Genomic DNA, 130,329 nt, shown 5'->3' with positions numbered 1-130,329 from the left:
CTGATGGGAGCTCTGTTGTCTGCAGTGGAGAAGTGGTGGCTTCTGCTACAGTTGATGTCAGCACTGTAGTCTCCATGGTGAAGTGGATAGAACCTCGGTACTGGATGGGGAGCTCTGTGGTCTGCAGTGGAGAAGTGTGGCTTCTGCTACAGTTGAATGTCAGCACTGTAGTCTCCATTGGTGAAGTGGATAGAGCCTCAGTACTGGATTGGGAGCTCTGTGGTCTGCAGTGGAGAAGTGGTGGCTTCTGCTACAGTTGATGTCAGCACTGTAGTCTCCATTGGTGAAGTGGATAGAGCCTCAGTACTGGATTGGAGCTCTGTGGTCTGCAGTGGAGAAGTGGTGGCTTCTGCTACAGTTGATGTCAGCACTGTAGTCTCCATTGGTGAAGTGGATAGAGCCTCAGTACTGGATGGGAGCTCTGTGGTCTGCAGTGGAGAAGTGGTGGCTTCTGCTACAGTTGATGTCAGCACTGTAGTCTCCATTGGTGAAGTGGATAGAGCCTCAGTACTGGATGGGAGCTCTGTGGTCTGCAGTGGAGAAGTGGTGGCTTCTGCTGCAGTTGATGTCAGCACTGTTGTCTCCATTGGTGAAGTGGATAGAGCCTCAGTACTGGATGGGAGCTCTGTGGTCTGCAGTGGAGAAGTGGTGGCTTCTGCTGCAGTTGATGTCAGCACTGTTGTCTCCATTGGTGAAGTGGATAGAGCCTCAGTACTGGATAGGAGCTCTGTGGTCTGCAGTGGAGAAGTGGTGGCTTCTGCTGCAGTTGATGTCAGCACTGTTGTCTCCATTGGTGAAGTGGATAGAGCCTCAGTACTGGATTGGAGCTCTGTGGTCTGCAGTGGAGAAGTTGTGGCTTCTGCTACAGTTGATGTCAGCACTGTAGTCTCCATTGGTGAAGTGGATAGAGCCTCAGTACTGGATGGGAGCTCTGTGGTCTGCAGTGGAGAAGTGGTGGCTTCTGCTACAGTTGATGTCAGCACTGTAGTCTCCATTGGTGAAGTGGATAGAGCCTCAGTACTGGATGGGAGCTCTGTGGTCTGCAGTGCAGAAGTGGTGGCTTCTGGTACAGTTGATGTCAGCACTGTAGTCTCCATTGGTGAAGTGGATAGAGCCTCAGTACTGGATGGGAGCTCTGTGGTCTGCAGTGGAGAAGTGGCGGCTTCTGCTACAGTTGATGTCAGCACTGTAGTCTCCATTAGTGAAGTGGATAGAGCCTCAGTACTGGATGGGAGCTCTGTGGTCTGCAGTGGAGAAGTGGCGGCTTCTGCTGCAGTTGATGTCAGCACTGTAGTCTCCATTGGTGAAGTGGATAGAGCCTCAGTACTGGATGGGAGCTCTCTGGTCTGCAGTGGAGAAGTGGTGGCTTCTGGTACAGTTGATGTCAGCACTGTGGTCTCCATTGGTGAAGTGGATAGAGCCTCAGTACTGGATGGGAGCTCTATGGTCTGCAGTGGAGAAGTGGTGGCTTCTGCTGCAGTTGATGTCAGCACTGTAGTCTCCATTGGTGAAGTGGATAGAGCCATGGTACTGGATGGGAGCTCTGTGGTCTGCAGTGGAGAAGTGGTCTCTTCTGGTACAGTTGATGTCAGCACTGTAGTCTCCATTAGTGAAGTGGATAGAGCCTCAGTACTGGATGGGAGCTCTGTGGTCTGCAGTGGAGAAGTGGTGGCTTCTGGTACAGTTGATGTCAGCACTGTGATCTCCATTGGTGAAGTGGATAGAGCCTCAGCACTGGATGGGAGCTCTGTGGTCTGCAGTGGAGAAGTGGTGGCTTCTGCTGCAGTTGATGTCAGCACTGAGGTCTCCATTGGTGAAGTGGATAGAGCCTCAGTACTGGATGGGAGCTCTGTGGTCTGCAGTGGAGAAGTGGTGGATTCTGGTACAGTTGATGTCAGCACTGAGGTCTCCATTGGTGAAGTGGATAGAGCCTCAGTACTGGATGGGAGCTCTGTGGTCTGTAGTGGAGAAGTGGTGGCTTCTGCTGCAGTTGATGTCAGCACTGTAGTCTCCATTGGTGAAGTGGATAGAGCCTCAGTACTGGATGGGAGCTCTGTGGTCTGCAGTGGAGAAGTGGTGGCTTCTGGTACAGTTGATGTCAGCACTGTAGTCTCCATTGGTGAAGTGGATAGAGCCTCAGTACTGGATGGGAGCTCTGTGGTCTGCAGTGGAGAAGTGGTGGCTTCTGCTGCAGTTGATGCCACTACTGCTTTCTCTTTTGGAGAAGTTGATAGAGCCTCAGTACTGGATGGGAGCTCTGTGGTCTGCAGTGGAGAAGTGGTGGCTTCTGGTACCGTTGATGTCAGCACTGTAGTCTCCATTGGAGAAGTGGATAGAGCCTCAGTACTGGATGGGAGCTCTGTGGTCTGCAGTGGAGAAGTGGTGGCTTCTGCTGCAGTTGATGCCACTACTGCTTTCTCTTTTGGAGAAGTTGATAGAGCCTCAGTACTGGATGGGAGCTCTGTGGTCTGCAGTGGAGAAGTGGTGGCTTCTGGTACAGTTGATGTAAGCACTGTAGTCTCCATTGGTGAAGTGGATAGAGCCTCAGTACTGGATGGGAGCTCTGTGGTCTGCAGTGGGGAAGTGGTGGCTTCTGGTACAGTTGATGTCAGCCCGGTAGTATCAATTGGAGAAGTTGATAGAGCTTCAGTACTTGATGGGAGCTCTGTGGTCTGCAGTGGAGAAGTTGTGGCTTCTGGTTCAGTTGATGTCAGCACTGTAGACTCCATTGGTGCAGTTGATAGAGCTTCAGTACTTGATGGGAGCTCTGTGGTCTGCAGTGGAGAAGTGGTGGCTTCTGGTACAGTTGATGTCAGCACTGTAGACTCCATTGGTGAAGTTGATAGAGCTTCAGTACTTGATGGGAGCCCTGTGGTCTGCAGTGGAGAAGTGGTGGCTTCTGGTACAGTTGATGTCAGCACTGTAGTCTCCATTGGTGAAGTGGATAGAGCCTCAGTACTGGATGGGAGCTCTGTGGTCTGCAGTGGAGAAGTGGTGGCTTCTGGTACAGTTGATGTCAGCACTGTAGTCTCCATTGGTGAAGTGGATAGAGCCTCAGTACTGGATGGGAGCTCTGTGGTCTGCAGTGGAGAAGTGGTGGCTTCTGGTACAGTTGATGTCATCACTGAGGTCTCCATTGGTGAAGTGGATAGAACCTCGGTACTGGATGGGAGCTCTGTGGTCTGCAGTGGAGAAGTGGTGGCTTCTGGTACAGTTGATGTCAGCACTGAGGTCTCCATTGGTGAAGTGGATAGAACTTCGGTACTGGATGGGAGCTCTGTGGTCTGCAGTGGAGAAGTGGTGGCTTCTGGTACAGTTGATGTCAGCACTGTAGTCTCCATTGGTGAAGTGGATAGAACCTCGGTACTGGATGGGAGCTCTGTGGTCTGCAGTGGAGAAGTGGTGGATTCTGGTACAGTTGATGTCAGCACTGTAGTCTCCATTGGTGAAGTGGATAGGGCCTCAGTACTGGATGGGAGCTCTGTGGTCTGCAGTGGAGAAGTGGTGGCTTCTGGTACAGTTGATGTCAGCACTGAGGTCTCCATTGGTGAAGTGGATAGAACTTCGGTACTGGATGGGAGCTCTGTGGTCTGCAGTGGAGAAGTGGTGGCTTCTGGAACAGTTGATGTCAGCACTGTAGTCTCCATTGGTGAAGTGGATAGAACCTCGGTACTGGATGGGAGCTCTGTGGTCTGCAGTGGAGAAGTAGTGGCTTCTGGTACAGTTGATGTCAGCACTGTAGTCTCCATTAGTGAAGTGGATAGAGCCTCAGTACTGGATGGGAGCTCTGTGGTCTGCAGTGGGGAAGTGGTGGCTTCTGGTACAGTTGATGTCAGCCCGGTAGTCTCCATTGATGAAGTTGATAAAGCTTCAGTACTTGATGGGAGCTCTGTGGTCTGCAGTGGAGAAGTTGTGGCTTCTGGTACAGTTGATGTCAGCACTGTAGTCTGCATTGGTGAAGTGGATAGAACTTCGGTACTTGATGGAAGCTCTGTGGTCTGCAGTGGAGAAGTTGTGGCTTCCGGTTCAGTTGATGTCAGCCCGGTAGTCTCCATTGGAGAAGTGGATAGAGCCTCAGTACTGGATTGGAGCTCTGTGGTCTGCAGTGGAGAAGTGGTGGCTTCTGGTACAGTTGATGTCAGCACTGTAGTCTGCATTGGTGAAGTGGATAGAACTTCGGTACTTGATGGAAGCTCTGTGGTCTGCAGTGGAGAAGTTGTGGCTTCCGGTTCAGTTGATGTCAGCCCGGTAGTCTCCATTGGAGAAGTGGATAGAGCCTCAGTACTGGATGGGAGCTCCGTGGTCTGCAGTGTGGAAGTGGTGGCTTCTGGTACAGTTGATGTCAGCACTGTAGTCTGCATTGGTGAAGTGGATAGAACTTCGGTACTTGATGGGAGCTCTGTGGTCTGCAGTGGAGAAGTGGTGGCTTCCGGTTCAGTTGATGTCAGCCCGGTAGTCTCCTTTGGAGAAGTGGATAGAGCCTCGGTACTTGATGGGAGCTCTGTGGTCTGCAGTGGAGAAGTGGTGGCTTCTGGTACCGTTGATGTCAGCACTGTAGTCTCCATTGGTGAAGTGGATAGTGCCTCAGTACTGGATGGGAGCTCTGTGGTCTGCAGTGGAGAAGTGGTGGCTTCTGGTACAGTTGATGTCAGCCCGGTAGTCTCCTTTGGAGAAGTGGATAGAGCCTCAGTACTGGATGGGAGCTCTGTGGTCTGCAGTGGGGAAGTGGTGGCTTCTGGTACCGTTGATGTCAGCACTGTAGTCTCCATTGGTGAAGTGGATAGTGCCTCGGTACTTGATGGGAGCTCTGTGGTCTGCAGTGGAGAAGTGGTGGCTTCTGGTACAGTTGATGTCAGCACTGTACTCTCCATTGGTGAAGTGGATAGAGCCTCAGTACTGGATGGGAGCTCTGTGGTCTGCAGTGGAGAAGTAGTGGCTTCTGGTACAGTTGATGTCAGCACTGTGGTCTCCATTAGTGAAGTGGATAGAGCCTCGGTACTGGATGGGAGCTCTGTGGTCTGCAGTGGAGAAGTGGTACCTTCTGGTACAGTTGATGTCAGCACTGTAGTCTCCATTGGTGAAGTGGATAGAGCCTCGGTACTGGATGGGAGCTCTGTGGTCTGCAGTGGAGAAGTGGTGGCTTCTGGTACAGTTGATGTCAGCACTGTGGTCTCCATTGGTGAAGTGGATAGAGCCTCAGTACTGGATGGGAGCTCTGTGGTCTGCAGTGGAGAAGTGGTGGCTTCTGGTACAGTTGATGTCAGCACTGTGGTCTCCATTGGTGAAGTGGATAGAGCCTCAGTACTGGATGGGAGCTCTGTGGTCTGCAGTGGAGAAGTGGTGGCTTCTGGTACAGTTGATGTCAGCCCGGTAGTCTCCTTTGGAGAAGTGGATAGTGCCTCAGTACTGGATGGGAGCTCTGTGGTCTGCAGTGGAGAAGTGGTCTCTTCTGGTACAGTTGATGTCAGCACTGTGGTCTCCATTAGTGAAGTGGATAGAGCCTCGGTACTGGATGGGAGCTCTGTGGTCTGCAGTGGAGAAGTGGTGGCTTCTGGTACAGTTGATGTCAGCACTGTGGTCTCCATTGGTGAAGTGGATAGAGCCTCGGTACTGGATGGGGGAACCATAGTGGAGATCACAGAAGTTGTGGCTTCTGCAGTTGTCACTGTTGGCCCTGTTGTCTTTGTGGTGGTACTGGATTCAGTTTCGGTACTTGATGGGGGCACCGCAGTGGAGATCACAGAAGTTGTGGCTTCTGCAGATGTCATTGTTGGCCCTGTTGTCTTTGTGGTGGTACTGGATTCAGTTTCGGTACTTGATGGGGGAACCATAGTGGAGATCACAGAAGTTGTGGCTTCTGCAGATGTCATTGTTGGCCCTGTTGTCTTTGTGGTGGTACTGGATTCAGTTTCGGTACTTGATGGGGGCACCGCAGTGGAGATCACAGAAGTTGTGGCTTCTGCAGATGTCACTGTTGGCCCTGTTGTCTTTGTGGTACTGGATTCATTTTCGGTACTTGATGGGGGCACCGCAGTGGAGATCACAGAAGTTGTGGCTTCTGCAGTTGTCACTGTTGGCCCTGTTGTCTTTGTGGTGGTACTGGATTCAGTTTCGGTACTTGATGGGGGCACCACAGTGGAGATCACAGAAGTTGTGGCTTCTGCAGATGTCATTGTTGGCCCTGTTGTCTTTGTGGTGGTACTGGATTCAGTTTCGGTACTTGATGGGGGCACCGCAGTGGAGATCACAGAAGTTGTGGCTTCTGCAGATGTTACTGTTGGCCCTGTTGTCTTTGAAATGGTACTGAATTCAGTTTCGGTACTTGATGGGGGAACCATAGTGGAGATCACAGAAGTTGTGGCTTCTGCAGATGTCACGGTTGGGCCTGTTGTCTTTGAAATGGTACTGGATACAGTTTCGGTACTTGATGGGGGAACCATAGTGGAGATCAGAGAAGTAGTGCCTTCTGCAAATGTCATTGTTGGCCCTGTTGTCTTTGTGGTGGTACTGAATTCTGTTTCGGTACTTGATGGGGGAACCACAGTGGAGATCACAGAAGTTGTGGCTTCTGCAGATGTTACTGTTGGCCCTGTTGTCTTTGTGGTGGTACTGGATTCAGTTTCGGTACTTGATGGGGGAACCATAGTGGAGATCACAGAAGTTGTGGCTTCTGCAGATGTCACGGTTGGGCCTGTTGTCTTTGAAATGGTACTGGATTCAGTTTCGGTACTTGATGGGGGAACCATAGTGGAGATCACAGAAGTTGTGGCTTCTGCAGATGTTACTGTTGGCCCTGTTGTCTTTGTGGTGGTACTGGATTCAGTTTCGGTACTTGATGGGGGAACCATAGTGGAGATCACAGAAGTTGTGGCTTCTGCAGATGTCACGGTTGGGCCTGTTGTCTTTGAAATGGTACTGGATTCAGTTTCGGTACTTGATGGGGGAACCATAGTGGAGATCAGAGAAGTAGTGCCTTCTGCAAATGTCATTGTTGGCCCTGTTGTCTTTGTGGTGGTACTGAATTCTGTTTCGGTACTTGATGGGGGAACCATAGTGGAGATCACAGAAGTTGTGGCTTCTGTAGATGTCACTGTTGGCCCTGTTGTCTTTGTGGTGGTACTGGATTCAGTTTCGGTACTTGATGGGGGCACCGACTTTGTGATTTGAGACCCTGTGGCTTCTGCAGATCTCACTGTTGGCCCTGTTGTCTTTGTGGTGGTACTGGATTCAGTTTCGGTACTTGATGGTGGAACTACAGTGAAGATCATAGAAGTTGTGGCTTCTGCAGATGTCATTGTTGGCCCCGTTGTCTTTGTGGTGGTACTGGATTCAGTTTCGGTACTTGATGGGGGCACCGACTTGGTTATTTGAGACCCTGTGGCTTCTGCAGATCTCACTGTTGGCCCTGTTGTCTTTGTGGTGGTACTGGATTCAGTTTCGGTACTTGATGGTGGAACTACAGTGGAGATCATAGAAGTTGTGGCTTCTGCAGATGTCATTGTTGTTCCTGTTGTCTTTGTGGTGGTACTGGATTCAATTTTGGTACTTGATGGGGGAACCATAGTGGAGATCACAGAAGTTGTGGCTTCTGCAGATGTTACTGTTGGCCCTGTTGTCTTTGAAATGGTACTGAATTCAGTTTCGGTACTTGATGGGGGAACCATAGTGGAGATCACAGAAGTTGTGGCTTCTGCAGATGTCACTGTTGGCCCTGTTGTCTTTGTGGTGGCACTCGATTCAGTTTCGGTACTTGATGGGGGAACCATAGTGGAGATCACAGAAGTTGTGGCTTCTGCAGATGTTACTGTTGGCCCTGTTGTCTTTGAAATGGTACTGAATTCAGTTTCGGTACTTGATGGGGGCACCGACTTGGTTATTTGAGACCCTGTGGCTTCTGCAGATCTCACTGTTGGCCCTGTTGTCTTTGTGGTGGTACTGGATTCAGTTTCGGTACTTGATGGTGGAACTACAGTGGAGATCATAGAAGTTGTGGCTTCTGCAGATGTCACTGTTGGCCCTGTTGTCTTTGTGGTGGTACTGGATTCAGTTTCGGTACTTGATGGGGGCACCGCAGTGGAGATCACAGAAGTTGTGGCTTCTGCAGATGTTACTGTTGGCCCTGTTGTCTTTGAAATGGTACTGAATTCAGTTTCGGTACTTGATGTGGGCACCGACTTTGTGATTGGAGACCCTGTGGCTTCTGCAGATGTCACTGTTGGCCCTGTTGTCTTTGTGGTGGTACTGGATTCAGTTTCGGTACTTGATGGGGGAACCATAGTGGAGATCATAGAAGTTGTGGCTTCTGCAGATGTCATTGTTGTTCCTGTTGTCTTTGTGGTGGTACTGGATTCAGTTTCGGTACTTGATGGGGGAACTACAGTGGAGATCATAGAAGTTGTGGCTTCTGCAGATGTCACGGTTGGGCCTGTTGTCTTTGAAATGGTACTGGATTCAGTTTCGGTACTTGATGGGGGAACCATAGTGGAGATCACAGAAGTTGTGGCTTCTGCAGATGTCACTGTTGGCCCTGTTGTCTTTGTGGTGGCACTCGATTCAGTTTCGGTACTTGATGGGGGCACCGCAGTGGAGATCACAGAAGTTGTGGCTTCTGCAGATGTTACTGTTGGCCCTGTTGTCTTTGAAATGGTACTGAATTCAGTTTCGGTACTTGATGTGGGCACCGACTTTGTGATTGGAGACCCTGTGGCTTCTGCAGATGTAACTGTTGGCCCTGTTGTCTTTGTGGTGGTACTGGATTCAGTTTCGGTACTTGATGGGGGAACCATAGTGGAGATCATAGAAGTTGTGGCTTCTGCAGATGTCATTGTTGTTCCTGTTGTCTTTGTGGTGGTACTGGATTCAGTTTCGGTACTTGATGGGGGAACTACAGTGGAGATCATAGAAGTTGTGGCTTCTGCAGATGTCACGGTTGGGCCTGTTGTCTTTGAAATGGTACTGGATTCAGTTTCGGTACTTGATGGGGGAACCATAGTGGAGATCACAGAAGTTGTGGCTTCTGAAGATGTCACGGTTGGGCCTGTTGTCTTTGAAATGGTACTGGATTCAGTTTCGGTACTTGATGGGGGAACCATAGTGGGGATCACAGAAGTTGTGGCTTCTGCAGATGTCATTGTTGGCCCTGTTTTCTTTGTGGTGGTACTGGATTCAGTTTCGGTACTTGATGGGGGCACCGCAGTGGAGATCACAGAAGCTGTGGCTTCTGCAGTTGTCACTGTTGGCCCTGTTGTCTTTGTGGTGGTACTGGATTCAGTTTCGGTACTTGACTGGGGCACCGCAATGGAGATTGGAGAAGATGTGGCTTCTGCAGATGCTGTTGTTGCTTCTGTTGTAGACAAAGGCAGCAGGCTTCCTGCTACTTTAAAGTGAAACACATTGTTACTTTCATGCTTTGGACAGAATTTTATTAGATTCTATTAACTGCAATTTGTCAAAGCAGCACGGAAGGTATTATGAATAGCACATTTATGTTTGTTTGAAGATTTCCCTTGGCGTGTGTTTCTTGACTTTGTGCATTTGTAATCCCATGGATTAAATTTTCCTTTTTCCTTTTTCCATTTGCAATACCCAATTTTACAACGGACCATTGTTTACCGAGCAAGTTCTCTTGCTAAAACATACGACATTACGTTATACAGACAGGGGCCTTTTGTGTTTTCTCTAGCTGCAGCCTCCGGCCCACTGTCAAGGACATCCCCACATGGAATGCTTTGCAGTAGTCAATCCAGGAGGTCTCTGGAGAATGGAGTCCAGGCTATCCTGGTTCAAAAGCAGTTTAAGGTGGGCCTTGACGCTCCTAGTCTCAGCACTCGGCCACTTTGGACTCCATTGAGATGCTGAATCTAGGAATAATTCTAGACCAGTGCTTCCAAAACGTGGGTCACCAGCTGTTTTGGACTGCAGTTCCCATCATCTCTGTGATGGCCTGGGACTTGGGGTCGAACCTGGAGCCAGAGGAGTCTCTGTCCACACTGGATCCTTGGCCTCAGGTGGCAGCTGAACCTAGTCTGAGGCCTGATTCTGAAGAGTCCCAGTCTGCACATGTTCCCCTGCAGGTTCCTGAGCCTGCCCTAGCTCCAGATGTGGGGATTACCTCTTTGCCTCCAGCTGTGCCATCACTTACAGCTGCTCCTCTACCAGTTGGGTCAGGAGAGGCTGAGGCAGCCTCTGGGTCTAGTAACCCACCGACATCTCCCAAGCTGCAGAGACTCAGGTCTGAAAGAAGGAGAGACCTGAGTACTCGCAGGAGGAGTGCTTGCCTTCGGGCGAGACAGGGAGGTGAGTCACCGGGGGATCAGGACCGGCCGGCCATTACCCGACAGAGATAAAAGGCTGCTGGACCCCACCCCAGGTTGCGGGAGCAACATTGCTGTTTGCCAGAACCTGCCTGTGATCCTGTGCCTGACCTTGCCTGGTTTCCTGCCTTGGCCCTGTCGGACTGACTCCTCACGGAACCCTTGGATTCGGGACCGGACCTGGACCGCGTTACTTGGGTTACCCCCGGGCCCAGCACAATCTCTGGCACACACTGTCTGAGACTATGAATCTGTTCTTCCAGGGGTAGTTCATCCTTTCCTGACATAATTCATTCCACCAAATTTTGGTGGAAACGGACCCCCCACCCCCACTTCTAATTTGTCAGGATTCAGCTTAAGTTCACTGGGCCTCAATCCAGTCAATCTCTGGATTAGGCTGTCGGTCCTGATCCATCCGGCTGTTCTTATGGTCTTATGCTTCCAATAACATACACCTGCACAGTCTCTTTTGATTCGGATGCAAGGGCGAGCAGGGACTGTTCACATTTAAAGGAAAACTAATTTCCACTTTCTGAAACAATTTTAGTACCATCTGTACTTATCCAAAATTTGCAATGCAGTTCTCCAACACTAACAAAAAGGCATATATTGAGGGAAAGTGTATGAACAGATTAGTAAAAGTAAGATTGTAAAGTTGCAATGCATTAAGGAAAATTGCTGGCAGAAATTGTCAAACTGCAAGGTAAAAAATATGTTCAATGGGAGAAAGCTACACTAAAAGGCTGGTAGATTTTGACGAGGAATAGAAAAGAATCGCAAACTTCTGCAAAAAGTGGGGAACAGAATTTCAGACTGGAAAAAAATGAGAAGCCTTGAGAATCAAAATGGGCAGGTCCTCCTATCACTCTCTGAGCACATCAGACACAACTAAGACTTCACATCCTCCTATATAAATAGGAATATAAGGCTGCTGCCATGCAGAAGTTTGTATGGTCACAGCCAAGATCACAGAAGCCTTCTCCAGCTTGCAAGTGAATTAACCTGCTGAGAAATCCTCTGGTGTGTTTTCCTAGCGTCAAATGGCAGCAACCCGCTCCTTGGCATTTAGCAGGCAAAGGCCAAGCCCTCAACCTTCCGCCATCCAAACTAATCCCATAATGGACAGGGAGAGGAGCCAAGGAGAAATAATCCCTCCCCACTCTTTCCATTGCATCGTGGCAAGGGAAAAGGAAGGAGGAGTGGTGGAGCAAATCCTTCCTTGTTGCAACCCCTGGCAACAGGATAACAGCCTCCACCACATCACTGCGTCTGAGGGCAGTGGGCTTGCTTGGGGAGCCCAGGGCAGGCACACAAAGGCTATCGATGGCTACTAGCCATGTTGGCTATTACTGGAGCCAGTAATATTTCTGAATACCAGCTGCTGGAAGCCAAAGGAGAGGAGAGTTGCTGTTGTGCTCAGGTCCTCTTTGGAGGTTTCTGTTTGGGACATCTAGTTGGCCACTGTGAGAAGAAGATGGTGGACGAGGTGGGCCTGATCCTGAAGGGCTCTGCTTATGTTCTTACAACAGCTCTGTGCTCTCAACACTTGGGCACTGCCTGCCCCCTGCCACCTGAGTCTGCTGTTAGACAGGTCTAACGGTACGGCTGGACCTCTTAGAGATCCAGTAAACTTGGGGGGGAAAGGTTAATCATAGAATCATAGAATGATAGAGTTGGAAGGGACCCCATGGGTCCTAGTCTAGACCAACCCCCTACAATTCAAGAATCTCAGCTGAAATATCCATGACAGATGGCCATCCAACCTCTGTGTAAAAACCTCCAAGGAAAGAGAGTCCGCAATCTCCCGAGGGAGACGGTTCCACTGCCAAGCAGCTCTTACTTGTCAGAAAGTTCTTCCTGACGTCAGGATCTCCATTCGTGTAACTTGAAGCCACTGGTTCAAGTCCTACCATTTAAAGCTGGAGAAAATGAGCTTATTCCCTCTTCCTTGTCACAGCCCTTGAGATATTTGAAAATGGCTCTCATATCTCCTCTCAGTCTCCTCTTCTCCAGGCAAAAAGTAAAGGTAGACCCCTGACCATTAGGTCCAGTGGCGGACGACTCTGGGGTTGCGATGCTCATCTCACTTTACTTGCCGAGGGAGCCGGCGTACAGATTCCGGGTCATGTGGCCAGCAGTACTAAGCCACTTCTGGCAAACCAGAGCAGCGCACAGAAACACCGTTTACCTTCCCGCCAGAGCAGTACCTATTTATCTACTTGCACTGTGTGCTTTTGAACTGCTAGGTTGGCAGGAGCAGGGACCGAGCAACGGGAGCTCACCCTGTCGCGGGGATTAGAACCGCTGACCTTATGATCGGCAAGCCCTAGGCTCTGTGGTTTAGACCACAGTGCCACCCGCGTCCCTCTTCTCCAGGCTAAACATCCCCAATTCCCTCATAAGGCTTAGTTTCCAGACCTTTAATCATCTTGGTTTCCCTCTTCTGCACACCTTCCAGCTTGTCAACAGGAAGGTGCCCAGAATTGGACACGGTGTTCCAGGTGTGGTCTGACTAAGGCAGAACAGAGTAGGACCACTGCTTCCCTTGATCTGGACACCAGACTTCTGTGGATGCAGCCTAGAGTAGCATTAGCCTTTTTTGCTGCTGCATCACACTGTTGGCTCATGTTCAGCTTGTGATCTTGCAAGATCTCGAGATCTTTTTCACATGTACTGCTAGTTCTACCCGGACACTGAGGTCCAGCGCCAAGGGCCTTCTAGCGGTTCCCTTCCTGCGAGAAGCGAGGTTACAGGGAACCAGGCAGAGGGCCTTCTCAGTGGTGGCGCCTGCCCTGTGGAACGCCCTCCCACCAGATGTCAAGGAAATAAAAAAACTATAGAACTTTTAGAAGACATCTGAAGGCAGCCCTGTTTAGGGAAGCTTTTAATGTTTGATGTATCACAGTATTTTAATATTCTTTTGGAAGCCGCCCAGAGTGGCTGGGGAAGCCCAGCCAGATGGGCGGGGTATAAATAATACATTATTATTATTATTATTATTATTATTATTAGCCAGGAGCTAACACATGAGGTTCCTGCTGCCAGCTGCCCATCTAATGCAGCAATCTATTCTCACAGTGGCCGCTCAGATGGCTGTAGGGAAACCTGAAAGCTGGAGTCCATCACATGAGCAACTCTCCCCTCCTGAAATTTGCAGCAACTGGGATTTCAGCTACAGTGGCAGAGCATTGACACTGTTGATAGATTCACCCAAAGTTTAACCTGAAAAAGGCAACCATGACATGTACGGCTCTTGTTGCGACATTGAATTAACCCTAAGACAACAAAAACATGCCATTTCCTGGTGCCCTTTCCGTTCCCAAACAAATAGCAGAAGGACGCCAGTGAAAACAACCTCGGGAAGGAACGTCCGTCTCAACCCAACACCTCTTCCTCCTTTTTTTATGTGCTCTCAAAGTTCATCATCCCAAACACCTTCCCTTCCAAAAGACAAACCATTGTTTTCTAGACACGAGTGACTGCTCACCTGTCAATAATGGAATGAAAACTCCAAGCTAGGAATTTTCCGTACATTTGGGCCACACTCTAACTCTCCCTCCCCCTCTCTAAAAAAAGAGAAAAGAACTTGTAGAAAGAAAGAATAAAATTTACAGCCTGTAATGCCTTGAAAGAGAATATGGTGAGAATGATGTAAAGATGGTATATTACACCTGTGAAATTAGCTAGAATGTATAAGACAAATAATAAATGTTGGAAATGTAAAGAAAAAGAAGGAACATTTTACCATATGTGGTGGGAATGTAAGAAAGTAAAAAAACTTATGGGAAATGATATATAATGAGATGAAAAAGATGTTGAAATATACATTTAAAAAAACAACACAGAAGCATTTCTACTTGGTATTACAGGTGAGGATATTAATAGGCAAGATGTTAAATTGTTTTTATATGCAACAACAGCGGCAAAAGTATTGATAGCCCAGAAATGGAAGCAAGAAGAGATTCTGACGAAAGAAGAATGGCAGACAAAATTAATGGACTATGCAGAATTAGATAAAATGACAGGAAGGATTCGAAACCTGTGGGACCAGAGATTTATAGAACACTGGAAGAAATATACGAACTATTTGAAGAGCAACGTAATCAAGAAATTGTGTTAGTAGGACTACAAGAAGTTTTGTAAGGAGATATGTATGAAGCATTGCAAATTAGAGAAAGAATAGTGATATTAGTTATGAGTTAAATGTAATTGTGGAAGTGAGAAATGTATATTTAGTGATTAGATTGGAAAATTTTCAGATGAGATTGATGGAAGGCAAAAAACTGTATAAGATGTTAAAATACGTTTTATTATTGTTGAAAATAATATGTTGAAAATTAATAAAAATTTATATATATAAAAAGAGAAAAGAACAGAACCCTGACACACCCCAGCAAAGATGGCAAAAGATAGATTTTGGTGAATATTTGCAAACTATTCAGCACAGAGGGGGGAAGAGGAGCACTCAGAGCAGGACCTCAATGCTGGAAGGTTCAACAAAGATCAAAGGAAGATCATGCATAGCTAAACTACGGAACTCACTGCCACAAGAGGCAGTGATGGCTAGCAATTTGTATGGCTTTCAAAGAGGATTGGGAACACTCACAGAGGAGAAGAAGACTATTGATGGCTAATAGCCATGATGGTTACATATTACTTGCAGTACCAGAGATCATCTAACCCTGAATACCTTAAATGGCTCAGGACCACAATCCCTCAAGGACCACCTCTTTCCATATGAACCTACCCAGACCCTCCTTCGTGTGCCTCCTCCACGAGAGGTCAGCAACATGAGAACAGGGCCTTTTCTGCAGTGGCTCCCCATTTGTGGAATGCACTCCCCAGGGAGGGTCAGCCGGTGCCTTCATTATGCACCTTGAGCTGCCAAAAATGTCCCTCTTCAACCAGGCCTTGGGCTGATTGTTTTGGTTTTGATTACGTATTTTGTGTTTCTATATTGTGATTTCATGTTGTAACCGCCCTGAGACCTGCAGGTGCAGGGGCAGTATTCAAAATTAATAATTAGTAAATCAATTAAAAACTGCAAGTGGGGAGAGTTGCTGTTGCACTCAGGTCCTTGCTTCCCATCAGGGCATTTTGTTGGCCACTGCGAGGACAGGATGAGGGTTTTAGACGGCCTGATCCTGTTCCCATTCTCTTCCGATGTTCTCTGGCACCTTTACGCGGAAGGGGAGGAGGAGCTGTTAAGCAAAGCAAACACCTTGAGAGAGCAACAGGCAGGTTGCTTAATTGGTTGGCTTAATTTCGCCTCCAAGGTCAACAGTTTGTGGCTCACCAGAATATGACAGGTGGTGTCACAGAAGATTAGATCTGCCAGGGGGAGGAATCCTCCCTTCCAGTGTCTGATCTCAAACAGTTTTGACATTGACTCTGACTAAGACGCAATGGAGAAGAAAATATGTGAAAGAACGCATTTAGCATGCTCCTCCTCACAGCCAGCTCAGGCCCTGAATGTTCAGTGACCTTTTCCAGACCAAGCAAGTTTGGTCCGTTATCACTAAAAATAGAAAGGACATCTTCGCCGAGGATTAGTTTCTCCTGAGCAATTAAGCATGAGCGCTCAATGGAGCCTCCCCAGTCAAGGCAGTCTACCTCAGAGTCACCCAAAACTAGGGATCAAGCATCAAACCACCCTTGGGATATAATCAATGGGCAGTGTCAAAAAATATAGACAATTTATTAAGAGCAGATGTCACTTCCTACTCTGGGTCCCTCAAGATTCTGTGCTCTGGTAGAAATGGAAAGAAGAAGAAGTTGAGTCGGTACAGCATGGGACTCTTGATCTCAAGGTTGTGGGTTCGAGCCCACAAAGATTCTTGCATGACCCTTGTGGTCCCTTCCAACTCTACGGTTCTAGGATTCTGTGATTCTATTATTTCAACAAAAGAGGAGTGGACTTCTAAAACTACTGGACGATATGTAGATGGCAAAATTGACAGCAAAAGTAAGAGACCCCTAAAAGACAAAATATTTGTGGGAGAGTGGAGACCATTTTTGGAATACCTGAGAAAATGTTATAGTAAATCGAAATCGAGGGCAGGACTAGAAATTTAAGCGAAGAAATGAGAATGAGAAAGGAATATAATGTATGATATGTATTATAGAAACAAGCATTGCATTTAAGGCAGCAGAGAAAAGAATTTGAGCAGAAACATCACAGAAGTTCAGGTGTGAAGTCAAAAGGCTAAGGGAAACTGATCTGAATTTGTTAAACTATATGGAAAGCAATTAAAAAATTATGATTAACAAAAGGGATTCTGTGCTCTGGCCTTCAAGCCATGGCTTAACCAGAGGCATCAAATGAGCCGCAGAGGTAAGGAGCAAGTTTTCCTTCTCCACTGCGTCCAAATGGGCTTGTCATTGATCACAGAACTACAGAGCTGGAAGGGACCCTAAGAGTCCTTGAGTCCAACCTGCTGCAATGCAGCCCTCTTAGCTTATTAATTATGGCTCTGTTCAGAGGCAGGTAAGCGTTGCACCTCCCTCCCTAAGCCAGGCAGAAGCTTCCTGAGCTTTGGGAAGGAGCTGGCAGGGGAAGATTTCGGTCTAGCCTAGTGGTCCCCCTAGTCCACTGACCACAGGCCATAGGAGGACATGGTTTACAAAGTAGAGCCGTAGGTGTTTGTCCACAAGAAGGTGAGGACTTTCTTGGTAAAAGCTGGGAACCTATTTCTTAAAATGTCCTCGGGGCTCTGCCAGCTTTGCCCTGTGCCATCCTCAGCAGGCAACCTTGCCCCATCTATTGCCATCTGAAACGAGGAGAGAGGTTATGCTCCGTTGCCCATGAGAGGGTGTGGAAGAGAACCGGAGGAACAGGGAGACTCTCTCAGACCATGCAAAGTTTCAATCACCAGCCAACAAGGGAAACAAAAAATAAATAAATTCCAACCTTAAAAGCACTTGCTGAAATCCGAAACCCATTAATATGCAGTATGTTAATTAACGAATTACCAGTCATTTCACCACGTGCGTTTGCAATCATGTAATTGGTGTTCTGATTCAGACCCTCCAAGTGTCCCTATTTTCCAGGGACAGTCCAGGATTTACAGAAGCCATTCTGGTTTCTGATTTCATCCTGCAATGTCCTGCTTTTTCTTAGGACGTCCCTATTTTCATCAGAGAAATGTTGGAGGGTCTGGAGTTATGCGACCCCCCCGAGCCAAGGAGATAAGTCACTAGACAACCTTTAGAAAACACCTGTAGGCAGCCCTGTATAGGGAAGTTCTTTAATCTTTAATGTTTTATTATGTTTTTATATATGTTGGAAGCCACCTAGCGTGGCTGGGGCAACCCAGTCAGATGGCCTGGGTACAAATAATAAGATTAGTAGTAGTATGGAATACTATGCAAAAGCCTTTGGCTGTGTCGACCACAGCAAACTATGGCAAGTTCTTAAAAAAATGGGAGTGCCTGGTCACCTCATCTGTCTCCTGAGAAATCTCTATGTGGGACAAGAAGCTACAGTTAGAACTGGATATGGAACAACTGATTGGTTCAAAATTGGGAAAGGAGTACGGCAAGGCTGTATATTGTCTCCCTGCTTATTTAACTTATATGCAGAATTCATCATGCGAAAGGCTGGGCTGGATGAATCCCAAACTGGAATTAAGATTGCCGGAAGAAATATCAACAACCTCAGATATGCAGATGACACAACCTTGATGGCAGAAAGTGAGGAGGAATTAAAGAACCTTTTAAGGAGATTGAAAGAGGAGATTGCAAAATATGGTCTGAAGCTCAACATCAAAAAAACTAAGATCCTGGCCACTGGTCCCATCACCACCTGGCAAACAGAAGGGGGAGAAATGGAGGCAGTGAGAGATTTTACTTTCTTGGGCTCCATGATCACTGCAGATGGTGACAGCAGTCATGAAATTAAAAGACGCCTGCTTCTTGGGAGAAAAGCAATGACAAACCTAGGCAGCATCTTAAAAAGCAGAGACATCACCTTGCTGACAAAGGTCCGTATAGTTAAAGCTATGGTTTTTCCAGTAATATGTATGAAAGTGAGAGCTGGACCATAAAGCTTGTTAAAGCTATAGTTTTCCCAGTAGTGATGTATGGAAGTGAGAGCTGGACTATCAAGAAGGCTGATCGCTGAAGAATGGATGCTTTTGAATTATGGTGCTGGAGGAGACTCTTGAGAGTCCCATGGACTGCAAGAAGATCAAACCTCTCCATTCTGAAGGAAATCAGCCCTGAGTGCTCACTGGAAGGACAGATCCTGAAGCTGAGGCTCCAAGACTTTGGCCACCTCATGAGAAGAGAAGACGCCCTGGAAAAGACCCTGATGCTGGGAAAGATGGAGGGCACAAGGAGAAGGGGACGACAGAGGATGGGATGGTTGGATGGTGTTCTCAAAGCTACCAGCATGAGTTTGACCAAACTGCGGGAGGCAGTGGAAGACAGAAGTGCCTGGCATGCTCTGGTCCAGAGTCAGACACGACTAAATGACTAAACAACAACATGGAATAGAATGTCCCTATTTTCATTAGAGAAATGTTGGAGGATATGAAAAAGTCCTTCGTGCAGCACAGAGTTAAACTATGGAACTCACTCCCACCAGAGCCAGGGGTGGCCATCAACTTGAATGGCTTTAAAAGACAAATGGACAAATTTGTGGAGCAGAGAACCATTGATGGTTTATTAGCCATGATAACGATGTTCTGCCTCCATATTTAGATGCAGTAAGTGCTTCTGAATTCCAGCTGCTGGAAGCCCCAGGAGGGGAGAGGTCTCTTGAACTCAGATCCTACTTGCAGGTTTCCCATGGAGGCAACTGGTTGGCCACTGTGAGAACAGGATGCTGGGCTAGAAGGGCGATGGGCCTGATCCAGTAGGCTACACTTACGTTCTTATTCAACACGCTTTTTGCGTTAGCACAAAGGTTAGTGCTAACACAAAAAGGATATTTCCTCTTCCACTCCCGCCCTCCAGCCCAAAATCTGCTCCGGAGGGTTGGGGAAACTCCCTGAACAAATTTAAGAGGGACACAGTGGATTCACCTGGGAATCATGCAAGGAAAAAGCTTCACAGTGACGGCACCTTAGCCACCGTCAAATATCTCAAGCACTGTTGGAGCAAGCTTGCCTTTTCCACTTCGGCGAGGGGATCCTGAACTGACAGATCCAAGTTGCAAGAAAGGCAAAATATGTTTATTCGTGCCACAATGGCTGCAAGGATAGTCCTGGCTCAGAAACAGAAACAGAAGGAACTCCCAACACTGGAAGATTGGCAGGTCAAGATGGTGGAGTATGTAGAGATGGCCAAGTTGACGGGGAAGATAGGGAATCAGCGTGACAAACTGTTTCAAAAGGGCTGGAACAAATTTACACTTCATATGAAAGAAAATTGTAAACATCTGAAAACGTTTGTAGGCTTGAATTGAAATGTTTTGTAAGGTAAATATAAGGGACTGATTTACCGATAACAAGGTGAAATATTATAATAAGACAGAAGGTAAACAAGTGATTCTAGAAATGCGAAGAATATAGAAAGGTGTGTGGATGTCAGAAAGAGGGAGGGAAGGAGGTTGATGCTCTTATAATGTATTAAGTTATAGAATTATGTAACAAAATGTGAATATGATAAAAGTGGAAAATCTAATAAAAATCATTTAAAGAAAAGAAAAGAAAGGCAATTCCGATTTAACATCAGGAAGAACTTTCTGGCAGAGAAATCCATTAGGTAGTGGAGGTTGCAACCAAGGAGGTTTTGAAACCGAGGTTGCATGGCCACCTGTCAGAGATTCTGTAGCAATGCAAGGGGCTAGATTTGTTGACCCCTGGAGGTCCCTTCCTACTCCACAATTCTATGATCCTCATTGCTACCCTGAATGCAACCCACAACTCTAAAAAGACCCCCCAAAAGCGACTCACCCAGAAGGTAACACACAACCGTGTACGCTCCCATCTCATGGAAACTTCGCGAAATTGCACCCCTCTGTCATGAAAGTTGTTTTACTCCAGCGTGCAGGTGCTGCGAGAATGCCATGCGCTGCTTGTGGTTTCTTTCCGGCTAGGAGCTCAATGCTTCTGGCTTGGATCAGGTCCTGTCCCCAAGTGCCATCTCCTGCTCACTTGACCAAACCCTTTGTTTGAGGAGCAGGTGTCAGAAAGACACACCCATCGCTGCCTCTTAGAGCTCTGCCTTCCCCGCCCTTGATAAGAGGCGTCAAGAGAAACTTTCTGTGTTTTGAAGAAAGGTCATCATTTCCTGGAACATCGATCTGGGACAGTGCAGCATGTGACTCATCGCAAGGGACACTAATCGCCCCAAATATTTAAGCTCCGGAGGGGACGCACTTTGAATGGCGTCTTATTTATTTATTCATTCTACTTTTCCTCCCAGGAGCTCAGGGTTCTCCACCTCATCAAATCCCAACAACAACCCTGCGAGGGAGGTTAGGCTTGAGAGGCAAGAGTTGCTGGCTCCTAAAGCCACGCTTTCCCGCCCTGACCTGGCCACAGTGATCCATGCGACAGTCACCTCCAGGCTTGACTGCTGTAATTTGCTCTACACGGGGCTGCTCTTGAAACTGTCCTGGAAACTCCAGAGGGTGCAGAATGCTGCAGCGAGGCTCCTTACGGGGTCCCTGCCATGGGAGTGTATTCACCCAGTGCTTTACCAGTTGTACTGGCTCCCGGTGGAGTACAGGGTCAGGTTTAAGGTGCTGCTTTTGACCTTTAAAGACCTTTGTGGCTTAGGGCCCCCGTATTTATGGGACCGCCTCTCCTGCCCTGCCCTGCAGAGGACCTTAAAGTCCATGAATAATCATAGTTTAGAGGTCCTGGGCTCTAAGGAAGTCAGACTATCCTCCCCCAGGGCCAGGGCCTTCTCAGTGGTGCCTCTGACCTGGTGGAATGCTCTGTCCCAGGAGACCAGGGCCCTGCAGGATTTAACCTCCTTCCGTCAGGCCTGTAAGACAGAGCTATTCTGCCTGGCCTTTAATTTGAATTCAGCCTGATCTTTTATTCTTCTTTCTTCCCTTTTTATGAAGATTCCCCACTCTGAGACCCCACAGCTAATTCTCCCCTGGTCTCCTCGCTGGCCCAAGTAGGACTAATTTAGCCAGCTAGCCCTGGTTATCATCTAATGTTTATTGGATGGATTTCCCCCCAAATTGATTTTTGAATTCTGAATTTATTGTTATTCACGTTTTATACGGTATTTTATGCTGTTTTTTTGTTGCATCAATTAAGTGTTTTAAATTTGTTGTTAGCCGCCCTGAGCCTGGTTTTCTGAACTGGGAAGGGCGGGGTATAAATAAAAAAATATTTATTTATTTATTATTTCTGGCCAAGTGGGGATTTGAACCCAGGTCCTAGTCCAACACTTGAGAGATAGTAAAGAGGAGGAAACAGGCAGCTGTCCCAACACAGGGCAGAGGCAGGAATCAGACCTGGCAGTTCTCCTGCAGAGCCACCCCAACAGCTTCTCCACTGACAGCCTGCAAGCTCCCCAGAACAGGGTTGTCTATTGCATGTCACAGAACAGAGAGCCAGGCAGAAATGGAGACGGTCCCTTGGGGCTCACCATAGACAGAGGAAGGGGTCTGGCACAGAATAATAATAATAATAATAATAATAATAATAATAATAATAATAATAATAAATTTTACTTATACCCCGCCCTCTCCAGCCAGAGAGCTAACACCAGTAAAAACATAATAGGAGGGGGGGACCAATTTAAAATACAGGTTAAAATGCAATTTAAAATGCAGCCTCATTTTAAAAGTAGCTAATAAATCAAGACCATAAGGGGAGGGAAACGTAAGGGTCAGACTGAGTCCAAACCAAAGGCCAGTTGAAACAGCTTTGTCTTGCAGGTCCTGTGGAAAGATGTCAAGTCCCGCAGGGCCCTGGTTTCTTGTGACAGAGCATTCCACCAAGTCGGGGCCAGTACTGAAAAGGCCCTGGCCCTAGTGGAGACCATAGAATCATAGAATCATAGAGTTGGAAGAGACCACAAGGGCCATCGAGTCCAACCCCCTGCCAAGCAGGAAACCAGTCTATGCGATGATTAAATGGGCACAAGACGTTGGACATAACATAATGATGGCTGACTGGGAACAGTTATGGATCACAGGTATGAAGTTTACGACATGTAATGCCTTAAGAGAGAATATTATGAAAATGATATACAGGTGGTACATGACCCCAGTCAAGCTTGCAAAAATCTATCATTTGCCCGATAATAAATGTTGGAAATGTAAAGAAACTGAAGGTACATTCTTTCACCTTTGGTGGACGTGCCCAAGGATTAAGGCTTTCTGGGAGATGATATATAATGAATTGAAAAAGGTATTTAAATATACCTTCTTGAAGAAACCAGAGGCCTTTCTCTTGGGCATAGTCAGCCAATCGGTGTTAAAGAGGGACAGAACTTTCTTTATGTATGCTACAACAGCAGCAAGAATACTTATTGCAAAGTATTGGAAGACACAAGACTTACCCACCCTGGAAGAATGGCAGATGAAAGTGATGGACTACATGGAATTGGCAGAAATGACTGGCAGAATCCGAGACCAGGGAGAAGAGTCGGTGGAAGAAGATTGGAGGAAATTTAAAGACTATTTACAGAAATATTGCAAAATTAAGGAATGTTAGAATGATGTTGGGTTGAAGTTAAGTGGTTTCTAGCTGTAATGGTTTAAAAGAATATGGAAAAATTGGATTTTTAATAGGTAAAAATTTAATGTTATAATATATTAAGATTAAAGATCAGGATAATAAGGAGGGAAAGGAATTGCTGAACTAATAAATTGAACTGGAATACAAAAAAGGGAGGTATGAGGAGGTCCGGGAAACAAGTAAATGAAAGATAAGTGATGTAAAGATGGAATTATTTTTAACTGTTTTTTATTTCCTATTTTTTCTTTTTTCTTTTTCATTATGTAATACTGTGGAAACTTTAATAAATATTTATTTTTTTTAAAAAAGTTGAGACCAGTCTAACCACCTTGCGACCTGGAGGTGGAGGGGGAGCTACAAGCCAGTCTGTGCAAATGCTTCATCTCAACAGGAGCAACCCTTAGAACTCTCCATGTGTTCTCCATTCTGCTTCCATAATAAAGAAACTAACTGTAAGTTAGCCGTGTTTCCCTGTCTTTCTCTGATCTGCGAACAACCTGATCTCCTTGCTGGCTCCCAGACGGCAGCAACGAGTCTGGAGGCAGTCTCTCCTTTTTGGAAATTGCTGCTGGGTTTTCTAGTTGGAGGGCTCTCAAAGCTCGACTCTCCCACCCAGCACATCCCGACGGAGAGGTCTATTCACGTGCTACAGAGCGTCCCACGCTGGCAAAACTCAGTTTGATCCCATTGCTAATACTGCAAGCTTATTACGTTTTGGTGGCTGCAACTCAGCAGTAGAGCAGCTGTTTTGCATGCAGAAGGTCGCAGGTTCGATCCCCAATGGCATCTCCAGGTAGGGTTGAGATAGAACCCTGCCTCAATTCCTGGAGAGCTGCTGCCAGTCAGTGTAGACAATAGTAATCTAGATGGACCTAATGGCTCTGGCTCAATATTCATGACAGAGAAGATCAGAACAGGAGACTAGCCTGCTGGACCAGGACAAAAGGGAAGCCCACCTCACAGGGGGCAAGCAGGTGGTCCAATCGAAAGCCCACAAGCAGGTCCTGAGTGCAACAGCAGACATGCGGCCTAGGACCCTCGTACATACAGGACCGCCTCTCCTGGTCTGCCCCACGGAGGACCTTAAGGTCCACAAATAACAACACTCTGGAGGTCCCAAGTCGCAAGGTTGGTCTCATCAAGGCCAGGGCCTTTTCAGTACTGGCCCCGACTTGGTGGAACGCTCTGTCCCAAGAGACCAGGGCCCTGCGGGACTTGATATCTTTCCGCAGGGCCTGCAAGACAGAGCTGTTCCGCCTGGCCTTTGGTCTGGACTCAGTCTGACCCTTATGTTTCTCTCCCCTTATGGTCTTGATTTATCGGCTGCTTTTAAAATGAGGCTGCAATTTAACCTGTATTTTAAATTGGTCCCCCCCTTTTCCCCCTATTTTGTTTTTACTGTGATTTTATTGGTGTTGGCTGCCCTGAGCCCGGCTCTGGCCGGGGAGGGCGGGGTATAAATTATTATTATTATTGTTGTTGTTGTTATACAAGAAAGGACTTATTTCTGCAGTGCACAGTTAGACGGTGGAACTCACTCCCACAGGGGGCAGTGCCGGCCCCCAACTTGGATGGCTTTAAAAGAGGATTTGATGAATTAATGGTGTAGGAGAAGCCTATTGAAGACAACTAGGCAGGATGGCTATGCCGTGTCTCCATCGTCGGAGGAAAGAAGGCTTCTGAAAAGCACTGGCTGGAAACTGCAGGAGGGGAGAGTTGCTGCTTCTGTTTCCCACAGCCATCTGGTTGGCTTCTGTGTGAACAGGATCCTAGACTAGACGGGCCCCTGGCCTGATCCTGCAGCCGGCTCCTCTTACGTTCTTAGATAATGCACTGTGGGGAGAAAGTGCTGTTTCACAACACTTAGAGCTCAAGGAAATTGCCTCTTGGGTGACCACAGATTGGCAGAAGGAAATATCTCTGCATACATTGAATTATTTCCTTATGAAACACACGGCAGAGCAGGTGTGGCGATGGCCGCGGGGGATTAAGGTGGCTTTGGGGAGGATTGAGGAAATTGCTATTAACTACGGCAGCTAAATGGGACTTGCGTCTGCAAAGGGAGCAAACCCTCCGAGGGGTCTTATTTTCCAAGGACAGTCCCAGATTTTTCAGAAGCTGTCCTGGTTCCTGATTTGATCCAGGAATGTCCTGCTTTTCCTTAGGACATCCCTATTTTCATTGGAGAAATGTTGGAGAGTCTGGTAGGACGTCCCTGTTCTCGTCAGAGTGTCTGATGTGAATGTGGTGCCACTAAAATGAACGGACCAAAATTAGCCGTGCCGATTCACTTCAGTAGGTCTACTCTGAGAATAACGTTGCTGGAGATAACTCTGGCATACCCTCCAACATGTCTCTGGTGAAAATAGGGACATCCTATTTCATAACCTCCAACATTTCTCCCAAGAAAATAGGGAAAAGTAGGACATTCCGAGTTGGAAGAGACCCTAAGGGTCATCTAGTCCAACCCGCTTTCATTGCAGGAATTAGAGTTGTTCGAAAAGTGATTAATAAATAAATAATAATGTCTCCCCCCCCCCATGCTCAAGAGCATCATTTTTGTTTAACATCTAGCTTACAGAAGTGCTTCTTCGAGAGGTTCTTTCTCCCCCCGCCCCATCCCTATCACAGTAAAATACTGCTGTTGCCTGATCTTTTATTCCCCTTCCTTCCCTCCCCATCCCCTTTTTATGAAGATTCCCTGCTCTGGGATCCCACAGCTAATTCTCCCCTGGTCTCCTTGCTGGCCCAAACAGGACTAATTTAGCCAGCTAGCCCTGGGGATCATCTAATGTTTATTGGATAGATTTTTCTCCCAAATTGATTTTTGAATTCTGAATTTATTGTTATTCACGTTTTATACTGTATTTTATGCTGTTTTTTGTTGCATCAATTAAGTGCTTTGAATTTGTTGTTAGCTGTCCTGAGCCCGGTTTAAAAATTAAATTAAAAATATAAATATAAAATATATAAATTATAAATTATTATTATAATTAAAAATTATAAATATAAATTAAATTAAAAATTATTATTATTATTATTCTGAGAAGAAGCCACCTTGCCCAGGTCTACCTCAACTCCCATGATTAGATTCCGTCTCCTGCTGGACCCATCAGGTAACTGCAGCCTGCTGAGAACAGGTGTAGCGCAACAGTCACTTGGAATCTTAACTCTTCCACTTCGCAGCAACTGAGGAATCCCAAAATACTTCATGCTCTCGTCACTGCTGTACGCCCTCTAAATACCAAACTTGGGTGTTCCCGTGACAATCTTTCTGGCAGCGAATTGGGGCCAACTACAGGCAAAGTCACAGTTTTTTTGCATCGTCACCGTCACCCTCCTAATGCCCAGGGTGGGTGTTTCCACAACAAACATTTTGGCAGCAAAGCAACAGAACTGGTTATTTGGGCATCGCCTAGGGGCTTCTCAGCCACACAAAATTATATTAGTTTTTAAAAAATAAATTCAGTGAAACAGAGAATACAGCACAAAGCAATACATAGCGTAACAACGGCAGTTCCAAAGCAGGTCAGAAAACCGGCCACAATGTGTGGATTAAAATAAAATAAATGACGGTCTGGATGTGCTCAGCATTCCGTGGGAAAGTTTAGGATTAGGACTGGGGGGAGCAGGCCATGGAATTTTAAAAACTACCCCCCCCCCCCGCATTATAAAAAGTTGGAGAGGGTGCAGAAAAATAGAATCCCCCTTCTCTCTCTCCCAAAGAAACCACATCCACACACCCTTTCCATACAAACAAAGCACTCAGGTTTGCAAGTGATCGATCATCTCTAAACCTGACCACTTTTAGCACAATGTAATACATCAAAGGGACGCGGGTGGCGCTGTGGGTTAAACCCCAGAGCCTAGGGCTTGCCGATCAGAAGGTCGGCGGTTTGAATCCCCGCAACGGGGTGAGCTCCTGTTGCTCGGTCCCTGCTCCTGCCAACCTAGCAGTTCGAAAGCACGTCAAAGCGCAAGTAGATAAATAGGTACCACTCCGGCGGGAAGGTAAATGGTGTTTCCATGCGCTGCTCTGGTTCACCAGAAACGGCTTAGTCACGCTGGCCACATGACCCGGAAGCTGTACGCTGGCTCCCTTGGGCAATAAAGCGAGATGAGCGCACAACCCCAGAGTCATCCACGACTGGACCTAATGGTCTGGGGTCCCTTCACCTTTAATATATCAAAGGAAGTTTTCTAGGGGGAGATGGGGGGGGCTGCCTTTCTCCTTACCCTCTTCCTGAAACCTCTCGCAGCTCTGCGATTCCCCTAAAATGCTCCTGTTTCAAGCTTGCTTGAGCTGTTAAATCAAAGAATCATAGAACTGCAGAAGGGGGGGTATAGGGGAATTTCTAATAATATAATATTTCTAATTGTGTTGCATTTATTTATAGCTAAGGGAAACCTGCAGCAATTAGGCATATTTTAATCTAGTCAGTTATGTAATAGGCTTATGTTACAAAACAAATATGGATTTTGAATTTGGTGTTTGTAATTCTTTTTCGGTTTTGGAATAAAGTTTTAAAAAAGAAAAAAAAAAAGAACTGCAGAGTTGCAAGGGGCACCGAGGGTCATCTAGTCCAACCCTCTGCAGTGCAGGAATCTCAGCTAAAGGATCCGTGACAGACAATGCCATCCAATGGTGCAACTCAGCACCATTTTTGTGAGTCCAGGCTTCCCAGCGCCACCCTCGGCATTTTTCTCTCTGGTCCTTAATCGCTGTGGGATGTAAAACTGCCGTCAAGTACAACATGCCTACAGTAGACCTGTGACTTGAAGTTGTGACTTGAAGTTGTGTTGTACTAGCATGGAGGAGCCCATGGCCTCCATGTTCTGATCCGTGTGTCTTCTCCATTGTGCATGTTGCTGTGTGTTTGGAGAAGTGACTGCTTAGTCAGTCACTTGGGACTCACTTCTTTATGGAATAGTTCTAGTTGTTATGTAACCCAAGCCTGCCTTCAGGGACATGTCTGTGAAACTGAATGAATCTGTGAGTAAACTACTTTTATATTAAGTTTAATCAGATTCTTGTGTTTATTCTTTTTAAGAGGGAAAGGCAAGGGATTTTACCAGGAAGGAATCTTTAATAGTAAGACTCAGACGAGTCAGCAGCAAGCTGATTGCTGCGTAATCTAAAAAGGGGGATGCTAGAATACGGAACTTGCTAGCGCATGTTCAGAAGGATAGCATTAAATAATATATCCTCACCTGCCTCCCTAATCATCCTCACAATTGCCAGGCTAGTAACACTTGTAAACTTGCTGGGATAAGCAAGGAACGAGCTTATCGTTGGACTCGATGGCCCTTGTGGTCTCTTCCAACTCTATGATTCTATGATTTAAACTGATTTAAATCTGGATTTTCCCCCTGCCCAGGAAGCTCTGGCATGGCTGGCTCTTCGCGGTAGCAGTCTGGGCTCATGGGAGAGCCTTAATTTAATTAACAAGTTTCTTCCTCGCTACCCTTTGCCTCGTTACAGTTTTAAAAGAAGCGTGCAAGGCTTAAACGAACCCTTCAAGGACTCGGAGCAGGACAAAGAACCCGAATTAAATTTCGACACAAATCGGCTTTCCACTCGCCAGATGCTGGAGCGCTGGAGCAATCTGAGATTCACAGTAGGGATTTAATTTCTTTCCCTACTGAAAGAAGGGAATGTTTCTTCTTAAGATCAGGGGCGGAGAATCTGTGCCTCTCTAGATGTTGCTGGACTCTGACTCCCAACAGCCTCAGCTAGCATGGCCATTGTTCGGGGAGTTGGGGTCCAGTCTTTAAGTATTGTTATAGATTGGGGGGATCCCCCATAACCCTAGAAATTAATGAATTCCAGGATTATGAATAATAATAACAATAACAATAATAATAATATGTAATAATAATTTATTCCCCACCCGCTCTGGGCAGCTCCCAACAGAATTAAAGGCACAATAAAACATCAAAAATTAAAAACCTCCTTAAACAGGGCTGCCTCCAGATGTCTTCTGAAAGTCAGAAAGTTTTTTATTTCCTTGACATCTGGTGGGAGGGCGTTCCACAGGGCGGGCGCCACCACCGAGAAGGCCCTCTGCCTGGTTCCCTGTAGCTTTGCTTCTTGCAGGGAGGGAACCGCCAGAAGGCCCTCGGCGCTGGACCTCAGTGTCTGGGCAGAACGATGGGGGTGGAGACGCTCCTTCAGGTATGCTGGACAGAGGCCATTTAGGGCTTTCAAGGTCAGCACCAACACTTTGAATTGTGCTTGGAAACGTACTGAGAGCCAGTGTAGGTCTTTCAAGACCGGTGTTATGCGGTCCCAGTCCCCAGTCTGGCTGCTGCATTCTGGATTAATTGCAGTTTCCGGTTCACCTTCCAAGGCAGCCCCAGGGAGAGTGCATTGCAGTAGTCCAAGCGGGAGATAACCAGAGCATCCACCACTCTGGCCAGATAGTCTGCGGGCAGGAAGGGCCTCATCCTGCGTACCAGGTGGAGCTGGGAGACAGCCGCCCTGGACACAGAATTGGCCTGCGCCTCCATGGACAGCTGTGAGTCCAAAATGACTCCCCGGCTGCGCACCTGGTCCTTCAGGGGTACAGTGACCCCATTCAGGACCAGGGAGTCCTCACACCTGCCCACCTCCTGTCTGTCATGTGACAAAGACACCTGAGAGCCGAAGCAGCAAAGCAGGCTGGGAAGTCCTGGGCCTGCCCAGTCATTTGGGCCTCCTAAAGTTATTCAGGCCTAACGGCTAATTGTTGAGTCATTCTGAGTCATGTGACTTAGCAGCCACTAAGTCGGTAGAGCAGGAGACTCTTAATCTCAGGGCTGTGGGTTCGAGCCCCACATTGGGTAGAAGATTCCTGCACTGCAGGGAGTCGGACTAGATGACTCTTGGGGTCCCTTCCAACTCTACAATCCTATAAAGATATCACTGAGAATCTGTTTTCAGTTGTAAGCACAGTCAGTATGTATTCTCAGTCAGACTATTTGGAACCATGTTGTTTAGGAAGAAGTTCATTTTAACTCAGTAAAGCTCTTATTCTTTAAAACTCTGGGCAGCAAGAATTCTCATTGCAAAGTATTGGAAGACACAAGATCTACCCACCTTGGAAGAAGGGCAGATGAAGGTGATTGACTTTATGGGACTGGCTGAAATGACGCAGAATCCGAGACCAGGGAAGAGAGACGGCGGAAGAAGATTGGAAGAAATTTAAGAACTATCTTAAGAAACATTGTAAAATTAATGAATGTTAGATTGATGTTGGACTGAATAAGGGGTTATCAGCTGTAATGATTAAGATAATTGGGGGGGGAAAGAAGAAAGAAAGGTGTAAAGTTAAGTGAAAATTAAGGGTGAGGATTTGCTGAATGAATAATTTGACTTGGAATACAAAAAGGGGAGGTATGAGGAGGTCCGAGAAATAAGTTAAAAGAAAACAAGTGAATGAAATTATATGTGTTTTTAATTTTTGTATTTTTGTATTTTGTCTTTTTTGTATAAACTTTGAAAAGTTAATAAATATATTTTTTTTAAAATAAAATTGTTTAAAACTCTGCATTATTAATTTACGCTGCGTGTCACTGTCCCCCCCAAACAGTACAGTGGAACCTCAGGTTACAGACGCTTCAGGTTACAGACTCCACTAACCCAGAAATAGTGCTTCAGGTTAAGAACTTTGCTTCAGGATGAGAACAGAAATCGTGCAGCAGCGGCGCAGCAGCAGCAGGAGGCCCCATTAGCTAAAGTGGTGCTTCAGGTTAAGAACAGTTTCAGGTTAAGAACGGACGTCTGGAACGAATTAAGTACTTAACCCAGGGTACCACTGTACTTCTGTCTTGTCAGGATTCAACCTCAATCTGTTAGCCGCCATATCTGGGGTGGGAAGGAAGAAATATAAGCTGCAGAGAGATTCCTGGGTAGCGGGGCCAAGCGAGGGCCATTAAGGGAACAATAGAGGGCCACTGAGGGTTGTTGCCAACGCAAGAAAACTCCCCCCATCTGCCCTGAGACAGAGGGGTTTGAAGGGTGATGGGGGCTGTTTTTGAGCAAGGGTTCTGGGAAGAAGGAGGAGAAAGTGAGAGGCATCCATCTTTTGGGGGAGGCAGACTGAAGGTTGCCTGTGCTGCCGCCTCTGGAAATAACTATGCCGCAAGATCTAGACTCCCTCCATGCAGGCTGAAGGTGTAAATAGGTGAGTAAACCTATTCTTAAAGCCATAACAGTCTCCGTCGCATCTTCTATTCTCCAAAGGGACACAGACCCTGTGCGGGTGCCTGGGACCCCAGGAGCTCTTGCAGCTGCTCGGCAGAGAGGGGTGCAGACACCCAAGTTTTGTAAAAGTATCAATTTAATTTAATTAATGGAATTTAATTAATTCCAATTTAATTAATGGAATATGCAGAACTTGATAAACTAACAGGAAGGATCCGGAACCGAAGAGAGCAGAAATTCACGGAAGACTGGAATAAATTTACAGATTATATGAAAAGTATATGTGATGAGCAGATAATGTTTGTAAGCTTTCAGGAAGTTCTGTGAAAATGTACAGTAGAAATATTGTTTAAAAAATAAGATAAAATAAGATATTAATGTAGTGCAATATTAAATTAAGAAATGTGGAAGAAGTGAGTAAAACGGAGAATTATCAGACATGCTGATGGAAGTCCAAAAAGAGGATGTTGGTGATAAATTGGATGTTTTGTTTTGTACAATTTTATATTGGAAAATTAATTAAAAAATTAAATTCCAAAAAAAAAAAGGTTTGTAAAAGTATCAGACAGGTACTTCCTATCAAGGACAGTGAACCTGTGAAATTTCTCGACCTCTGTGAAATTCCATGCACACTGACGGCACCATCTTTACAAGCAAGCAGATGTAAAACCAGTTGTGCACATAGTGTATCTTGATTTCAGTAAGGCTTTTGACAAAGTCCCCCATGATATTCTCACGAGGAAATGAGATGAAAAAGATGTTGAAATACACATTTATTAAGAAACCAGAAGCATTTTTACTCGGCATTGTAAGAGATGATATCAGTAGACAGGATTGTAAATTGTTTTTACATGCAATGACAGCAGCAAGAATATTATTGGCACAAAAATGGAAGCAAGAAGAATTACCAACGAAAGAAGAATGGCGGATGAAATTGATGGGCTATGCAGAATTGGATAAATTAACAGGAAGGATTCGAAACCTGCAGGACCAGAGATTCATAGAAGACCGGGGTAAATATACGAACTATTTGAAAAGTAATAGTAATGAACAGATTACATTAGTAGGATTGCAAGAAGTTTTGTAAGGATGATTATTCGAAATATTGCAAGAAAAACTATGAGGAGAACTATTAGTTAATGATAATGAAGAGTAATAGAGAAATTAAGAAATGCAGAATAAGTGATAAAGAATGAAAAATCATCAGAGGCGTTGACCGAAGTCTAAAATATTGTATAAGATAAGAAGTTAGGTTATATGATTGTGGGAATTGATATGTTAAAAAAAACAATAAAAATGTATATATATATAAAAAAAGGTATTCTCACAGGGAAGTTGGTAAAATGTGGGTTTAATGAGGTAACTATTAGATGGATTTGTAGCTGGTTGAGTACCTGAACTATCTGAAGAAGTATGCGTGCACACGAAAGCTCATACCAAGAACTAACTTAGTTGGTCTTTAAGGTGCTACTGGAAGGAATTTTTTTATTTTGAACCCAGAGAGTACTCATTAATTGTTCCTCGTCACCCTGGGGAAAAGTGACAAGTGGGGTGCCACAGGGTTCTGTCCTGGGCCCGTTGTTGTTCAACATCTTTATAAATGACTTGGATGAAGGAATTGAGGAGATGCTCATCAAAAATGCAGGTGACACCAAACTGGGAGGGGTAGCTAATGTCACAGAAGACAGAATCAGGATTCAAGATGACCTCAACAGATTGGAGAACTGGGCTCAAGCTAACAAAATGAATAGGGACAAATGTACGGTTCTGCACTTAGTCAGGAAGAACCAGATGAACAAATATAAGACGGGGGACACCTGGCTTACTCGTAGTACATGTGAAAAAGATCTAGGGGCCTTGGTGGACCACAAGCTGAACATGAGTCCACAGGGTGATGCAGCAGTAAAAAAATCTATTGCTATTCTAGAATGTGTCATAGCGTCATAGAATAATAGAACTGTGGAGATGGAATGGACCCTTAGGGTCATCTAGTACAACACCCGGCAATGCAGGAATATACAGTTGTCCCATATGGGGCTCAGATCTGCAACCTTGACATTGTCAGCACCATGCTCTAGGCAGTAATAATCCCACTCTAGAATCATAGAATCATAGAATCATAGAATCATAGAATCATAGAGTTGGAAGAGACCACAAGGGCCATCGAGTCCAACCCCCTGCCAAGCAGGAAACACCATCAGAGCACTCCTGACATATGGTTGTCAAGCCTCTGCTTAAAGACCTCCAAAGTAGGAGACTCCACCACACTCCTTGGAGGCAAATTCCACTGTCAAACAGCTCTTACTGTCAGGAAGTTCTTCCTAATGTTTAGCTGGAATCTTCTTTCTTGTAGTTTGGATCCATTGCTCCGTGTCCGCTTCTCTGGAGCAGCAGAAAACAACCTTTCTCCCTCCTCTATGTGACATCCTTTTATATATTTGAACATGGCTATCATATCACCCCTTAACCTCTATTCTGCCTTGGTCAGACCACACCTGGAATTCTGTGTCCAATTCTGGGCACCACAATTTAAGAAGGATGTTGACATGCTGGAATGTGTGCAGAAGAGGGAAACCAAGGTGACGAAGGGTCTGGAAACCAAGCCTTATGAGGAATGGCTGAAGGAGCTGGGGGTGTTTAGCCTGGGAAAGAAGAGACTGAGAGAAGGTATGATAGCCATCTTCAAATATCTCAAGGGCTGCCACATGGAAGAGGGAGATGCTTGTTTTCTCCTGCTCCAGAGGGTAGGACTCGAACCAATGGCTTCAGGTTACAAGAAAGGAGATTCCAACTAAACATTCGGAAAAACTTTCTGACAGTGAGAGCTGTTTGACAGTGGAATGGACTCCCACGAGAGGTGATGAGCTCTCTGGCTCACAACTAAATGCAGCACAGCCATCTTCTCAGAAAAACTCTTCACAAGCTCAAGAGGTCAAGACACGAAAGCTTTAGCAACTAATCTACACTTAATGACCCACCCAGTGGTATTCAGAATATCACTCATGAAATCACTCAAGATATCCCTCAAGTAATTAAGGAACAAAAGAAGAAAAGGCACACTAATCTAGGAACTTCCTCTCTGCCCAGAACGTTGGAGGCTATACACCACACCCCTCAACAGTATTTATAGGAACTCAAACACCAGATACTGCTCTGTTCCAGTAACAAGAAGCCGAAAGCACCAGCCTGAAGATGACGAGTGAGACCTCGTCGAAACGTCGCCCAGACACCCCGACTCTTACACGGGAAGACACCCGAAGACACCAAAACCTACATTCCTGTACCCGTGAAAATCTACGAAAGCATATATATATATATATATATATATATATATATATATATATATATATATATAAAATCCAAACCTACCCGGAATCTCTACTGTAGCTGATGAAACTGTTGTCCTCGCAGAGGGAGATGTCGCAGTCAGGAGGGAAATGGTTGTCTCTTCAAATGAGATCCCCTTCGTTCTCTCTGGGACAGAGCTTGGGACCTTTTTGGCTGAGGTGACCACTGTGGCTAATGGTGTAGTAGACAGCAAAGGGGTCGTCTTTGCAGAGACCATTGCTGTAGTTGTGGGAGATGTGGGTGTCTTGGTGGTAGTCCTCACAGTCTGGATAATTGGAGATGCCTCCAGCTCAGTGGATGTTGAACCTGGAGTAGAGTGAGAAATTGTTGTTTCAGTTGCCGTCTTTCCCGTTTCAATAACTGATGTTGTGGAAGGTGGCCTTGAGGTCTCCTCTCTGCTCTCTGTAGGCGTTCCGCTACTTGTTGATGATAGAGCACTTTCTTCAGCTGAGGTCCCCTCTCCGCTCTTGGTGGATGTACCTGAGGTAGAGTAAAAAATCGTTGTTTCAGCTGCCGTCTTTCCCGTTTCAATAACTGAAGTTGTTGGCGATGGGCTTGACGTCTCATCTCTGCTCTCTGTAGGGGTTCCGGTACTTATTTCTGATGGGGCACTTTCTTCAGCTGAGGTCCGCTCTCCGCTCTTGGTGGAAGTACCTGGAATAGAGTGAGAAATCGTTGTTTCAGCTGCCGTCTTTCCCGTTTCAAAAACTGAAGTTGTTGGAGGTGGGCTTGAGGTCTCCTCTCTGCTCTCTGTAGGGGTTCCGCTACTTATTGATGATGGGGCACTTTCTTCAGCTGAGGTCCCCTCTGGGCTCTTGGTGGATGTACCTGGAGTAGAGTGAGAAATTGTTGTTTCAGCTTCCGTCTTTCCCGTTTCAAGAACTGAAGTTGTTGGAGGTGGGCTTGAGGTCTCCTCTCTGCTCTCTGTAGGGGTTCCGCTACTTGTTGGTGATGGGACACTTTCTTCAGCTGAGGTCCCCTCTCCGCTCTTGGTGGATGTACCTGGAGTAGAGTGAGAAATCGTTGTTTCAGCCTCTGTCTTTCCCGTTTCAATAACTGATGTTGTGGAAGGTGGGCTTGAGGTCTCCTCTCTGCTCTCTGTAGGGGTTCCGCTACTTGTTGACGATGGGGCACTTTCTTCAGCTGAGGTCCCCTCTCCGCTCTTGGTGGATGTACCTGGAGTAGAGTGAGAAATCGTTTTTTCAGCTTCCGTCTTTCCCGTTTCGATAACTGAAACTGTTGGAGGTGACCTTGAGGTCTTCTCCCTGCTCTCTGTAGGGGTTCCGCTACTTGTTGACGATGGGGCACTTTCCTCAGCTGAGGTCCCCTCTCCGCTCTTGGTGGATGTACCTGGAGTAGAGTGAGAAATCGTTTTTTCAGCTTCCGTCTTTCCCGTTTCGATAACTGAAACTGTTGGAGGTGGGCTTGAGGTCTCCTCTCTGCTCTCTGTAGGGGTTCCTCTACTTGTTGGTGATGGGACACTTTCTTCAGCTGAGGTCCCCTCTCCGCTCTTGGTGGATGTACCTGGAGTAGAGTGAGAAATCGTTGTTTCACCTGCCGTCTTTCCCGTTTCGATAACTGAAACTGTTGGAGGTGGGCTTGAGGTCTCCTCTCTGCTCTCTGTAGGGGTTCCTCTACTTGTTGGTGATGGGACACTTTCTTCAGCTGAGGTCCCCTCTCCGCTCTTGGTGGATGTACCTGGAGTAGAGTGAGAAATTGTTGTTTCAGCTGCCGTCTTTCCCGTTTCAATAACTGATGTTGTTGAAGGTGGGCTTGAGGTCTCCTCTCTGATCTCTGTAGGGGTTCCGCTACTTGTTGGTGATGGTGCACTTTCTTCAACTGAGGTCCCCTCTCCGCTCTTGGTGGATGTACCTGGAGTAGAGTGAGAAATCGTTGTTTCAGCTGCCGTCTTTCCCGTTTCAATAACTGAAGTTGTTAGAGGTGGGCTTGAGGTCTCCTCTCTGCTCTCTGTAGGGGTTCCGCTACTTGTTGACGATGGGGCACTTTCTTCAGCTGAGGTCCCCTCTCCGCTCTTGGTGGATGTACCTGGCGTAGAGTGAGAAATCGTAGTTTCAGGTACCGTCTTTCCCGTTTCAATAACTGAAGTTGTTGGAGGTGGGCTTGAGGTCTCCTCTCTGCTCTCTGTAGGCGTTCCACTACTTGTTGACGATGGCGCACTTTCTTCAGCTGAGGTCCCCTCTCCGCTCTTCGTGGATGTACCTGGAGTAGAGTGAGAAATCGTTGTTTCAGCTGCCGTCTTTCCCGTTTCAATAACTGATGTTGTTGAAGGTGGGCTTGAGGTCTCCTCTCTGATCTCTGTAGGGGTTCCGCTACTTGTTGGTGATGGGGCACTTTCTTCAACTGAGGTCCCCTCTCCGCTCTTGGTGGATGTACCTGGAGTAGAGTGAGAAATCGTTGTTTCAGCTGCTGTATTTCCCGTTTCAATAACTGAAGTTGTTGGAGGTGGGCTTGAGGTCTCCTCTCTGCTCTCTGTAGGGGTTCCGCTACTTGTTGGTGATGGGACAATTTCTTCAGCTGAGGTCCCCTCTCCGCTCTTGGTGGATGTACCTCGAGTAGAGTGAGAAATCGTTGTTTCAGCTTCTGTCTTTCCCGTTTCAATAACTGATGTTGTGGAAGGTGGGCTTGAGGTCTCCTCTCTGCTCTCTGTAGGGGTTCCGCTACTTGTTGATGATGGGGCACTTTCTTCAGCTGAGGTCCCCTCTGGGCTCTTGGTGTATGTACCTGGAGTAGAGTGAGAAATTGTTGTTTCAGCTGGTGTCTTTCCCGTTTCAAGAATTGAAGTTGTTGGAGGTGGGCTTGAGGTCTCCTCTCTGCTCTCTGTAGGGGTTCCGCTGCTTGTTGGTGATGGGACACTTTCTTCAGCTGAGGTCCCCTCTCCGCTCTTGGTGGATGTACCTGGAGTAGAGTGAGAAATCGTTGTTTCAGCTTCTGTCTTTCCCGTTTCAATAACTGATGTTGTGGAAGGTGAGCTTGAGGTCTCCTCTCTGCTCTCTGTAGGGGTTCCGCTACTTGTTGACGATGGGGCACTTTCTTCAGCTGAGGTCCCCTCTCCGCTCTTGGTGGATGTACCTGGAGTAGAGTCAGAAATCATTTTTTCAGCTTCCGACTTTCCCGTTTCGATAACTGAAACTGTTGGAGGTGACCTTGAGGTCTTCTCCCTGCTCTCTGTAGGGGTTCCGCTACTTGTTGACGATGGGGCATTTTCCTCAGCTGAGGTCCCCTCTCCGCTCTTGGTGGATGTACCAGGCGTAGAGTGAGAAATCGTTGTTTCAGCTGCCGTCCTTCCCGTTTCGATAACTGATGTTGTTGGAGGTGGGCTTGAGGACTCCTCTCTGCTCTCTGTAGGTGTTCCACTACTTGTTGACGATGGGGCACTTTCTTCAGCTGAGGTCCCCTCTCCGCTCTTGGTGGATGTACCTGGAGTAGAGTGAGAAATCGTTGTTTCAGCTGCTGTATTTCCCGTTTCGATAACTGAAGTTGTTGGAGGTGGGCTTGAGGTCTCCTCTCTGATCTCTGTAGGGGTTCCGCTACTTGTTGATGATGGGGCACTTTCTTCAGCTGAGGTCCCCTCTCCGCTCTTGGTGGATGTACCTGGAGTAGAGTGAGAAATCGTTGTTTCAGCTGCCGTCCTGCCCGTTTCAATAACTGAAGTTGTTGGAGGTGGGCTTGAGGTCTCCTCTCTGCTCTCTGTAGGGGTTACGCTACTTCTTGATGATGGGGCACTTTCTTCAGCTGAGGTGCCCTCTCCGCTCATGGTGGATGTACCTGGAGTAGAGTGAGAAATCGTTGTTTCAGCTGCTGTCTTTCCCGTTTCAATAACTGAAGTTGTTGGAGGTGGGCTTGAGGTCTCCTCTCTGCTCTCTGTAGGGGTTCCGCTACTTGTTGACGATGGCGCACTTTCTTCAGCTGAGGTGCCCTCTCCGCTCGTGGTGGATGTACCTGGAGTAGAGTGAGAAATCGTTGTTTCAGCTGCCATCTTTCTCGTTTCAAAAACTGAAGTTGTTGGAGGTGGGCTTGAGGTCTCCTCTCTGCTCTCTGTAGGGGTTCTGCTACTTGTTGATGATGCGGCACTTTCTTCAGCTGAGGTTCCCTCTCCGCTCTTGGTGGATGTACCTGAGGTAGAGTGAGAAATCGTTGTTTCAGCTGCCGTCCTTCCCGTTTCAATAACGGAAGTTGTTGGAGGTGGGCTTGACGTCTCCTCTCTGCTCTCTGTAGCGGTTCCGATACTTGTTGATGATGGGGCACTTTCTTCAGCTGAGATCCCCTCTCCGCTCTTGGTGGATGTACCTTGAGTAGAGTGAGAAATCGTTGTTTCAGCTGCTGTCTTTCCCGTTTCAAGAACTGAAGTTGTTGGAGGTGGGCTTGAGGTCTCCTCTCTGCTCTCTGTAGGGGTTCGCCTACTTGTTGGTGATGGGACACTTTCTTCAGCTGAGGTCCCCTCTCCGCTCTTGGTGGATGTACCTGGAGTAGAGTGAGAAATCGTTGTTTCAGCTTCTGTCTTTCCCGTTTCAATAACTGATGTTGTGGAAGGTGAGCTTGAGGTCTTCTCTCTGCTCTCTGTAGGGGTTCCGCTACTTGTTGACGATGGGGCACTTTCTTCAGCTGAGGTCCCCTCTCCGCTCTTGGTGGATGTACCTGGAGTAGAGTCAGAAATCATTTTTTCAGCTTCCGTCTTTCCCGTTTCGATAACTGAAACTGTTGGAGGTGACCTTGAGGTCTTCTCCCTGCTCTCTGTAGGGGTTCCGCTACTTGTTGACGATGGGGCATTTTCCTCAGCTGAGGTCCCCTCTCCGCTCTTGGTGGATGTACCAGGCGTAGAGTGAGAAATCGTTGTTTCAGCTGCCGTCCTTCCCGTTTCGATAACTGATGTTGTTGGAGGTGGGCTTGAGGACTCCTCTCTGCTCTCTGTAGGTGTTCCACTACTTGTTGACGATGGGGCACTTTCTTCAGCTGAGGTCCCCTCTCCGCTCTTGGTGGATGTACCTGGAGTAGAGTGAGAAATCGTTGTTTCAGCTGCTGTATTTCCCGTTTCGATAACTGAAGTTGTTGGAGGTGGGCTTGAGGTCTCCTCTCTGATCTCTGTAGGGGTTCCGCTACTTGTTGATGATGGGGCACTTTCTTCAGCTGAGGTCCCCTCTCCGCTCTTGGTGGATGTACCTGGAGTAGAGTGAGAAATCGTTGTTTCAGCTTCCGTCTTTCCCGTTTCAAGAACTGAAGTTGTTGGAGGTGGGCTTGAGGTCTCCTCTCTGCTCTCTGTAGGGGATCCGCTACTTGTTGACGATGGCGCACTTTCTTCAGCTGAGGTCCCCTCTCCGCTCTTGGTGGATGTACCTGGAGTAGAGTGAGAAATCGTTTCAGCTGCCGTCTTTCCCGTTTCGATAACTGAAACTGTGGGAGGTGGGCTTGACGTCTCCTCTCTGCTCTGTGTAGGGGTTCCGGTACTTATTGGTGATGGGGCACTTTCTTCAGCTGAGGTCCCCTCTGGGCTCTTGGTGTATGTACCTGGAATAGAGTGAGAAATCGTTGTTTCACCTGCCGTCTTTCCCGTTTCAATAACTGAAGTTGTTGAAGGTGGGCTTGAGGTCTCGTCTATGATCTCTGTAGGGGCTCCGCTACTTGTTGGTGATGGGGCACTTTCTTCAGCTGAGGTCCCCTGTACGCTCTTGGTGGATGTACCTGGAGTAGAGTGAGAAATCGTTGTTTCACCTGCCGTCTTTCCCGTTTCAATAACTGATGTTGTTGAGGGTGGGCTAGAGGTCTCCTCTCTGCTCTCTGTAGGGGTTCCGCTACTTGTTGACGATGGGGCACTTTCTTCAGCTGAGGTGCCCTCTCCGCTCGTGGTGGATGTACCTGGAGTAGAGTGAGAAATCGTTGTTTCAGCTGCCATCTTTCTCGTTTCAAAAATTGAAGTTGTTGGAGGTGGGATTGAGGTCTCCTCTCTGCTCTCTGTAGGGGTTCTGCTACTTGTTGATGATGCGGCACTTTCTTCAGCTGAGGTTCCCTCTCCGCTCTTGGTGGATGTACCTGAGGTAGAGTGAGAAATCGTTGTTTCAGCTGCCGTCCTTCCCGTTTCAATAACGGAAGTTGTTGGAGGTGGGCTTGACGTCTCCTCTCTGCTCTCTGTAGCGGTTCCGATACTTGTTGATGATAGGGCACTTTCTTCAGCTGAGATCCCCTCTCCGCTCTTGGTGGATGTACCTGGAGTAGAGTGAGAAATCGTTGTTTCAGCTGCTGTCTTTCCCGTTTCAATAACTGAAGTTGTTGGAGGTGGGCTTGAGGTCTCCTCTCTGCTCTCTGTAGGGGTTCCGCTACCTGTTGATAATGGGGCGCTTTCTTCAGCTGAGGTACCCTCTCCGCTCGTGGTGGATGTACTTGGAGTAGAGTGAGAAATCGTTGTTTCAACTGCTGTCTTTCCCGTTTCAATTAATGATGTTGTTGAAGGTGGACTTGAGGTCTCCTCTCTGCTCTCTGTAGGGGTTCCGCTACTTGTTGATGATGGAGCACGTTCTTTAGCTGAGGTCCCCTCTCCGCTCTTGGTGGATGTACCTGGAGTAGAGTGAGAAATCGTTGTTTCAGCTGCCGTCTTTCCCGTTTCGATAACTGAAACTGTTGGAGGTGACCTTGAGGTCTCCTCTCTGCTCTCTGTAGGAGTTCTGCTACTTGTTGACGATGGCGCACTTTCTTCAGCTGAGGTCCCCTCTGGGCTCTTGGTGGATGTACCTGGAGTAGAGTGAGAAATCGTTGTTTCAGCTGCCATCATTCCCGTTTCAATAACTGAAGTTGTTGGAGGTGGGCTTGAGGTCTCCTCTCTGCTCTCTGTAGGGGTTCCGCTACTTGTTGACGATAGCGCACTTTCTTCAGCTGAGGTTCCCTCTCCGCTCTTGGTGGATGTACCTGGAGTAGAGTGAGAAATCGTGGTTTCAGCTGCTGTATTTCCCGTTTCGATAACTGAAGTTGTTGGAGGTGGGCTTGAGGTCTCCTCTCTGATCTCTGTAGGGGTTCCGCTACTTGTTGACGATAGCGCACTTTCTTCAGCTGAGGTTCCCTCTCCGCTCTTGGTGGATGTACCTGAGGTAGAGTGAGAAATCGTTGTTTCAGCTGCCGTCCTTCCCGTTTCAATAACGGAAGTTGTTGGAGGTGGGCTTGACGTCTCCTCTCTGCTCTCTGTAGCGGTTCCGATACTTGTTGATGATAGGGCACTTTCTTCAGCTGAGATCCCCTCTCCGCTCTTGGTGGATGTACCTGGAGTAGAGTGAGAAATCGTTGTTTCAGCTGCTGTCTTTCCCGTTTCAAGAACTGAAGTAGTTGGAGGTGGGCTTGACGTCTCCTCTCTGCTCTTTGTAGCGGTTCCGCTACTTGTTGACGATGGCGCACTTTCTTCAGCTGAGGTCCCCTCTCCGCTCTTGGTGGATGTACCTGGAGTAGAGTGAGAAATCGTTGTTTCAGCTGCCGTCTTTCCCGTTTCAATAACTGAAGTTGTTGGAGGTGGGCTTGAGGTATCCTCTCTGCTCTCTGTAGGGGTTCTGCTACTTGTTGATGATGCGGCACTTTCTTCAGCTGAGGTCCCCTCTCCGCTCTTGGTGGATGTACCTGGCGTAGAGTGAGAAATCGTTGTTTCAGCTGCCGTCCTTCCCGTTTCAATAACGGAAGTTGTTGGAGGTGGGCTTGACGTCTCCTCTCTGCTCTCTGTAGCGGTTCCGCTACTTGTTGATGATGGGGCACTTTCTTCAGCTGAGGTGCCCTCTCCGCTCGTGGTGGATGTACCTGGAGTATAGTGAGAAATCGTTGTTTCAGCTGCTGTCTTTCCCGTTTCAATTAATGATGTTGTTGAAGGTGGGCTTGAGGTCTCCTCTCTGCTCTCTGTAGGGGTTCCGCTACTTGTTGATGATGGGGCACTTTCTTCAGCTGAGGTGCCCTCTCCGCTCATGGTGGATGTACCTGGAGTAGAGTGAGAAATCGTTTCAGCTGCCGTCTTTCCCGTTTCAAGAACTGATGTTGTTGAAGGTGGGCTTGAGATCTCCTCCCTGATCTCTGTAGGGGATCCGCTACTTGTTGGTGATGGGGCACTTTCTTCAGCTGAGGTCCCCTCTCCGCTCGTGGTGGATGTAACTGGAGTAGAGTGAGAAATCTTTGTTTCAGCTGCCGTCTTTCCCGTTTGAATAACTGAAGTTGTTGGAGGTGGGCTTGAGGTCTCCTCTCTGCTCTCTGTAGGGGCTCCGCTACTTATTGATGATGGGGCACTTTCTTCAGCTGAGGTCCCCTCTCCGCTCTTGGTGGATGTACCTGGAGTAGAGTGAGAAATCGTTGTTTCACCTGCCGTCTTTCCCGTTTGAATAACTGAAGTTGTTGGAGGTGGGCTTGAGGTCTCCTCTCTGCTCTCTGTAGGGGTTCCGCTACTTATTGATGATGGGGCACTTTCTTCAGCTGAGGTCCCCACTCCGCTCTTGGTGGATGTACCTGGAGTAGAGTGAGAAATCGTTGTTTCACCTGCCGTCTTTCCCGTTTCAAGAACTGAAGTTGTTGGAGGTGGGCTTGAGGTCTCCGCTCTGCTCTCTGTAGGGGTACCGCTACTTATTGATGATGGGGCACTTTCTTCAGCTGAGGTCCCCTCTCCGCTCTTGGTGGATGTACCTGGAGTAGAGTGAGAAATCGTTGTTTCACCTGCCGTCTTTCCCGTTTGAAGAACTGAAGTTGTTGGAGGTGGGCTTGAGGTCTCCTCTCTGCTCTCTGTAGGGGTTCCGCTACTTGTTGACGATGGCGCACTTTCTTCAGGTGAGGTCCGCTCTCCGCTCTTGGTGGATGTACCTGGAGTAGAGTGAGAAATCGTTGTTTCAGCTGCCGTCTTTCCCGTTTCAATAACTGAAGTTGTTGGAGGTGGGCTTGAGGTCTCCTCTCTGCTCTCTGTAGGGGTTCCGCTACTTATTGATGATGGGGCACTTTCTTCAGCTGAGGTCCCCTCTCCGCTCTTGGTGGATGTACCTGGAGTAGAGTGAGAAATCGTTGTTTCACCTGCCGCCTTTCCCGTTTCAAGAACTGAAGTTGTTGGAGGTGGGCTTGAGGTCTCCTCTCTGCTCTCTGTAGGGGTTCCGCTACTTGTTGACGATGGCGCACTTTCTTCAGCTGAGGTCCCCTCTCCGCTCTTGGTGGATGTACCTGGAGTAGAGTGAGAAATCGATGTTTCAGCTGCTGTCTTTCCCGTTTCAAGAACTGAAGTTGTTGGAGGTGGGCTTGAGGTCTCCTCTCTGCTCTCTGTAGGGGTTCCGCTACTTGTTGATGATGGGGCACTTTCTTCAGCTGAGATCCCCTCTCCGCTCTTGGTGGATGTACCTGGAGTAGAGTGAGAAATCGTTGTTTCAGCTGACGTCTTTCCTGTTTCAATAACTGAAGTTGTTGGAGGTGAGCTTGAGGTCTCCTCTCTGCTCTCTGTAGGGGTTCCGCTACTTGTTGATGATGGGGCACTTTCTTCAGCTGAGGTCCCCTCTCCGCTCTTGCTGGATGTACCTGGAGTACAGTGAGAAATCGTTGTTTCAGCTGCTGTCTTTCCCGTTTCAATTAATGATGTTGTTGAAGGTGGGCTTGAGGTCTCCTCTCTGCTCTCTGTAGGGGTTCCGCTACTTGTTGATGATGGGGCACTTTCTTCAGCTGAGATCCCCTCTCCGCTCTTGGTGGATGTACCTGGAGTAGAGTGAGAAATCGTTGTTTCACCTGCCGCCTTTCCCGTTTCAAGAACTGAAGTTGTTGGAGGTGGGCTTGAGGTCTCCTCTCTGCTCTCTGTAGGGGTTCCGCTACTTGTTGATGATGGGGCACTTTCTTCAGCTGAGATCCCCTCTCCGCTCTTGGTGGATGTACCTGGAGTAGAGTGAGAAATCGTTGTTTCAGCTGCCGTCTTTCCTGTTTCAATAACTGAAGTTGTTGGAGGTGAGCTTGAGGTCTCCTCTCTGCTCTCTGTAGGGGTTCCGCTACTTGTTGATGATGGGGCACTTTCTTCAGCTGAGGTCCCTTGTACGCTCTTGGTGGATGTACCTGAGGTAGAGTGAGAAATCGTTGTTTCAGCTGCCGTCTTTCCTGTTTCAATACCTGAAGTTGTTGGAGGTGGGCTTGAGGTCTCCTCTCTGCTCTCTGTAGGGGTTCCGCTACTTGCTGACGATGGCGCACTTTCTTCAGCTGAGGTCCGCTCTCCGCTCTTGGTGGATGTGCCTGGAGTAGAGTGAGAAATCGTTGTTTCAGCTGCCGTCTTTCCCGTTTCAAGAACTGAAGTTGTTGGAGGTGGGCTTGAGGTCTCCTCTCTGCTCTCTGTAGGTGTTCCGCTACTTATTGATGATGGGGCACTTTCTTCAGCTGAGGTCCCCTCTCCGCTCTTGGTGGATGTACCTGGAGTAGAGTGAGAAATCGTTGTTTCACCTGCCGTCTTTCCCGTTTGAAGAACTGAAGTTGTTGGAGGTGGGCTTGAGGTCTCCTCTCTGCTCTCTGTAGGGGTTCCGCTACTTGTTGACGATGGCGCACTTTCTTCAGCTGAGGTCCGCTCTCCGCTCTTGGTGGATGTACCTGGAGTAGAGTGAGAAATCGTTGTTTCACCTGCCGTCTTTCCCGTTTCAAGAACTGAAGTTGTTGGAGGTGGGCTTGAGGTCTCCTCTCTGCTCTCTGTAGGGGTTCCGCTACTAATTGATGATGGGGCACTTTCTTCAGCTGAGGTCCCCTCTCCGCTCTTGGTGGATGTACCTGGAGTAGAGTGAGAAATCGGTGTTTCAGCTGCCGTCTTTCCTGTTTCAATAACTGAAGTTGTTGGAGGTGAGCTTGAGGTCTCCTCTCTGCTCTCTGTAGGGGTTCCGCTACTTGTTGATGATGGGGCACTTTCTTCAGCTGAGATCCCCTCTCCGCTCTTGGTGGATGTACCTGGAGTAGAGTGAGAAATCGTTGTTTCAGCTGCCGTCTTTCCTGTTTCAATAACTGAAGTGGTTGGAGGTGAGCTTGAGGTCTCCTCTCTGCTCTCTGTAGGGGTTCCGCTACTTGTTGATGATGGGGCACTTTCTTCAGCTGAGGTCCCCTCTTTGCTCTTGGTGGATGTACCTGTAGTAGAGTGAGAAATCGTTGTTTCACCTGCCGTCATTCCCGTTTCAAGAACTGAAGTTGTTGGAGGTGGGCTTGAGGTCTCCTCTCTGCTCTCTGTAGGGGTTCCGCTACTTATTGATGATGGGGCACTTTCTTCAGCTGAGGTCCCATCTCCGCTCTTGGTGGATGTACCTGGAGTAGAGTGAGAAATCGTTTTTTCACCTGCCGTCTTTCCCGTTTCAAGAACTGAAGTTGTTGGAGGTGGGCTTGAGGTCTCCTCTCTGCTCTCTGTAGGGGTTCCGCTACTTGTTGACGATGGCGCACTTTCTTCAGCTGAGGTCCGCTCTCCGCTCTTGGTGGATGTACCTGGAGTAGAGTGAGAAATCATTGTTTCAGCTGCCGTCTTTCCCGTTTCAATAACTGAAGTTGTTGGAGGTGGGCTTGAGGTCTCCTCTCTGCTCTCTGTAGGGGTTCCGCTACTTGTTGACGATAGCGCACTTTCTTCAGCTGAGGTTCCCTCTCCGCTCTTGGTGGATGTACCTGAGGTAGAGTGAGAAATCGTTGTTTCAGCTGCCGTCCTTCCCGTTTCAATAACGGGAGTTGTTGGAGGTGGGCTTGACGTCTCCTCTCTGCTCTCTGTAGCGGTTCCGCTACTTGTTGATGATGGGGCGCTTTCTTCAGCTGAGGTCCCCTCTCCGATCTTGGTGGATGTACCTGGAGTAGAGTGTGAAATTGTTTCAGCTGCCGTCTTTCCCGTTTCAAGAACTGAAGTAGTTGGAGGTGGGCTTGACGTCTCCTCTCTGCTCTTTGTAGCGGTTCCGCTACTTGTTGACGATGGCGCACTTTCTTCAGCTGAGGTCCCCTCTCCGCTCTTGGTGGATGTACCTGGAGTAGAGTGAGAAATCGTTGTTTCAGCTGCCGTCTTTCCCGTTTCAATAACTGAAGTTGTTGGAGGTGGGCTTGAGGTATCCTCTCTGCTCTCTGTAGGGGTTCTGCTACTTGTTGATGATGCGGCACTTTCTTCAGCTGAGGTCCCCTCTCCGCTCTTGGTGGATGTACCTGGCGTAGAGTGAGAAATCGTTGTTTCAGCTGCCGTCCTTCCCGTTTCAATAACGGAAGTTGTTGGAGGTGGGCTTGACGTCTCCTCTCTGCTCTCTGTAGCGGTTCCGCTACTTGTTGATGATGGGGCACTTTCTTCAGCTGAGGTGCCCTCTCCGCTCGTGGTGGATGTACCTGGAGTATAGTGAGAAATCGTTGTTTCAGCTGCTATCTTTCCCGTTTCAATTAATGATGTTGTTGAAGGTGGGCTTGAGGTCTCCTCTCTGCTCTCTGTAGGGGTTCCGCTACTTGTTGATGATGGGGCACTTTCTTCAGCTGAGGTGCCCTCTCCGCTCATGGTGGATGTACCTGGAGTAGAGTGAGAAATCGTTTCAGCTGCCGTCTTTCCCGTTTCAAGAACTGATGTTGTTGAAGGTGGGCTTGAGATCTCCTCTCTGATCTCTGTAGGGGATCCGCTACTTGTTGGTGATGGGGCACTTTCTTCAGCTGAGGTCCCCTCTCCGCTCGTGGTGGATGTAACTGGAGTAGAGTGAGAAATCTTTGTTTCAGCTGCCGTCTTTCCCGTTTGAATAACTGAAGTTGTTGGAGGTGGGCTTGAGGTCTCCTCTCTGCTCTCTGTAGGGGTTCCGCTACTTATTGATGATGGGGCACTTTCTTCAGCTGAGGTCCCCACTCCGCTCTTGGTGGATGTACCTGGAGTAGAGTGAGAAATCGTTGTTTCACCTGCCGTCTTTCCAGTTTCAAGAACTGAAGTTGTTGGAGGTGGGCTTGAGGTCTCCTCTCTGCTCTCTGTAGGGGTTCCGCTACTTGTTGATGATGGGGCGCTTTCTTCAGCTGAGGTGCCCTCTCCGCTCGTGGTGGATGTACCTGGAGTAGAGTGAGAAATCGTTTCAGCTGACGTCTTTCCCGTTTCAAGAACTGAAGTAGTTGGAGGTGGGCTTGAGGTCTCCTCTCTGCTCTCTGTAGGGGCTCCGCTACTTGTTGACGGTGGCACACTTTCTTCAGCTGAGGTCCCCTCTCCGCTCTTGGTGGATGTACCTGGAGTAGAGTGAGAAATCGTTTCGGCTGCCGTCTTTCCTGTTTCAATAACTGAAGTTGTTGGAGGTGGGCTTGAGGTCTCCTCTCTGCTCTCTGTAGGGGTTCCGCTACTTGTTGATGATGGGGCACTTTCTTCCGCTGAGGTGCCCTCTCCGCTCGTGGTGGATGTACCTGGAGTAGAGTGAGAAATCGTTGTTTCAGCTGCCGTCTTTCCTGTTTCAATAACTGAAGTTGTTGGAGGTGGGCTTGACGTCTCTTCTCTGCTCTCTGTAGGGGTTCCGCTACTTATTGCTGATGGGGCACTTTCTTCAGCTGAGGTCCCCTCTCCGCTCTTGCTGGATGTACCTGGCGTAGAGTGAGAAATCGTTGTTTCAGCTGCCGTCTTTCCCGTTTTAATTAATGATGTTGTTGAAGGTGGGCTTGAGGTCTCCTCTCTGCTCTCTGTAGGGGTTCCGCTACTTGTTGATGATGGGGCACTTTCTTCAGCTGAGGTCCCCTCTCCGATCTTGGTGGATGTACCTGGAGTAGAGTGAGAAATCGTTTCAGCTGCCGTCTTTCCCGTTTCAAGAACTGAAGTAGTTGGAGGTGGGCTTGACGTCTCCTCTCTGCTCTTTGTAGCGGTTCCGCTACTTGCTGACGATGGCGCACTTTCTTCAGCTGAGGTCCCCTCTCCGCTCTTGGTGGATGTACCTGGAGTAGAGTGAGAAATCGTTGTTTCAGCTGCCGTCTTTCCCGTTTCAATAACTGAAGTTGTTGGAGGTGGGCTTGAGGTATCCTCTCTGCTCTCTGTAGGGGTTCTGCTACTTGTTGATGATGCGGCACTTTCTTCAGCTGAGGTCCCCTCTCCGCTCTTGGTGGATGTACCTGGCGTAGAGTGAGAAATCGTTGTTTCAGCTACCGTCCTTCCCGTTTCAATAACGGAAGTTGTTGGAGGTGGGCTTGACGTCTCCTCTCTGCTCTCTGTAGCGGTTCCGCTACTTGTTGATGATGGGGCACTTTCTTCAGCTGAGGTGCCCTCTCCGCTCGTGGTGGATGTACCTGGAGTATAGTGAGAAATCGTTGTTTCAGCTGCTGTCTTTCCCGTTTCAATTAATGATGTTGTTGAAGGTGGGCTTGAGGTCTCCTCTCTGCTCTCTGTAGGGGTTCCGCTACTTGGTGATGATGGGGCACTTTCTTCAGCTGAGGTGCCCTCTCCGCTCTTGGTGGATGTACCTGGAGTAGAGTGAGAAATCGTTGTTTCACCTGCCGTCTTTCCCGTTTCAAGAACTGAAGTTGTTGGAGGTGGGCTTGAGGTCTCCTCTCTGCTCTCTGTAGGGGTTCCGCTACTTGCTGACGATGGCGCACTTTCTTCAGCTGAGGTCCGCTCTCCGCTCTTGGTGGATGTACCTGGAGTAGAGTGAGAAATCGTTGTTTCAGCTGCCGTCTTTCCCGTTTCAAGAACTGAAGTTGTTGGAGGTGGGCTTGAGGTCTCCGCTCTGCTCTCTGTAGGGGTACCGCTACTTATTGATGATGGGGCACTTTCTTCAGCTGAGGTCCCCTCTCCGCTCTTGGTGGATGTACCTGGAGTAGAGTGAGAAATCGTTGTTTCACCTGCCGTCTTTCCCGTTTGAAGAACTGAAGTTGTTGGAGGTGGGCTTGAGGTCTCCTCTCTGCTCTCTGTAGGGTTTCCGCTACTTGTTGACGATGGCGCACTTTCTTCAGCTGAGGTCCGCTCTCCGCTCTTGGTGGATGTACCTGGAGTAGAGTGAGAAATCGTTGTTTCAGCTGCCGTCTTTCCCGTTTCAATAACTGAAGTTGTTGGAGGTGGGCTTGAGGTCTCCTCTCTGCTCTCTGTAGGGGTTCCGCTACTTATTGATGATGGGGCACTTTCTTCAGCTGAGGTCCCCTCTCCGCTCTTGGTGGATGTACCTGGAGTAGAGTGAGAAATCGTTGTTTCACCTGCCGCCTTTCCCGTTTCAAGAACTGAAGTTGTTGGAGGTGGGCTTGAGGTCTCCTCTCTGCTCTCTGTAGCGGTTCCGCTACTTGTTGATGATGGGGCACTTTCTTCAGCTGAGGTGCCCTCTCCGCTCGTGGTGGATGTACCTGGAGTATAGTGAGAAATCGTTGTTTCAGCTGCTGTCTTTCCCGTTTCAATTAATGATGTTGTTGAAGGTGGGCTTGAGGTCTCCTCTCTGCTCTCTGTCGGGGTTCCGCTACTTGGTGATGATGGGGCACTTTCTTCAGCTGAGGTGCCCTCTCCGCTCTTGGTGGATGTACCTGGAGTAGAGTGAGAAATCGTTGTTTCACCTGCCGTCTTTCCCGTTTCAAGAACTGAAGTTGTTGGAGGTGGGCTTGAGGTCTCCTCTCTGCTCTCTGTAGGGGTTCCGCTACTTGCTGACGATGGCGCACTTTCTTCAGCTGAGGTCCGCTCTCCGCTCTTGGTGGATGTACCTGGAGTAGAGTGAGAAATCGTTGTTTCAGCTGCCGTCTTTCCCGTTTCAAGAACTGAAGTTGTTGGAGGTGGGCTTGAGGTCTCCGCTCTGCTCTCTGTAGGGGTACCGCTACTTATTGATGATGGGGCACTTTCTTCAGCTGAGGTCCCCTCTCCGCTCTTGGTGGATGTACCTGGAGTAGAGTGAGAAATCGTTGTTTCACCTGCCGTCTTTCCCGTTTGAAGAACTGAAGTTGTTGGAGGTGGGCTTGAGGTCTCCTCTCTGCTCTCTGTAGGGGTTCCGCTACTTGTTGACGATGGCGCACTTTCTTCAGCTGAGGTCCGCTCTCCGCTCTTGGTGGATGTACCTGGAATAGAGTGAGAAATCGTTGTTTCAGCTGCCGTCTTTCCCGTTTCAATAACTGAAGTTGTTGGAGGTGGGCTTGAGGTCTCCTCTCTGCTCTCTGTAGGGGTTCCGCTACTTATTGATGATGGGGCACTTTCTTCAGCTGAGGTCCCCTCTCCGCTCTTGGTGGATGTACCTGGAGTAGAGTGAGAAATCGTTGTTTCACCTGCCGCCTTTCCCGTTTCAAGAACTGAAGTTGTTGGAGGTGGGCTTGAGGTCTCCTCTCTGCTCTCTGTAGGGGTTCCGCTACTTGTTGACGATGGCGCACTTTCTTCAGCTGAGGTCCCCTCTCCGCTCTTGGTGGATGTACCTGGAGTAGAGTGAGAAATCGATGTTTCAGCTGCTGTCTTTCCCGTTTCAAGAACTGAAGTTGTTGGAGGTGGGCTTGAGGTCTCCTCTCTGCTCTCTGTAGGGGTTCCGCTACTTGTTGATGATGGGGCACTTTCTTCAGCTGAGGTCCCCTCTCCGCTCTTGCTGGATGTACCTGGAGTACAGTGAGAAATCGTTGTTTCAGCTGCTGTCTTTCCCGTTTCAATTAATGATGTTGTTGAAGGTGGGCTTGAGGTCTCCTCTCTGCTCTCTGTAGGGGTTCCGCTACTTGTTGATGATGGGGCACTTTCTTCAGCTGAGATCCCCTCTCCGCTCTTGGTGGATGTACCTGGAGTAGAGTGAGAAATCGTTGTTTCAGCTGCCGTCTTTCCTGTTTCAATACCTGAAGTTGTTGGAGGTGGGCTTGAGGTCTCCTCTCTGCTCTCTGTAGGGGTTCCGCTACTTGCTGACGATGGCGCACTTTCTTCAGCTGAGGTCCGCTCTCCGCTCTTGGTGGATGTACCTGGAGTAGAGTGAGAAATCGTTGTTTCAGCTGCCGTCTTTCCCGTTTCAAGAACTGAAGTTGTTGGAGGTGGGCTTGAGGTCTCCTCTCTGCTCTCTGTAGGTGTTCCGCTACTTATTGATGATGGGGCACTTTCTTCAGCTGAGGTCCCCTCTCCGCTCTTGGTGGATGTACCTGGAGTAGAGTGAGAAATCGTTGTTTCACCTGCCGTCTTTCCCGTTTGAAGAACTGAAGTTGTTGGAGGTGGGCTTGAGGTCTCCTCTCTGCTCTCTGTAGGGGTTCCGCTACTTGTTGACGATGGCGCACTTTCTTCAGCTGAGGTCCGCTCTCCGCTCTTGGTGGATGTACCTGGAGTAGAGTGAGAAATCGTTGTTTCACCTGCCGTCTTTCCCGTTTCAAGAACTGAAGTTGTTGGAGGTGGGCTTGAGGTCTCCTCTCTGCTCTCTGTAGGGGTTCCGCTACTTGTTGACGATGGCTCACTTTCTTCAGCTGAGGTCCCCTCTCCGCTCTTGGTGGATGTACCTGGAGTAGAGTGAGAAATCGGTGTTTCAGCTGCCGTCTTTCCTGTTTCAATAACTGAAGTTGTTGGAGGTGAGCTTGAGGTCTCCTCTCTGCTCTCTGTAGGGGTTCCGCTACTTGTTGATGATGGGGCACTTTCTTCAGCTGAGATCCCCTCTCCGCTCTTGGTGGATGTACCTGGAGTAGAGTGAGAAATCGTTGTTTCAGCTGCCGTCTTTCCTGTTTCAATAACTGAAGTGGTTGGAGGTGAGCTTGAGGTCTCCTCTCTGCTCTCTGTAGGGGTTCCGCTACTTGTTGATGATGGGGCACTTTCTTCAGCTGAGGTCCCCTCTTTGCTCTTGGTGGATGTACCTGTAGTAGAGTGAGAAATCGTTGTTTCACCTGCCGTCATTCCCGTTTCAAGAACTGAAGTTGTTGGAGGTGGGCTTGAGGTCTCCTCTCTGCTCTCTGTAGGGGTTCCGCTACTTATTGATGATGGGGCACTTTCTTCAGCTGAGGTCCCATCTCCGCTCTTGGTGGATGTACCTGGAGTAGAGTGAGAAATCGTTTTTTCACCTGCCGTCTTTCCCGTTTCAAGAACTGAAGTTGTTGGAGGTGGGCTTGAGGTCTCCTCTCTGCTCTCTGTAGGGGTTCCGCTACTTGTTGACGATGGCGCACTTTCTTCAGCTGAGGTCCGCTCTCCGCTCTTGGTGGATGTACCTGGAGTAGAGTGAGAAATCATTGTTTCAGCTGCCGTCTTTCCCGTTTCAATAACTGAAGTTGTTGGAGGTGGGCTTGAGGTCTCCTCTCTGCTCTCTGTAGGGGTTCCGCTACTTGTTGACGATAGCGCACTTTCTTCAGCTGAGGTTCCCTCTCCGCTCTTGGTGGATGTACCTGAGGTAGAGTGAGAAATCGTTGTTTCAGCTGCCGTCCTTCCCGTTTCAATAACGGGAGTTGTTGGAGGTGGGCTTGACGTCTCCTCTCTGCTCTCTGTAGCGGTTCCGCTACTTGTTGATGATGGGGCGCTTTCTTCAGCTGAGGTCCCCTCTCCGATCTTGGTGGATGTACCTGGAGTAGAGTGAGAAATCGTTTCAGCTGCCGTCTTTCCCGTTTCAAGAACTGAAGTAGTTGGAGGTGGGCTTGACGTCTCCTCTCTGCTCTTTGTAGCGGTTCCGCTACTTGTTGACGATGGCGCACTTTCTTCAGCTGAGGTCCCCTCTCCGCTCTTGGTGGATGTACCTGGAGTAGAGTGAGAAATCGTTGTTTCAGCTGCCGTCTTTCCCGTTTCAATAACTGAAGTTGTTGGAGGTGGGCTTGAGGTATCCTCTCTGCTCTCTGTAGGGGTTCTGCTACTTGTTGATGATGCGGCACTTTCTTCAGCTGAGGTCCCCTCTCCGCTCTTGGTGGATGTACCTGGCGTAGAGTGAGAAATCGTTGTTTCAGCTGCCGTCCTTCCCGTTTCAATAACGGAAGTTGTTGGAGGTGGGCTTGACGTCTCCTCTCTGCTCTCTGTAGCGGTTCCGCTACTTGTTGATGATGGGGCACTTTCTTCAGCTGAGGTGCCCTCTCCGCTCGTGGTGGATGTACCTGGAGTATAGTGAGAAATCGTTGTTTCAGCTGCTATCTTTCCCGTTTCAATTAATGATGTTGTTGAAGGTGGGCTTGAGGTCTCCTCTCTGCTCTCTGTAGGGGTTCCGCTACTTGTTGATGATGGGGCACTTTCTTCAGCTGAGGTGCCCTCTCCGCTCATGGTGGATGTACCTGGAGTAGAGTGAGAAATCGTTTCAGCTGCCGTCTTTCCCGTTTCAAGAACTGATGTTGTTGAAGGTGGGCTTGAGATCTCCTCTCTGATCTCTGTAGGGGATCCGCTACTTGTTGGTGATGGGGCACTTTCTTCAGCTGAGGTCCCCTCTCCGCTCGTGGTGGATGTAACTGGAGTAGAGTGAGAAATCTTTGTTTCAGCTGCCGTCTTTCCCGTTTGAATAACTGAAGTTGTTGGAGGTGGGCTTGAGGTCTCCTCTCTGCTCTCTGTAGGGGTTCCGCTACTTATTGATGATGGGGCACTTTCTTCAGCTGAGGTCCCCACTCCGCTCTTGGTGGATGTACCTGGAGTAGAGTGAGAAATCGTTGTTTCACCTGCCGTCTTTCCAGTTTCAAGAACTGAAGTTGTTGGAGGTGGGCTTGAGGTCTCCTCTCTGCTCTCTGTAGGGGTTCCGCTACTTGTTGATGATGGGGCGCTTTCTTCAGCTGAGGTGCCCTCTCCGCTCGTGGTGGATGTACCTGGAGTAGAGTGAGAAATCGTTTCAGCTGACGTCTTTCCCGTTTCAAGAACTGAAGTAGTTGGAGGTGGGCTTGAGGTCTCCTCTCTGCTCTCTGTAGGGGTTCCGCTACTTGTTGACGGTGGCACACTTTCTTCAGCTGAGGTCCCCTCTCCGCTCTTGGTGGATGTACCTGGAGTAGAGTGAGAAATCGTTTCGGCTGCCGTCTTTCCTGTTTCAATAACTGAAGTTGTTGGAGGTGGGCTTGAGGTCTCCTCTCTGCTCTCTGTAGGGGTTCCGCTACTTGTTGATGATGGGGCACTTTCTTCAGCTGAGGTGCCCTCTCCGCTCGTGGTGGATGTACCTGGAGTAGAGTGAGAAATCGTTGTTTCAGCTGCCGTCTTTCCTGTTTCAATAACTGAAGTTGTTGGAGGTGGGCTTGACGTCTCTTCTCTGCTCTCTGTAGGGGTTCCGCTACTTATTGCTGATGGGGCACTTTCTTCAGCTGAGGTCCCCTCTCCGCTCTTGCTGGATGTACCTGGCGTAGAGTGAGAAATCGTTGTTTCAGCTGCCGTCTTTCCCGTTTTAATTAATGATGTTGTTGAAGGTGGGCTTGAGGTCTCCTCTCTGCTCTCTGTAGGGGTTCCGCTACTTGTTGATGATGGGGCGCTTTCTTCAGCTGAGGTCCCCTCTCCGATCTTGGTGGATGTACCTGGAGTAGAGTGAGAAATCGTTTCAGCTGCCGTCTTTCCCGTTTCAAGAACTGAAGTAGTTGGAGGTGGGCTTGACGTCTCCTCTCTGCTCTTTGTAGCGGTTCCGCTACTTGCTGACGATGGCGCACTTTCTTCAGCTGAGGTCCCCTCTCCGCTCTTGGTGGATGTACCTGGAGTAGAGTGAGAAATCGTTGTTTCAGCTGCCGTCTTTCCCGTTTCAATAACTGAAGTTGTTGGAGGTGGGCTTGAGGTATCCTCTCTGCTCTCTGTAGGGGTTCTGCTACTTGTTGATGATGCGGCACTTTCTTCAGCTGAGGTCCCCTCTCCGCTCTTGGTGGATGTACCTGGCGTAGAGTGAGAAATCGTTGTTTCAGCTACCGTCCTTCCCGTTTCAATAACGGAAGTTGTTGGAGGTGGGCTTGACGTCTCCTCTCTGCTCTCTGTAGCGGTTCCGCTACTTGTTGATGATGGGGCACTTTCTTCAGCTGAGGTGCCCTCTCCGCTCGTGGTGGATGTACCTGGAGTATAGTGAGAAATCGTTGTTTCAGCTGCTGTCTTTCGCGTTTCAATTAATGATGTTGTTGAAGGTGGGCTTGAGGTCTCCTCTCTGCTCTCTGTAGGGGTTCCGCTACTTGGTGATGATGGGGCACTTTCTTCAGCTGAGGTGCCCTCTCCGCTCGTGGTGGATGTACCTGGAGTAGAGTGAGAAATTGTTTCAGCTGCCGTCTTTCCCGTTTCAAGAACTGATGTTGTTGAAGGTGGGCTTGAGATCTCCTCTCTGCTCTCTGTAGGGGTTCCGCTACTTATTGATGATGGGGCACTTTCTTCAGCTGAGGTCCCCTCTCCGCTCTTGGTGGATGTACCTGGAGTAGAGTGAGAAATCGTTGTTTCACCTGCCGTCTTTCCCGTTTCAATAACTGAAGTTGTTGGAGGTGGGCTTGAGGTCTCCTCTCTGCTCTCTGTAGGGGTTCTGCTACTTGTTGATGATGGGGCACTTTCTTCAGCTGAGGTCCCCACTCCGCTCTTGGTGGATGTACCTGGAGTAGAGTGAGAAATCGTTGTTTCACCTGCCGTCTTTCCCGTTTCAAGAACTGAAGTTGTTGGAGGTAGGCTTGAGGTCTCCTCTCTGCTCTCTGTAGGGGTTCCGCTACTTGTTGATGATGGGGCGCTTTCTTCAGCTGAGGTGCCCTCTCCGCTCGTGGTGGATGTACCTGGAGTAGAGTGAGAAATCGTTTCAGCTGCCGTCTTTCCCGTTTCAAGAACTGAAGTAGTTGGAGGTGGGCTTGAGGTCTCCTCTCTGCTCTCTGTAGGGGCTCCGTTACTTGTTGACGGTGGCACACTTTCTTCAGCTGAGGTCCCCTCTCCGCTCTTGGTGGATGTACCTGGAGTAGAGTGAGAAATCGTTGTTTCAGCTGCCGTCTTTCCTGTTTCAATAACTGAAGTTGTTGGAGGTGGGCTTGACGTCTCTTCTCTTCTCTCTGTAGGGGTTCCGCTACTTATTGCTGATGGGGCACTTTCTTCAGCTGAGGTCCCCTCTCCGCTCTTGCTGGATGTACCTGGCGTAGAGTGAGAAATCGTTGTTTCAGCTGCCGTCTTTCCCGTTTTAATTAATGATGTTGTTGAAGGTGGGCTTGAGATCTCCTCTCTGCTCTCTGTAGGGGTTCCGCTACTTGTTGATGATGGGGCACTTTCTTCAGCTGAGGTGCCCTTTCCGCTCGTGGTGGATGTACCTGGAGTAGAGTGAGAAATCGTTGTTTCAGCTGCCGTCTTTCCCGTTTCAATAACTGAAGTTGTTGGTGGTGGGCTTGAGGTCTCCTCTCTGCTCTCTGTAGGGGTTCCGCTACTTATTGATGATGGGGCACTTTCTTCAGCTGAGGTCCCCTCTCCGCTCTTGGTGGATGTACCTGGAGTAGAGTGAGAAATCGTTGTTTCACCTGCCGTCTTTCCCGTTTCAATAACTGAAGTTGTTGGAGGTGGGCTTGAGGTCTCCTCTCTGCTCTCTGTAGGGGTTCCTCTACTTGTTGATGATGGGGCACGTTCTTCAGCTGAGGTCCCCTCTCCGCTCTTGGTGGGTGTACCTGAGGTAGAGTGAGAAATCGTTGTTTCAGCTGCCGTCTTTCCTGTTTCAATAACTGAAGTTGTTGGAGGTGGGCTTGAGGTCTCCTCTCTGCTCTCTGTAGGGGTTCCGCTACTTGTTGACGATGGGGCACTTTCTTCAGCTGAGGTCTCCTCTTGGCTCTTGGTGGATGTACCTGGAGTAGAGTGAGAAATTGTTGTTTCAGCTGCCGTCTTTCCCGTTTCAATAACTGAAGTTGTTGGAGGTGGGCTTGAGGTCTCCTCTCTGCTCTCTGTAGGGGCTCCGCTACTTGATGACGATGGGGCACTTTCTTCAGCTGAGGTCCCCTCTCCGCTCTTGGTGGATGTACCTGGAATAGAGTGAGAAATCGTTACAGCTGCCGTCTTTCCCGTTTCGATAACTGAAGTTGTTGGAGGTGGGGTTGACGTCTCCTCTCTGTTCTCTGTAGGGGTTCCGCTACTTATTGGTGATGGGGCACTTTCTTCAGCTGAGGTCCCCTCTGGGCTCTTGGTGGATGTACCTGGAGTAGAGTGAGAAATCGTTGTTTCACCTGCCGTCTTTCCAGTTTCAATAACTGAAGTTGTTGGAGGTGGGCTTGAGGTCTCCGCTCTGTTCTCTGTATGGGTTCCGCTACTTGTTGATGATGGGGCACTTTCTTCAGCTGAGGTCCCCTCTCCGCTCGTGGTGGATGTACCTGGAGTAGAGTGAGAAATCGTTGTTTCAGCTGCCGTCTTTCCTGTTTCAATAACTGAAGTTGTTGGAGGTGGGCTTGACGTCTCTTCTCTGCTCTCTGTAGGGGTTCCGGTACTTATTGCTGATGGGGCACTTTCTTCAGCTGAGGTCCCCTCTCCGCTCTTGGTGGATGTACCGGGAGTAGAGTGAGAAATCGTTGTTTCAGCTTCCGTCTTTCCCGTTTCAAGAACTGAAGTTGTTGGAGGTGGGCTTGAGGTCTCCTCTCCTCTCTCTGTAGGGGTTCCGCTACTTATTGATGATGGGGCACTTTCTTCAGCTGAGGTCCCCTCTCCGCTCTTGGTGGATGTACCTGGAGTAGAGTGAGAAATCGTTGTTTCACCTGCCGTCTTTCCCGTTTCAAGAACTGAAGTTGTTGGAGGTGGGCTTGAGGTCTCCTCTCTGCTCTCTGTAGGGGTTCCGCTACTTGTTGACGATGGCGCACTTTCTTCAGCTGAGGTCCGCTCTCCGCTCTTGGTGGATGTACCTGGAGTAGAGTGAGAAATCGTTGTTTCAGCTGCCGTCTTTCCCGTTTCAAGAACTGAAGTTGTTGGAGGTGGGCTTGAGGTCTCCTCTCTGCTCTCTGTAGGGGTTACGCTACTTATTGATGATGGGGCACTTTCTTCAGCTGAGGTCCCCTCTCCGCTCTTGGTGGATGTACCTGGAGTAGAGTGAGAAATCGTTGTTTCACCTGCTGTCTTTCCCGTTTCAAGAACTGAAGTTGTTGGAGGTGGGCTTGAGGTCTCCTCTCTGCTCTCTGTAGGGTTTCCGCTACTTGTTGACGATGGCGCACTTTCTTCAGCTGAGGTCCCCTCTCCGCTCTTGGTGGATGTACCTGGAGTAGAGTGAGAAATCGTTGTTTCACCTGCCGTCTTTCCCGTTTCAAGAATTGAAGTTGTTGGAGGTGGGCTTGAGGTCTCCTCTCTGCTCTCTGTAGGGGTTCCGCTACTTATTGATGATGGGGCACTTTCTTCAGCTGAGGTCCCCTCTCCGCTCTTGGTGGATGTACCTGAAGTAGAGTGAGAAATCGTTGTTTCACCTGCCGTCTTTCCCGTTTCAAGAACTGAAGTTGTTGGAGGTGGGCTTGAGGTCTCCTCTCTGCTCTCTGTAGGGGTTCCGCTACTTGCTGACGATGGCGCACTTTCTTCAGCTGAGGTCCGCTCTCCGCTCTTGGTGGATGTAGCTGGAGTAGAGTGAGAAATCGTTGTTTCAGCTGCCGTCTTTCCCGTTTCAAGAACTGAAGTTGTTGGAGGTGGGCTTGAGGTCTCCGCTCTGCTCTCTGTAGGGGTACCGCTACTTATTGATGATGGGGCACTTTCTTCAGCTGAGGTCCCCTCTCCGCTCTTGGTGGATGTACCGGGAGTAGAGTGAGAAATCGTTGTTTCAGCTTCCGTCTTTCCCGTTTCAAGAACTGAAGTTGTTGGAGGTGGGCTTGAGGTCTCCTCTCCTCTCTCTGTAGGGGTTCCGCTACTTATTGATGATGGGGCACTTTCTTCAGCTGAGGTCCCCTCTCCGCTCTTGGTGGATGTACCTGGAGTAGAGTGAGAAATCGTTGTTTCACCTGCCGTCTTTCCCGTTTCAAGAACTGAAGTTGTTGGAGGTGGGCTTGAGGTCTCCTCTCTGCTCTCTGTAGGGGTTCCGCTACTTGTTGACGATGGCGCACTTTCTTCAGCTGAGGTCCCCTCTCCGCTCTTGGTGGATGTACCTGGAGTAGAGTGAGAAATCGTTGTTTCACCTGCCGTCTTTCCCGTTTCAAGAATTGAAGTTGTTGGAGGTGGGCTTGAGGTCTCCTCTCTGCTCTCTGTAGGGGTTCCGCTACTTATTGATGATGGGGCACTTTCTTCAGCTGAGGTCCCCTCTCCGCTCTTGGTGGATGTACCTGAAGTAGAGTGAGAAATCGTTGTTTCACCTGCCGTCTTTCCCGTTTCAAGAACTGAAGTTGTTGGAGGTGGGCTTGAGGTCTCCTCTCTGCTCTCTGTAGGGGTTCCGCTACTTGCTGACGATGGCGCACTTTCTTCAGCTGAGGTCCGCTCTCCGCTCTTGGTGGATGTAGCTGGAGTAGAGTGAGAAATCGTTGTTTCAGCTGCCGTCTTTCCCGTTTCAAGAACTGAAGTTGTTGGAGGTGGGCTTGAGGTCTCCGCTCTGCTCTCTGTAGGGGTACCGCTACTTATTGATGATGGGGCACTTTCTTCAGCTGAGGTCCCCTCTCCGCTCTTGGTGGATGTACCTGGAGTAGAGTGAGAAATCGTTGTTTCACCTGCCGTCTTTCCCGTTTCAAGAACTGAAGTTGTTGGAGGTGGGCTTGAGGTCTCCTCTCTGCTCTCTGTAGGGGTTCCGCTACTTATTGATGATGGGGAACTTTCTTCAGCTGAGGTCCCCTCTCCGCTCTTGGTGGATGTACCTGGAGTAGAGTGAGAAATCGTTGTTTCACCTGCCGTCTTTCCCGTTTCAAGAACTGAAGTTGTTGGAGGTGGGCTTGAGGTCTCCTCTCTGCTCTCTGTAGGGGTTCCTCTACTTGCTGACGATGGCGCACTTTCTTCAGCTGAGGTCCGCTCTCCGCTCTTGGTGTATGTACCTGGAGTAGAGTGAGAAATCGTTGTTTCAGCTGCCGTCTTTCCCGTTTCAAGAACTGAAGTTGTTGGAGGTGGGCTTGAGGTCTCCGCTCTGCTCTCTGTAGGGGTACCGCTACTTATTGATGATGGGGCACTTTCTTCAGCTGAGGTCCCCTCTCCGCTCTTGGTGGATGTACCTGGAGTAGAGTGAGAAATCGTTGTTTCACCTGCCGTCTTTCCCGTTTGAAGAACTGAAGTTGTTGGAGGTGGGCTTGAGGTCTCCTCTCTGCTCTCTGTAGGGGTTCCGCTACTTGTTGACGATGGCGCACTTTCTTCAGCTGAGGTCCGCTCTCCGCTCTTGGTGGATGTACCTGGAGTAGAGTGAGAAATCGTTGTTTCAGCTGCCGTCTTTCCCGTTTCAATAACTGAAGTTGTTGGAGGTGGGCTTGAGGTCTCCTCTCTGCTCTCTGTAGGGGTTCCGCTACTTATTGATGATGGGGCACTTTCTTCAGCTGAGGTCCCCTCTCCGCTCTTGGTGGATGTACCTGGAGTAGAGTGAGAAATCGTTGTTTCACCTGCCGCCTTTCCCGTTTCAAGAACTGAAGTTGTTGGAGGTGGGCTTGAGGTCTCCTCTCTGCTCTCTGTAGGGGTTCCGCTACTTGTTGACGATGGCGCACTTTCTTCAGCTGAGGTCCCCTCTCCGCTCTTGGTGGATGTACCTGGAGTAGAGTGAGAAATCGATGTTTCAGCTGCTGTCTTTCCCGTTTCAAGAACTGAAGTTGTTGGAGGTGGGCTTGAGGTCTCCTCTCTGCTCTCTGTAGGGGTTCCGCTACTTGTTGATGATGGGGCACTTTCTTCAGCTGAGATCCCCTCTCCGCTCTTGGTGGATGTACCTGGAGTAGAGTGAGAAATCGTTGTTTCAGCTGCCGTCTTTCCTGTTTCAATAACTGAAGTTGTTGGAGGTGAGCTTGAGGTCTCCTCTCTGCTCTCTGTAGGGGTTCCGCTACTTGTTGATGATGGGGCACTTTCTTCAGCTGAGATCCCCTCTCCGCTCTTGGTGGATGTACCTGGAGTAGAGTGAGAAATCGTTGTTTCAGCTGCCGTCTTTCCTGTTTCAATACCTGAAGTTGTTGGAGGTGGGCTTGAGGTCTCCTCTCTGCTCTCTGTAGGGGTTCCGCTACTTTCTGACGATGGCGCACTTTCTTCAGCTGAGGTCCGCTCTCCGCTCTTGGTGGATGTACCTGGAGTAGAGTGAGAAATCGTTGTTTCAGCTGCCGTCTTTCCCGTTTCAAGAACTGAAGTTGTTGGAGGTGGGCTTGAGGTCTCCTCTCTGCTCTCTGTAGGTGTTCCGCTACTTATTGATGATGGGGCACTTTCTTCAGCTGAGGTCCCCTCTCCGCTCTTGGTGGATGTACCTGGAGTAGAGTGAGAAATCGTTGTTTCACCTGCCGTCTTTCCCGTTTGAAGAACTGAAGTTGTTGGAGGTGGGCTTGAGGTCTCCTCTCTGCTCTCTGTAGGGGTTCCGCTACTTGTTGACGATGGCGCACTTTCTTCAGCTGAGGTCCGCTCTCCGCTCTTGGTGGATGTACCTGGAGTAGAGTGAGAAATCGTTGTTTCACCTGCCGTCTTTCCCGTTTCAAGAACTGAAGTTGTTGGAGGTGGGCTTGAGGTCTCCTCTCTGCTCTCTGTAGGGGTTCCGCTACTTGTTGACGATGGCTCACTTTCTTCAGCTGAGGTCCCCTCTCCGCTCTTGGTGGATGTACCTGGAGTAGAGTGAGAAATCGGTGTTTCAGCTGCCGTCTTTCCTGTTTCAATAACTGAAGTTGTTGGAGGTGAGCTTGAGGTCTCCTCTCTGCTCTCTGTAGGGGTTCCGCTACTTGTTGATGATGGGGCACTTTCTTCAGCTGAGATCCCCTCTCCGCTCTTGGTGGATGTACCTGGAGTAGAGTGAGAAATCGTTGTTTCAGCTGCCGTCTTTCCTGTTTCAATAACTGAAGTTGTTGGAGGTGAGCTTGAGGTCTCCTCTCTGCTCTCTGTAGGGGTTCCGCTACTTGTTGATGATGGGGCACTTTCTTCAGCTGAGGTCCCCTGTCTGCTCTTGGTGGATGTACCTGTAGTAGAGTGAGAAATCGTTGTTTCACCTGCCGTCATTCCCGTTTCAAGAACTGAAGTTGTTGGAGGTGGGCTTGAGGTCTCCTCTCTGCTCTCTGTAGGGGTTCCGCTACTAATTGATGATGGGGCACTTTCTTCAGCTGAGGTCCCATCTCCGCTCTTGGTGGATGTACCTGGAGTAGAGTGAGAAATCGTTTTTTCACCTGCCGTCTTTCCCGTTTCAAGAACTGAAGTTGTTGGAGGTGGGCTTGAGGTCTCCTCTCTGCTCTCTGTAGGGGTTCCGCTACTTGTTGACGATGGCGCACTTTCTTCAGCTGAGGTCCGCTCTCCGCTCTTGGTGGATGTACCTGGAGTAGAGTGAGAAATCATTGTTTCAGCTGCCGTCTTTCCCGTTTCAATAACTGAAGTTGTTGGAGGTGGGCTTGAGGTCTCCTCTCTGCTCTCTGTAGGGGTTCCGCTACTTGTTGACGATGGCTCACTTTCTTCAGCTGAGGTCCCCTCTCCGCTCGTGGTGTATGTAACTGGAGTAGAGTGAGAAATCGTTTCAGCTGCCGTCTTTCCCGTTTCAAGAACTGAAGTAGTTGGAGGTGGGCTTGAGGTCTCCTCTCTGCTCTCTGTAGGGGTTCCGCTACTTTTTGACGATGGCGCACTTTCTTCAGCTGAGGTCCCCTCTCCGCTCTTGGTGGATGTACCTGGAGTAGAGTGAGAAATCGTTTCAGCTGCCGTCTTTCCCGTTTCAATAACTGAAGTTGTTGGAGGTGGGCTTGAGGTCTCCTCTCTGCTCTCTGTAGGGGTTCCGCTACTTGTTGATGATGGGGCACTTTCTTCAGCTGATGTGCCCTCTCTGCTCGTGGTGGATGTACCTGGAGTAGAGTGAGAAATCGTTGTTTCAGCTGCCGTCTTTCCTGTTTCAATAACTGAAGTTGTTGGAGGTGGGCTTGACGTCTCTTCTCTGCTCTCTGTAGGGGTTCCGGTACTTATTGCTGATGGGGCACTTTCTTCAGCTGAGGTCCCCTCTCCGCTCTTGGTGGATGTACCTGGAGTAGAGTGAGAAATCGTTGTTTCACCTGCCGTCTTTCCAGTTTCAAGAACTGAAGTTGTTGGAGGTGGGCTTGAGGTCTCCTCTCTGCTCTCTGTAGGGGTTCCGCTACTTGTTGACGATGGCGCACTTTCTTCAGCTGAGGTCCGCTCTCCGCTCTTGGTGGGTGTAGCTGGAGTAGAGTGAGAAATCGTTGTTTCAGCTGCCGTCTTTCCCGTTTCAAGAACTGAAGTTGTTGGAGGTGGGCTTGACGTCTCCTCTCTGCTCTCTGTAGGGGTTCCGCTACATATTGATGATGGGGCACTTTCTTCAGCTGAGGTCCCCTCTCCGCTCTTGGTGGATGTACCTGGAGTAGAGTGAGAAATCGTTGTTTCACCTGCCGTCTTTCCCGTTTCAAGAACTGAAGTTGTTGGAGGTGGGCTTGAGGTCTCCTCTCTGCTCTCTGTAGGGGTTCCGCTACTTGTTGACGATGGGGCAATTTCTTCAGCTGAGGTCCGCTCTCCGCTCTGGGTGGATGTACCTGGAGTAGAGTGAGAAATCGTTGTTTCACCTGCCGTCTTTCCCGTTTCAATAACTGAAGTTGTTAGAGGTGGGCTTGAGGTCTCCTCTCTGCTCTCTGTAGGGGTTCCGCTACTTGTTGACGATGGCTCACTTTCTTCAGCTGAGGTCCCCTCTCCGCTCTTGGTGGATGTACCTGGAGTAGAGTGAGAAATCGTTGTTTCACCTGCCGTCTTTCCCGTTTCAATAACTGAAGTTGTTGGAGGTGGGCTTGAGGTCTCCTCTCTGCTCTCTGTAGGGGTTCCGCTACTTATTGACGATGGGGCACTTTCTTCAGCTGAGGTCCCCTCTCCGCTCTTGGTGGATGTACCTGAAGTAGAGTGAGAAATCGTTGTTTCACCTGCCGTCTTTCCCGTTTCAAGAACTGAAGTTGTTGGAGGTGGGCTTGAGGTCTCCTCTCTGCTCTCTGTAGGGGTTCCGCTACTTGTTGACGATGGCTCACTTTCTTCAGCTGAGGTCCCCTCTCCGCTCTTGGTGGATGTACCTGGAGTAGAGTGAGAAATCGGTGTTTCAGCTGCCGTCTTTCCTGTTTCAATAACTGAAGTTGTTGGAGGTGAGCTTGAGGTCTCCTCTCTGCTCTCTGTAGGGGTTCCGCTACTTGTTGATGATGGGGCACTTTCTTCAGCTGAGATCCCCTCTCCGCTCTTGGTGGATGTACCTGGAGTAGAGTGAGAAATCGTTGTTTCAGCTGCCGTCTTTCCTGTTTCAATAACTGAAGTTGTTGGAGGTGAGCTTGAGGTCTCCTCTCTGCTCTCTGTAGGGGTTCCGCTACTTGTTGATGATGGGGCACTTTCTTCAGCTGAGGTCCCCTCTTTGCTCTTGGTGGATGTACCTGTAGTAGAGTTAGAAATCGTTGTTTCACCTGCCGTCATTCCCGTTTCAAGAACTGAAGTTGTTGGAGGTGGGCTTGAGGTCTCCTCTCTGCTCTCTGTAGGGGTTCCGCTACTTATTGATGATGGGGCACTTTCTTCAGCTGAGGTCCCCTCTCCGCTCTTGGTGGATGTACCTGGAGTAGAGTGAGAAATCGTTGTTTCACCTGCCGTCTTTCCCGTTTCAATAACTGAAGTTGTTGGAGGTGGGCTTGAGGTCTCCTCTCTGCTCTCTGTAGGGGTTCCGCTACTTATTGACGATGGGGCACTTTCTTCAGCTGAGGTCCCCTCTCCGCTCTTGGTGGATGTACCTGAAGTAGAGTGAGAAATCGTTGTTTCACCTGCCGTCTTTCCCGTTTCAAGAACTGAAGTTGTTGGAGGTGGGCTTGAGGTCTCCTCTCTGCTCTCTGTAGGGGTTCCGCTACTTGTTGACGATGGCTCACTTTCTTCAGCTGAGGTCCCCTCTCCGCTCTTGGTGGATGTACCTGGAGTAGAGTGAGAAATCGGTGTTTCAGCTGCCGTCTTTCCTGTTTCAATAACTGAAGTTGTTGGAGGTGAGCTTGAGGTCTCCTCTCTGCTCTCTGTAGGGGTTCCGCTACTTGTTGATGATGGGGCACTTTCTTCAGCTGAGATCCCCTCTCCGCTCTTGGTGGATGTACCTGGAGTAGAGTGAGAAATCGTTGTTTCACCTGCCGTCATTCCCGTTTCAAGAACTGAAGTTGTTGGAGGTGGGCTTGAGGTCTCCTCTCTGCTCTCTGTAGGGGTTCCGCTACTTATTGATGATGGGGCACTTTCTTCAGCTGAGGTCCCATCTCCGCTCTTCGTGGATGTACCTGGAGTAGAGTGAGAAATCGTTTTTTCACCTGCCGTCTTTCCCGTTTCAAGAACTGAAGTTGTTGGAGGTGGGCTTGAGGTCTCCTCTCTGCTCTCTGTAGGGGTTCCGCTACTTGTTGACGATGGCGCACTTTCTTCAGCTGAGGTCCGCTCTCCGCTCTTGGTGGATGTACCTGGAGTAGAGTGAGAAATCATTGTTTCAGCTGCCGTCTTTCCCGTTTCAATAACTGAAGTTGTTGGAGGTGGGCTTGAGGTCTCCTCTCTGCTCTCTGTAGGGGTTCCGCTACTTGTTGACGATGGCGCACTTTCTTCAGCTGAGGTCCGCTCTCCGCTCTTGGTGGATGTACCTGGAGTAGAGTGAGAAATCGTTGTTTCAGCTGCCGTCTTTCCCGTTTCAAGAACTGAAGTTGTTGGAGGTGGGCTTGAGGTCTCCTCTCTGCTCTCTGTAGGGGTTCCGCTACTTATTGATGATGGGGCACTTTGTTCAGCTGAGGTCCCCTCTCCGCTCTTGGTGGATGTACCTGGAGTAGAGTGAGAAATCGTTGTTTCACCTGCCGTCTTTCCCGTTTCAAGAACTAAAGTTGTTGGAGGTGGGCTTGAGGTCTCCTCTCTGCTCTCTGTAGGGGTTCCGCTACTTGTTGACGATGGGGCACTTTCTTCAGCTGAGGTCCCCTCTCCGCTCTTGGTGGATGTACCTGGAGTAGAGTGAGAAATCGTTGTTTCACCTGCCGTCTTTCCCGTTTCAAGAACTGAAGTTGTTGGAGGTGGGCTTGAGGTCTCCTCTCTGCTCTCTTTAGGGGTTCCGCTACTTATTGACGATGGGGCACTTTCTTCAGCTGAGGTCCCCTCTCCGCTCTTGGTGGATGTACCTGAAGTAGAGTGAAAAATCGTTGTTTCACCTGCCGTCTTTCCCGTTTCAAGAACTGAAGTTGTTGGAGGTGGGCTTGAGGTCTCCTCTCTGCTCTCTGTAGGGGTTCCGCTACTTGTTGACGATGGCTCACTTTCTTCAGCTGAGGTCCCCTCTCCGCTCTTGGTGGATGTACCTGGAGTAGAGTGAGAAATCGTTGTTTCACCTGCTGTCTTTCCCGTTTCAATAACTGAAGTTGTTGGAGGTGGGCTTGAGGTCTCCTCTCTGCTCTCTGTAGGGGTTCCGCTACTTGTTGATGATGGGGCACTTTCTTCAGCTGAGATCCACTCTCCGCTCTTGGTGGATGTACCTGGAGTAGAGTGAGAAATCGTTGTTTCAGCTGCCGTCTTTCCTGTTTCAATAACTGAAGTTGTTGGAGGTGAGCTTGAGGTCTCCTCTCTGCTCTCTGTAGGGGTTCCGCTACTTATTGATGATGGGGCACTTTCTTCAGCTGAGGTCCCCTGTCTGCTCTTGGTGGATGTACCTGTAGTAGAGTGAGAAATCGTTGTTTCACCTGCCGTCATTCCCGTTTCAAGAACTGAAGTTGTTGGAGGTGGGCTTGAGGTCTCCTCTCTGCTCTCTGTAGGGGTTCCGCTACTTATTGATGATGGGGCACTTTCTTCAGCTGAGGTCCCCTCTCCGCTCTTGGTGGATGTACCTGGAGTAGAGTGAGAAATCGTTTTTTCACCTGCCGTCTTTCCCGTTTCAAGAACTGAAGTTGTTGGAGGTGGGCTTGAGGTCTCCTCTCTGCTCTCTGTAGGGGTTCCGCTACTTGTTGACGATGGCGCACTTTCTTCAGCTGAGGTCCGCTCTCCGCTCTTGGTGGATATACCTGGAGTAGAGTGAGAAATCGTTGTTTCAGCTGCCGTCTTTCCCGTTTCAAGAACTGAAGTTGTTGGAGGTGGGCTTGAGGTCTCCTCTCTGCTCTCTGTAGGGGTTCCGCTACTTATTGATGATGGGGCACTTTGTTCAGCTGAGGTCCCCTCTCCGCTCTTGGTGGATGTACCTGGAGTAGAGTGAGAAATCGTTGTTTCACCTGCCGTCTTTCCCGTTTCAAGAACTGAAGTTGTTGGAGGTGGGCTTGAGGTCTCCTCTCTGCTCTCTGTAGGGGTTCCGCTACTTGTTGACGATGGCGCACTTTCTTCAGCTGAGGTCCCCTCTTTGCTCTTGGTGGATGTACCTGTAGTAGAGTGAGAAATCGTTGTTTCACCTGCCGTCTTTCCCGTTTCAAGAACTGAAGTTGTTGGAGGTGGGCTTGAGGTCTCCTCTCTGCTCTCTGTAGGGGTTCCGCTACTTATTGATGATGGGGCACTTTCTTCAGCTGAGGTCCCCTCTCCTCTCTTGGTGGATGTACCTGGAGTAGAGTGAGAAATCATTGTTTCACCTGCCGTCTTTCCCGTTTCAAGAACTGAAGTTGTTGGAGGTGGGCTTGAGGTCTCCTCTCTGCTCTCTGTAGGGGTTCCGCTACTTGTTGATGATGGGGCACTTTCTTCAGCTGAGATCCCCTCTCCGCTCTTGGTGGATGTACCTGGAGTAGAGTGAGAAATCGTTGTTTCAGCTGCCGTCTTTCCCGTTTCAAGAACTGAAGTTGTTGGAGGTGGGCTTGAGGTCTCCTCTCTGCTCTCTGTAGGGGTTCCGCTACTTATTGATGATGGGGCACTTTCTTCAGCTGAGGTCCCCTCTCCGCTCTTGGTGGATGTACCTGGAGTAGAGTGAGAAATCATTGTTTCACCTGCCGTCTTTCCCGTTTCAGGAACTGAAGTTGTTGGAGGTGGGCTTGAGGTCTCCTCTCTGCTCTCTGTAGGGGTTCCGCTACTTGTTGACGATGGCGCACTTTCTTCAGTTGAGGTCCGCTCTCCGCTCTTGGTGGATGTACCTGGAGTAGAGTGAGAAATCGTTGTTTCAGCTGCCGTCTTTCCCGTTTCAATAACTGAAGTTGTTGGAGGTGGGCTTGAGGTCTCCTCTCTGCTCTCTGTAGGGGTTCCGCTACTTATTGATGATGGGGCACTTTCTTCAGCTGAGGTCCCCTCTCCGCTCTTGGTGGATGTACCTGGAGTAGAGTGAGAAATCGTTGTTTCACCTGCCGTCATTCCCGTTTCAAGAACTGAAGTTGTTGGAGGTGGGCTTGAGGTCTCCTCCCTGCTCTCTGTAGGGGTTCCGCTACTTGTTGATGATGGGGCACTTTCTTCAGCTGAGGTCCCCTCTCTGCTCTTGCTGGATGTACCTGGAGTAGATTGAGAAATCGTTGTTTCAGCTGCCGTCTTTCCAGTTTCAATATCTGAAGTTGGAGGTGAGCTTGAGGTCTCCTCCCTGCTCTCTGTAGGGGTTCTGCTACTTGTTGATGATGGGGCACTTTCTTCAGCTGAGGTCCCCTCTCCGCTCTTGGTGGATGTACCTGGAGTAGAGTGAGAAATCGTTGTTTCACCTGCTGTCTTTCCCGTTTCAATAACTGAAGTTGTTGGAGGTGGGCTTGAGGTCTCCTCTCTGCTCTCTGTAGGGGTTCCGCTACTTGTTGATGATGGGGCACTTTCTTCAGCTGAGATCCCCTCTCCGCTCTTGGTGGATGTACCTGGAGTAGAGTGAGAAATCGTTGTTTCAGCTGCCGTCTTTCCTGTTTCAATAACTGAAGTTGTTGGAGGTGAGCTTGAGGTCTCCTCTCTGCTCTCTGTAGGGGTTCCGCTACTTATTGATGATGGGGCACTTTCTTCAGCTGAGGTCCCCTGTCTGCTCTTGGTGGATGTACCTGTAGTAGAGTGAGAAATCGTTGTTTCACCTGCCGTCATTCCCGTTTCAAGAACTGAAGTTGTTGGAGGTGGGCTTGAGGTCTCCTCTCTGCTCTCTGTAGGGGTTCCGCTACTTATTGATGATGGGGCACTTTCTTCAGCTGAGGTCCCCTCTCCGCTCTTGGTGGATGTACCTGGAGTAGAGTGAGAAATCGTTTTTTCACCTGCCGTCTTTCCCGTTTCAAGAACTGAAGTTGTTGGAGGTGGGCTTGAGGTCTCCTCTCTGCTCTCTGTAGGGGTTCCGCTACTTGTTGACGATGGCGCACTTTCTTCAGCTGAGGTCCGCTCTCCGCTCTTGGTGGATGTACCTGGAGTAGAGTGAGAAATCGTTGTTTCAGCTGCCGTCTTTCCCGTTTCAAGAACTGAAGTTGTTGGAGGTGGGCTTGAGGTCTCCTCTCTGCTCTCTGTAGGGGTTCCGCTACTTATTGATGATGGGGCACTTTGTTCAGCTGAGGTCCCCTCTCTGCTCTTGCTGGATGTACCTGGAGTAGATTGAGAAATCGTTGTTTCAGCTGCCGTCTTTCCAGTTTCAATATCTGAAGTTGGAGGTGAGCTTGAGGTCTCCTCCCTGCTCTCTGTAGGGGTTCTGCTACTTGTTGATGATGGGGCACTTTCTTCAGCTGAGGTCCCTTGTACGCTCTTGGTGGATGTACCTGAGGTAGAGTGAGAAATCGTTGTTTCAGCTGCCGTCTTTCCCGTTTCAATTAATGATGTTGTTGAAGGTGGGCTTGAGATCTCCTCTCTGATCTCTGTAGGGGTTCCGCTACTTGTTGACGATGGGGCACTTTCTTCAGCTGAGGTCCCTTGTACGCTCTTGGTGGATGTACCTGGAGTAGAGTGAGAAATCGTTGTTTCAGCTGCCGTCTTTCTCGTTTCAATAACTGAAGTTGTTGGAGGTGAGCTTGAGGTCTCCTCCCTGCTCTCTGTAGGGGTTCCGCTACTTGTTGATGATGGGGCACTTTCTTCAGCTGAGATCCCCTCTCCGCTCTTGGTGGATGTACCTGGAGTAGAGTGAGAAATCGTTGTTTCAGCTGCCGTCTTTCCTGTTTCAATAACTGAAGTTGTTGGAGGTGAGCTTGAGGTCTCCTCTCTGCTCTCTGTAGGGGTTCCGCTACTTATTGATGATGGGGCACTTTCTTCAGCTGAGGTCCCCTGTCTGCTCTTGGTGGATGTACCTGTAGTAGAGTGAGAAATCGTTGTTTCACCTGCCGTCATTCCCGTTTCAAGAACTGAAGTTGTTGGAGGTGGGCTTGAGGTCTCCTCTCTGCTCTCTGTAGGGGTTCCGCTACTTATTGATGATGGGGCACTTTCTTCAGCTGAGGTCCCCTCTCCGCTCTTGGTGGATATACCTGGAGTAGAGTGAGAAATCGTTTTTTCACCTGCCGTCTTTCCCGTTTCAAGAACTGAAGTTGTTGGAGGTGGGCTTGAGGTCTCCTCTCTGCTCTCTGTAGGGGTTCCGCTACTTGTTGACGATGGCGCACTTTCTTCAGCTGAGGTCCGCTCTCCGCTCTTGGTGGATATACCTGGAGTAGAGTGAGAAATCGTTGTTTCAGCTGCCGTCTTTCCCGTTTCAAGAACTGAAGTTGTTGGAGGTGGGCTTGAGGTCTCCTCTCTGCTCTCTGTAGGGGTTCCGCTACTTATTGATGATGGGGCACTTTGTTCAGCTGAGGTCCCCTCTCCGCTCTTGGTGGATGTACCTGGAGTAGAGTGAGAAATCGTTGTTTCACCTGCCGTCTTTCCCGTTTCAAGAACTGAAGTTGTTGGAGGTGGGCTTGAGGTCTCCTCTCTGCTCTCTGTAGGGGTTCCGCTACTTGTTGACGATGGCGCACTTTCTTCAGCTGAGGTCCCCTCTTTGCTCTTGGTGGATGTACCTGTAGTAGAGTGAGAAATCGTTGTTTCACCTGCCGTCTTTCCCGTTTCAAGAACTGAAGTTGTTGGAGGTGGGCTTGAGGTCTCCTCTCTGCTTTCTGTAGGGGTTCCGCTACTTGTTGATGATGGGGCAATTTCTTCAGCTGAGGTCCCCTCTCCGCTCTTGGTGGATGTACCTGGCGTAGAGTGAGAAATCGTTGTTTCAGCTGCCGTCTTTCCCGTTTCAATTAATGATGTTGTTGAAGGTGGGCTTGAGGTCTCCTCTCTGCTCTCTGTAGCGGTTCCACTACTTGTTGATGATGGGGCACTTTCTTCAGCTGAGGTCCCCTCTCCGCTCTTGGTGGATGTACCTGGCGTAGAGTGAGAAATCGTTGTTTCAGCTACCGTCTTTCGCGTTTCAATAACTGATGTTGTTGAAGGTGGGCTTGAGATCTCCTCTCTGCTTTCTGTAGGGGTTCCGCTACTTGTTGATGATGGGGCACCTTCTTCAGCTGAGGTCCCCTCTCCGCTCTTGGTGGATGTACCTGGAGTAGAGTGAGAAATCGTTGTTTCAGCTGCCGTCTTTCCTGTTTCAATAACTGAAGTTGTTGGAGGTGAGCTTGAGGTCTCCTCTCTGCTCTCTGTAGGGGTTCCGCTACTTATTGATGATGGGGCACTTTCTTCAGCTGAGGTCCCCTGTCTGCTCTTGGTGGATGTACCTGTAGTAGAGTGAGAAATCGTTGTTTCACCTGCCGTCATTCCCGTTTCAAGAACTGAAGTTGTTGGAGGTGGGCTTGAGGTCTCCTCTCTGCTCTCTGTAGGGGTTCCGCTACTTATTGATGATGGGGCACTTTCTTCAGCTGAGGTCCCCTCTCCGCTCTTGGTGGATGTACCTGGAGTAGAGTGAGAAATCGTTTTTTCACCTGCCGTCTTTCCCGTTTCAAGAACTGAAGTTGTTGGAGGTGGGCTTGAGGTCTCCTCTCTGCTCTCTGTAGGGGTTCCGCTACTTGTTGACGATGGCGCACTTTCTTCAGCTGAGGTCCGCTCTCCGCTCTTGGTGGATATACCTGGAGTAGAGTGAGAAATCGTTGTTTCAGCTGCCGTCTTTCCCGTTTCAAGAACTGAAGTTGTTGGAGGTGGGCTTGAGGTCTCCTCTCTGCTCTCTGTAGGGGTTCCGCTACTTATTGATGATGGGGCACTTTGTTCAGCTGAGGTCCCCTCTCCGCTCTTGGTGGATGTACCTGGAGTAGAGTGAGAAATCGTTGTTTCACCTGCCATCTTTCCCGTTTCAAGAACTGAAGTTGTTGGAGGTGGGCTTGAGGTCTCCTCTCTGCTCTCTGTAGGGGTTCCGCTACTTGTTGACGATGGCGCACTTTCTTCAGCTGAGGTCCCCTCTTTGCTCTTGGTGGATGTACCTGTAGTAGAGTGAGAAATCGTTGTTTCACCTGCCGTCTTTCCCGTTTCAAGAACTGAAGTTGTTGGAGGTGGGCTTGAGGTCTCCTCTCTGCTCTCTGTAGGGGTTCCGCTACTTATTGATGATGGGGCACTTTCTTCAGCTGAGGTCCCCTCTCCTCTCTTGGTGGATGTACCTGGAGTAGAGTGAGAAATCATTGTTTCACCTGCCGTCTTTCCCGTTTCAAGAACTGAAGTTGTTGGAGGTGGGCTTGAGGTCTCCTCTCTGCTCTCTGTAGGGGTTCCGCTACTTGTTGATGATGGGGCACTTTCTTCAGCTGAGATCCCCTCTCCGCTCTTGGTGGATGTACCTGGAGTAGAGTGAGAAATCGTTGTTTCAGCTGCCGTCTTTCCCGTTTCAAGAACTGAAGTTGTTGGAGGTGGGCTTGAGGTCTCCTCTCTGCTCTCTGTAGGGGTTCCGCTACTTATTGATGATGGGGCACTTTCTTCAGCTGAGGTCCCCTCTCCGCTCTTGGTGGATGTACCTGGAGTAGAGTGAGAAATCATTGTTTCACCTGCCGTCTTTCCCGTTTCAGGAACTGAAGTTGTTGGAGGTGGGCTTGAGGTCTCCTCTCTGCTCTCTGTAGGGGTTCCGCTACTTGTTGACGATGGCGCACTTTCTTCAGTTGAGGTCCGCTCTCCGCTCTTGGTGGATGTACCTGGAGTAGAGTGAGAAATCGTTGTTTCAGCTGCCGTCTTTCCCGTTTCAATAACTGAAGTTGTTGGAGGTGGGCTTGAGGTCTCCTCTCTGCTCTCTGTAGGGGTTCCGCTACTTATTGATGATGGGGCACTTTCTTCAGCTGAGGTCCCCTCTCCGCTCTTGGTGGATGTACCTGGAGTAGAGTGAGAAATCGTTGTTTCACCTGCCGTCATTCCCGTTTCAAGAACTGAAGTTGTTGGAGGTGGGCTTGAGGTCTCCTCCCTGCTCTCTGTAGGGGTTCCGCTACTTGTTGATGATGGGGCACTTTCTTCAGCTGAGGTCCCCTCTCTGCTCTTGCTGGATGTACCTGGAGTAGATTGAGAAATCGTTGTTTCAGCTGCCGTCTTTCCAGTTTCAATATCTGAAGTTGGAGGTGAGCTTGAGGTCTCCTCCCTGCTCTCTGTAGGGGTTCTGCTACTTGTTGATGATGGGGCACTTTCTTCAGCTGAGGTCCCCTCTCCGCTCTTGGTGGATGTACCTGGAGTAGAGTGAGAAATCGTTGTTTCACCTGCTGTCTTTCCCGTTTCAATAACTGAAGTTGTTGGAGGTGGGCTTGAGGTCTCCTCTCTGCTCTCTGTAGGGGTTCCGCTACTTGTTGATGATGGGGCACTTTCTTCAGCTGAGATCCCCTCTCCGCTCTTGGTGGATGTACCTGGAGTAGAGTGAGAAATCGTTGTTTCAGCTGCCGTCTTTCCTGTTTCAATAACTGAAGTTGTTGGAGGTGAGCTTGAGGTCTCCTCTCTGCTCTCTGTAGGGGTTCCGCTACTTATTGATGATGGGGCACTTTCTTCAGCTGAGGTCCCCTGTCTGCTCTTGGTGGATGTACCTGTAGTAGAGTGAGAAATCGTTGTTTCACCTGCCGTCATTCCCGTTTCAAGAACTGAAGTTGTTGGAGGTGGGCTTGAGGTCTCCTCTCTGCTCTCTGTAGGGGTTCCGCTACTTATTGATGATGGGGCACTTTCTTCAGCTGAGGTCCCCTCTCCGCTCTTGGTGGATGTACCTGGAGTAGAGTGAGAAATCGTTTTTTCACCTGCCGTCTTTCCCGTTTCAAGAACTGAAGTTGTTGGAGGTGGGCTTGAGGTCTCCTCTCTGCTCTCTGTAGGGGTTCCGCTACTTGTTGACGATGGCGCACTTTCTTCAGCTGAGGTCCGCTCTCCGCTCTTGGTGGATGTACCTGGAGTAGAGTGAGAAATCGTTGTTTCAGCTGCCGTCTTTCCCGTTTCAAGAACTGAAGTTGTTGGAGGTGGGCTTGAGGTCTCCTCTCTGCTCTCTGTAGGGGTTCCGCTACTTATTGATGATGGGGCACTTTGTTCAGCTGAGGTCCCCTCTCTGCTCTTGCTGGATGTACCTGGAGTAGATTGAGAAATCGTTGTTTCAGCTGCCGTCTTTCCAGTTTCAATATCTGAAGTTGGAGGTGAGCTTGAGGTCTCCTCCCTGCTCTCTGTAGGGGTTCTGCTACTTGTTGATGATGGGGCACTTTCTTCAGCTGAGGTCCCTTGTACGCTCTTGGTGGATGTACCTGAGGTAGAGTGAGAAATCGTTGTTTCAGCTGCCGTCTTTCCCGTTTCAATTAATGATGTTGTTGAAGGTGGGCTTGAGATCTCCTCTCTGATCTCTGTAGGGGTTCCGCTACTTGTTGACGATGGGGCACTTTCTTCAGCTGAGGTCCCTTGTACGCTCTTGGTGGATGTACCTGGAGTAGAGTGAGAAATCGTTGTTTCAGCTGCCGTCTTTCTCGTTTCAATAACTGAAGTTGTTGGAGGTGAGCTTGAGGTCTCCTCCCTGCTCTCTGTAGGGGTTCCGCTACTTGTTGATGATGGGGCACTTTCTTCAGCTGAGATCCCCTCTCCGCTCTTGGTGGATGTACCTGGAGTAGAGTGAGAAATCGTTGTTTCAGCTGCCGTCTTTCCTGTTTCAATAACTGAAGTTGTTGGAGGTGAGCTTGAGGTCTCCTCTCTGCTCTCTGTAGGGGTTCCGCTACTTATTGATGATGGGGCACTTTCTTCAGCTGAGGTCCCCTGTCTGCTCTTGGTGGATGTACCTGTAGTAGAGTGAGAAATCGTTGTTTCACCTGCCGTCATTCCCGTTTCAAGAACTGAAGTTGTTGGAGGTGGGCTTGAGGTCTCCTCTCTGCTCTCTGTAGGGGTTCCGCTACTTATTGATGATGGGGCACTTTCTTCAGCTGAGGTCCCCTCTCCGCTCTTGGTGGATATACCTGGAGTAGAGTGAGAAATCGTTTTTTCACCTGCCGTCTTTCCCGTTTCAAGAACTGAAGTTGTTGGAGGTGGGCTTGAGGTCTCCTCTCTGCTCTCTGTAGGGGTTCCGCTACTTGTTGACGATGGCGCACTTTCTTCAGCTGAGGTCCGCTCTCCGCTCTTGGTGGATATACCTGGAGTAGAGTGAGAAATCGTTGTTTCAGCTGCCGTCTTTCCCGTTTCAAGAACTGAAGTTGTTGGAGGTGGGCTTGAGGTCTCCTCTCTGCTCTCTGTAGGGGTTCCGCTACTTATTGATGATGGGGCACTTTGTTCAGCTGAGGTCCCCTCTCCGCTCTTGGTGGATGTACCTGGAGTAGAGTGAGAAATCGTTGTTTCACCTGCCGTCTTTCCCGTTTCAAGAACTGAAGTTGTTGGAGGTGGGCTTGAGGTCTCCTCTCTGCTCTCTGTAGGGGTTCCGCTACTTGTTGACGATGGCGCACTTTCTTCAGCTGAGGTCCCCTCTTTGCTCTTGGTGGATGTACCTGTAGTAGAGTGAGAAATCGTTGTTTCACCTGCCGTCTTTCCCGTTTCAAGAACTGAAGTTGTTGGAGGTGGGCTTGAGGTCTCCTCTCTGCTTTCTGTAGGGGTTCCGCTACTTGTTGATGATGGGGCAATTTCTTCAGCTGAGGTCCCCTCTCCGCTCTTGGTGGATGTACCTGGCGTAGAGTGAGAAATCGTTGTTTCAGCTGCCGTCTTTCCCGTTTCAATTAATGATGTTGTTGAAGGTGGGCTTGAGGTCTCCTCTCTGCTCTCTGTAGCGGTTCCACTACTTGTTGATGATGGGGCACTTTCTTCAGCTGAGGTCCCCTCTCCGCTCTTGGTGGATGTACCTGGCGTAGAGTGAGAAATCGTTGTTTCAGCTACCGTCTTTCGCGTTTCAATAACTGATGTTGTTGAAGGTGGGCTTGAGATCTCCTCTCTGCTTTCTGTAGGGGTTCCGCTACTTGTTGATGATGGGGCACCTTCTTCAGCTGAGGTCCCCTCTCCGCTCTTGGTGGATGTACCTGAGGTAGAGTGAGAAATCGTTGTTTCAGCTGCCGTCTTTCCCGTTTCAATTAATGATGTTGTTGAAGGTGGGCTTGAGATCTCCTCTCTGATCTCTGCAGGGGTTCCGCTACTTGTTGACGATGGGGCACTTTCTTCAGCTGAGGTCCCTTGTACGCTCTTGGTGGATGTACCTGGAGTAGAGTGAGAAATCGTTGTTTCAGCTGCCGTCTTTCTCGTTTCAATAACTGAAGTTGTTGGAGGTGAGCTTGAGGTCTCCTCCCTGCTCTCTGTAGGGGTTCCGCTACTTGTTGATGATGGGGCACATTCTTCAGCTGAGGTCCCCTCTCCGCTCTTGGTGGATGTACCTGGCGTAGAGTGAGAAATCGTTGTTTCAGCTACCGTCTTTCCCGTTTCAATAACTGATGTTGTTGAAGGTGGGCTTGACATCTCCTCTCTACTTTCTGTAGGGGTTCTGCTACTTGTTGATGATGGGGCAATTTCTTCAGCTAAGGTCCCCTGTACCATCTTGGTGCATGTACCTGGAGTAGGGTGAGAAATCGCTGTTTCAGGTTCCGTCTTTCCCGTTTCGATAACTGAAGTTGGAGGTGGGCTTGAGGTCTCCTCTCTGCTCTCTGTAGGGGTTCCGCTACTTGTTGATGATGGGGCAATTTCTTCAGCTGAGGTCCCCTGTACGCTCTTGGTGGATGTACCTGGAGTAGAGTGAGAAATCGTTGTTTCAGCTGCCGTCTTTCCCGTTTCAATAACTGAAGTTGTTGGACGTGAGCTTGAGGTCTCCTCTCTGCTCTCTGTAGGGGTTCTGCTACTTGTTGATGATGGGGCGCTTTCGTCAGCTGAGGTCCCCTCTCCGCTCTTGGTGGATGTACCTGGAGTAGAGTGAGAAATCGTTGTTTCAGCTGCCGTCTTTCCCGTTTTGATAACTGAAGTTGTTGGAGGTGGGCTTGACGTCTCCTCTCTGCTTTCTGTAGGGGTTCCGCTACTTGTTGATGATGGGGCACCTTCTTCAGCTGAGGTCCCCTCTCCGCTCTTCGGGGATGTACCTAGAGTAGGGTGAGAAATCGTTGTTTCAGCTGCCGTCTTTCCCGTTTCAATAACGGAAGTTGTTGGAGGTGAGCTTGAGGTCTCCTCTCTGCTCTCTGAAGGGGTTCTGCTACTTGTTGATGATGGGGCAATTTCTTCAGCTGACGTGCCCTGTACACTCTCGGTGGATGTACCTGGAGTAGGGTGAGAAATAGTTGTTCCAGCTTCCGTCTTTCTCGTTTCAATAACTGAAGTTGTTTGAGGTGGGCTTGACGTCTCTTCTCTGCTCTCTGTAGGGGTTCCGCTACTTATTGGTGATGGGGCACTTTCTTCAGCTGAGGTCCCCTCTGGGCTCTTGGTGGATGTACCTGGAGTAGAGTGAGAAATCGTTGTTTCAGCTGCCGTCTTTCCCGTTTCAATAACGGAAGTTGTTGGAGGTGAGCTTGAGGTCTCCTCTCTGCTCTCTGAAGGGGTTCTGCTACTTGTTGATGATGGGGCAATTTCTTCAGCTGACGTGCCCTGTACACTCTCGGTGGATGTACCTGGAGTAGGGTGAGAAATAGTTGTTCCAGCTTCCGTCTTTCCCGTTTCGATAACTGAAACTGTTGGAGGTGGGCTTGACGTCTCCTCTCTGGTTTCTGTAGTGGTTCCGCTACTTGTTGGTGATGGGGCACTTTCTTCAGCTGAGGTCCCCTGTACGCGCTTGTTGGATGTACCTGGAGTAGAGTGAGAAATCGTTGTTGCAGCTACCGTCTTTCCCGTTTCAATAACTGAAGTTGTTGGAGGTGGGCTTGAGGTCTCCTCTCTGCTCTCTGTAGCGGTTCCGCTACTTGTTGATGATGGGGCTCTTTCTTCAGCTGAGGTCCCCTGTACGCGCTTGTTGGATGTACCTGGAGTAGAGTGAGAAATCATTCTTTCAGCTGCCGTCTTTCCCATTTGAATAACTGAAGTTGTTCGAGGTGGGCTTGAGGTCTCCTCTCTGCTCTCTGTAGGGGTTACGCTACTTGTTGATGATGGGGCACTTTCTTCAGCTGAGGTCCCCTGTACGCTCTTGGTGGATGTACCTGGAGTAGAGTGAGAAATCATTCTTTCAGCTGCCGTCTTTCCCATTTCAATAACTGAAGTTGTTGGAGGTGGGTTTGAGGTCTCCTCTCTAGTCTCTGTAGGGATTCCGCTACTTGTTGATGATGGCACACTTTCTTCAGCTGAGGTCCCCTGTACGCTCTTGGTGGATGTACCTGTAATAGAGTGAGAAATCGTTGTTTCAGCTGCCGTCTTTCCTGTTTCAATAACTGAAGTTGTTGGAGGTGAACTTGAGGTCTCCTCTCTGCTCTCTGTAGCGGTTCCGCTACTTGTTGATGATGGGGCACTTTCTTCAGCTGAGGTCCCCTGTACGCTCTTGGTGGATGTACCTGTAATAGAGTGAGAAATCGTTGTTTCAGCTGCCGTCTTTCCCGTATCAATAACTGAAGTTGTCGGAGGTGAGCTTGAGGTCTCCTCCCTGCTCTCTGTAGGGGTTCCGCTACTTGTTGATGATGGGGCACTTTCTTCAGCTGAGGTCCCCTCTCTGCTCTTGGTGGATGTACCTGGAGTAGGGTGAGAAATCGTTGTTTCAGCTTCCGTCTTTCCCGTTTCGATAACTGAAACTGTTGGAGGTGGGCTTGACGTCTCCTCTCTGCTCTCTGTTTGGATTTCGGTACTTATTGGTGATGGGGCACTTTCTTCAGCTGAGGTCCCCTCTCTGCTCTTGGTGGATGTACCTGGAGTAGATTGAGAAATCGTTGTTTCAGCTGCCGTCTTTCCAGTTTCAATATCTGAAGTTGGAGGTGAGCTTGAGGTTTCCTCCCTGCTCTCTGTAGGGGTTCTGCTACTTGTTGATGATGGGGCACTTTCTTCAGCTGAGGTCCCTTGTACGCTCTTGGTGGATGTACCTGGAGTAGAGTGAGAAATCGTTGTATCAGCTGCCGTCTTCCCCGTTTCAATAACTGAAGTTGTTGGAGGTGGGCTTGACGTCTCTTCTCTGCTCTCTGTAGGGGTTCCGCTACTTGTTGATGAGGGGGCACTTTCTTCAGCTGAGGTCCCCTCTCCGCTCTTGGTGGATGTACCTGGTGTAGAGTGAGAAATCGTTGTTTCAGCTACCGTCTTTCCCGTTTCAATAACTGATGTTGTTGAAGGTGGGCTTGATGTCTCCTCTCTGCTCTCTGTAGGGGTTCCGCTACTTGTTGATGATGGGGCACTTTCTTCAGCTGAGGTCCCTTGTACGCTCTTGGTGGATGTACCTGGAGTAGAGTGAGAAATCGTTGTTTCAGCTACCGTCTTTCCCGTTTCAATAACTGAAACTGTTGGAGGTGGGCTTGACGTCTCCTCTCTGCTTTCTGTAGGGGTTCCGCTACTTGTTGATGATGGGGCACCTTCTTCAGCTGAGGTCCCCTCTCCGCTCTTCGGGGATGTACCTAGAGTAGGGTGAGAAATCGGTGTTTCAGCTGCCGTCTTTCCCGTTTCAATAACTGAAGTTGGAGGTGGGCTTGATGTCTCCTCTCTGATCTCTGTAGGGGTTCCGCTACTTGTTGACGATGGGGCACTTTGTTCAGCTGAGGTCCCCTCTCCGCTCTTGGTGGATGTACCTGGAGTAGAGTGAGAAATCGTTGTTTCAGCTGCCGTCTTTCCCGTTTCAATAACTGAAGTTGTTGGAGGTGGGCTTGACGTCTCCTCTCTGCTCTGTGTAGGGGTTCCGCTACTTATTGGTGATGGGGCACTTTCTTCAGCTGAGGTCCCCTCTGGGCTCTTGGTGGATTTACCTGGAGTAGAGTGAGAAATCGTTGTTTCAGCTGCCGTCTTTCCCGTTTCAATAACTGAAGTTGTTGGAGGTGAGCTTGACGTCTCTTCTCTGCTCTCTGTAGGGGTTCCGCTACTTGTTGATGATGGGGCACTTTCTTCAGCTGAGGTCCCCTCTCCGCTCTTGGTGGATGTACCTGGCGTAGAGTGAGAAATCGTTGTTTCAGCTTCCGTCTTTCCCGTTTCAATAACTGAAGTTGTTGGAGGTGAGCTTGAGGTCTCCTCTCTGCTCTCTGTAGGGGTTCCGCTACTTGTTGATGATGGGGCAATTTCTTCAGCTGACGTCCCCTGTACGCTCTCGGTGGATGTACCTGGAGTAGGGTGAGAAATCGTTGTTCCAGCTTCCGTCTTTCCCGTTTCGATAACTGAAACTGTTGGAGGTGGGCTTGACGTCTCCTCTCTGCTTTCTGTAGTGGTTCCGCTACTTGTTGGTGATGGGGCACTTTCTTCAGCTGAGGTCCCCTCTCTGCTCTTGGTGGATGTACCTGGAGTAGATTGAGAAATCGTTGTTTCAGCTACCGTCTTTCCCGTTTCAATAACTGATGTTGTTGAAGATGGGCTTGAGGTCTCCTCTCTGCTTTCTGTAGGGGTTCCGCTACTTGTTGATGATGGGGCAATTTCTTCAGCTGAGGTCCCCTCTCCGCTCTTGGTGGATGTACCTGGCGTAGAGTGAGAAATCGGTGTTTCAGCTGCTGTCTTTCCCGTTTCAATAACTGAAGTTGTTGGAGGTGGGCTTGACGTCTCCTCTCTGCTCTCTGTTTGGATTTCGGTACTTATTGGTGATGGGGCACTTTCTTCAGCTGAGGTCTCCTCTCTGCTCTTGGTGGATGTACCTGGAGTAGGGTGAGAAATCGTTGTTTCAGCTTCCGTCTTTCCCGTTTCGATAACTGAAACTGTTGGAGGTGGGCTTGACGTCTCCTCTCTGCTCTCTGTTTGGATTTCGGTACTTATTGGTGATGGGGCACTTTCTTCAGCTGAGGTCCCCTCTCCGCTCTTGGTGGATGTACCTGGTGTAGAGTGAGAAATCGTTGTTTCAGCTACCGTCTTTCCCGTTTCAATAACTGATGTTGTTGAAGGTGGGCTTGAGATCTCCTCTCTCCTTTCTGTAGGGGTTCCGCTACTTGTTGACGATGGGGCACCTTCTTCAGCTGAGGTCCCCTCTCCGCTCTTGGTGGATGTACCTGAGGTAGAGTGAGAAATCGTTGTTTCAGCTGCCGTCTTTCCCGTTTCAATAACTGAAGTTGTTGGAGGTGGGCTTGAGGTCTCCTCTCTGCTCTCTGTAGGGGTTCCGCTACTTATTGGTGATGGGGCACTTTCTTCAGCTGAGGTCCCCTCTCCGCTCTTGGTGGATGTACCTGGCGTAGAGTGAGAAATCGTTGTTTCAGCTACCGTCTTTCCCGTTTCAATAACTGAAACTGTTGGAGGTGGGCTTGACGTCTCCTCTCTGCTTTCTGTAGGGGTTCCGCTACTTGTTGATGATGGGGCACCTTCTTCAGCTGAGGTCCCCTCTCCGCTCTGGGTGGATGTACCTGAGGTAGAGTGAGAAATCGTTGTTTCAGCTGCTGTCTTTCCAGTTTCAATATCTGAAGTTGGAGGTGGGCTTGATGTCTCCTCTCTGATCTCTGTAGGGGTTCCGCTACTTGTTGACGATGGGGCACTTTCTTCAGCTGAGGTCCCCTCTCCGCTCTTGGTGGATGTACCTGGCGTAGAGTGAGAAATCGTTGTTTCAGCTGCTGTCTTTCCCGTTTCAATAACTGATGTTGTTGAAGGTGGGCTTGAGGTCTCCTCTCTGCTTTCTGTAGGGGTTCCGCTACTTGTTGATGATGGGGCACCTTCTTCAGCTGAGGTCCCCTCTCCGCTCTTGGTGGATGTACCTGGCGTAGAGTGAGAAATCGTTGTTTCAGCTTCCGTCTTTCCCGTTTCGATAACTGAAACTGTTGGAGGTGGGCTTGACGTCTCCTCTCTGCTTTCTGTAGGGGTTCCGCTACTTGTTGATGATGGGGCACTTTCTTCAGCGGAGGTCCCCTCTGGGCTCTTGGTGGATGTACCTGGAGTAGAGTGAGAAATCGTTGTTTCAGCTGCCGTCCTTCCCGTTTCAATTAATGATGTTGTCGAAGGTGGGCTTGAGGTCTCCTCTCTGCTCTCTGTAGGGGTTCTGCTACTTGTTGACGATGGCACACTTTCTTCAGCTGAGGTCCGCTCTCCGCTCTTGGTGGATGTACCTGGCGTAGAGTGAGAAATCGTTGTTTCAGCTTCCGTCTTTCCCGTTTCGATAACTGAAACTGTTGGAGGTGGGCTTGACGTCTCCTCTCTGCTTTCTGTAGGGGTTCCGCTACTTGTTGATGATGGGGCACTTTCTTCAGCTGAGGTCCCCTCTCCACTCTTGGTGGATGTACCTGGCATAGAGTGAGAAATCGTTGTTTCAGCTGCCGTCTTTCCCGTTTCAATAACTGATGTTGTTGGAGGTGGGCTTGAGGTCTCCTCTCTGCTCTCTGTAGGGGTTCTGAGAGGACTGCCATTTTTCATATCTGGAACATATTTCCAAAAGATAAACTCCCTATTTAGGAAATGTCTTTGGGGCCTAACAACCCTCAGAACATCTTTGCAGAAAATGAGGACTCTCCTAGTGCTCCAATTTTCCAGGGACAGTCCCAGATTTACAGAAGGTGTCCCGGTTTCTTATTTGATCCCGGAATATCCTGCTTTTCCTTAGGACATTCCCATTTTCTTCAGATAAATGTTGGAGGGTGTGGAGTTATCCACCCCCCAAGCCATCTGAAGTTTTTTATTTCTATTTTTATTTCATACAATTCCTAAAACATTTTTTAAAAAATGTTTATTGTTTTATTATGTTTTTATATATGCTGGAAGCCGCCCAGAGTGGCTGGGGCAACCCAGTCAGGTGGGTGGGGTAGAAACAGCAAAATTATGGGATAGGACGTCCCTGTTTCCATCAGATACATTTTGGAGGGTATGGAAAAGGCCGTTGCAAATTAAAGAAGCGGGTTGGGCTAGATGACCCTCAAGGTCCCTTCCAACTGTACGATTCCAAGTTTTTCATGCCTGTTCATTACAATGGGTCTACTCTGAGTAGGGACTTTGTTGGCTGCAACCCTTTGTGCCTCCCCCTCTTCTCCACCACCCCAGCTCTCTCCACTTTGCAGGGATGACTCAGGGAGCCTGTGACTCACAGTGGCGTAGCATGGGGGGTTCCAGGGGTGCCGGCCGCACCGGGCGCAAGTTCTGGGGGGGGCGCGCTCGCTGCCTCCGGAGTCGCCGAAGAGCCTCGGGCGCAGGCTGTAGCGGAGCCGCATGTCTCGCAGCGCCCGGCTGAAGGCGCCCGGCAGGCAGCGGCTCTCAGCGCTCGCCGCGGAGGACGCGCCAGGCAGCCCCTCCTCACAGCCCTGCCTCCGCCGGTGCTGCTGCAGCTGCTGGGCCGTTCCATTTTCCTCGCCTCTCTGCCCCCCTCCTCCTCCGGGCAATCGGCGTCGTTTGGGCAGCAGCGCCAGCGGCAACTCACAGGTTAGGGGTTAGGGGGGGCGCAAATTACGTGCCTTGCCCCGGGTTAGGGGGCGCAAATTACTTGCGTTGCCCCGGGTGCTGACAACTCACGCTACGCCGCTGGTGACTCACATTCAAACACACACACACACACACAGAGCCTGGTTGCCTAGCAACAGCATAGCGGCTGGATCCTTGACCAAACTCTCTTTGAACTTTTAAGCCTCTCTCTTTTGTCCCTGCCGCTCTTTTGCTCGTCCCTTCAAGTTAAGCAAACAAGTGCCGAGCCTCCCACAAGTCTTGCAGTGAAGGGCCTCGTGCTACATTGCAGAGGATAGCCAGGATACAGCCCTCTGGACGACCCTGGACTACAGATCCCATTGTCTCTGCCCTACAGCTGTGCTGGCTGATGGGAGTCGGAGTCCAACAAAATCAGGAAGGCCACAAGTTTCCCATCCAGTAGGATTAAACACATTCTCAGTCAGTAGAGCATGAAACTCTTAATTTCAGGGTTGTGGATTCGAGTTCCATGTGAGACAAACGATCCCTGCATTGCAGTGGGTTGGGCTAGATGTCCTTTAGGATCCATTCCAACTCTACTGTTACGTATTCCTTGGTCTGTGTTTGCCTGAGCTTGAGTCTGGACTAAGGATTGTGAGCTCCTGTGTTCTGATTCAATACATGATATCCAATCACAGAACATTTCAGAATTTGGGGCCTCTGCCATTGGCCCTTGAACTCTGAGTCACGATTCGCAGCTTGGATGTTTAGGCAGCCAATCACGTTGGGAGGGGGAGTGGCCCAGGCCTTCTGAAATGAGATGGGTGACACCTGGCTTGAGAGCAGTACATGTGAAAAGGATCTAGGAGTCTTGGTTGACCACAAACTTGACATGAGCCAACAGTGTGACGCGGCAGCTAAAAAAGCCAATGCAATTCTGGGCTGCATCAATAGGAGTATAGCATCTAGATCAAGGGAAGTAATAGTGCCACTGTATTCTGCTCTGGTCAGACCTCACCTGGAGTACTGTGTCCAGTTCTGGGCACCACAATTCAGGAAGGACACTGACAAACTGGAACGTGTCCAGAGGAGGGCAACCAAAATGGTCAAAGGCCTGGAAACGATGCCTTATGAGGAACGGCTAAGGGAGCTGGGCATGTTTAGCCTGGAGAAGAGGAGGTTAAGGGGTGATATGATAGCCATGTTCAAATATATAAAAGGATGTCACATAGAGGAGGGAGAAAGGTTGTTTTCTGCTGCTCCAGAGAAGCGGACACGGAGCAATGGATCCAAACTACAAGAAAGAAGATTCCACCTAAACATTAGGAAGAACTTCCTGACAGTAAGAGCTGTTGGACAGTGGAATTTGCTGCCAAGGAGTGTGGTGGAGTCTCCTCCTTTGGAGGTCTTTAAGCAGAGGCTTGACAACCATATGTCAGGAGTGCTCTGATGGTGTTTCCTGCTTGGCAGGGGGTTGGACTCGATGGCCCTTGTGGTCTCTTCCAACTCTAGGATTCTATGATTCTATGAAATGTATATAAGCAGTTGCTTTGCCCCTGTTGTCCAGTTCTGTTAGTTCAATTAAGGTTCTTGCTGTTATCACTGTGTCTTGCCACTGATAAATAATCTTTTTGTCCTGGGGGGGGGGGAGGGGAGGGGGCTGGGATGGCTATACACCAAATGCCTGAGCCAAAAAATCTACCCATATTTGAAAATCAATAAAGTTGTGGCCATTTCTAATCCAGATCATTGTCTGCTTGAGTTTATTAATCACGTTTTACATTTAGCCACTTCGGGCGGCACTGCGACTGGACCCACAATAAACAAGCAAGCAAACAAACAAACTTTGTGGTGAGTTCCCCCACCTTCCCCCCCCCGAAAAAAACACTGATTATTGTTGTTGTTTTGGAAAAGGAAGTCCCTATTTTCATCAGAGAAATGTTGGACAATATGTAAGATCTGGACTCTCCATCCCCTACTCAGGTGTAAATATGTGCACAAGTCATATTTCTTGAAGCTACAACAGCCTCTGCTGTGTCTTGATTCTCAGGGGGACATAGACCCCTAAAAAAACCACCTGTGGAATTTTGCCACCGCTCAGCAGAAAGTGGGGAGACAACTTTTGCAACACTATTTTCAGGGAACAAAAGTGAGTGATGTAACACCAGTTTTAATCTCCTGAGATCAGCAGAGGGATGTCCCTGCGATGAAGAAACATTCTTTCTCTGCCCCATAGTAGAGATTATAATCTGTATTTTTGGAGTCAGTGTGTTTAGAGTAGAACAGAGTGTGGGGAGGAAAATGCAGATCTACGTGCAGAAACAGCCACACGGCTCCCCAGGGAAAGGAAGGCCTTTAAAAACCATCGTTTTATTTGACTGGGAATTCCTGTTTGTAGTAGCGTAACACCTGCGCATCGGAAGATTCAGATCAGACAAAGCAAAGTACTCCTTCCCACAGCACACACGAAAAATATTTAATAAAAACTAATTTTTAAAAAGGAGGTTTGTTGTGGTTTGCTCAAAGGAGCTCCTCTGTTTATATATCTCGGCATTGCTTCAACCGCTCTGTTTCCAAAACACCAAAGATGTCACAGATACCGTGAAGCTTCACTACCCGACAAGTTGGCAGAGGAACACCAAACGGGGAAACCCGTTTCCAATTGCCTTTTATGCTTTGGGTTTCCTCTTCTTTCCCCACCTCCGTCCCAAAGGTCGCATTGCACAGGTGAGTGAAACACAGGTGAGCTGACTCATACAGCCCCATCGCTCCATCCAGCTCCTTGGCTTATTTATTCATTTATACATTTTCCAGTTTTCTGCTTGTACTTCATACATTTCCATTACCGATGGCTACTCTATGGCAGGGCTCAGCAAACTTTTTCAGCACTGTCCCTCAGACCTTGTGGGGAGCCGGACTATATTTTTTGGGGGCGGGGGGGGGGAATGAACGAATTCCTATGCTCCACAAATAACCCAGAGATGCATTGTAAATAAAAGCACACATTCTACTTATGTAAAAACATGCAGATTCTCGAACCGTCCGCGGGCCAGATTTAGAAGACGATTGGGCCGGATCCAGCCCCCGGGCCTTAGTTTGCCTACTCATGTCAATGGACTTCCTAAGCCACCACTCCATGGCATTTTACATAAGCCTTCTTTTCCTGCAAATCACCCTATTTCTTCCCATCAATTCCTTGTTATTAGCTGTTGCTAATCTAATTATTCCTACTTGTAGGTTAATTTTGGTGTCATATCTCTTTAAATACTCTCCAAAAAAATTCCACTCATCTCTTAGCTGCTTCTCATCCTGATTCCTTATTTCTGCTGTCATATTTGCTAGATTTGCTTCTTCTGTCAGTTTATTCAGCCATTGTTCTTTGGTTGGAATTTCACTTCCCATTTCCTGGCATATACTATCCTGGCAGCAGACTGAGTGCTTTCTTTGGAATCTCGTCATCTATTATACCCAGGAAGAAGGCGTCATTTTTTTTAAAGAAACATAGATTTAAATGTCTTTTTTTATTCCACATAGACCATCTCCTAATAATCTTTGGCATATTTGCATGACCATCCAATGTGGTCATTGTTATTGGCAACAAACTTTAAGTACAGCAGAAGCAGCTGGGAAGGGAGAAGAGGAAATAGTTTTATAAGTTTTATATGTGAAGACCACAGTGGGGTTTGAAGTGTAGGAAAACAGCAATATATACAGGTATTAAGAAACATGTTTGAGAGGGTGAAATTAGATAAGAAGAAAACTTAGAAACGTAAGAGTTGGAAGGGACCTCAAGAGTAATCAAGTCCACTCCCTGCAACGCAGGAATCTCAGCTAAAGCACTCGTGACCGATGGTATAGGCAAAGCTGTCAACTTTTCCCTTTTCTTGCAAGGAATCCTATGCGGAATAAGGGAATTTCCCTTTAAAAAAGGAAAACGTCAACAGCTATGGGTATAGGTGTGGGTAAAAAGGTAAAGGGACCCCTGACCATTAGGTCCAGTCGTGACCAACTCTGGGGTTGCGGTGCTCATCTCGCTTTACTGGCCGAGGGAGCCGGCGTACAGCTTACAGGTCATGTGGCCAGCATGACTAAGCCGCTTCTGGCGAACCAGAGCAGCGCATGGAAACGCCGTTTACCTTTCCGCTGGAGCAGTACCTATTTATCTACTTGCACTTTGATGTGCTTTCAAACTGCTAGGTTGGCAGGAGCAGGGACCGAGCAATGGGAGCTCACCCCGTCACAGGGATTCGAACCGCAACCTTCTGATCGGCAAGTCCTAGGCTCTGTGGTTTAACCCACAGCGCCACCCGTGTCCTATAGGTGTGGGAGGGAGCCTTAAAACACAACTGTATATATCCATGTTGGAGGGTATGGAGTTATCTGACTCTTGAGATATCTGAAGGCGGCCGTATATAGTGAAGGTTTTTTTAATGTTTAACGTTTTGTTATGTTTTTATATATGTTGGGAGCCACCCAGAGTGGCTGGGGCAGCCCAGTCAGATGGGCAGGGTATTAATAATTAATAATAAATGATTAACGATTAATAATAATTGAATATGGGATGCAGGTGGCGCTGTGGTTCCAATCAGACTAGATCCCACTCAGAGCAGACCTATTGGAACTAATGCATCTAAGTCAGCAATGGCCATTTATCTCAATGGGTCTACTCCGAGGGTGGCTGACAGGGGCTACACCCCTATGGTCGCAGACAGCCGGTTGTTTGAATCCACACACGTGAAGGCACATTTTTTAAAGCCTAGCCCAGAGACCTGTGGTTACCGGAAGACTAACAAATCAGTGTGTTTATTGTGTTCTTTTCAGTTCTGCTTCATTACACCTGGAGGATTTATAACATTCCGGAGGGCACTTGATTTATTTGCGAATTGCATTTCCTTATCTGATGGGCTCTTTGCCAGTGGATGGACTGAGGAAATGAAGGTTTGAAGGGCTCTCTCCCTGGGCAGTCTCCGACCAGTCTGCAAAATGGGAACACACACGCGCGCACGCGCACACACACACACACACACACACACACGCAAAAACAAACAAACCATTCAACATTTTGCCCTTCCAAGAAGGTGGAAGGGTTGCAGCTCCGTAGCAGGACCCTTGCTTAGCATGTAGAAGGTCCCAGGTTCAAGGCTTCCCTGCCTGATACTCTGCACAGCCACCGCCAACCAACCACTATGGAGCTAGATGGGGCAACTGGTCCAACTCTGTATCAAACAGCTTCATTTAGTCCTTACAATCATGAGGTCTGGAAACTTGGTTTTGTTTATGGTTTAGAGGTAAAATGCCTGCTTTGCATGCAGAAGGTCCTAGGTATTCTCAGGGGCATTTCCAGGCAGGGGTGGTGGTGCTGGGGAAAGACTCTGCCAGAAACCCCGTAGAGAGCTGCTGCCAGCCAGAGTAGACAGCGCTGGGCTAAATGGATCAGTCCACTGGCTCTGTCCAATGGTCCCACACAGATATGGAAGGGCAAATTTATCAAACACCGTGGCACAAATACTTAGGTTTGGATGGGATTCCAAGGAACCTTTGCTGTTCGTACAGCAAATGGACAAGTGCCCAAGGGAAGACTGTAACAACCTTTTGCAGACTTGAAACAAACATTATTCCAATGAGAGGATCCGATTCACTCCCCAGCCTCCTGCTTTCAGGTCCAAAGATGCAATTCCGCAGGCTGAATTCCGCAGAATTCTGCAGAAGGGAAAGCTGCAAAATCTGGATGTTCATTGACCCAAGAGGAGCTAACTTCTTCCCTTTCCACCTTTATTATTTTCTCCAGAGAGAAAATGTTGTCCAATTCATTCCCCATTCTCCTGCTTTCAGAATTCTGCAGAAGGGAATTCTGCAAAATCTGGGTGTTTCTTGATCCAAGAGGATCAGATGTTTTCCTCTCCTTCCTGCAGGATTTTATCCAGGGAAACATATCAAGGGCAGATTTAAGAACCAGGAATCAAACAGATGCTATTTTCACTTCTCAGCATCTCCCACTGTCGCCTTTCTTTCCCCATGACCAGACCCCACTGCAAACTCTCCAACACATCCCTCTGAAACAAGTTTGCGCCACATGGGATAGAGCCCAGTCAACAAACTGCTAAGCTCCCTGTCTTGGGTGCCTTCAGAAAGAAGTCACAGAATCATAGAGTTGTAGAGTTGGAAGGGACCCTAGGGGCCATCTAGTCCAACCCCCTTGCAATGCAGGAATATGCAGCTGTCCCTTACGGGGATCGAACCTGCAACCTTGGCGTTATCAGCACCACGCTCTAACCAACAGAGTCCTCCAAGACTTCTGTGTCCCCTTAGCATTTCTGCGCCTCTTCTGCAGTGTTGTGTGGGTTGCCTCAATGGTTGCAACCAAAGAATTAGCCATTTGGGGAAGGGTAGGAGGCATGGAGAAAGACCCTACCTGGTGCTGCCCACAGGTGGTAGGAAACCATCAAGATGATAAATATATTCCTGAGAAAATGCTGGACTGAGTGGCGCCTCCAGTCCATCTTCCAAGGCCTCTGAGATCAGCTGTCCCCCACGTCTGCCCTTGCAAGCCTTCCCAGTACTGTGGACACATCTAATGCCAGGGACGGCGGATCTATGAGCTTAAGAGGCTGCCACACCCTCAGCAAAGGCATCAATCAATGGCAGAACCCAACCCTTACCTGAAAAAAGGAGCGATTTCATAACATTGTAAGACAGCTCAACCGTATCTCAAGACATCGGACCCAACGGGACAGGTCTCGTTAAATGGCCAGCCTCAGCAAATATTATTTTTGCGGTTAATGAGGGGAGTGGGGAGGAACGAAAAAATCACAGGGAGAGAGACCTGGGGTTTCCAGCCTAATTAACGCACTTGGTCAACAGCGGATGCCCCACACCTGTTGCGGGGGGGGGGGACAAAAGCTGGTTTTTTGGGACCGTGTTGTGAGGGGTGCTACACGTTTTTCAATTAAAGCCAGCCCCTCGGTACTGCATAGCTGTATCCGGCCTTGTTTGTGAAAGTTGTTTTGCAAGAAGATTCTCAGCTTTGGAGGACTTCTGGGGGCAAGGTGAAGTTTTCATCCGATGCCATTTCGTGCGGATTTCCATCTCCTTGGATGCCTGCTTCCACGCAGATTTCCAGTTCCGTGAGAATTTCCTGTCGATCAGGGATTACGTACGTACGCAGGGAAGGGTTTGCATTGGGGGTTGTTGGTTTTCTCCTACTTATGAGAGGACCAGAGGCCGGAATCAGGAGAAACTCCTCTCCAAAGTTGCAGGTTTTTTGTTGGCAAACAGAGAAAGTGGGCAGGATTCGAAAGAGACACATCCTTCTTATTTATGGCATATGTCAAAACCAAAACAAATCATTATTCGCCAGGTGTGACGGATTGTAAGAATGTTTTTTCTTGAAATGTTCGGTGTTTGGGGTTCTTTTGTCCATCCTGTAGGTGTAAACAAACTCAGGGTTTGTCGCCAATTAAGATCTTCTCAGAGTAAAAAGGTACAGGGACCCCTGACCGTTTGGTCCAGTTGCGGATGACTCTGGGGTTGCGGCGCTCATCTCACTCTACAGGCCGAGGGAGCTGGCGTTTGTCCGCAGACAGCATCCGGGTCATGTGGCCAGCAGGACTAAGCCGCTTCTGGCGAAATTAAAGAGATCCGAGGCAGTGGGTCTACTTTGAGTATGGCTACCATTGGATAAAACCCTCTACTTCTTCAATGGGTCGTACCCACAGGGATTCAAGTATAAGAGATCAGCTGTAGTGGCTCCCAGTAGTGAATATTCATCATTATAGCAAACAAGTTTTGAGGGAGAGGCTTGTGTGATGCCTTTTCCAAATAATATGAGAACCAAAGCACAGCCATCGTTGGAAATCTGTTGGCCATGGGAAACAGCGTTTGGGTGGGAATCACTTCAGTTTCTTGGTAAAACCCAACAATGTTTGTGTCCGGACTTTCACTTTTTGAAATAAGGCAACCCTAATCTGTTGCATTGGGGAACACAGTTTGCAAAAAAGAGGAGGAGGAGGAGGAATCTTTAGATCACACATGCAGCTGCCTCTGAGAAGGTTCAAAAACTTCAGCTGGTGCAAAATTTAGCGGCCAGTTGCTCACCAGGGCAAGACGGTTTGAGCATATTGCACTGATCCTGGCCCGACTGCAATGGCTGCCAATCAATTTCTGGGCCCAGTTCAGAGTGCTGGTTTCTACCTATAAAGCCATGGGTAGGCAACCCAATCGCCTTCTAAATCTGGCCCACAGATAGTCCGGGAATCAGCGTGTTTTTACATGAGTAGAATGTGTGCTTTTATTTAAAATGCATCTCAGAGTTATTCATGGGGCATAGAAATTCGTTCATTCCCCCCCCCATATAGTCCGGCCCCCCACAAGGTCTGCAGGACAGTGGACCGGCCCCCTGCTCAAAAAGTTTGCTGGCCCCTGAATAAAGCCTTAAATGGCTCAGGACTGCAATACCTGAAGGATTCTGTTGCAACATTAAAACATAGCATTAAAAGCAACTTATAAAAATAAGATGGGTGCTAAAAACACATACCTCCAGTGCCAAACGTCAGGGGAAAGAGGTCTCCAGCATTCTCCAGAAGCTGTCTAAGTGAAGGTGCCAGGCGGACCTCTGGGGGGAGGAAGTGCTGCAGTTTAGGGGCCACTACAGAGAAGGCCTCCTCCTGGGGCAGCTTATCCCCCAACCCAAGTCTCTGAGGATGGAGGAAATACTAGGAGGGTCCCCTTTGCTGATCTCTGCACCTGAGAGGGTCTGGGGAGAAGAAGGTGTCCTTTCAGGTATTTCGTTCACCATTATCAATCTTCTTCACTGAGAACCAAACCTGTTCCTGGATAAGATTCCACAGAGGCCCTGGACAGATGCAGCTTGAAAACCAGCTTAATAATAATAATAATAATAATAATAATAATAATAATAATAATTTATTTGTATCCCACCCCTCTGATTGGGTTGTCCCAGCCACTCTGGGTGGCTTCCAACTCATATAAAAACATAATAAAACCTTAAACTTTAAACAGCCTGACTCCCTCCTTTGGCAATCCTCACAGAACTCTAGCCCAATGGTTGCCATTAATCTGATTTGAATTAATTTTATAATGAAATGATTTTAGAATGTTTTATCATTTTACTGTTGTTAGCCGCTCTGAGCCCGGCTTCGGCTGGGGAGGGCGGGATATAAATAAAATTATTTATTATTATTATTATTATTATTATTATTATTATTATTATTATACAGTACAGGGCTGCCTTCAGGTGTCTTCTAAAAGTTGTGTAGTTCTTTATCTCCTTGACATCCAATGGAAGGACGTTCCACAGGGAGGGTGCCATCACTGAGAAGGCCCTCTGCCTGGTTCCCTGTAGCCTCACTTCTCGCAGTGAGAGAACTGCCAGAAGGCCCTCGGAGCTGCACATCAGTGTCTGGGCTGAACAATGGGGGTGGAGACGCTCCTTCAGGAATACTGGGCTTAAAAGGTCAGCACCAACACTTCAAATTGTGCTTGGAAACGGACTGGGAGCCAGTGAAGATCCTTTAGGACTGGAGTTATATGGTCCTGGCAGCTGCTCCCAGTCACCAGTCTGACTGTCTCATTCTGGGTCAGTTGTAGTTTCCGGTTCACCTTCCAAGGTAGTCCCACGGAGAGCATATTGCAGTAGTCCAAGCAAGAGATAACCAGAGCATGCACCACTCTGGCAAGACTGTCTGCAGGCAGGGAGGGTCTCAGTTGGAGCTGGTAGACAGCCATCCTGGACACAGAACTGACCTGCACCTCCATGGACAGCAGTGAGTCCAAAATGACCCCCAGGCTGTGCACCTGGTCCTTTAGGGTCACAGTGACCAGGGAGTCCCCCACACCTGCTTGGACCTGTTTGCAGGGTGGGCAAAAACGAAGAGAAAAAGCATTTCAGAAATGCTTGCCACTCGCCCAGAGAGAGGTGGCAGGGGCCAGGCGGGGTTTCCCCATCATCTGCATCGCCTGTTCCAAGCCCCTTATGCGCAGCTGGTTGCACCTTATGGCGCCATTGTGTGTTATCTTAATTCACGGCCGCCTGATCCAGGAATCTTTCCAGTTAGAACTGCGCTCAGGACGTCACGGTTTTGATGCAAAATGAAAACAAAACACCCTGGCAAGATTTTTTTAAAAACACACACACACACACACACACAAAATACATAACAAAAACAAGAACAAAAAGAAACCAATAACTCGCTTGGTTGTTAAACAAAACAAACAAACTCATTGGAGAGCCCCCAGGCAGGAGCTGAGCACAACAGAAGCAAATGTCCCCACTTATGATTCCCAGCAAATGTCCCCACTTATGATTCCCAGCAAGTCATAAGGCAAAGGGACGCGGGTGGCGCTGTGGGTAAAACCTCAGCGCCTAGGACTTGCCGATCACATGGTCGGCGGTTCGAATCCCCGCGGCGGGGTGAGCTTCCGTCTCTTGGTCCCAGCTCCTGCCCACCTAGCAGTTCGAAAGCATGTCAAGTGCAAGTAGATAAATAGGGACCGCTTTATAGCGGGAAGGTAACGGTGTTTCCGTGTGCTGCGCTGGTGCTGGCTCACCAGAGCAGCTTCGTCACGCTGGCCACGTGACCCGGAAGTATCTGTGGACAGCGCTGGGCCCCGGCCTCTTAAGTGAGATGGGCACACAACCCTAGAGTCGGACACGACTGGCCCATACGGGTAGGGGTACCTTTACCTTTATGATTCCCAGCAAATTGGCATTCCGAGGAATTTACCGCCTCCAAAAATGAAGGGGGGACAAAGTCCTTGTGGTTTCCTCCTGTGGTTTCCCTGTTCAACATCTTTATCAACGACTTGGATGATGGACTCAAGGGCATCCTGATCAAATTTGCAGATGACACCAAACTGGGAGGGGTGGCTAACACCCCAGAGGACAGGATCACACTTCAAAACGACCTTGACAGATTAGAGAACTGGGCAAAAACAAACAAGATGAATTTTAACAGGGAGAAATGTAAAGTATTGCACTTGGGCCAAAAAAATGAGAGGCACAAATACAAGATGGGGGACACCTGGCTTGAGAGCAGTACATGTGAAAAGGATCTAGGAGTCTTGGTTGACCACAAACTTGACATGAGCCAACAGTGTGACGCGGCAGCTAAAAAAGCCAATGCAATTCTGGGCTGCATCAATAGGAGTATAGCATCTAGATCAAGGGAAGTAATAGTGCCACTGTATTCTGCTCTGGTCAGACCACACCTGGAGTACTGTGTCCAGTTCTGGGCACCACAATTCAAGAAGGACACTGACAAACTGGAACGTGTCCAGAGGAGGGCAACCAAAATGGTCAAAGGCCTGGAAACGATGCCTTATGAGGAACGGCTAAGGGAGCTGGGCATGTTTAGCCTGGAGAAGAGGAGGTTAAGGGGTGATATGATAGCCATGTTCAAATATATAAAAGGATGTCACATAGAGGAGGGAGAAAGGTTGTTTTCTGCTGCTCCAGAGAAGCGGACACGGAGCAATGGATCCAAACTACAAAAAGAAGATTCCACCTAAACATTAGGAAGAACTTCCTGACAGTAAGAGCTGTTCGACAGTGGAATTTGCTGCCAAGGAGTGTGGTGGAGTCTCCTGCTTTGGAGGTCTTTAAGCAGAGGCTTGACAACCATATGTCAGGAGTGCTCTGATGGTGTTTCCTGCTTGGCAGGGGGTTGGACTCGATGGCCCTTGTGGTCTCTTCCAACTCTATGATTCTATGATTCTATAACAGTCTCCAACAGTGGCCAATATAACAAGGAATAAATACCTAAAGGATCTTCCCTTTCCATTTCTTCCCTTCCCTTCCTTTTTCTTTCTTCCTTCTTTCCTTCCTTCCTTCTTATCTCCCTCTCTCTCTCTCCATCAGGAGAAGTACTACCAGAAGCCAAGATGTACAACACCTGCTTTCATGTCCCTACCCAGCCCCCAGCAGGCAAACAACTAAATGAATCCTCCATATATAGGAGCAGCCTATCTCTGAATACTGAACATTGCAGGCCAAGAAGAAGGGAAGGGTTTAAAACTGGAAGACTGGCCTTTGGAGATCCAGTCTGGGCTGAGCTTATGCCCGCTGACTTTCTAAACCCCTGATCCCAAATCTAAGCTGTTGTTAAGGAGCATAGGATTTATTTATGGCTGAGTTTGTAACATAACTTGGAGAGTCAACGCTGGCTTTCCCAATTCATGGGAAGCAACCAAATTCTTCTGGGGTCGTTAACAGGAACTGGAAATTCAGGAATAGTGACAAAGCCGACAGTGGCTGGAGATATAGGGCTTGTGAAATGTAATGAGTTCTCTCATAACACCGGAACTCGCAGACCTTCATCCAAGTTGGATGCAGGAAGATTCAGGACAAAGAAGAGAAAGTAGTGGACCATGGAACTCACTGCCACAGGAATCAGTGTTGGCCACCAACGTGGATGGCTTTGAAAACCAAATTCTGGTAGGAGAGGGCTGTTGGTGTTCAGACTCCATCAAGAGGAGCAGATATGCCTCTGAATCCCAGTGGCTGCGAATCGCAAGGGTCGTTGTTGCACTCAGGTCCTGCTTGGGGGCTTCTCAGGGGGGTCTCTGGTTGGCCCCTGCAAGGAGAGGTTGCTGGGCTAGGTGGGGGGCCCACTTGGACCTGATCCAGCAGCCGGTCTCTTCTGACGTCTACACGCTTCTTCACACCACCTCCAGCAAGGAAGCAAGGACTCCCGGACCGCTGTGTCGATGCAACGACAAAAATATCCACCCATTGTCTGCCAAGCCACTCCATCAATCACACCGTGGGGAGCTGGGGGGTGGGATTGGCGATGAAATTGGCAAGGAGGAGAGCTGGGCTCTGTTGGCGGTACAGTCACCCGATCCCCATATATCACCTCTGGTGCAAAAAAAGGAAACAGCTGAATTCTTCTGAATGCCAACGCACAGGGAAGCTTGGCTCCAGCTGGAACCAGGCAGAAGGGTGTATGGGGCCTGCATGTGTGCTTAACCCTTTCCCCGCCACCCAAGTCCATCCCCCCCACAACCCCTCCATAGGGGGGACCCCAAAGCTGGAAATGGGGTCAGCTGCGGGAGGAGGACAAGGGAAGGTGGTCACAGCTGGAAAACGGCAAGTGAAAAATATACAGTGGTAAAATATACAGTGGTACGTCAGGTTACATACGCTTCAGGTTACAGACTCCGCTAACCCAGAAATAGTACCTCGGGTTAAGAACTTTGCTTCAGGATGAGAACAGAAATCGTGCTCCGGTGGCGCGGCGGCAGCAGGAGGCCCCATTAGTTAAAGTGGTGCTTCAGGTTAAGAACAGTTTCAGGTTAAGAACAGACCTCCGGAATGAATTAAGTACGTGACCAGAGGTACCACTGTAATTGCAGACCCTTCTAGTATCCTTATTTTCCAGGGACATTCCTGGATTTACAGAAGCCGTCCCAGTTTCTGATTTGATCCCACAATGTTCTGCTTTTCCTTTGTTGTTGTTTAGTCATTTAGTTGTGTCTGACTCTGGACCAGAGCACACCAGGCACTCCTGTCTTCCACTGCCTCCCGCAGTTTGGTCAGACTCATGCTGGTAGCTTTGAGAACACTGTCCCACCATCTCGTCCTGTCATCGCCTTCTCCTTGTGCCCTCCATCTTTCCCAACATCAGGGTCTTTTCCAGGGAGTCTTCTCTTCTCATGAGGTGGCCAAAGTCTTGGAGCCTCAGCTTCAGGATCTGTCCTTCCAGTGAGCACTCAGGGCTGATTTCCTTCAGAATGGATAGGTTTGATCTTCTTGCAGTCCATGGGACTCTCAAGAATCTCCTCCAGCACCAGAATTCAAAAGCATCCATTCTTTGGCGATCAGCCTTCTTTATGGTCCAGCTCTCACTTCCATACATCACTACTGGGAAAACCACAGCTTGAACTATATGGACCTTTGTCGGCAAGGTGATGTCTCTGCTTTTTAAGACGCTGTCTAGGTTTGTCATTGCTTTTCTCCCAAGAAGCAGGCGTCTTTTAATTTCGTAACTGCTGTCACCATCTGCAGTGATCATGGAGCCCAAGAAAGTAAAATCTCTCACTGCCTCCATTTCTTCCCCATCTATTTGCCAGGAGGTGGTGGGACCAGTGGCCATGATCTTCGTTTTTTTGATGTTGAGCTTCAGACCATACTTTGCACTCTCCTCTTTCACCCTCATTAAAAGGTTCTTTAATTCATCCTCACTTTTTGCCATCAAGGTTTGTGTCATTAGCATATCTGAGGTTGTTGATATTTCTCCCAGCGATCTTAATTCCGGCCTGGGATTCATCCAGTCCAGCCTTTCCCATGGTTTCCCTTAGGATGCCCCTATTTTCATGAGAGAAATGTTGGAGAGTGTGGAGTTATGTGACACCCCCCAAGCCAAGGAGATAAGTAACTATGCAACCTTTAGAAGACATCTGACTGTATAGTTTTATTCTGTTTTTCTTTATTTTGGAAGCCGCCCAGAGTGACTGGGGCAACCCAGACAGATGGACGGGGTATAAATAATTAAATTGTTGTTGTTGTTATAATGGAATAGGAGGTCCCTATTTTGATCAGGGAAATGTTGAAGGGTGTGTAACTGGTGGAAAGGGGGAAAGCAGTGGTTGGCACACCCGCTGTGAAGGTGAAAAGCCCCCATAGAGAGGGTGGGGGTGGAGGGTGAAGTCTCAGAAACATGGCACCATTTTCACCCTTACTACAGGCTTGTAAAGTCAGGCTGTGTTGTCGTCCCCCCCCCCCCCACACACACACAGACGGGGAAGACTGCACTCACAGATGGGCTGAACCAAATGAAATCATGGGCAGGGTTTGAAGTTTGAGCAGTGGGAAGAAAATGATAATATATGAAATGGAGGAGATATATTAGCTGAAATGTGTGGTGTTATGCAGAATGTGAAAATGATGGGCCTATTAACAGTGTGGAAGGAAAAGTGGGAAGTCAAATTCCTAGAGAAATGTATAACAAATCTGAAATGTATTAATTGGCTGAAGTTATGAAAATGTAATAAAAATCTTAAGTAAAAATAAAAAGTAATAAGAGAGATTCAGAGGGTTTTCTGTTGTAATGATGATGATGATGATGATGATGATGATGATGATAATTTATACCCCGCCCATCTGGCTGAGTTTCCCCAGCCACTCTGGGCGGCTCCCAATCAAGTGTTAAAAACAATATAGCATTAAATATTAAAAGCTTCCCTAAACAGGGCTGCCTTCAGATGTCTTTTAAAGACAGGATAGCTGCTTATTTCCTTCACATCGGAATCTTCCTGTACATCATGAATCTCCACCCCCAGGGGTACACAAATTCAACTTCTGTTTCCCGCCCCACAAACTTAAGTTCTGCCCTTCCCATTTCGCCAAAGTGTTCTTCATACCCTTTGACGTTCTGAAAAGCCGTCGCAGTCGTTGACTTCTCCTAATAGACACTTTTGTAAAAATAATACGCGCAAATCATGTGCATGAAAAAATGTGTGTGCAATAAAAGTGTACGATAAAACGTGAGTCAAAATAACAGACCTAAAAAGAAATGCCTTCTATTGGAGGGAAACGGCTTTAGTCAAAACGGCATATAAATGTGTTATCTTGCAACAAACACACAGAGACAGAGTGGCACAGTGGTTAGAGTGCCGGATGAGGACCTGGGAGACTTGGGTTTGAATCCTCACCAAGCCAGGAAGCTTGATGGGGGTGGCTTTGGGATCCCTGCCTCTCTCAGCTTGCTCTTCCTCGCAGGGGTCTTGTAGGGGCTAAATGCAGAAGAACTTTGTTTGCCACCCTGATCTCCTCGGCTGCTGCTCAGGGAGCCTTTAACTGCCCGATTCTTTGAAGTCGCACATAAAGGGCTGGTGTTCAGGGTGGGGGTCAGGCTTCCAAGGTGAAACTACGGAGCCGGCGGGGTGGGGTAGGGGAACTGGGGTGTGGAAAATGACCAGAATGCATAACCTAAATATTTCCCGCAGTGCCAACGAGGGACAACACTGCCTTTGTTCTGGCAAGAGAAACACCCATAATCTTTCTGTGCCCTGAGAAGGCCTGTCAGAACGCTTGACGAACGCCAGCCCCGGGTTTACTCTGACGCCAGAGGAATTCCCCCCCCCCCCCCGGTTAAACCTGACCGACCGTGAGGTCAGAAGCAATAAAGAGTGCCCAGGAAGGTTCATTTTGTGCAGGAGGAGAACATCCGTTGGTAGAGCATGAGGTAACTAATGTCAAGGTTGTGGGTTCGAGCCCCACGCCGGATGAAAGATTCCTCCCGCCTTGCAGGGGGTTGGACTGGGTGACCCTCAGGGTCAGAGTAAAGAAGAAGAAGAAGAGTTTGGATTTGATATCCTGCTTTATCACAACTCGAAGGGGTCTCAAAGCGGCTCACAGTCTCCTTTCCCTTCCTCCCCCACAACAAACACAGCAGCTGCAGGTGGAGGAGCAGGGAATCGAACCCGGTTCCCCAGATTACCAGACTACCGCTCTTAACCACTACACCACACTGGTTTCCTGTGCCAGAAGGAGCTCAACAAACCAGGCTGGGAAGAAGCACACACACATTTGACAACAGTATTTTAGGTTAAGGAGCTAAAAAAAGGGCCACAACTTCATAGGTTACAGATTGTGAGCAGTATTGGTTTAGGCATTGGACCTAAGCGACTATATCTGACTCCTGCCCATCTCTGCGCGGAGTCTGGGAAGGGTTAACCACCAGTAGATTGGAATAAAAAAAATAAAGTCTTATATATATATAATAATATATATTCTGACCAAACTGCGGGAGGCAGTGGAAGACAGGAGTGCCTGGCGTGCTCTGGTCCAGGGGGTCACCAAGAGTCGGACACGACTCAACAACAACAACATATATAATAAATGTTCATAAATGTACCAAGCAAACACGTACATAAATATATAAATATATAAACCACATGTCTGAAGCAGCCCAGGAAAACAGCCCTGAAACCATTTTGACTCCCAAACTGACCAAATGATTTCTCTGCAAGGTCAAGGAAAATGGAAAAGCCTCCCCATCGTCTTTTCATTCACAAATTCTGTCTTAAGGGCATGCCTGTCTATGAATAGGGTGAGCCTGTGACCTGACTCAGGAACTAAGTATTTATCATTACAAAGACTGGCCAGGCTCCCCAGGGTATCCAATCAAGTGAGCATTAACAGGTAACCTGAGGTGGAAAAGGACTGGAAGACATTTAAAGACGATTTACAGAAATATTGCAAAATTAATGAATGTTAGAATGATGTCAGAATGAAGTTAAGAGGTTTAAGCAGCAATGTTATAAAGGTGTATGTAAAAATGGATTGTTAACAGGTGAGAATCCAAAGTTATAATGTATTATGTTAAAGGACTAAGATAAAAACAAAGAGGGAAAGAAATTGCTGAATTAACTAACTGAATTGGAATACAAAAAAGGGAGGTGTGAGGAGGTCAGGGAAACAAGGAAATGAATGTAAGGTATGGAAAGACTGATGTATTTTTTAAGTGTTTTTTATCTTTTTTTGTATTTTCTATTTTTTCTTTTATTTTTACTCTTGTCTTTCTTTTTCTTCTTTTCTTTAATTCATGTAATTCTTTTCTATGAAACCTTAATAAATATCATTTAAAAAAACAAAAACAGGTAATCTGCACTCGGATTTCTGTTGTAGACCGCCCTTTCTGTGATGTAGGTATGATGTGTCTAGGGGTGGTCTTGGACTCCAGGGCGGGCAATTTAAAATGTCTATATAAGGGCGGGCACACCTTTGTTCTGGGTCCTCCTCCTTTCCTGCGTGTGAAGGGGAGCACCCTGTTGCAACAGCTTTAATAAAGATAAAGCTTACAAGCTGCTTTGCTTCTCGATATTCTCTGGTTGGCCTCTATTATTTTCTCCAACCGATGGAGAACCTACAAAGGACTCTATGAGGGCTCTTGTGTCCCCCATAAGGGAATAAGGGCAGATTTTTGTTTATTGCAGTTGCCTGGGCAGTGACACAGCTGGGAATCCCCCCCCCCAATCGCGCAGGGTTGACCACACCCCTGCGCCTGTGGAGGGGTCATGGGTGCCCACAACTCCACCTGCTCCTAAGGCAGAAGTGGCTATGTCACCCACATCCCCTGTGGCGGCTCTGGGGGCTCCTGGCTTGGCAAACATCTCGGCCAACACACCCAGCTGACCTTTGCCGCAAGCCAACAGGCACATTCCTGCCCAACCGAGAAGAAGTTCATAGAATCCTAGAGTTGGAGGGGACCCCAAGGGTCATCTAGTCCAACCCCTGGCAACGCAGGAACTGCAGCTGACCCCTGTTTGAAAACATCCAGTGAATCGTAGAATCGTCATACAGCAGAGTAATGCCTGATTAAATATTTCAAGAATCCACTGCTTATATTTCAAAATTCAGGGTGGATAAAAATCAATTGGTTTTTTTTTAAAAAAATTAAAATGGATTTTTTAATTTAAATTGTTTTTTTTATTATTCCTGGGTGGGGAAGATCGACAAGACTTATTTCAGGCGGTTATCTACCTGCCATTCAGACACCTCTGTTTAGCATGATGGTTCCTGAGCTGGAGGAACAGGTTTTCACCTCTTTTCAGATGTTGTCAGGTGCCAATTTGGAATCAAGCCATTGTGGGATGAATTCGCCCAGGCCTCTTTGAAAGCCATCCGAGTCGGTGGCCGTGAGTCGTTGTGGCAGAGAGTTCCGCGGTTTAAAATTCTGCTGAATCCAGACCTGGAAGAGCTGCCAGCTTTCCTTTTTAACAAACAGCTCTGAGTGGATAGCTCAGTCGGTAGAACACAAGACTCGTAATCTCAGGGTCCTGGGACTGAGCGCTTGGGGCCCCTTCCAAGTCTGTAACTCTATTCTTTTATTCTATTCTTCCCTTCTTTCACAGCAGCCCAGTGCAGTAAACGGACAACAATTCTCTGGCTTTGGATCAAAGCTTCTGCAAAGGCACTCCTGGAGAGAACACAGTTTTCTGTTAAAAGGGGAGTTTTTCCCATCCTTCTTTGAAAGCGTTGGGGATGGCGGTTGTGCCATTTCCTCAGCTGAGCTTTGGTCCTTGAGCAGACACTTGCGACTGTTTGCCGAGGGCTAAAAATAAGTGCTGCTATGAAGACAGAGGCATGTCCCAGCGTGGCAGTCTAAATATTGACTGGAGCCCACGTCAGAAGATGGAATTGGTACACTGCATTCTTCATTATTTGTACATGAGCACAATTCAAAGTGTTGGTGCTGACCTTTAAAGCCCTCAACGGCCTTGGTCCAGTATACCTGAAGGAGCGTCTCCACCCCCATCGTTCTGCCCAGACACTGAGGTCCAGCTCCAAGGGCCTTCTGGCAGTTCCCTCGCTGTGAGAAGCCAAGTTACAGGGAACCAGGCAGAGGGCCTTCTCGGTGGTGGGACCCGCCCTGTGGAACGCCCTCCCACCAGATGTCAAAGAGAACAACAACTACCAGGCTTTTAGAAGACACCTGAAGGCAGCCCTGTTTAGGGAAGCTTTTAATGTTTAATATATTATTGTATTTTAATATTCTGTTGGAAGCCACCCAGAGTGGCTGGGGAAGCCCAGCCAGATGGGCAGGGTATAAATAAATTATTATTATTATTATTATTATTATTATTATTATTATTATTATTCATAAAGCACAGCATCACTCATCGGCCAGGAGCAAGTTTCTTGATCCATATCTAAAGGGAATCGCCGATGATTCGAATGAAGCCAAACTCAGATATCTACTAAATGATGAAGACCCCCTAAGATCACTCACGGTTGCCAGAATCTTGATCAGCGTCCTATCCCTAAAGAAGAAAAACGGACTCCTGTGCGGCTCGGATAACCCTTTTAAACCATGATCTATGTTTTAGGATGTAACTAGGTTATATCACCACTGATGTCTTTTATTAACTTATGAGCAGAGGGCGATGCTTATGTTGCAAATTTATTGTAATATATGTTGTTGGTCTTTTGCTCATTTTGCTTTGGTTCTTGTTTGTTTTCTGTAAGTTTTTAGCTGTTTTAAATTTGGAGGTTTAAGTATATATATGTTGGTGGGAAACTGTCATGTGACGGGCCAATGGCCATAATAAATATCAATCAATCAATCAATCAATCAATCAAGTGACCTGCAGAGAGAGAGAGAGAGAGAGAGAGAGAGAGAGAGAGAGAATTGTAGAGTTGGAAGGGCTCTCCAGGGGTCATCCAGCCCAACCCCCTGCAATGCAGGGATCTCACCCAAACCATCCAGGACAGATGGCCACACAACCTCTGCTTAGTAACCTCCAAGGATAGACATAGCTATATAGATACACACACTCCAACATTTCTCCGATGGAAATAGGGATGTCCTAAGGAAAAGTGAGACATTCTGGGATCAAAACGGAAACTGGGATGGTTTCTGAAAATCTGGGACTGTCTCCAGAAAATAGGGAGCCTTGGAGGGTCAGCGCACACACACAAAACTATGAAAACAAAGGTAAGGGGGGGGAATTTAATGAAATAACAATAATAAAAACAGGGAACATATCAGGGATGTTCCCTGATACCAAGATGAGGGATTCTATGGAATGCAGATAGAGAGAATTGATAAGAATAATGATCTGTTGTGACCTTGACAATAGATGAGCCTTTTTGTGTTTTGGCTCATCTCCCTCTTTTTTCTTTTTTCTTTCCCCTTTTTTCCCTTTTCTTTCTCTCCCCCCCCCTTTTTTTTCCTTTTTCCTCCTCCTTTCCTTTTTCCTTTTTCCTTTTTCCTTTCCCATAATGGCTTATGTTCTATGCCACGTGCTTTGATATTTTCTGTAGTTTTTTAGCTTTTTTCATTATTATTAAGGAATTTTCTTTTGTAATTTCGGTTGTCTATATTTACCTGTATTTGCTTAAAGCAAAATAAAAGTATTTAAAAAAACCCAATAATAAAAACATATCTGGAAAAATAGGAATCTGCCTTATCAAAGCTCGCTGCTCTCTCATCTCAAATCAGCCTCTTTGGGAGTCAGGTCACTAATCTCTGGGGAGCTGCAGGATGGGTGCTTGTTGTTCAAGGAAGGTGATGGGAGGTTGGAGAGATTGACAGGCGTGAGATGGATATGTTGGGCAACATGAAGGGGCAGAACAATGAGGCTTCCCTTCCTTAAACTGGGAGGATTACCGTTGGCAAGCAAACTCTCCAAGCTGTGCCAGGTTTTGGAGTAGCCCCACTGAAAGGGGGGGGGCAATAAAGGTGTGTTTCAGCGGGGGGGGGTGCCTTGAGGTGTTTTAAAAAATATCATTTGCAGAACAAATGACTCATCAGGCAGGTGAAAAGGTCTCTGTTGGAGGAGAAAGTGAAAATAAGAACAAAGGGGCCATTGTTTGCATGGCTGTAATTCAGGAGTGCATAGCTGAGCTATGGAACTCCCTGCCACTGCAGATGGCAACGGCCACTGACCTTGAGAGAAGTTTGGGCAAATTAATGGAGGAGAAGGGGAAAGATTGTTAGAAAAAAGCCCTGCAGATAACAATGTCCAGAAGTGGGGCTTCTTGGCTACAAGGACACAAAACTGCTTGTTTCCAGAGCCTTGGAACCTGTTGCAGACCCTCCAGGTGTCCCTATTTCGCAGGGACAGTCCTGAATTTACAGCAGACATTCCGGTATCTGATTTGATCCTGGAATGTCCCACTTTCCTTTAGGATGTCCCTGTTTTCATCAGAGAAATGTGGGAGGGAGGGAGTTATGTGACCCTCAAGCCAAGGAGATAAGTTCCATCCAGGGGTCCTTTACCTTTATTATTATTATTATTATTATTATTATTATTATTATTATTATTATTATTATTACCTCGCCCATCTGGCTGGGTTTCCACAGCCACTCTGGGTGGCTTCCAACACAATATTAAAATACAGTAATGCATCAAACATTAAAAGCTTCCCTAACATTAAAAGCTTCCCTTTACCTGTATAGGGAAGTTTTCTAATGTTTCATGTTTTTATATATGTTGGAAGCCACCTAAAGTGGCTGGGGCAACCCTGTCAGATGGGTGGGGAGTAATAATAATAATAATGGCCCTATTTCCATCAAAGAAATTCACTGGGGAACAACAAAAATTTCAGTTTCTGTTGTATGAGTTTTTTCAACTGTTCTTATATGTTCTTTCAATGCTGATTTCAAATCTGAAATCGATTTTCATGTACACGCTATAGTTATCTTTCAATTTCCGACTATAAGAACAGTTGAAAAACCTCATGCAACAGAGAATGGAAAAAAAACGTCCCCCGGTATACTGTGTATCCCAAGGAAATACATTTTTTTGCATACCTCAAAGTGTACATAGATATACATGTCATTTTCAATGCTATATAAGTCACTTACATTTATACTCATATTGTACTACTTTGGCTATGTGTTTAATAAAATATTGAATTCTTGCATTGTGAAAAACAAAGATTATGGTGAAAAATGAAAAACATGAATTGCAAAAAAAAAAAAAAACCCTAGAGCTTACAGAACAAAACCAACTTCAGATATGAAATCAGCACGTCAAAATTAGGTTAGAACAACTGCAGGTGTCAATGTAACAAAATTTTTGTTCCCCAGTGAGAATAATTATAGAATAAGACACCCAGAGAAATGTTGGAGGGTATGGGCTTATGGGGCAGACAAATGCAATCTCTGACGTATTGAATGCATGCGGCCCCCTTTATGGGAGGTCAAGTGTCTCCATCCAGACCTTGTAAGCTGCTGGGAGATCCGGCAAGACAGCATTGCTGGATGCGACGCACCCTCTGCCAGACCAAACAGACCACTTTGTGGTCACTTGATGGATTTATCTTCTCCCCGAGCCTTCTGCAGCTTCTCCCTTAGATCAGGTGCAACCTCTCAGTCTTCTGCGTAGGCTAACGTTGCAATCATATGGGGACGAGGGGCAGCTGTGCACCCCCAAAGGTTGATAGATACCAGCTCCAGCTGAGGTCTGCAGGTCCCTGAAGTTTGCACTGCCTTGGACTCACCAAATATGCCACATGTTCCGTCCCTTTTCCCCAGGTGGAAATGCCCCAGGTGGGAGAGCCAGTGTGGTGTAGTGGTTAAGAGCGGTAGTCTCGTAATCTGGGGAACCGGGTTCGCTTCCCCGCTCCTCCACCTGCAGCTGCTGGGTGACCTTGGGCCAGTCACACTTCTCTGAAGTCTCTCAGCCCCACTCACCTCACAGAGTGTTTGTTGTGGGGGAGGAAGGGAAAGGAGAATGTTAGCCGCTTTGAGACTCCTGAAGGGGAGTGATAAAGCGGGATATCAAATCCAAACTCCTCCTCCTCTTCTTCTTCTTCTTAACAGAGACGTCTGTGCATCTGTCATAGGGAATGCCTCTTTCAAATAGAGCCATTCCTCAATCTCTAAACAGGTCTTGGCTTAACATGAGTCAATAGTGTGATGCAGCAGCAAAAAAGTTTAATGCTACTCTAGGCAGCATCAACAGCAACATAGTGTCCTGGTCAAGGGAAGTAAAAGTACTGCTCTCTTCTGCTTTGGTCAGACCACACCTGGAGTACTGCATCCAGTTCTGGGCACCACAATTTAAGAAAGATGTTGACAAGCTGGAAGGTGTGCAGAGGAGGGAGACCAAGATGATCAAGGGCCTGGAAACGAGAGACCTGATGAGGAATGGTTGAAGGAGCTGGAGAAGAGGAGGCTGAGATTTGAGAGCCATCTTCAAATATCTCAAAGGCTGTCACAGGGAAGATGGAGGAAGCTTGTTTTCTCCTGCTTCAAAGGGTAGGACTCGAACCAGCGGCTTCAAGTTACAAGGAAAGGGATTCTGATTAAATATCAGGAAAAACTTTGTGACAGCGAGAGCCGTTTGACAGTCTCCCTCAGGAGGTTGTGGCCTCTCCTTCCTTGGGGTTTTTTAAGCGGAGATTGGATGATCCCTGCATTGCAGGGGGTTGGACTGGATGACCCTCGGGGTCCCTTCCAAATCTATTATTCTGTGATTCTTAGCCTAACCTCCCTCACAGGGTTTTTGTGAGGATGAAATGGGCACCGCAATTCAAAGGCATCCCTCCATTGCCAACACACCAGGAAGAAGAGTCCAGAAAACCCAACGTGGATGAATAAGCTTTATTTATCAACTTGAACCATTTGAGGATCTGCAAAAACAATTAACTAGCCAGATTCAACCAATGTAACCAAATCAACTTAAATGTGGGCAGGTGTTCATTAATACATGGGGGTAATTTCTGCCCCGATCACCTGGGCAAGGTAACAGCTGCACTCTGTGTGCCCACAGCAAGATTTCCTGAGATCCTCCATCTGTGGCCCCATTAGCCAATGTTCACCCTGATGTGTCCATCAGGCCAAAGGGCACCCCAGCACCTGCAGGTCATGCCCCACAGCAGTCCCCACGGGATGCCCACAACCCAAAACTTCTTCAGGTGAGCGTTCCATTGTCCCTGAAATCTTCTGGAAATCTGAAATCTCTGAAATCTGCCTGACCATTAGGTCCAGTCGTGGCCGACTCTGGGGTTGTGGCGTTCATCTCGCTTTATTGGCCAAGGGAGCCGGCGTACAGCTTCCAGGTCATGTGGCCAGCATGACTAAGCTGCTTTTGGTGAATCAGAGCAGCGCACAGAAACGCCGTTTACCTTCCCGCCAGAGCGGTCCCTATTTATCTACTTGCACTTAAGGGTGCTTTCGAACTGCTAGGTGGGCAGGAGCTGGGACCGAAAGACGGGAGCTCACCCCGCCGCAGGGATTTGAACCGCCGACCATGCGATCGGCAAGCCCTAGGCGCTGAGGTTTTACCCACAGCGCCACCTGCGTCCCTTTGCCTTATGATTTGCTGGGAATCATAAGTGGGGACATTTGCTTCTGTTGTGCTCAGCTCCTGCCTGGGGGCTCTCCAATGAGTTTGTTTGTTTTGTTTAACAACCAAGCGAGTTATTGGTTTCTTTTTGTTCTTGTTTTTGTCCCCGCCAGGACCACATGCCAATTAGCCAAACCGAAGGAACAACACTCCAACAAACATCACACAGACCCTCCCAGTGCCCCTAATTTCCAGGGACAGTCCTGGATTTACAGAAGCCGTCCCGGTTTCTGATTTGATCCCAGAATGTCCCGCTTTTCCTTTTGTTGTTGTTGTTTAGTCGTTTAGTCGTGTCCGCCTCTTTGTGACCCCCTGGACCAGAGCATGCCAGGTACTCCTGTCTTCCACTGCCTCCCGCAGTTTGGTCAAACTCATGCTGGTAGCTTTGAGAACACTGTCCCACCATCTCATCTTCCACTGTCCCCTTCTCCTTGTACCCTCCATCTTTCCTATTTTCATCGAAGAAATGTTGGAGAGCATGCAGTATGGAGCAGGTAAAAAAGAAGAGTCAATTAGAGTCTACCAAAAAGGATCCTACTCAGCCCAGGAAAAAAGACAACTGGGGTGGGAGCCAAATAACGAAGAGGGGAGAGAATGGGTCAGAGCAGGCTTAAACAGCCTGTCAGCGCCTCTCCCTTTGGGGCGAAATCACCCGTCACACTTGGTCTGGAAATGTGGACGCTTGCCATGTGCAGAGAAGTTTCTCCCCGGGGTTAGGAAGTTTGCTTAAGCAACCTGGTATCACTGCACAAAACAGCCCCCGGCTTGGGGAAACTGTTTTGCTCTGTTGTTATTTCTCGGGCAGCTTTTCGAAAGCAAACACCTTGACGGATCTCTCCAGGGGGGTTGCCCAACAGGCTGCAAATGGGCCTGGAGCCAGCCTGCCCCTGCCTGGGCCTCGGGCTCTATCCTGGCTCACGGCATTCTTTCTGCTAAGCCCTGAGGCCTCCGGAAAGATCATAGATAATAGAAGCATAGAGTTGGCAGGGACTCCAAAGGTCATCTAGCACAACCCCCTGCAATGCAGGAATCTTTTGCCCATGGTGGGGCTCAAACCCACAACCCTGAGATTAAAAGGTTTTTTTTTAAAAAAAAAAGTCATGATTTCATCTCTTTGTGATATTTTTTCAGATATTCCAAAAAGGGCTTCAATTTGTCCATGAATGCTTTGGTTGGTTTCTTATTTTTGCTGCTAGTTTCGCCAGCTCCATAAGCTTTAAAATCCAATCTTCTTTTGTTGGTGTTTTCTCTTCATCCCAGTTCTGCACATACAAGATTCTGGCTGCTGTTGTTGCATACATAAATAAGCTAATCATCTTTTTTGGGGGGGAGGATATGACCCTACGCGGGGACACGGGTGGTGCCTAGGACTTGCCAATCGCATGGTTGGCGGTTCAAATCCCTGCGGCGGGGTGCGCTCCCGCCGTTCGGTCCCAGCGCCTGCCAACCTAGCAGTTCGAAAGCACCCCCGGGTGCAAGTAGATAAATAGGGACCGCTTACTGGTGGGAAGGTAAACGGCGTTTCCGTGTGCTGCGCTGGCTCGCCAGAACAGCTTTGTCACACTGGCCACGTGACCCGGAAGTGTCTGCGGACAGCGCTGGCCCCCGGCCTATAGAGTGAGATGAGCGCACAACCCTAGAGTCTGTCAAGACTGGCCCGTAAGGGCAGGGGTACCCTTACCTATGACCCTATTATCCCTAAAATAAAAGTCTCAGTTTTGGGGGCGAATTACCAGTTTAAACCTTTTTTTTCATTTCCTTGTGAATCATTTCATGGAAACCTTTGGCTTTTTCACACATATGAAAAAAGTTCCCTCAATATTTTTACATTTCATTTTACATTTTACATTGCATTTGTTTGATACAGTTTGGCGTTAAATACCACCAGTTTGGCGTTAAATACCACCTGTATATCATTTTCATATAGTTTTCCTTTAATGCGTTACAGGCAGTAAATTTCATTTCTATGCTCCACAGTTTTTCTCGTGAAGACATATCAATATTATGACCTAGATCTTTGGCCCATTGTGTCGTGATTGATTAAGACCCTCCCAGTGCCCCTAATTTCCAGGGACGATCCCAGATTTACAGAATCTGTCCTGGTTTCTGATTTGATCCTGGAATGTCCCTCTTTTCCTTAGGATGTCCCTATTTTCATCAGAGTAGGGAGTTATGTGACCTCCAAGGAGATAAGTAAATTACAACCTTTAGTAGACATCTTAAGGCAGCCCTGTATAGGGAGGGTTTTTTAAATGTTTAATGTTATATTATGTTTTTATGCATGTTGAAAGTCACCCAGAGATGCTTGGGTAACTCAGTCAGATGGGTGGGGTGGTATATTATATTATTATTATTATTATTATTATTATTATTAAATACAGTGGTACCTCAGGTTACATATGCTTCAGGTTCCAGTCGCTTCAGGTTCCAGACTCCGCTAACCCAGAAATAGTACCTCGGGTTAAGAACTTTGCTTCAGGATGAGAACAGAAATCGTGCTCCAGTGGCGCAGCGGCGGCAGGAGGCCCCATTAGCTAAAGTGGTGCTTCAGGTTAAGAACAGTTTCAGGGTTAGGGTAAGGGTTAGGACCTCCAGAACGAATTAAGTACATAACTAGAGGTACCACTGTAAAGGTAAAGGGACCCCTGACCATTAGGTCCAGCTGTGGCCGACTCTTGGGTTGCGGCGCTCATCTCGCTTTATTGGCCGAGGGAGCCGGCATACAACTTCTGGGTCATGTGGCCAGCAGGACTAAGCCACTTCTGACGAACCAGAGCAGCGCACGGAAACGCCGTTTACCTTCCCGCCGGAGCGGTACCTATTTATCTACTTGCACTTTGACGTGCTTTCAAACTGCTAGGTTGGCAGGAGCAGGGACCGAGCAATGGGAGCTCACCCCGTCGCAGGGATTCGAACCGCCAACCTTCTGATCGGCATGTCCTAGGCTCTGTGGTTTAACCCACAGCACCACCCGCATCCCATTATTATTAAATAGGACACCCCTATTTTCATCAGAGAAATGTTGGAGGGTATGCTGATTTAACCAGTTCATCTTTTGCTTAGCAGAGAATGCTTCTTATAAACAGAGATCTCCTTCCACCTCCTGTATTCAGCAGAGAATGATGTTTTCTTAGATCAGGGATGGGGAAATAATACCTTCTGGCCTCTGGGTTTTGGAGTCTGGAGACATCTGCGGAGTTGCAGAGCTTCTTCCCCGACCCTAATCTCCAAAGTGCTGTTCTCTGCAAAGCACGCCCTGCCCTACGACTCCAGCACCCTGGCCTTCTCAGAAGAAGGAGCCCATCCATCAACGGCATGGTGGCAACCTGTCATTAGCTGTCTTGAGGCATCTCTGCCTGTCTAGCCAGAAGCCCAGCAGACAAAGGGGAGGTCTGGGTTCAGAGGTGGCTTTCCACACATACTGCACAAGGTTGCTCTCTGCCTTTGTTGCCTTTGGGATCTACCAAGGAGTTCAGCGGAGGTCCCAGAAACAGCCTAAGGCCAAAGATCCAGGATGAACCAGGAAAGGCCCATGAGAAGCCCTGGTACAATAATAATAGCAGCTTCCAACATGTATAAAAACACAATTAAACACCTAACATTAAAAACCTCCCTACACAGGGCTGTCTTCAGATGTCTTCTAAAAGTCATATACCGGTAGTTCTTTTTCTCCTTGACATCTTATGGGAAGGCGTTCCACAGGGTGGGTGCCACTACCAAGAAGGCCCTCTGCCCAGTGCCCTGTAACTTCACTTCTCACAGGAAGGGAACTGCCAAAAGGCCCTCGGAGCTGGACCTCAGGGTCCGGGCTGAATGATGGGGGTGGAGACGCTCCTTCAGGCATAGAATCATAGAATCATAGAAACATAGAATCCTAGAGTTGGAAGAGACCACAAGGGCCATCGAGTCCAACCCCCTGCCAAGCAGGAAACACCATCAGAGCACTCCTGACATATGGTTGTCAAGCCTCTGCTTAAAGACCTCCAAAGTAGGAGACTCCACCACACTCCTTGGCAGCAAATTCCACTGTCAAACAGCTCTGACTGTCAGGAAGTTCTTCCTAATGTTTAGGTGGAATCTTCTTTCTTGTAGTTTGGATCCATTGCTCCGTGTCCGCTTCTCTGGAGCAGCAGAAAACAACCTTTCTCCCTCCTCTATGTGACATCCTTTTATCTATTTGAACATGGCTATCATATCACCCCTTAACCTCCTCTTCTCCAGGCTAAACATGCCCAGCTCCCTTAGCCGTTCCTCATAAGGCATCGTTTCCAGGCCTTTGACCATTTTGGCTGCCCTCCTCTGGACACGTTCCAGTTTGTCAGTGTCCTTCTTGAATTGTGGTGCCCAGAACTGGACACAGTACTCCAGGTGAGGTCTGACCAGAGCAGAATACAGTGGCACTATTACTTCCCTTGATCTAGATGCTATACTCCTATTGATGCAGCCCAGAATTGCATTGGCTTTTTTAGCTGCCGCGTCACACTGTTGGCTCATGTCAAGTTTGTGGTCAACCATACAGGGATGAGGCTGTTTAAGGCTTTAAAGCTCAGCGCCAACACTTTGAATTGTGCTTGGAAACACACTGGGAGCCAATGTAGATCCTTTAGAACCTGTTTGTTTGTTTGTTTGTTTTTCCCAAGCTTATTTCCATGCTTATTACATACAATAAAAGAGGGAACAATACTGAAAAGGGGGTACAACTTAAGAGGGGAGGGGAAAGGAAAGAAAATAAAATTTACACAATCTGTTATTAAGATAAAAATTATGACAAAAATTTGTGATTACAATTTCATGTTACAATAAAAGTAAAAAATCTCATTATCTTTTATACCCGACTTCCCATTTATTCCTTAATTCTTTTTACATAAATTTACTGCCATATCAAAATACTATTTTTTATGTTAATATTTTCACAGTTTATAAATGTTTCTATTTATATAAGCAATTAATAAAAAACTGCTGGGATCACTCAAAAGCTGCTACAGATTTTAACATGGTGTAATTTTGTTTAAGATATGTTCTGAAGGCCTCCCATTTTGATACAAATTCAACAGAATGTTATGTGGTCCTAGCGGCTGCTCCCAGTCACCAGTCTAGCTGCCACATTCTGGATTAGTTGTCGTTTCCGAGTCACCTTCCAAGGTAGCCCCACTTAGTGTGCATGGCAGTAGTCCAAGCGGGAGATAACCAGAGCATGGACCACCCTAGCGAGAAATGTTGAAGGGTATGGATGAATCCTAGAATCCTAGAGTTGGAAGAGACCACAAGGGCCATCGAGTCCAACCCCCTGCCAAGCAGGAAACACCATCAGAGCACTCCTGACATATGGTTGTCAAGCCTCTGCTTAAAGACCTCCAAAGTAGGAGACTCCACCACACTCCTTGGCAGCAAATTCCACTGTCAAACAGCTCTTACTGTCAGGAAGTTCTTCCTAATGTTCAGGTGGAATCTTCTTTCTTGTAGTTTGGATCCATTGCTCCGTGTCCGCTTCTCTGGAGCAGCAGAAAACAACCTTTCTCCCTCCTCTATGTGACATCCTTTTCTATATTTGAACATGGCTATCATATCACCCCTTAACCTCCTCTTCCATGAGGTCCCTTCCAGCTCTGGTAAGGCAAATTACCATGTTCCTGCTTGCTAGCTTTGCAAGAGCTGGTTGGCCTGATCCTGCGGGGCTCTCCTTAGCTTTTAGCTTAACCTTTGAAAGATTGGCTGATTGGATTTCTACCTAGCCGTTCCTCCAATAAGCTCAAGGCTGCGTTCCGGCTTTCTCATGCTCGCATTTCCGCCCACTCTCAGAGTGCCCATGCAGACTCGTGCAATGCCTACAAAGAAGTAAACCCTGCTGAGTCAATGGGGCTTATTCCCTGTGTTGTGTGGCAACCCCACACTTCGCTGCTGTCTCCAGCTAGGAATAGGAACAATCACCAGCCTGAAAAGACCTGGAGAGTGTCAGGATCTCAGCCTACACTCAAGTAGGACCCTAGGAGAGACACATGCCCGACTGGCATGTTCTCTCCCTCCCATAGCTGTCAATGTTTCCCTTTTCTAAAGGGAAATTCCCTTATTCCGAATAGGATTCCTTGCAAGAAACGGGAAATGTTGACAGCTATGCTCCCTCCTGATCGTTCATTTGGGAGCTTCAAAAGCTTTCTTCAGTCCAAACATCACAGCGACCGATGCCAACAGACACCGGGATCCACAGAGTTTGCACACCTTGCGTGACAGACCTCAGCAACTCAGCATTTTGGCTAATCTACTTTATTTACATACACACGGAGCACTGCAACATGGCTCCCTCTCTCTCTAGCATCAAACATCTTGTCTCCGTCACTTCCCACTCTGTGGAGTCATAACACATACAGTGGTACCTTGGGTTACAGACGCTTCAGGTTACATATGCTTCAGGTTACAGACTCCGCTAACCCAGAAATAGTACCTCGGGTTAAGAACTTTGCTTCAGGATGAGAACAGAAATCGTGCTCTGGCGGCGCAGCGGCAGCGGGAGACCCCATTAGCTAAAGTGATGCTTCAGGTTAAGAACAGTTTCAGGTTAAAAACGGACCTCCTGAACGAATTAAGTTCTTAACCCGAGGTACCACTGTACTGTCATGTGATAGACAACAATCCCATGACTGCAATCACGGAGCAGGAATTCTAAAAGTGAGATGTTGCCAGACAATGTAGGCATTCCCAAGCCAAATGGGTGGATGGTCTGACTCGATGTAAAGGCAGCTGGAGTTGGATGCAGCCTCTAATCTAGAGGAAATCACAGGGTCTGAATTAAGCCAAATTATAGAGTTGGAAGGGACCCCAACGGTCATCTAGCCCAACCCCTTGCAATGCATGAATCTTTTGCCCATGTGGGGCCTGAACCCAGAACCCTGAGATTAAGAGTCTCCTCCTCTACTGGCTGAGCTCTCCCTTTAGTTGGATATGCTGTCAAACGTGTCTCAGGTCAATCCCTGGCTAAGTGATTTGAGGATCGGGACCCAAGGCAGCATCTGTTGGGGGTTGGAGGGACAGCTGAGCCAGGGTCTATTTAAAGGGTGGGGTGGGGTGTGCTGCTTAATTGAATCAGAGTTTGTCCCCGTTGCTTTCCATGCAATGGAGCAGAAGGAACCAAGGAGTCTGGCACAGGTAGGCTTACCTGTATCAAACTGAGTGTTCCAGTGAGGAAGGGAAATTGTTCAGCTCTTAAGACTTTCTGAATTCATCATTTTTTGGCTTCCAGGGGGAAGGCTTGGACCAGCAGGGGGTGGGGGGAAGTTTCTCCTTTTATTTAGCATTTATTTCAATTTATACTTGCGTTTATTTCGTACTGCATTGGTTTTTTGGGGGGAAGGCTTTTTGGACTTTCCTTTCAAAGACCTCCTTGGGAGAATGGTTGTATCCTTCTGCAAGCCCTTCGCCTCTTTCTCCTGAGAACCAAGATGGCTCAGTCAGTAGAGCACAAGACTTAGGGCTGTGGGTTTGAGCCCCGAGTTGGGCAAAATATGGCACTCGCTGACCTTTGGGGTCCCTTCCAACTTTATGCCTGTTTTTCTGTGGTTCCCGTAAATTGCTTGAATCGTGTGTTTTGCATTGGCTTCCTCAACCTCGGCCCTCCAGATGTTTTTTGGCCTACAACTCCCATGATCCCTAGCCAGCAGGACCAGTGGTCAGGGATGATGGGAATTGTAGTCTCAAAACATCTGGAGGGCCGAGGTTGAGGAAGGCTGCTTATTACATTCTTGCAGCAAACCTGGGAGGTAATCTGTTACTGTTCTCACCTGTGCACCTGAGAAAAGCTCCGTGTGAGGATATAGTGAGGAAGCGTATATCCCCGCCCAACAACCCTGAGAAGTAGGCGAGGCAGAGAGAGAAAGAGAGAGCGAGAGCGAGAGGCCAGGATTGATCCAGTGAGCTTTGTGGCAGAGTGGATTTGAACCCAGGACCCGGCCTGACACACGAACCTTTGTGTTTTGATCTAGTTTTTTGTAGCTCTAAATTAATGGCTCTTATCAGCCTGAGTAGCACCGAGTTAGAAACAGAAGAGGAATGTAAATGGGTAAAATTGATGGTAATTGCAGCCAGACGGGTTATAGCGAGTAATTGGAAAAATGCAGAAGACCTAGGGGTGAACCAATGGAGGAAGAAACTGAAAAATATTATAATTTAACTGTGAAGATACACAAAATGAAAGGGTTTAAGGTCAGTGAGGGGGAGGAGGATTGGTTTGAGAAAATATTGAATTATTTGGGTAGGTTTGAACAATTTGGGGCAATTAAAATGTTAAAAGTTAAATAAACCTTGTGGGGGGAGGAGTGTTAATGTATATAGAATTGTACATATGGTTGATTTGAATATCTTGTTATTGATTATGTATACCCAATATACCAGCCGCCTGGGAGGTTTCATTGTGTTTTGGTTGTTGGTTAAAAATAAAATAAAAAATAGTTTTTAAAAAAGTTTTTTTGTTGGCAGAGCACTACTTGGGTACAGCAACCAGGAGTTATACAGCAGGTTACTTCAAAGGGTTTTATTTTGGAGGGACTGAAGTCCTGTGGCCGATATCTGCGCATGCTAACCTGCCTGTCTCTATGGGGAAATTTTGGTGGGTTGGCACCGAGGGCATTTCCAACACCCTCTTTCCCCCATCCTGTTTCCCTGGAAGCAAAGTTTCCTGGAAGCAAGGGCTTAGCCTTAGAGACTTCAACAACACACCTGTGAGGTGCAAAAGAAGCTTTCTTCTTTTTTTTTTAATAGTTGTGTATTCACTGGTGCAACAAGGACTGGTGCAGGAGCTGATGATGATGATGATTAAAATTTGCATACCACCCTATACCTGCAGGTCTCAGGGCGCTTCACAGGATAAAAACACAATATAAAAACACAAAATACATAAAACAGAAACAACCCAATAATCCTCCCCAACACATTTTGAAAGGGCATGGGGTTTCTTGCACTCTGATTAAAATCTCGTGGGACAGTATGTGCTTCCCTTCCCTCCTACTAACTTGGCAAATTGGGCTCTCTTCCTCTAGACTTCTGTGTCACGGACAGTCTGGTTTGTAAGAAGCCCTTGTCGTCTGCTGGCGTATCTGGTAAGTCACAGTCGGGGTCGGTTTGTGGATTGGGCCTTTTTAGGGTGCCGGGGTGCTTGCCGGTCTCCCCAAGTCTGGTCCCTGGGGGTGGCGAGGAATCCAGCAGCAGGGAAGGGCTGCTTGTGGGCTTCCTGGTTTACATGGCTGTCCCCTGTTGGAGGCAGGATGCTAGGCTAGAAGATGAAAAACTATTGAGATGCTAAGAATATTACTTTGCAGGGTTTGAGGCGGTTAGGAATTTGTCAAATTGGGACAGAATAAAAGAGAGCATCTTTTAGGAATTGCGAATTGGCAAAATGAATTGGAGAGGTGCGGAAAGGGAACTTTTCCACTCGTTCTCTTGCCGCACCAGGACATGGCAAGTTGTTTTTCACAGAGTCTCGACATCTTCGGTTTGTCAGCCCTAGATGACAAGCTTTTCCATTTTAATGTATTTTTCATCTTTGTTGGAAGCCGCCCAGAGTGGGTGGGGAAACCCAGCCAGATGGGCGGGGTACAAATAATAAATTATTATTATTATTATTATTATTATTATTATTATTATTATTATTATTAATTATTATTATTTATAATTAATTAATCAAGGTGGCTTGAGAGATCTGAAATATATTCCTTTAAGCTTGAATTCGTTTTTATTCTGAGTTGTCTTATGTGATGTTTTAATGTGTTGTAAACCGCTTTGAGATTTGTTCTTTAAAATGTAAAGTGGTATAGAAATGGAAATAATAATAATACGCAGCACTTGGTGAAACCTCAACAGCCAAATCTCCCAGTGTTTATTCCTTTCACCTCTTGGGATCCGCTGCTGAGGTTCAGATTTATGTTTTATTTTCCCTGTATACCCCATTCTACATGTCAGTGTCGGCTACGAAAGCCTGCGACTGGTGTACGTCTCTAAATCGCTTTCCTTTGCTTTTGGCTGCTCAGTTCCAGTTCCTTCGCAAGTTCTTCCCCTGGGCTCGCCTCACCATCCCTGTGCGGACCCCCACGGGCAAAGCATCCCTGGCACAGCCTCCGGACCGACCCGTGCGCCACGCCAAGAAGCGGCTGGGAACCGTAGCGCACGTCATCCTTGCCTTTGCCCCTCTGAGGTTCCAGCGTGCTTTCGGATATCTGACCGTCATGGAACGGGATTTGGTCCCCAAAGGTGAGACCCGGGGGCAGGGGCAAAGGAAAGGGGCAGGTGTCGCTACGTAGGGCGCATATTTACGGAACCACCTCTCCTGGTCTGCCTGGCAGAGGACCTTAAGGTCCATGAACAACCATGGTTTAGAGCAGTGTTTCCCAACTTTCTTTGGGCAAAGGCACACTTGTTTCATGAAAAAAATCTCGAGGCACACCACCATGCCAGATGGGGAAAGGTCACTATTTACTTATGTAAAAAAAAAAATAAAAAAATAGTAACAGCATAGAAGGTAATGGTTAGGCTAGCATCCCTCTTCCAAATAGGCTAGGTTTTTATTTGCAGGGACTGTTCTACATGGGAAAGCATTCAGCACTGTCATTCTCCCATCTGCCATCTGAATTGGTACTATTCTGGGTCAACTTACTCTGCTGCATGTGTAGATGAAAATGGCACCAAGTGTGGGGGAGGGGGCAGAACAGGTTTCAGATACAGGATATTAAGCATACACATACTTCAGATTGAACTGGTTGCTTGCTTTGCAAGTTTTCATTTCCCAAATGACTGCCTTGGCAAGCGCAATACCTACCAGGCTCAACGGCCGGTCTCGCGCTGCCGCTTCCCGCGCTCTCAAGGACCCGGGAGGAGGAAGGCGTGAAGGGAATCCCGAAGGCGCGAAAACCTCGCGCATGCGCAGGCCTTCCGCCTGCGACAGCCCAGTAAGCCGGCCGAAGCGAGCGGCGATGGGATGTGGGAGGGAGCTCGCTCGCCCCCCCGCGTGTGCCTATGTGGGGCACGTTACAGCCCCGTGACGTCAGCGCCACACAGGCAGCCAGGCAGGCAGACGGCGAGAGCCCCGCGCTGGGTGGCCTCTCCTCGCCTCTCGCCGCCCGACTCGCCCACCTCCCTCCCACGGCACACCAGGCAACGTCTCGCGGCACACTAGTGTGCCGCGGAACACCGATTGGGAAACACTGGTTTAGAGGTCCTAAGAAAGTCAGACTATCCTCCACCAGAGCCAGGGCCTTCTCAGTGGTGGCTCCGACCTGGTGGAATGCTCTGTCCCATGAGACCAGGGCCCTGCAGGATTTAACCTCCTTCCGCAGAGCCTGTAAGTCAGAGCTATTCCGCCTGGCTTTCAATTTGAACTTAGCCTGATCTTTTATTCCCCTTCCTTCCCTCCCCCTCCCCTTTTTATGAAGATCCCCCACTCTGGGATCCCATCGCTAATTCTCCCCTGGTCTCCTCGCTGGCCCAAACAGGACCAATTCAGCCAGCTAGCCCTGGGGATTATCTGATTTTTGATTTTTTAAAAATTGTTATTCATGTTTTTATACTGTATTTTATGCTGCTGCTGTTATGTAAATTTGTTGTTAGCTGCCCTGAGCCCGGTTTTTGAACCGGTAAGGGTGGGGTATAATTTATTATTTATTTATTTATTTATTTATTTATTTATTTATTTATTTATTTCATGTGCATTTTTTTACACTCCCCCCCCATTTTGTTGCATTTCTCTCCCACCTTTCCTTCAAGCAGCTCCCCCCCCCCCGCCTCCTCATTTAATCCCCACAACAAGGTAGTGGTACGCTGAGAGGTCACCCAGTCCCAGGGAGCTTCATAGCCGAGTGGGAGGATTTGAACCCTGGTCTCCCAGGGCCAGCACTCAAACCCAGGGCACCACCCTGGCTCACGCCTGCTTTTCTGGATCTCCTCTTCCTGTTCAGAATCAGAGTTGGAAGGGACCCTGTGGATTACCTGGTGGTCCGACCCCTTGCAATGAGGGAAGAGGCAGCTGCCCCACGTGGGGACCGAACCTGCAACCTTGGCAAGGTTGTTTTGTTTTTGTCTATTTTTAATCTTGCTGCTCCTCCTGCAGAGACATTGGACGCCCCCGTCCACCCATCGGGCAAAGGGAACAAAAGGAAAAAGGACGATGTTACTCTAGAGGAGGAACTCTGCTGGGCTGAGCTCCTCCAGAAAGAATTACCGGATGAAGATGATCCTGAGGACCCGACTTATGAGGTGACTCTGAGACTCGGGAGCACATTGTTAACGCAAGCAAGTTGTTTTCCCCACAACCGCTTGACACAGCCATCGAAACGTCGGCCCTTGACTTATTTTGGATTTCATCCGGATCTCCCCTTACCACAGATAAATCCCATAAGTTGCTCCTCCTTTTATTTTTCCTTTAAGACATATAATCAGATTGTAGAGTTTGGAAGGGAGCCCCAGGGGTCATCTAGTCCAACCCCCTGCAATGCATTTCTTTCCAATAATAATAATTTATTATTTGTACCCCGCCCATCTGGCTGGGTTTCCCCAGCCACTCTGGGCGGCTTCCAACAAAGTATTAAAATACAGTGGTCTGTTAAACATTAAAAGCTTCCCTAAATAGGGCTGCCTTCAGATGTCTTCTAAATGTCAGGTAGTTGTTGTTCTCTTTGACATCTGATGGGAGGGCGTTCCACAGGGTGGGTGCCACCACCGAGAAGGCCCTCTGCCTGGTTCCCTGTAACTTGGCTTCTCGCAGGGAGGGAACCGCCAGAAGGCCCTTGGAGATGGACCCAGGTGTCCGGGCAGAACGATGGGGGTGGAGATGCTCCTTCAGGTATGCTGGCCATTTAGGGCTTTAAAGGTCAGCACCAACACTTTGAATTGTGCTCGGAAATGTCCTGGGAGCCAATGTAGGTCTTTCAAGACCGGTGTTATGTGGTCCCAGTGGCTGCCCCCAGTCACCAGTCTAGCTGCCGCATTCTGGATTAGTTGTAGTTTCCGGGTCACCTTCAAAGGTAGCCCCACATAGAGCGCATTGCAGTAGTCCAAGCAGGAGATAACTAGAGCATTCACCGCTCTGGCGAGACAGTCTGCAGGCAGGTAAGGTCTCATCCTGTGTACCAGATTGAGCTGGTTGACAGCTGCCCTGGACACAGAACTGATCTGCGGCTCCATGGACAGCTGTGAGTCCAAAATGACTCCCAGGCTGCGCACCTGGTCCTTCAGGGGCACAGTTACCCCATTCAGGACCAGGGAATCCTCCACACCTGCCCACCTTCTGTCCCCCCAAAACAGTACTTAATTAATTTTTATAATGAATGATTTTAGAATGTTGTTTATGTTGTACTTTTGTACTGTTTTATTGTTGTTAGCCGCCCTGAGCCCGGCTTCGGCTGGGGAGGGCGGGATATAAATAAAATTTATTATTATTATTATTATTACTTCTGTCTTGTCAGGATTGAACCTCAATCTGTTAGCCGCCATCCATCCTCCAACCGCCTCCAGACACTCACACAGGACCTTCACTGGTTCTGATTTGAAAGAGAGGTAGAGCTGGGTATCATCCGCATACTGATGGACACCCAGCCCAAACCGCCTGGTGATCTCTCCCAGCGGCTGCATGTAGATGTTAAAAAGCATCCAATCATTACTTAAGGCCATGCTTACACCATACGAATCCTGATTGACGCGGTTTGTTAAAGTGTGGTTCTGTTAATGCCTAAGTTTCCGGTTTGATACCCGTAAGGGACAGCTGCATATTCCTGCATAATGGAGTTGGACTAGATGATTCCAACCCCATGATTTTACGAGTTCTTTGAGTTCTGTGATACCATTTAAAACAGCTGAGGTTCCCCCTCAAAGAATTGTGGGAGTTGTAGTTTAAGGGTGTTGAGAGTTGTTAGGGGGCTCCCAGTCCCCTCCCAGAGCCACAATTCAATTCAAATTTTAATTTGCATGCTGTCTTTCTGTATTACTATACACGAGTAGTTTACAAGCTGAAGAAACAACAAAGATCGCACACGCCATAATAATCTGATCCGAAACAAAACAAAAGTCGTAATAAAAACATAACTTTAAAATAAACAACTTAATTCAAAGAAAGCAAGACTCCATTATCGTGTAATGGTACACAATGAAGTTAAATATCAGCAAACAATAATTAAATGGAAATTCACTCTTAACAATTACAAAAAAACCACACTAAATTGTTAAAAAAATTAAAAACTAAATGAGGAACAATAAAAAAACAGCAGGGCCCAATGCCTAAACTCCCACCATGCATACAAAACCATGTAAAAGTGTCAAACTGAGAAACAAATCTATAAAATTATTGTTTTTAAAATGGGACTTAAAATGGGCCTACAGTTCCCAGAGTTTGGCGCGAAGAGTGATGGATTGATTGACTGAACAGCCATTGATCAGCCCCTTCTCTGTGTCTCCTTCCCAGTTTACCGTCTCTGAGACGGACAGCGAAGAATACAAATCTCAGAACGACACCGATGTCAATTTGGAGGTGGAGGAGAAAGATGGATTCTTGATGCTGAAGGAAGACCCAGCTCAGCAGGTTACGAAAGATGATTTGCCCCAGAGGAGGCAGTGAGGGGGAAACGAAGGGCCCTCTTCACGTCCTCAGAGGTGCTCTTGACATCTTGCCAGTGCCGAAAGAGGACATGTTTCTTCTTACTGGCTTAGACTTAAAGATGGGTGGGGGCCGCATTCTGCTTTTCTGGATGTGCCAGCACAGCGTTAATATGTGGAACTCACTGCCTCAAGATGTCCTGCTAAGTTTGCTTAAGGCTTAATTCCAATACATAACAGATTTTTTTGTTTGTTTTCCTGGCTTCCCACTCCATTTTCCACTGTGTTTTTTAATTTCTCCCCCTTGCTGCACCCTGTCTTCTCTCTCTCATATCTTAACCATCATACAATGATCTCCAATTCCTTCTGTTGCTCGGAGTTCGAATCCTGCTTGCAGAGCGCAGCTTCCTTCACAGTCCACCTTCTCTCTCGCTCTTTCAATGTGTTTGTAGGAGGACCCAAAGAAGGAAGATGGGGCTGGGGAGGAGGCCCTGGACCCCCGCTGCTCCGGGGACGGGAGTGAGCAGCCAGACGAGGAGGTGCCTGACGGTGGCGGGGACAACCCGGGTGCGAATCCCACCAGCCCTGCTCCACCGGAAAGCACACTGCTCCTGCCGTCCCGCGACCCCAGTGCTGAGATGACCTCCAGTGACAACTCCCAGGACCAATGGGTGAATGTGAGCGGCGGTAAGCGTCACAGAATCATAGGATTGCAGAGAGGGAAGGGACCCTCGAGGGTCATCTAGTCCAACCCACTGCAGTGCAGGAATGGCGGCTAACAGAGGGCCACCCAACCTCTGTTTAGAAAGCTCCAAGGAAGGGGAGATTCCGCTGTCGGACAGCTCTTACCCCTGTGTTGCAATACAGAATAATCTGCTCAAATGCAGCCGCAACGTGTGGCTTCTAAGTATGGTAAATGTACAAGTGAAACTCGAAAAATTAGAATATCGTGGAAAAGTTCATTTATTTCAGTAATTCAACTTCCCCATGATTGTGATTCCTTCTGAACCAGACTGAGGGACCATTTAAAGGCTCAGGAAACCACTGCAGGTGTTACGGATTGAATAGCTACTGCACCTTTTCACAATATGCTAATTTTCTGAGATGGTTAATTTGGGGTTTTCATCCGCTGTACGCCATAATCATCACAATTATAACAAAGGCTTGACGTATCTCGCTTTGCATGTCATGAGTATCTCATATATTAGTTTCACCTTTTAAGTTGAATTACTGAAATAAATGAACTTTTCCACGATATTCTAATTTTCCGAGTTTCACCTGTATTATTAGTCGTAGTTAGAATACAATCCAAAATTTACAAATCATAAGCGTCATCTATGATGTATGTATAAGTCCATAAACAAGAAATAGTCAACGTAATAAATTGCTGTCAGGGAACACCACAACGCAGGCAGAATTATTTCTTGTTTATGGACTTATACATACATTATAGATGTTTATGATTTCTAAATCTTGGATTATATTCTAACTACTAATAATACATTTGCCATACTTATTAGCCACATGATGTGGCTGTATTTGAGCGGACAGGTCTTACCATCAGAAAGCTCTTATATATTTGAGGGCATAGGGCATCACTAGAACAGCTGGCAAATCCAATTCCATAACTCTACATCTGTTTGGATAATATTAGATATTTTCCAAATAGTTATTTCTAACACAGTTGCATAACTGTTTTTTCACCTGCTGCGTTTTGTATAAATGAGGTCCAACTTCCGTTAGACTTGTCAGCGTCTATCAGCAATCCGCTTAGAGGCGGCAAGTTCAGTCGAGATTTCAGTCCATTAAATCAATGGAGTGAAATAAATGCATTTGTCGTTCCAACGCAGCAAGGTAAGCAAAAATTTTTAATTTATACCCCGCCCTTCCCGGTTCAGAAAACTGGCTAACAACAAATTTAAAACACTTTATTGATGCATCAAGAAAACAGCATAAAATACAGTATAAAATGTGAATAACAATACATTCAGAATTCAAAAAATAATTTAGGGGGGAAATCCATCCAATAAACATTAGATGATTACCAGGGCTAGCGGGCTAAATTAGTCCTATTTGGGCCAGTGAGGAGACCAGGGGAGAATTAGCTGTGGGATCCCAGAGTGGGGAATCTTCATAAAAAGGGGAGAGGGAGGGAAGGAAGAGAAGGGAAATAAAAGATCAGACTGAATTCAAATTAAATGCCAGGCGGAATAGCTCTGTCTTACAGGCCTGACGGAAGGAGGTTAAATCCTGCAGGGCCCTGGTCTCCTGGGACAGAGCGTTCCACCAGGTGGGAGCCATCACTGAGAAGGCCCTGGCCCTGGGGGAGGATAATTTGACTTCCTTAGGGCCCGGGACCTCTAAACTATGGTTATTCATCAACCTTAAGGTCCTCTGCGAGGCAGACCAGGAGAGGCCGTCCCGTAAATACGAGTAAGGCCATGGAGAATCCATTCACGTAGTCAGGAAGTTATCCCTGATGTTTAGTTGGAATTTCCTTTCTAAGGGGCTCCTGCGGAGGTCCTGATCCAACATTCTGCCTAGGAATTTCCATGATTTGCAAGTTGTTTTTAAAATACTTTTTCATGGTTGTAGCCTGTCCTGGAACCTTAGGGCAAAAGGCCTGCATTTATATAGCAACTAATAATAATTAATAATGCTTACTAGGTCTTGCAGCTGCTACTATTCTTATTAGTAAGGATATTTAATAATCAAAATGGGTTATGCTAGGGGCTCAATGAACTCGACAGGCTGAGTTCCTGGGAAGCAAAGTATCCGCAAAAGGAAATCGTGGTGGTGCAGGCGTTCCCTCTAGTGGCAGAACAGCAATACTACAACTTGCTGACCTGGAGGGGATCTTGCACATTTTCTTGGGTGTGGGGGGAGAGAGGTCGGATTCTGGAGGAATGTCATGGGTGGGGGGTGCGCAGCAGGGGTGCCGTTCATTTGACCAAATTTGTACCCCACTACCATTGCAAGAGAACCATCTGAGCTGTTTGCAGAAACAAAATAATTAGGGCTTTTAAAAAGTTATAAGAACAGCTATTTGAAATATTCTGAAGGTTGACTTTTCAACTTTGCCCTTAGAAAAAGAAAAGGGAAAGCAGCTGTTTTGGACTACAACTCCCATCATCCCTTTCTAGCAGGACCAGTGGTAGGGATGATGGGAACTGTAGTCCAAAAACAGCTGGAGACTCACGTTTGGGAAACCCTGATCTAGAAAGTTGGCATCAGAAGTTTGTGTGTGGTATCACTGTCATCACAATCCCCTCCTTGTCCCCCCCCAAAAAAATCTGTAAAGACAGGAAGCTGGACGAGATGGGCCCCTTCTGAGTCGGATCCTGCACCCAGGCTCTTCTTAGTTCCTTATGACCCCTCCATGGAACCTCCATGGACAAAGCTAGTCTACCTTAGGATGGAGAACAAGAGTGGGAGGGGCTACTGCTCTCCACATCCTCCTTGTGGGGTCTTCCCCGTTTGGGACATCTGATTGGCTACCAGGAAAAAATAGGGGGGGTGAGAAAAAATGAAGAGAAAATGAGAATTTCAAAAAGGATTTTTAAAGAGGAAAGAAGAATCAAAAAGCATAAAAAGAAATTGAATCAGGTTTGTTACATCCCTCTTGTCTCAACAATGAAACTGCAAATCACTCATAAAAATACGAAAAATGTAGAAGGTGCCAGTCCTCATGGTTCTGAATGGAGGGCTGATTTCAATAGGAAACCTCGGAAGCTGCCTTTATACAGAGCTGGTCCATTGATCTATCTAGCTACCGTATTTTTGCGTGTATAACATGCCCCGTGTATAAGACCCCTATTTTTTGGGACTCCAAATTTAGGAAATGGGGGGAGATTGGCCAGAGTTGTTGAACTTTTTGGGGGGGAGGGTTGCCGCCAATCGCTCACCTGCCTGACCGCCGCTGACAATCAAACGCCTCAACAAAGCCACCCATCGTCTGCCCACTCGCTAGCAGCAGCCGCCAATCACCCGCCCAATCATCAATTACAATCTCCTGCTCACGACTGCTGCCAATCACACGTCCCCCCTGCACTATCCGTGTATAAGACGACCCCCAATTTTTAACAGTAATTTATAATAATAAACCCCTCGTCTTATAAACAGAAAAATATGGTAAGTGTTGTCAACACTGACTGGCAGGCTCTCTTTTTTTTGGGGGGGGGGGTTCTGGCAGGGGATATTCCCATCCCTTCTGGAGATGCCAGGAATTGAACTATTGGCTCTTTTAACAATCTATGGCCTTTTTAATCTTGGAGGGGAGGTGTTGGTATAGTTTCGTTTGTTACTACATTATGTATTTTTTTGGCGTTTTATGTTGTAAAACGCCTCTGGTCGGAGGAAAGGAGGCATATAAATTTAATTCTCCATGCCCTATCGCTGAGCAACTGAAACGCCTTTTAAAAATTTGGAATACTGCAAGTTGTTTTCCTTGGGTGTGTGCTGTGCTCACTGCTGATTAGTTTTCCCCCTGGATTGACAACTAATTCCACACACAGACACACCGGAATTGAGAATTTACTTATGTTCCCCTTCCCTAGAATAACAGCAACTGTCTCCTCTCCTGGCTGAGATTGGCACTGCAACATAACGAGGTGAAACTTTCCGACGGTCTGCCGCCTTCTAGCAACCGGATGCCCTCTTTTTGATACGGAAATGCCTTCTCTCTTTTTGGAATTTGCAATAAAGCCTTACTTTTTCACACTGAAGTGTTTGACTGCTCCTGTCTGACCAACTCTGGCTTTCTGTAGGAATAATAATAATAATAATAATTTGTTATTTGTACCCCGCTCATCTGGCTGAGTTTCCCCAGCCACTCTGGGCGGCTCCCAACAAGGATTAAAAATACATCAAAATGTCACACATTTAAAACTTCCCCGAACAGGGCTGCCTTCAGATGTCTTCTAAATGTCAGGTAGTTGTTTATCTCCTTTACATCTGGTGGGAGGGCGTTCCACAGGGCGGGTGCCACCACTGAGAAGGCCCTCTGCCTGGTTCCCTATAACCTCACTTCTTGCAGTGAGGGAACCGCTAGAAGACCCTCGGTGCTGGACCTCAGTGTCTGGGCAGAACGATGGGGGTGGAGACGCTCCTTCAGGTATATTGGACCGAGACCATTTAGGGCTTTAAAGGTCAACACCAGCACTTGAATTGAGCTTGGAAACGTACTGGGAGCCAATGTAGGTCTTTCAAGACCAGTGTTATGTGGTCTCGGTGGCCACTCCCAGTCACCAGTCTAGCTGCCACATTCTGGATTAGTTGTAGTTTCTGAATCACCTTCAAAGGTAGCCCCACGTAGAGCGCATTGCAGTAGTCCAAGCGGGAGATAACCAAAGCATGCACCACTCTGGCGAGACAGTCTGTGGACAGGGAGGGTCTCATCCTGCGTACCCGATGGAGCTGGTAAACAGCTGCCCTGGACACAGAATTGACCTGTGCCTCCATGGACAGCTGTGAGTCCAAAATGACTCCCAGGCTGCGCACCTGGTCCTTCAGGGGCACAGTTACCCCATTCAGGACCAGGGAGTCCCCAACCCCTGCCCACCCCATGTCCCCCAAAAACAGTACTTCTGTCTTGTCAGGATTCAACTTCAATCCATTAGCCGCCATCCATCCTCCAACCGCCTCCAGGCACTCACACAGGACCTTCACCGCCTTCACTGGTTCTGATTTGAAAGAGAGGTAGAGCTGGGTGTGATCTGCATATTGATGGACACCCAGCCCAAACCCCCTGATGATCCCTCCCAGTGGCTGCATGTAGATGTTGAAAAGCATGGGGGAGAGGACGGAACCCTGAGGCACCCCACAAGTGAGGGCCCAGGGGTCTGAACACTCATCCCCCCCCACCACCACTTTGTGGAACAGAGGAAGATGCCTTCTACAGAGTTCAATACTGTCTACACTGGCTGGCAGCAGCACTCCAGCCTTTCAGGGAGGGGCTCTCCCATCCCTGCCTGGACAGGACCTTCTCAGGGGCTTGTCCACGCTTACCTGTCCTCCATGCTTTCCAGGCCTGGGCAGAGCCAGGATATTATTTTGGACTCACCTGTCCTCATCCCCTGTCTGGCTCCGTCTAGCAGATTTTACCAGCTGTTTTAACTTACTTTCTTCTGAACCCAAATACAGTAGCACCTTGGTTCTTGAACTTAATCTGTTCCAGGAGTCCATTTGACTCCCAAAACCGTTCTAAAACCAAGGCACGGCTTCTGATTGGCTGCAGGAGCTTCCAACACATATAAAAACAATAAAACATTATGCGTTTTAAAAAAAACCCCACTTCCCTATACTGGGCTGCTTTCAGATGTCTTCTATATGTTATATAGTTACTTGACATCTCCTTTTAAAGTCATCTAGGTTGGTAACCTAGATCCATAGCTGTCAACTTACAGATTTGAAAATAAGGGACCAGCAGCCTCAAAAATAAGGGATCAGCAGCCAAAATAAGGGATTTTCGGAGCGCAGGTATGTTCAGCTTCTGAGGCCCTCCGAGCCAAAGGCAGAAAGCCCATCCAGCAGCCAAACGAAGCTTCAAGCGGTGGTTCCCACAGCGCAGCAACCCAGCAAAGGGGATGCAGCAAGGAAAACCACCGTCACCTCTCCGCTGGGAAGCGCTGAGCAAAGGTGAGTCCCCAGGCAATGTGGCCGATTTGATCGGCACAAGGCATGCAAGCTCCACCCCCCCAGTCGTTCTTAGACTCCTTATTGGGTGAGCAACGCAGCCAAGCAACCCAGTTGGAGCCTCCCTCCTCCCTGGCCGGCAGGGAGGGAGGGAGAGGAGCTGCTTCCTTTGAAACCCGGGAAATTTAAGGGACATCATCAATAAGGGACAGCAGCGGGACATGGCGCTGGGATAAGGGACTTTCCCGCCAAATAAGGGACGGTTGACAGCTATGCCTAGGTCACCCCCAAAGTTTAACCAGAAAGGTACTTTCTTTTTTCTGCCCTTATTCTCCCAACATTCTAGTGTTATGAGAGAGACTTCTCGCCCTCCACGTTCTCCAACCTAGGCATAATTTTTATAAACTCTGTGTGGCCTCTTTCTCTCCTTCTCTCTAAACTAAAAAAAACCTGCTA

At 48.2% G+C, this 130,329-nt stretch overlaps 1 protein-coding gene across 3 annotated transcripts; it reads left to right on the top strand.

Annotated features, from left to right (window-relative positions):
• The first annotated feature begins 31,006 nt into the window (after positions 1–31,006).
• Positions 31,007–127,994, top strand: LOC309522997 (uncharacterized protein). Of its 3 annotated transcripts, none has more exons than XM_082206776.1 (6): positions 31,007–31,131; positions 117,705–117,764; positions 118,692–118,911; positions 120,764–120,909; positions 123,110–123,226; positions 123,693–124,521. In XM_082206776.1, the coding sequence occupies exons 3-6, from the start codon at positions 118,887–118,889 to the stop codon at positions 123,984–123,986; spliced, it is 582 nt and encodes a 193-aa protein (XP_082062902.1). In that variant the 5' UTR covers positions 31,007–31,131; positions 117,705–117,764; positions 118,692–118,886; the 3' UTR covers positions 123,987–124,521. The 3 variants fall into 3 exon arrangements, with proteins under 3 accessions (XP_082062902.1, XP_082062901.1, XP_082062903.1); XM_082206777.1 differs by lacking the exon at positions 31,007–31,131 and adding an exon at positions 127,797–127,994 and having other exon boundaries at positions 117,521–117,764; positions 123,693–123,927; XM_082206775.1 differs by lacking the exon at positions 31,007–31,131 and having other exon boundaries at positions 117,520–117,764.
• Positions 127,995–130,329: the final 2,335 nt, after the last annotated feature.

Source organism: Podarcis vaucheri (assembly GCF_965113315.1).
Source record: "Podarcis vaucheri genome assembly, chromosome: 18".
NCBI classification, from domain to species: domain Eukaryota; kingdom Metazoa; phylum Chordata; class Lepidosauria; order Squamata; family Lacertidae; genus Podarcis; species Podarcis vaucheri.
Note: the sequence above shows the minus strand (reverse complement) of the source record. Positions and strands in the feature narration are given on the sequence as shown.

Excerpts from the sequence above, each read along its gene's own strand:
- LOC309522997 (XM_082206776.1), top strand. The coding sequence starts at position 118,887 with ATGGAACGGGATTTGGTCCCCAAAG. Across the intron at positions 118,912-120,763 it reads ACGGGATTTGGTCCCCAAAG|AGACATTGGACGCCCCCGTC; the intron begins GTGAGACCCGGG and ends CTCCTCCTGCAG. Across the intron at positions 123,227-123,692 it reads AGGAAGACCCAGCTCAGCAG|GAGGACCCAAAGAAGGAAGA; the intron begins GTTACGAAAGAT and ends ATGTGTTTGTAG.